This window comes from Lactuca saligna, chromosome 5, assembly GCF_052625555.1.
Source record: "Lactuca saligna cultivar CGN05327 chromosome 5, ASM5262555v1, whole genome shotgun sequence".
NCBI classification, from domain to species: domain Eukaryota; kingdom Viridiplantae; phylum Streptophyta; class Magnoliopsida; order Asterales; family Asteraceae; genus Lactuca; species Lactuca saligna.
Window position 1 is genome coordinate 301,800,671 of NC_136421.1, and position 144,179 is coordinate 301,944,849.

Below are 144,179 nucleotides of genomic sequence, written 5' to 3' on the forward strand. Positions count from 1 at the left end.
AAGTGTGTCTAAGGCACCAAGGTCGGTCCACTAGTAGTATAGTTGGGATGATTGTCTTTGTGATAATTGTTTGTTTACTACTACCCGGTATGTTTATGTGTTAGCATGATATGTTATATATGATAGTGGTAGTAGGAGGGGAATAGTCCCAAGTTCGGTTGTTAAGACCGAAGGGTAGGTTGGTCACCCCAAATATGCCTGACAATAATATTATGTTATGATATGCGTGGTAGTAGTAATAGGGGTGAAACAATCCCCATGGTCGGGTGAGACAGACCGGTGGGTAGATAGGCACCCAAGAATGGTCTGATACGAGTAGGCCAGCACCCCAGAATGCACTACAAGAAAAACAACATTTTACGACGCGCAATTAATGATACACACTAATAGAGGATGCGCATTTGTGCGTGCCCTAGAAATTAATGTTAGTTTTCCAAAATTTGAAGGATAAAAGACACGCATTTTGGGCGCGCCCCAAAATTAGTGTCCAACAAAAAAAACACGGAGGGCACCTATCATAAAAGGCGTGTCGTGTAAATATGTTGTTTTATATTTTTTAGAAAGGGGCGTTCTGCGTTGTTTTAATAATCTATGGTGGGAAATGAAATTCCAAAAAATTAAACAGTCGCTTGATTCATCTTCTTATTCTCCTTCTAAAATCCTTTAACAAAAAACCCTAATAATCCTTGTTCGCCTGATTCATCTCCTTCTTTTCCTTCTAAAATCCTCAAACAAAAAACCCTAATAATCCTTTTGAAGCAACCCTCTTCCTATACCTCTGCACTCTCTCTCTCTCTCTCTCTCTCTGGAAAACCATAATCACCCTTTTGGTTTTCTGATCTAGCTCTTGCCTTCGCTCCTATCGGACCACCATAGTCCCCCACCGGATCGCTAAAACAATAGCCACCGATGCACCACTTCACCCTTCTGGTTCGTTATCCCTCTCCCTTAATGTCTGCGATCGACAATGGAGATGATAGCCAATACTACTACTCCATTACTCACATGTCGATATTTCATATCTGTAAACCCGATATAGAGATTTTTGTGTCTGATTTTTGGGGATTACAATATCACTCATCTCTCTTCTCCGCCACCGTCGCCGACCCACGCCCCTTTCGATTTTGTCTTAATTTTTTTTAAAGAGAAATGCATTAAGGTCAACTTTAAGGGTGTTTATGTGACAACCGATCCATATATTGATGCGTGTTCTACCTCTATTTCATCCAGGTATACATCGATCTCCATCGATATCTCCTCCAGATGCTCTTGTATTTTGATTTTGATTTCATTTGGTCTTTCTTTTCTTTTGCTTTTGAATTATTTTGATTTTCTGTTGTCTCGGTCTTCCCTCTTTTCTTTTGATCATCTCCTCTTTGAAATTCCTACCACTCTGCGGCCGTATCGGAGGGGAGGGCGAGTGCGAGATGGAGAGTGATAGTTGCAGAGACCCTAATGGCATTCCGAACCCGAAAGAAGAAGAAAACCCAAAAAATTTTAATGCCAAGCCAAAAGTAGTAGTGATAATGGGAGCAACAGGTTCTGGAAAATCTCGTCTCGCCATTGACCTAACTTCACTATTCCCTATCGAAATCATTAACGCCGATTCCATGCAGGTTTGAACACAATCACACAAGTACGAACATATATATATATTGGTATTACCTAATTTGTTCTTCGTGAACTTTTTGATTAGGTGTACGAAGGATTGTGTAACGCCTGTGTTTCCAGGCTTGCCACTTTTAGCAATGAAATAGTCTAGGTTAACCTTTGTAACCCGTTTTGAAATAATAAGAGTATATTATTTGAGTATTATGTGTTTTGTGCTTAATTGCTTAATTATGTGGTTTGATTAATTAAGAATAAAAATAAGTGTCAAAATTTAAGTGTAAAATGAACTTGATATCTTTAGATAATGTTGTATTAGTTGAAACAAGGTTTCCGAAGATATAAAGAATGCCGAAATCCGAGTTATAACGAAGAAGTTATGACCTGTCGAAGTTTCACGACGGAACCGACAACGCTAAATGACGTAAAAAGTGAAATTTACGTTAGAGAGATATTTAGCCTTAGTGATATAAATGAGAATCGAAGATGTTGTTGTTAGTATCGAAGCGATAAAAAGTTAGGCGAGAACGGATGTCAAACGAAGAAGTTATGAATTTATAACGAAATTTTCTGTCCCAGCCTATTAAAAATAAATAATAAAAATAAAGTCAAAATTAGCTGACGGAGTCTAAACGAAAGTTGTAGAGCGTAGTCTCACCTTCGCGTGGATATAAAGAACGTCGAAAACGGAGTTCGTATGAAGAAGATATGAATTTTCGAAGTTTATTAAATAATTAATAATTAAAATTAATTATTAAATCCGACATTATCCGAAGAGGAGTCACCGGACTCATCCGAAGTACGCCCCGCGTACCCATGGTATTTCGACACTCGCACTCGAGTTCTTCGGATGATGCATGCGCTTACGAACCGAGGCTTACGCCGCGCGTAAGGCAGTACGCTCCGCGTACTGCGAGGCCTCAGCTTCCTATAAATAGGATGCGAGGGCAGCCGACTCTTTTGCTATTCTTTTCTCCTCTCTCTCCCGTTTTGCATCGATTTGCGTTCCAGAAGTACCCCAAGCCCCGGTAATATTCCCGAGTCCCGAACCAAGTCCCGAGATCCTGAAGATCCCGAGAAGTGCGGTTTCCGAGCCGAAGCTCTGCCCGCGAGAAGTTCGATTTTTGTGAAGATCTTCCAGATCTGCTGAGGATTACTCATCTTCTGATCAAGTGAGTGTATACTACCTTTCATAAACACGATAATAATATAAGTATGGTTTGAGTGTATTAAGTATATTGTTGTTTATATGTGTGAGTGTGTGGTTACTTTCTTCTAACGCATAATTATGAAGTATTTTATACAAAGTACGTGTTATGTGTATATTTTGTTGTTATGTGTGTGAATGTATATTCACTTTCTTCTAACTTATAGATCTATTTATTTCTCTATGAAATACGTGTTATGTGGGTGTGCCTCATCTGTTATGTGGAAAATGTATTGATTGAGCATGTTATACAGGTTTTGAAAATATGTATAAAAATGTATGTTTTATCTACTAATATGTTGGGTAGAACATGGGTAGATAGTTGGTGTGTAATAAACAGACGAGAGGCCTCGATGTTGTTTTGGATCCAGTCATCTAGCGGAATTTAGATGACGACCACGGACTTTTCTAGACAGTCCCATGGAATGCTAGCAGGCTCATAACCTGTAGGTGTTAATGAACTTGGGTGTTCATTCGTTGTATTCCATCCCCCTCATGGTTGCCTTATTTGACTTATATTGCTGAGGAACCCCCGAAGCATGTGTTGTCACCCCGATGAAATATTCTTAGACTAGGTCCCTTGTGTTAGTTATTTTAGGGACATAAAGTGAGAATAACGGGAATGGGTAATTGGGTTATTGTTGGTTGATGAAAATTAATTTAATTATTTATTGTGGGTTGAAAACCCTATATGCTCACCAGGCTCCCAAGCCTGACCCACTCAGTTTTAATTGTATTACAGGAAGTGGCGTAAGGGCATAAGATGGATGAACCGTCAAGTTGTTTTGTTTACAAGTCTGTATATGTATATATTTGTTGAATGACTTGTAATGTTATCGTTTATGCTTATTGGTCTGTATCGGAACATGACACCCCGAGTTTTGATTATATAATGAAAATACATTTCTTTTATGCAATGCTTTGGTAAACATTGTTTTATCATGTTTTGTTTTTGGGAACAAATTCCGCAACTCTTTCAAATCAAAAGGATTTACTCTGAAATTATTTTAAAAGCATAAATGAAAATCGATCTTTTCTGGCCGAGATTTTGGGGATGTCACAGATTGGATGTTCTCACTAATAAAGTTCCACTTGACGATCAGAAATGTAACATCCCGAAATAGCAAGAGTTGAGTTGAAGGACTAAAGGTGTAATTTGGGAAAGAGTGACTCGGCGAGTCCATGGATGGACTTGGCGAGTAGAGTCGCGACTTGGTCGCGTGTCAAATAGCCAACTCGGCGAGTAGGCGCTAAGTGGAGAAAACCCTAATTCTTGGGGTTGAGCCCTATATAAAGAGCATTAGGTTTCCTCCCCAGCCTCTTTATCACCCCTTTGAGTTCTTGAAACCCTAAAATCGTGGAGAAGCACCATTGTTGAGTGGATTGGAGCTTGGAGAAGTAATTGTTGGAGAAAGTTTGGAAGTTTGAAGGTGTGGAGCAAGGGGTTTTGCTTGGATTCGAGTTTCCTTGCAGTTTAGGGCACTCTTTGAAGGTAAAATCTCGTTCTTGAGCTGCTATTGTCTTGTCTCTTCATTTTGGGGTTTGGGGGGAAACTTATCTTGGGTTATTTTGGAGTCTAAAGGTTGGATCTGAGGTTGCTACCTCAGATCTGGAATGGAGGAGGGGTAGAATGCAGGAAAGTCCCTGTGTTGAGTGTTGGATGAAGCTATCTTGTCCCAAACCTTAGCCCTAATGTGCAAAATGCATAGATCTCTTTGGATTCATGTAAAGATTGACACTTTACGTGATGGATGAGTTGTAGGAGGCTAGATCTATGTTTTGGATCAATTGCATGGTCTGGAACGCTTCTGTTTGGATTCAGATCGGTGATACTCGGCGAGTCACATGGGTGGACTCGACGAGTTGCTTGAAGACGATCTGAGACTCGACGAGTTGGAAGAACAACTCGGCGAGTTGGATGAAGATGGTCTGGAACTCGACGAGTTGGATGAACAACTCGGCGAGTAGGTTGAAGATAGCCTTAGACTCGGCGAGTCTGTTCTTGGACTCGGCGAGTCTTGTCGAAGAGTCCCAATATTTTCTGGTCGAGTCGAAGAATCGGCGAGTCAAGGGATGACTCGGTGAGTTATGTGCGAATGGACTCAGAGTTGTTGGACTCGGCGAGTCTCGGGGTGACTCGGTGAGTTAGGTCGCGGATTGAGTGAAGTTTTGAGTTGGGAACTCGGCGAGTCATGGGGTTGACTCGGCGAGTAGGGTCAGTCAGGGGTTGACTTTGACCCAGTCTTTGACCAAGGGTTGAACAGTGGTTTCCATGGGTATTTTGGTAATTGTTGGTTATGGTTTTGAGTTCAGTGCATTGGTGGCGGTCCAGTGGTGGAGATCGTATCAGGGATCGGAGCAGTTCGGGTTATCTGTTCAGTCGGCAGTTTCAAGGTGAGTTATCCTCACTATATCTATAGGGTTTAGGGCACCAAGGCCAACCCTTTTATCGGATGGAAATCTGGGTAATTGTCTGTTGTATGATATTACGGGATATAGGCCGGAAGGCATTACATGTTACGGGCCGGAAGGCAATGCTATGTGGACCGGAAGGTCATGGCCTGGAAAGGCGTATGTGCATAATTATTTTGTTGGCTGAGGCATAGGGTGATGTTATGCTAGTGATCGGCACGGTTGTTCTATGTTCTGTCATGATATATACATATGCTTTTACGTTACGGGCCGGAAGGCGATATGTTATGGGCCGGAAGGCAATGTGTTATGGGCTGGAAGGCATTACGTAATGGGCCGGAAGGCGATATGTTTGGACCGGAAGGTTGTGGCCTGGAAGGGTGTATATGTGGTTGGTATTTTGGGGGTATCTCATTAAGCTTTCGGGCTTACAGTTGTGGTTTTATGTTTTCAGGTTCTCAGGAGTCTGTGGCAAGGCAAAGGCGTGATCGTACCGTTCCTCGCGTTGGTGTTTTATGAAATAGACCTGGGAAAATACTCTGTTAAATAATGTATTGAAAACCTTTTTGTAACCACGATATTAAAATGAGTTGTTTGTGAAAAGTTTTAATTGTTTCGAAATTTTGGTCGTTACAAGAAAGGTTTGATTGATTTCTCGCATGAAAACAAATTGATTATGCATCGATATCATTTCACAAGTCAATGTCTTCGTTCTTTCTTCCTCAATGTATCATCACTAATCATCTGTGATTCTCTATATATGTAGGAGTGCCACACCATCTATTGGGTACAATCAGCCCTATGGTCGAGTTCACTGCAAAGGATTTTAGGTATTCCTTGTTCTCCATACTAAGTAAATTCATAAGTAGTGTTTTGAAGGAATAAAGCTTTAGATCCTTATGAAGATACTAAGTAAATATATACATTGCTTGGGATTTATCCATACTGCAAGGGAAAATAAGCATGATAATCATGAATTTATTTGGATGTTTCAAAACAGTCCTTGGATTTTTTGTAAATTAAGCAACAGTCCCTGTACTTTCACTTTTTTCATAGCAGACCCAAACTTTTTTGGAAGTTGTGGAATGACCTATGTATTTTGCATAAAAGTGTCAATTTCTCTTAAGATTAGCAGATGATTATTGACCTTTTGTGTAAATTCTCAAATACCTCAAATTCATTAAAACTAAGAAATCTTTAAGAAACAGAAGGAAAAAGGTCAAATATTGGGAAAAAATGTCTATTTCTGTGGATATGATATGACAATGTAGAAAGTATACCTATCTTGTTACAGGACATTGGGTTTTGTGTGGAGCACACAAGTTTTACTGTACAGAAAACAGTAAGTTCATGTCTTATAATTTTTTATTTTTCTCATTATGTAATGTTTAAATAAATAATGTTTAAAACTTTTTGGAGAAAATAAACACTTTATATATAATATATAACTTACTGGATCAAGTCATACTTTCTGTGTTTGTTTTCATATAGCTTATCTTGCCCTACAGGTGATACGAGTCTAACCAAGTAAGTAACATCTTCCTGCAAGTTTTATAATTTCCATTTAAACCAAAAGTAAATTCAGAGGGTAAAAATGTCTTTTTGCAGGGTAATTTCTGCACAGTCATGGCTGGCAACTACACACTTGCATGGGACAATTCGTATTCAACCTTTTTCAAGAAGGTTAGTTGTTTGATTCTGCTGAAAATGACTTCTTGGAACATTTTTTTCTCTTGTGTGCTCAAAAGACATGAATACCCTTATCATTGTTATCATCTATAATGTAGTTAATATTGTTAGATGTGTAAAAACAGGCTCTTCGCTACAAAGTGGATTGTATTCCACCTGTTGTAGAACCAGTGCCCTCAATTGAATCGGAAGATGGAGATGGGATAATTTGATGTGTAAACTTTCTAACTATGTTATTAATGATTTATCCTTGTAAAAATCGTTGTTTCATTGCACTAAGTAAATTCATAAGGGATGCCTTGGGTACAAAAAATCCAAGGACTGTTTTAAAACATTACTTAGTATGTTCATAAGGATCTAAAGCTTACAGAAATTTCAATCTCTAAATTTAGTGTAACTTGTAGTTTTATTCCTTATTCTCCTTGCTGTTTTCAGGCACTTGTGAGTCGATTTCTTTTAGATGATTCACCTGTGGATACTGATGAACTCAGCCTAGATAAAACATATGGTAAGTAACATTTTTCTACTTCAAATTCTTATGCACTCTTTTAACAAGTAGACATGACATTTCTGAACAAACCCTTTTTATGAACAGGAGATAAACAACAACCTATTGAACTTATGCAAGAACAAGAGAATTTTAGTTATGGTTATGATAATCTTAAGGATCTTGATCCAGTTACAGTAAATAGAATTCATCCAAATGACCATAGAAAGGTAGGCGGTATTATCCTTCCAAAATTGAAATGTCCTTAATTTTGCAAATTTTTTCATACACTTTTAATATAAATGAATATTTTCAGATTAATCAATACCTTCATTTATATGCTTCATCTGGTGTTCTTCCTAGCAAATATCTTCGGGAAAAGACTATGGAGGTTGGTATCTCATATTCTTCCAAAACAATACTTGAATAATCCAAACAAGTTAACTACAAGAAATAGCAACATACTTTCATTGATTTGTTTATTATATCATTATCATTCAAATACAAACTGAAAGTAGAATGCTATTTTTTGCAATTATTTACTTTACTGAGTTATAATCTTGTATATGTCAGAACAGAACTGGGGAAATGTAGATAATTTGAGATACAATTGTTGTTTTTTATGTTTGGACGCTTCTCTCCATGTTATAGACAAATATGTGGACAAAAGGGTATAGAAGTTAATGTAGTTTGTAATTTCAAATTAAGCTAGAATCCTAATTCAATTCTGTTTCAGTTATAATTTTACTGTGTAGGATCTGGATGGGAGAAATATTAGTTATGTTTGAATGGAACATTGTTGATGTTTGAAATCTAAATTGCAAACTTATCAGATTTGTAAATTGGTTCCACCTGTTCGAAGTAAAATACTTTTATGGTTTATTAATGTTTTTTTTTGGGTTATTCATGTTTATCCATTGTTTCTGCAACATGTCACTACAGTCAAGTGTTTGAGCAAGCTGGTAGAGATCCAGGGGTAGCTTTTCATAAGCAAGAGGATGCATTAGATGTAACAACAAAAAGATGGTAAGTAAGTTCAATACTTGGTTGTTAAATGTTAACATAATAAAGCAAAATCAAACATGGTTCTGTAACTTTTGTTCATATTTTTTTTAACTATGATTACAACATGGATGCACTATGTGGTCCTGATGGTGAACTTCCGGAGAAGTTAAGGAATTTAGAGCCTCGCCTTATTGAGCACATTAGTAATGAGCCTCTTCTTATTCAGAAGCCTTATGCTACAGTTATTTTACAAGAGCAATGGCCATTGTAATTTTATCAGTGCCTAAATCTTGTATCAAAATGCAGATTGTACAATTGACAACATTCAGAAAATTTGAGGAAGCTTTGGCATTGTTTAAGCTACTTGCACTGGAAGATTCAAACCTTCGAGCCTTAAAGTTGCAGTCAATTCATATCAGGTAATATTTATGGACCTGAGAAGTTTTTTTGGATATGAGTGGTAAAGTTTACTTATCAAGAGCTTCATTTGGTATGTCAGATGACATGGAAACTTCTTCACCTTCTCATACACTGAAGAGGTTATGTCAGATGTTGTTGGACACACCCATGAAAGCAATCAATCCAAAAGATCAAACAAGGTAACAATTTAACATTATTTAGAGTGAAGAGTATTAAAAGTTTTGATTTTTTTTTTTAATTTTCAAGGGAGAGTCAACATGCCCCTTGACTTAGGTGCTAGAGAGATGGCATCAATATTAGAGAGATGAGATCTTTGGGAATCTTCAAAATGAAATGGTATGTTACTCTTTGATAATGGCATCAATATACGTATACCCTCATTGTATGGAAAATGTGTTTTTTTAAAGAGTTTTGTGTTTTTTTATATCACTTGGTATGATCAAGCAGTTTAACATCAATACACAAGACAACACTTGCTAAGTACAAGTTTTTTTTTGTCATTGTTTTGTTGGGTTATGAGCATTCTAACACTCCTAAGTTTACATGCAACCCTAAATACCTTGGATTTATGTTTTCTCTATAATACATGCAAATATGAACATCCAAGGTATTATCCTAATCTAGCATACAAAACTATCAATATAACAAGATAGAATACATACCTCTTTGATGTAGAATGTCTTCATGAAGCTTGAGTGCCTAGTGCCCCAAGTGTGACACCTCAAATGGTTCACACAACACCAAATACACTTGGAATAACTTGAGAGAATTCTACACTTCATGAAAATCGGCTAGCCCTTTCTTTCTCTTTCTAGTGGCCGATTTGATCAAGAATAAGATGCTTATATAGTTATACAATTAGGGTAAACCCTAATTGTCATGACTTTCCATTTCCTTGGATCCATGGGTTCAAATACACCATGGAGCATCATATGGGTTTTGGCCCAACTAGATAATCCATGGAGCATTAGCCCACTATATAAGTATGGATGATTTGCACAATCAACCCATATATTTAATTAGTCTTCTTTTGATCACTTAATTAATCCTAGATTAATTCTTGATCAATACTAATTAAATAATCTTATTATTCTTATTATTAATATACTAGAACTTATAATATATTAATAACCATAAGTGTCTTATTTCTCTCATTATAGTCTATCCAAGTGCATGATGCCATGCAACCCAAATGGACCATGCCGGGTCGGGTCAAGTCTTACCAATTATAGTTATGGACTTAGAAATTAATCCAACAGTCTCCCACTTGGATAAGTCTAAAACTATTATTGCGTATGACTTCAGGAACCAACTGGCAATCGTAGCTCTCAAAAGCTTCTGTCGAACTTTGACCTTGTAGATGAACTCTGACCTTTGTCAATGACTTATCCATTAGATAAGGGATCATATAGTTCTCCATTCTAGATATCATATGGACTGAGACATGGATTATAGTCATTCTCTCTGTCCATTTGTTGTTTCCCGATTTCCGATTTATGACAACTGACTAATTGAACAAATCAAATCAGTCCTGGCCCGGCCAAGCACTTCCATTTGTCATCATCAAATCATCGAGGGGCCCACAGATATCGCTTTTATCCCGAAGGTAAAAGGAATGGATAAACTTCGACTCATATGGCTTGTTCTACTACTTGTTGAATCATACACAAAGGCACGTTTTATAGCACCGAGTTACCAAATGCGGTTTTGTGCAATCAATGTACAACCAACTCATAGTAACAACTCATATCTCTAGGTTTGAAGAATATAAGATATTATCGTCTCATGATCACTCGTGATAAAATCCATGAAATGATTCCAATGAGCGCGGGTTGAATCCAATACTCAGAACTTATGAGCACTCATGAGTGTTGTAGCCCTTTGTCCAACACCTTAGACCTCTACAAGCCAACCCATGACAGTCTTAATTCATATCTACTTCCAACATATGACCGACTGTGGATGGTTTGAATAACTTAGTCATTCCGGAAGAATAACCTAGTTTATTCGGGAAGTCAAAACATGCAAAGTGAAACACAATAATAATTGAATCCAATATGGTATCAAAACCTATGAACATAAATAAAACACCTTTTATTTATCACCATATGATTACACATTATTCATTGTATACTGTTTCAGCTATCAACTTTATTCTTGAATTTAAAACAATAGTTGTCCCATGCTCCAAGCATGTACACTATGTTTTCTAAACACTAGTCATGCCATACACCAAGTATGCATATCATGTTTGTCTAAGATCTTTACTTTGTGAACTAGATCAATTGAACATAACTTCAATGATTCTCTTTTCACACTCCCAAATCCTTACTGTAAATACAAGAATTCCAAATTCATGTCATTTACTGAAATCTGTTAGATTCTAAACTTATATGCATTGATCCTCTTGTAATGATTATGCACAAATTCAGAAAGACTTGACAACAACCATTACAGAGCATTCCAAAGGAGATCAGCTCCTTAGAAACATCCTTCTTGCATTAAGTTTCCTAATCTTAAACAGATTGAAAATTCTAACTTTGAAACATTTCCAGATTCCATTTTGACTATCACTTCTGAACAAGAGTTGCCTCCTTACAGATTATGTCAATATGGTCCTTCCATAATTATCACTATACTTCCAACTGTCCTTGAGCAACCAATCTTTGGTAAACCTTAGATTGTCCTCGACAATTGTTTAATCCTTTTAGTCATATCCAGATCTAAACCTTTTTCCCTTCTTAATGCCCCAGGCATTTGGAAAATTTTAGAAAGGGTGAATATAGCACATGTAATCGATCCTATATCCGAAGCATATGGGACACGATTCATGATGTCTCACATAAAGACTAAACCAGTCTTTTGCTATAACATTTCCATTTCAATTTGCCAAGTTCTCATAATTCAGATTATGGAAAGGGATGCCGTAATCATAATCGAATTTTAGAACGCAAATAATGGACCCATATACAGAATTTCCTTATGTTGAGCCATTCCAACATGAAATTCATATATATATATATATATATATATATATATATATATATATCCTTGACTAAATGATTAAAACCTCACGATCTAAGCTTATAGATTTGAGATGAAGTATAATTTCTTATCCCTTAATTATAGCAAAACAACTCTTTCCTAATTAACATTGCTAACTTGCAATACTTATCATAATTATCATGCTCCCACTAACATGATGATTATTACCATAACACTTATGCTCCCACTAGCTTTGACATGTACTCAGAAATCAGCTGACTTTCTTACCAAAGTTCAGATTTCTGATACTAGATCAAAATCATACACCTTCCCTTAGATAGCACACTTGTGTGTCTAAACAATTATGAAGAGGGATGCCGTAATCATAATGGTTAGACCGGGATGCCGTAATCATAATAGTTAGACCTTTTTGCCACTTCTCACAAGTACAGGTTAGTGTGCCGGTAAACCATACACGCTCCACTAACGACTTTGAGAATTCAAATATCACAATTGCTATCTAGCTAAAATCTACTTAGTGAAAGTGTTTCCTCACCATCATTTTCATGAATCGGAGAGAAACCTTATGACACTTAGATTTAATGGTGTATGTGTTCTTATCCATGTGAATTATCAAAACCATAGTCACAAGACAAGGATAATGACAAATCCAGACTCATATGGACTAAACTCAATCTTAATTTCTTGCCACCTGGCATCTCAAGGGCCTGCCATTGCTTCCAAGTTGTTGTGCAACAAGTTGAGAACTCTAAGAACTCATATGCAAAGCCAACTTTAACTGGAATGGACACAGAATATGTCAACACGATAGGTTATAAACCTCAAGTCGTGTGCTAGTGAAGGACTTCGGGTTTTATTCTTGATTAGTTCTTGAGACTTTCAAGACCTTTAAGACTCCCACTGTCCTCTTGACCTATAAGACTCCATTGTTAAATATCCAAGAGATAGTGTGGATTCTAATCAAGACAAACACTTCACACAATTGGCCTAAGTTGGTCTTTGTTTTATCCAAAACATCATAACTTACCAATTTTAAATGTACAACAGTAGAAAACTTTTACTCTTACATTTGACAAGTGTTTTAAACCTTCTTTAAGACATGTCACTCAAGTTACAATCTTGGAGTATGACTCTAAGACTTGTATTGGAACGAAGTATGACTCATCTTCTTGATTTAACCATTTCAACAATTCAAGTTCCTCTTCTTAGTCATAAGAATGCACTAAGATTTCCTTAGAGAACTAATTGTGCTATGGTTTCTTAATCATTAAGATGATCACAAAAACTGATACTAAAGTACTCTCCCATCTTTTCAGATTTGAGAAACTTTTATCCTTCTGCCCAATTTTATTGTTCTTATTCGCTCTGTCATACATTGGAACCTTTTTTCCAATGTATCAGAGTTACACTTAAGCATGTAAGTATAATCATATTTATTGAGCTTTAGTAAACTATGACGAATAGTCTTATCAAACTTTTGTGGTGGACTTAATCAGTGCACAAGAATGTGTACTCGATCCCTTAGTCCTTTACTTGACTCACACATCCATGTGAACAAGTAATTAGTCTTAATCTTCCAAAACTTGAAAGTTCTCATTCATCATGCTATACAACTTGCATGATTCCAAGTTCCGGTCCAATTGAGACTTGGGTGATGAGAGTCTTTCCTTATTTGGTGAGTTTAGACATTACCACAAATAAAAGAATCAATTTCATATTTCCACTCTTGCTTTTAATGGAATCATATAAGCAACAATTTTTCCTCAAATGCCATTGTAAGGATATTTTTTAAAATAAATAAAATCATCATTTTTTCCTTTTATTTTAAAAACTTTGCGGAAAAACTATCCTTACAATCCATATGAAAACTTGTTGTTATCTATTCCTAAGCAATATTTCATAACTCCTAGGAAGTAGCTCAAGAATCCGATCTTCAAACTACGCGATAGAAATCCATCTACGCGATCAGATTCAGCATATTCTTTCTTTAAGTTTCTTCACTTTTCTTTGATTCTTAAAACATCACCATGTGACCCAGTCGCATCATGTATCAAGAATCTCAGAATAGAAACTTAACAGAGTTAGATAGTGGACTTTACCTGAAGTAGAGTCAAGCTTATTGAATTTAACATCCTTAGGTAAATCTGGCAGCTTCGCAACCAATGCCCCTTCCTTTGGCAATATAAACATATGGACCCTTTGATAATGGTACACGAGACTATCACAAACTTAGTTTTTCTCTTTACCATTTGGTCAACCGAGTTGACTATGGCCAATCCCTTTCCATTGGGAAGAGAATGCTTTACTATATATCCAATGTCATCATTGTCAATGTCCATTAAGTTTTAGGAAGTTGATCTTAGCAAACAGATAAGATCATTAAGGGTCTTGTCATAATCTGTTTCATAGGTGTCCCAAAGGAACTCACTATGTGACTTAGAAAGTGATTGAACTACCAACTTTCTCAAGACTTTGACACCCAACTCTCCCGGCTTGTCAATATGTGACTACATCTCCAAGATGTGACCACACCTAGACCTTGCCTTGCCAATAGGACTTGAGTGACCTTAAACTTTTCAAGAACTTGTGGGTTGGGGAGAATAATTGGAAGAGGAGAAAGAAGTATGATATCCATGGGACATCATCTTCATTAGGAAAGCTTGTTTCAAGAGATTTGGGAAGATCATAAATGTCTAAACCAGACATGTTTTGGGAGATATTCAAGATAGTTGATCTTAAGTCCTTAATATAAACCCAATATGAAATATTAAGGCTAGGACCGAACACCCTATTTTATAACTTAGAAGAGGGATGCCGTAATCCAAGCTATAAAATATTTGAAGGTAGGTGAATGACGATTCACCAATTTCCACCAAGACAAACGAAATGTATTATTAGGTTTTAATTGGATTTGAAACTCCTAGATCTTTGAGATTCATTGAACTGTTCAATGGCATGTTTCAATCTCGAGTGTTCCCTTCAGGTTTTGTGACTGGGATGCCGAGGATCACAAAACAAGGTGTGAAGTAACCATGCAAATTACTTGGTACCCTTAAATGTTTACCCCTTAATCGATGTGCCGGTTAACCACACACGCTCCATCGATACTATGATAAATATTAAGTCACCCTTTACCTACCTTGTTAAGTCCAAGTTAGTGTGCCGGTTAACCACACACGCTCCACTAACGACTTAGACAAAGTGTAAAGTGTAATTTCATGGATTAGCACCTTATTCACATTTTCCTAAGTAACTAAGATTGGGAATTATTAAGAGTTTAGTTACTTAGTATTTATCATTAATACTTTTAATGAAGGGAGAATTATAGTCCTATCAAACCCGTTCGGCTAACGACCCTCCACCAGTCAAGCAAGCGGTGGGTGAGAGAGGACACCCATTAAGTTGCCATTTTATAGGCAACAACCTTATACCCACCTTATAGACCGGCTTCGTGAATGAGGCGTACTAGCGGTAAGACTGACTTTACTCTTATACATACATACATATATATATATATATATATATATATATATATATATATATATATATATATATATATATTATTAACTTATAATATTATAAAGTATAAGGGTTGAATTTTAACTTTTAAAATTCTAAGGGCTAACTTGGAATTAAAGTATTCATAAGTGAAAACTTTTCAAATTCCAAAACTCGAGGGCAAGTTTTGAAACTATTCAAAAACTAATTAATTCCATAACTTATGTGTTCAAAGTAGTTTTAATCCAAAAACTCTTCAAGTTCCATAACTTGAGGACAAGTTATAGAAGACTTTAAACTAATAAAAGAATTAAATTTTTCTTTATTTTATAACTTATGGAATTAATTAAGTTTACATATTTTATTACTTAATGAAGTGACTCTTGAACCTCCATAACTTAAGGACAAAACTCTTCATCTTTTGTAACCATTACCAACTTTTATGAGCTTTATGAAACTTAAATGTGACTTTTCATATAACTTGAGGACAAGTTACAAAAACACATTTTAGAATCAAATCTTAGATTAATTTGGATTGAAAACACATAATCAATTAACTTTTCTATTAATCTAAGCAACTCATAAGAACAAGATAATTCAAATCAAACTTTTTCATGTAATTAGTCTAAACCTTAAACTAATACAAAACATGAATATATTGACAATTATCTTTGAAAATGGATTAGCATGAACATTACCACATCAAAAACAAGTTTATAAGTTCAAAAACAACTTAGGGTAATGTTCCTAGTCCATTTCTAGCCAAAAAAGTCGAATTTATGCTGTCTGGGGGTCCAACTCGTCGAGTGCACGAACCAACTCGGCGAGTTGGATGCTTTTTGCCTTGGACTCGTCGAGTCCCTTCATGGACTCGGCGAGTCTGCTGGGCAGACAACATCAAAACTCGATTTTTCAGCTCCATTTGCAAGTATAACAAGAAAACAAGCCTAGGCTCTGATACCACTGTTGGGTTATGAGCATTCTAACACTCCTAAGTGTACATGCAACCCTAAATACCTTAGATCTATGTTTTCTCTATAATACATGCAAATATGAACATCCAAGGTATTATCCTAATCTAGCATACAAAACTATCAATATAACAAGATAGAATACATACCTCTTTGATGTAGAATGTCTTCATGAAGCTTGAGTGCCTAGTGCCCCAAGTGTGACACCTCAAATGGTTCACACAACACCAAATACACTTGGAATAACTTGAGAGAATTCTACACTTCATGAAAATCGGCTAGCCCTTTCTTTCTCTTTCTAGTGGTCGATTTTGATCAAGAATAAGATGCTTATATAGTTATACAATTAGGGTAAACCCTAATTTTCATGACTTTCCATTTCCTTGGATCCATGGGTTCAAATACAACATGGAGCATCCATGGAGCATCATATGGGTTTTGGCCCAACTAGATAATCCATGGAGCATTAGCCCACTAAATAAGTATGAATGATTTGCACAATCAACCCATATATTTAATTAGTCTTCTTTTGATCACTTAATTAATCCTAGATTAATTCTTGATCAATACTAATTAAATAATCTTATTATTCTTATTATTAATATACTAGAACTTATAATATATTAATAACCATAAGTGTCTTATTTCTCTCATTATAGTCTATCCAAGTGCATGATGTCATGCAACCCAAATGGACCATGCCGGGTCGGGTCAAGTCTTACCAATTATAGTTATGGACTTAGACATTAATCTAACATGTTTCTCATAATTTGTGTTGTTTTTATGATGGTTGACAATTATGATTATGTTTTCACACAGATCATGTTTGATGATGATGTGATGGTGGTTCCTGATTTGGTGAAAGTTGATTCATTTATCTTAATCCCTTTACATGTTCCATTAGTTAGAGAAATTATTTGTATACACTATTTTTTGTATAATGAGATTATTGAATGTCAGTTTAAATGTTAATACATTTATCGTACGAAATGAATTGTTTTCTTATTATTTGTATATGATTGTATTTTTTGTATATGTTATTTTATTTTCTATTATGAGACATAAAATGCAAATTTAATTTGACAATTAGTAAATCTATAAATAATTTATATAAAAAAAAAATTACGATACGCATAAATGTGTATCATCTTCATTTATGACATGGCCTTTATTGACAGCGACTTTAATGATACGCATTACGTGTCATAAATGCACGTCGTAAATGTGTGTCGTCTATAGACGACGCGCAAAAGCGCGTCGTCTCTCGTTATGACAGGGCCTTTCTTGACGCACATTTGCGCGTCGTCTGAGCGTTTTACGACGCGCAATGAGCGTTGTAAAATGCCTTTTTTCTAGTAGTGATGGCTTGACATGGGTAGGTCAGCACCCCATAATGGCTTGACATGGGTAGGTCGGGCACCCCAAAATTACCCGACAATATGTATGCTATGTGATTGTATGGTATGTGGTATGATGAAGGAACTCACTAAGCTTCGTGCTTACGGTTTTCAGTTTTGGTTTCAGGTACTTCGTTTTCAAAGGAAATGAGTCAGCAATCACAACGCATCACACTATGTTTTCTACATACGAGATCTCTGGGATTATACTCAGATATTGTTTTACGATGACATGTTTTGATTATTGATATATTGGTTTTAACATGGAATGATATTATGAATGTTTTTATATTGTTGGTTTTATAATAACTCAATTAAAAATGAATTTTTTGGTCTTGAATTTTGGGATGTTACAACCTCCTATCGCTTTGTGACACCTCCCGTGCATAACACATTGTTGAGGTGCCCTGACAGCACATCAGCGTGCCATTAAGTGACACCTTTACACTTGGTGACACTTTATGTACATAAAACGTTTTCGATGTGCCATGATGGTGCACCAAGTGCCATTGAATGACACATTGTCACTTGGTGTCTCTTCGTGTACAAAGTGATTCTCCAAGTGTACCATCATATGCAAGTTTCCCATCATATCTAAGTGTGTCATCATATCTAAGTATGCCATTGAAAGCATATGTTCCATGAGAATGCTCCAAATTTAAAGTCACATTTAACAAAAACAAAATCAAAATTAAAGCAATTATTAAAATCAAAACCCAAGTAAGTAACTAAGAATTATCAAGAAACCATGACGATTTTGGATATGAAGATTAAAACCATAATAACTATGAAAATCTAAACAAAAATCAAGATCTCATAACCAAGCAGTCACAACGATAATTATAGGTTTTGATACGTGGGATGCATTTATCTTGGAAGTCATGAGTTTTATAGAAATTATATGTTTGTCCATATCCGGGTAAACATCTACTTTAAACTAATAGGGTTTTGTCGTATTAGGCTACTAGGTGTTATGTTATGGTTTTACCATGGCAAAGAATCTACCTCTGCTTTCTTCACCTTCATCTCACTTTACCACCATGTTTGCCACATATTAGGAGCAGTGTACCAAAAAGAGAAGGAAGAAGAAAAGATATATATATATATATATATATATATAGAGAGAGAGAGAGAGAGAGAGAGAGAGAGAGTGAGAGAGCACGACTAATTCTCGTCGAGCTCAACTTGAACCACGCACCCGACATTATGTGTATCGTAGATGAGATGGAAAATCATGGTTCCTATCGCAGTCGCACCCACCCGCCTTAGAAGTTGGAGTGGGATGATGATAGGAAAAAGTTGAACTAGCCCTGTCGAAAATACCCGTTACCCGAATTACCCGCCCGATTTTTTCGGGTATCGGGTAAATTTTTTCGGGTATTTGGGTAACTCGAACTTTTTTTCAGATTGGGCAAAAGGTAAGTGTTTTGGGTTTCAAGTATACCTGATTACCTGAAAATTTATTGACCAAATAACGATGTCCCAATATCTTTTATTCCTTTATGAGTTAATTATCCGTGTTCGTCCAAAACTCCAAATCCCAGCTCCCTCGTTCTATTTTCTCATAAAAAAAACCATCGTATCTCCGTTCATCACTAATCGAGATCAAGTCCAGCCGGTCATCCCCATGTCGTCGCTGGTCAGCTGGTGGTCAGCTCGTCGCCGCCTCTCCGATTGTGGTCGTCGCCTGTCGGCTCGTCACAGCCTCACAATCATCCTCGTCAGTCGTCACCTCCAGGCAAAAATCACATATTTGGACTTCAAAGTTTGAAGTTCAAACTTGGCTTGAATATAAGTGATAACCACCAATTGCTTTTATTTTACAGCTAAATTTCGTCCCTTTACTTGATAGTCTTCATACTTGTTGCAATTTGACCTGTTGGCTAATTCTTTGTTTTGCTTTTGTTTCTATTTGACTACACAAGAAGAGTATCTGATAGATTGAAGTTGGATTGCTTACTAATCCAAATTCCATTGTTTGATTATTCATGAATCAAAATCTGTTTGGAATTTGGATTTCAACCTTTTGGTTTTATTCTATTTGTTTTGCTTTTGTGAGAAGGTTGTTGGGTAGCCAGATATAACGTATTTTGAAGAAATATGGTGAAGAGGTTGCTTACGAATCCAAATGCTATTGCTTTTGTTTACCCCTTAAATATGGTCCTGTCATTAGTAACATAAACACAGGTTAATGGTCGAATGTAAATACAAATGTGATCTTAAGCCTCATGTGGCTTATTTTGAAGTTATTAAGCCTGATGTCATGTATTATTTTTTTTCCAAGTTATTAAACCTAAATGTAGATTTGCATTTACTGATAACATAATGTTTAATGATCATCAATATAGTAAAGATAAAAGAAGATAAAAGAACCTAGCACAACAATGATAGGTAAACAACTATTTGTAATCCACAAATGGGTGATCATTGTTAGTTTATTAGATGAAGCAATTGATCACTATTCTTTGATTTCAAAATTAAACACACAAAAAAAAACAACAATAAATCATTTGATTATCTGATAACGAAAGTTGCAATAAAGAACATTATAAAATATGAATGAAAGAACAATAAAAAATTATTTTTTTTTATTTTAAAAATCGGGTAATACCTGAAATATCCTTGCCTGACCCATTACCTAAATTACTCGAATTTAATTTGGGTTGGATAACATGTAATTTTTTTAATATAAAAAACTCGAATTACACAAAACCCGAAAATTTTACCTGATAACACCCCTAAATTGAACCACAAACAAACCATATATCATATATGTCCATATTGGAATCAATTATCCAATGTAGAATTTCCAAAATTGGTCTTGAACACTCGATTGTGGACTTTAGTAAAATAGGTCTAGAAACAGATTTGGATAAAGTAACGGATGCCGGATGGATTGGAAATGGAGTTTGAATTGGATAAAGTCAAAACGTCAAACAAGCCAAGCTCGAAGCCCACTTAAATCGGCCCATACGCATTTTATATGCAGCAGCAGAACATTTGAAAGAGAATTGACTATTATATATTCAGAAACTTATTGGAATCTGGAACTCCAAAACGATCATCTTCAACCTAGTTTCCCTCCAACTGCTCTCTCAGTGAAGGTACCTCTTTTATTTCTCTATAAATTGGTAGAAATGCATAGACGTTTTTGTATAACTATCCAATCTACCCATCCCCTTTTCGTTTTCACTGAAGCCATTCGGTAATCACGTTACGAAATTAAGTAAAAGTGCCAATATTTTCTTGAATTTTGTTTCCGAAACACATAATCTAAACCTTAGCAATTACATGAAACCACCGTTTGTCAATTCCATAGTCAATAGTCATTGTATTTATTATTGTCGTTTCAAGCACTACAGGAGTAGGGTTTGGGGCTTTTATTGGCTGTGTAAAAAAATGAATGTTTTGATTGTAGGATCGAGTTAATTTTTGGGCATAGAAGGGGGATTCCAACATTGGGCGCCAATAATTGAGTATTTGGTATTGAAAATTAAACAATTGCGAATCATACGTATGTAAAGTAAACCTTGTAATCACTTGAATTTGTAATTATTTCTATATATCTCATTGTTTTTTTCATCAATTGACTCTAGTATGACTGTTAGACATTGAGTAGCATAACTTATATACATCCGTTCTTACTTCTCAGTGAAAAGTTCATATCTTCACTCAGTTTTTTTGTCACAGGATCTTAATGGTTGAAGAATCACAAAGGATATTAAAGTAAATATGAGCACACTCTCAAATGCCTTTTCTCTGCTAGAACTGGATGTTGAGGATGATAGGGAAGAGACAACCAATGCTGCTGATAATAAAAAGAAAGCCAATGGTATATGTTTCAGCTGTTACCCTAAGAACCATCACCTTATAATTCATTAATAGTTTTGTTTGAATTTAATAAAATGCTAAAAATATTGTTACTTATTTGTACAAGTTATTGGGTACTGATGCAGGTAACCATGATAAAGAAACTGATACTCTTCAAGATGCAACCCTAGTTAAGAATGATAAAGGCACTCGTCAAACCCTAGACATGTTAGAAGGAGAATATAGGTTGCCTCTTGTGTGGATTGACTTGGAAATGACAGGTAGGTATCAGTTATTCAGTTTTGAGTTTTTTAATGTACATAATTGAAAAAAAGTGTCCTTTTTTGATTACCCAATATTCATTCAAGTAAGTTGATGTATGTGTAGGATTGAATATTGAAGTAGATAGAATACTGGAGATTGCTTGTGTGATCACAGATGGGAAGTTGACCAAATCTGTAGAGGTAAGTTGGGAGTTTCTGATTATTGATACAGGTGGCTTTTATCATGATAATCTTGTTACTAACTTTTTGTTATTTTCTTGCTTAGTTTGTATACTTTATTATTTTAACAGACAATATTATTAGTTTCCACAGGGACTGAAAATGATTTATTTTTATGTTCAGGGTCCTGACTTGGTTATACATCAAACAAAAGAGTGTCTTGAAAAGATGGGCGAATGGTGTCAAGATCATCATGCTGCAAGTGGTGAGTACCTTTTAGCTCATAATTAACCATCTAAAATGAAGGATATAATACATTGCAAAAGACGTGATTGCCCTTCTCATCCTTATCATCTAACATAGCCCTACAAAGCTCTTCATGTCTTGTGTAACAAACCCTAAACATGTCATGGTTGTTTATAGGTTTGACTGAAAGGGTGATCCAAAGTTCAATCAGTGAAAAAGAAGCTGAACAGCAGGTGATCTATTATCATAGAAAACAACTATATTTTACATAACAGAGGGAATCATGTAAATTATAACCATTTTTTGTGTTGTTTAATAAACACCTGATATGATGTGTAGGTTGTAGATTTTGTCAAGAAACATGTGGGCACATATACTCCTCTGCTTGCAGGAAATTCAATTTATGTTGATTTTCTTTTCTTGAAGGTAAAAGAAAAACCAAAACTTGAGTTCTATGGTCTAATTCATGAATTAATTGCTCCACTTTTGCGACATAAAATGAATAAAAAAAACAAAATTTTTGACTTTTGAAAGTTTTATTTTCTTTTTGCAGAAGTACATGCCTGATTTGGCTAGTCTTTTCTCTCATGTAGTAGTTGATGTCAGCAGCATTAAGGCTTTATGTCTACGTTGGTTCCCAAGAGGTGATATTTTTATCTGTTATTGAAATTTGTATGGGTTTAAGCTTTTTTTAAATATTGGAAGAACAACATTAATATCTGTAAAAAAATGTTATTGGTTCATAGATAACAAGAAAGCTCCAAAGAAGGAGAACAAGCATAGAGCCATGGATGACATAAAAGAAAGCATAGCAGAGCTGAAATACTACAAGGAAAATGTATTCAAATCATCAAAGTCTAAGAAGTAAACACTAGTCACATGTATGAAGCATTGTTGAATGTTGGGTTTTTAAGTTTGTTAAAATGATCACAATATTGATGAAGAGTGATCATAGATAGCTAGCAGTTGGTAGAAACACTATGTTCTATAACTGTGTTATCTTTAAATTTTAAATTGTCACTCCAAGTGTAACTTTATTTACAAAAATGGAGGCATGCTTGTGTTGGAGGTGAGCTTTTATATTATTTTTTTGTTCTTGAAGAGTGATTGATTATATTAGAGGTGCCAAGATGGTGAGCTCAGTTTATGGCTCAAATGAGTCAAAACGAGTTCAAGCTTGAGTAAAAGCATGCTAATAGTAGTTTGATTAATTAGCTCAACAGTAGACAGATTTGGGAGCCTGAAAACACTATAAGAAGTATGTTAAATAAGTCTTATTTGAGGTTGATATGAAACTAGTAATATGGTTTTCATTGTGTATATATAATAAACTATCCAAAAAAATAAAAAAATACCCATGAAATTTTTTTTTGAAATTGTTTTCAAGTTTCGAGTTCTTTTTTAACCTAAAAGAACTATTCTAGTCGACTTTTGAAATCACGATAATCAAATACCACCCATGTAGAAAACACGCATCCAAACCACAAACTCGATTTAAGATGATATATTTTAGCTTCGGTTTAATCTATAGATAAATGAAGTATCCATAACTTGTTTTAAATTTAACAGATCCAAAACAAAACAATGGTCGATTTGAATCATAATACTTCCTTCACCATTTAGTTGAAACATGATCATCAATCATGGCGAGGGTTGGGTAACCTTGAAAATCTCATAAACAGCTGAAAAATCAAGATCTCCTAAACCAGTGCTTCTAGCCTTCTTGAATGCCTGTATTTTATATTTCTTACATTAAATATCTCTCATAAGTAGGTTGGTATTATGAGTATGAGATATAATATTACCTCATTGGCGGCAGCTGCCACGGGCATTGATACTGCATTCTCATCACCAAGGGCAAGAGCCAACCTCATGTCCTTCTGTTGATGTTTCAATGGAAATGCAGGGTTGTAGCTGTTTTGGATCATTGAAGGTCCTTTCATTTTGAACATTGGATTGGCAATTGCACCAAGATCCTGCAAAAAAAAAAAAAAAAAAAAAAAAAAAAGGTTGATTATGGTTGTTGAAAATCATGAAACCTGAAAGTTATGGTTCTTACCAATACATCTAGAAGAGTTTTAGGGCTAAGTCCACTTTTGTCAGCAAGAACAAGTCCCTCTGAGAAAGCATTCATCATACTGCACAAAACCAATCATCATTAGAACTACAGGGTGTTCCTTTTTCACTTAATGCATATTAAACAACTTAACAGAGAAAGTCAGGTCCTCATTAATACCTAACTTTCTCTAAATTTGGCCTCTCATTTATTACCTTCCCATGATCATATTAACTACAAGTTTCATCTTTGCTCCATTTCCAACCTCTCCCAAGAAAAACGACTTCTTCCCCAATACATCAAAAGCAGGAACAATTTTCTCATACAATCCCTACATATCCATTATCCACATCAACCAAAAAAATTAGCATCAAGCTTTTTATCAAACATCCTTCATCTCAATCTCTTTCTTTACACAACTTCATCGTCCATTTTGTGGGTCCAATCTTTATTCTAAATGGGACCCACATTACATTCACACCTTTACTTATTTTCAAATGATATAACACAAAATTTTACCTTTTCACCAGCAGCAAGGATAACCAATTGTCCATCTTCAGCAGGTTTTTTGCTTCCAGAGACCGGAGCTTCAAGAAAAGAACCACCTTTCGCTATTACTGCCTGCAAAATTCCCCCAAAAAAAAAACATTGCGTATTTTTAGCATTTTGCCACTGAACTACTATGTTTTATCGATTTCGCCACCATATAAAAATAATACTTCTGTGATTAAATCGATATCCACTTTCTTCAAAACCAGGTAGCTTTTTTAAACAGTCAAAAAAGTATAATGGTTTAATTTAATTACTACAGAATGTAGTTAAGTGGGTAGATCAATAAACTGGTGAAACTACTTGTGCTTTCTGAATTTTTAAAACTACACTATTAATTATTAAAGTGATGATTATAGAAAAAAAATTGCTACTTAAACCTCGCTGATTTTAGAAGAGGTTTCAGCATCAACTGTTGACATGTCAATGTAACCTTTTCCACTGCTGATTTCCTCAAGAATACCACCTTTATCAAACACCACCTAAAAAGAAATTTTTTACATCATTTATACTTTTTCAGAAAATGAGACCCATAATCACATTTTGAATGTATATGAAAACACAGATTGATGAAAGTTTCTACTAACAGAAAGAGCTGCAGGAGGATCAGATAGCATTCCAATTGTGTACTTGCACTTCTTTACAACTGCTGCAGGACTTTCCCCTACCGAAGCACCATGCTCTTTTAGCTCATCACACTGCACAAAAACAAGGAAATATTTTGAAATTTGAAGAATTGACTCAAAATCCACTTTTGATTGTAGAAAAATATTAATCTTCAAAAATAGCATCAAGTGACTCCAGTTCTGATTCTTGAAGTTGCAATAAACACGCATCAAAACAGGCCATGGAAATTCAAGCTCAAGAAGAATCATTTCGATTATAAAGAAAGCCAGTATAAAAGCACAGATCTTAAAATATGTCATCGGATAAAAAAATCAATCTTATATTAAGGTATCACCATGGATTACATCTTGCGCCTAAAAGATTGGAAACAACTACACACATCAAAACAGATGGATATTAACTATCAGATTAGAGTATTCAAATCAAAATCAATGATGGATTCTACCGGATGAATAGGATATAAAACTAGACTCGGATCCACCGAAAATCTATCTCAAATTGCCAAAACCCCAACACAAAACACCACATGTATATACATACATATATATGTCTATATATAGAAAAAAGGTACCTTAGAAAGCGTGCGATTCCAAACAGTGACCTTAAATCCATTGCGAAGCAAGTTCATGGCCATAGCTTTCCCCATTATTCCCATCCCCAAAAACCCAATTTCCTCCATTATTGTCTTGATTTTTCTGGGTATACTGAACTTCAAACCCCTTCAGGCCTTCACCGATGCTTACTGATTTCCTCTTCTATATATAAAAAACGAACAAATGGAAAGCAATTTACTTACTTTACTGACTCACGGAGCAATTCTAATTGCATTAAAACAAAAAAATTATTGTTATTGTCGATTGCGTTGCTCAATGCTCATCTTCCACTCATTTTTTATATCAGTTTTTTGAAAACTTTCTTGCTGATTATTGGTCCACTTCAGTCTATATCTGCGGTTCGGTTTTCCCCGAATTCGGGAGTTGTTGGATAATAATCATAATATGATATCTTGATATTCGGATATGTACTGGGCCTAATCTTCGAAATAAAGCCCAAAACTCTAAAGAAAGAAGATGTTTGAAATTGGTTTAAGAGTTTAGTATATCTTCAAATAAAATACTAATTTTGTTTACTATTCTTCAAGGTTGAATAAAAAAAAATATGTAGTAGATTTTGATTGTGTATTATCTCTATTAGTCAAACATGCAAAAAGAAAAAGATTAGAGAAAAACAATCATGTCAAATTTTGGTCATGGTATACAATATGAGGATATTCACAAAAAATAACAATCAGGAGTGATATAATATTCCGACACTTTCACAACTTTCACAAATGACCACGAGGTTTGAAATGCTGTGTTTGAGACTATCCGTTGTCAGAAACATATTAAGACTTGACATAAAGTAATCTAGATATGATCTTTCTGAATAAAGATACATTATGGAGGTTTTTTTGTATATCTCAGATAATCCTTGAATTAAAAAACGGAATCATTATACTTTTTTTATGTGTAAATGTCATAAAGTTTAACAAAAGGACAATGCATACATAACGTTTTATTGTGTACAAAGGGAAAAACATGTATTCTAATGTCCGGGATGATGAACACATTTAGAATACATAGTCCACAGTTCCAAATATGGTTTTTTTCAGCTTAAAAAGTTATCATTTTGTAGGCATTTACAAAAAAGTATGTAGATTTTGATAAAACTCTATAAAATTTGTCATTTTCTTGAAAGAAAAACGATGTTATATTTTCAACGGGAGAGATGAGAGATGTTTTTTTACAAATAAGTGAATAACTTTGATACAAATAAAATATTTGGACTTATAATATACCTGGTTAATCCAAACCCTATTCCGAAATAAAAATTCATTGATAATAAAAACCTAAAATTTTGATCATTTCCAAAAACATATAAGTAACATATGATAGTTTTTGTCTATATCACGTATTATTTAACCAAAACAATGATAAAAGGTATTTTGGGTCTACCCGATCCATTTCGATGGTACAAATTTTAGCGATGTCAATATTTGACCAAAGAGCCTAACCCCTTGTTTAGCCATATCTAAGGACTAAGGCTACTGGCTATACCAGGGTTGGCGCATGTGAACTTTTCTTGCATACGTGATGTCTCGTATTTTAATAATTAATTCTACGCTATTTAAAGTATCATTAAATATATTTGAAATAAGATAAGTTAACGGAAATTTGTGTGGCCCTGGAATAATAGAACATGGCAATCTAACATGTAATGTAGTAATTTTAATATTTCCTAAATTAATTATAATGTTATTTAAAAAATCCGTAACAACGAAACAGCGTTGTAAAGTGACAAATTTTGTTTATTTATTAATGTTGTTCGACTTGTAAATGTGCATTGCATGTAGCATCTCCATATGTCCTCTTAAATTATGGACATACAGAACAAAAGTATATATATTATTCGATGTTTTATAGCTTATTATTTTAGTAATACAATAATAATTATATTCATATATACATATTTTCTTATTAGTTGTTTTTTATTGCAATAAATACATGTGGCATAATGCTTAATGGATGGTCGGTCCTATAATTCTATTAGGACGGATGATATCTATTTCTTCACATCTTCCAACCTATCTGTCAAATCATTGTTACATCATTTTTTTTGTCTTTTTTTCCTTTTCTTTCTTACACCACTCTCATTTAACAACGCTTGCAAACTCATAATTCCTTTGGTTCCCAACCCATTTAATTTTTAATTTTAATAGATTAATTAAAATCATAAAAAAAAAAAAAAACAAATCCACAAAATATTTAAAAACATACAAAACTAACTAAAAACAAACACATTTTGACACAACTTTTTAGATATGAAAATACAACTAATCAAAACATATTGAGAGTATACAGAGAGAAAGGGGCGAGTTACATAACCCGTCGATACTTATGAGAGATACTGCTATGATGAGAATGATGCTTATAGAGATACCGGAGGCACCTCTCCCATTTTTCTTCAACCCACCAATGATACTATCCACTGTAAACTGAGTTGGATGATCATCACGTTTAGTTCGTATACAAAGTTGGAAATTAGGGTAGAAACAGAGTATGATAATCACTGGATTCTTCAAGGATCGTGGCGGTTCACTTCCCGAATCAATATTTCCTCCGTATGCATGAGTTACAAGAAATTCAACCTACGATAATCCTTAAATGAACAATCGAAGTTCTAGGCACAAAGATCAATTAAGAACTAGAGAGATTGTGGTGTGTGAATTTCATATGTCTAAAAATCGAGAGAGAATCAAATATCAAAACTCGAAAAAAATATTTTTGGATAAGGCGGTTAAGGGTTGATAAAAAATATCATAAAATTATTCATTATTTCTTTGTTCACATTTAATCACTAAACTTTCTTTTTATTTTTTATTTGTCCATAAGTTATTTAAAATTGTTCACATTTTACCTTCATGACCGGTTACTAATGGATAAAATGTGAATATTTTCAAATAGTTCAAAGGCAAATAAAGAAAGAAAAAAATTAGTAACTAAATGTGAACAAAATTAAAAATTCATTTCCTTCTAAAAAAAGTTCAATGAATAAATATCAACAAACTTCTTGCATTATGTTTTAGCAAATTATGTATTTTTTTGTTAAATTTTAGCAATATTTGTTGATGAAGAAATCTATGAAATAAAAAAAACAAAACCTAAAAAAAGTAAAAAAAAAAATGAAAAACCGAATAATTTTTATGTTTTAAAATTATGCAATATTATATATATACAAATCATCCCAATATTATATGAATAAATTTTATGTTATAAAATTAGACAATATATAATTCACATACATTAAATCATATACGTTGTTTATAAAAGAATACATACATTGATATATTATATATGTTGTTATAAAAGGACGGATGTGTTGACATACATCATATAGAGTTGATTAATATTTGAGATTGTATTTTTTTAGAAAGTTTGAATAATTATTGAAATTTATGATTATTTAAATAGATATATAGAATTGATTAAAATCATTAAGATGTTTTATGAAGCGTTGAGCTCCAAACACCTCATCTCCATCACCTTTAGAAAAACATTTTTTTTAAAAGACAACTATATTTTCAACAAATTATGTAAAAGAGCCGTTATTTATTATTTTTCTTTTAAAAAATCTCACTCATAATTTTAAAAGGTTTTAGAAAAAACCATTCATATTTAAATAGCTATTTAAAAAATATATATTGTTTTTAATTTTTTTCTTCTTAATACAATGTAACTTATGAGGCCGGCAAAATAATTTTTTAACAACTATGGTTGAAAATTGTTCGTTTTTTTTTTGTTAAACCAAAATCAGATAAAATATTTCGATTTTTAATTTGGAACATAATAAACCATTGTTTTTTTTTTCAATTTGGTATTTCATTTTTTTTCACGGTTTTGCTTTTTTTTTTCTAATAGATTTCTTTATCAACAAATGTTGTTAAAATTAACAAAAATAATTAATTTGCTAAAACATAACACAAGATGAAGTTTGTTCATATTTAATTATTGAACTTTTTTGAGAGGGTAATTAACTTTCGTTTTTATTCACGTTTAGTTATTTATTTTATTTTTTTGTATTTGATTTACTTTTGAATTATTTGAAAATGTTCATATTTTATCCTTATAACCCGGTTGTCATAAAGATAAAATGTGAACTATTTCAAACAGTTTAATGACAAATAAAGAATGAAATATGTTTAGTACTAAAATGTGAACTGTTTCAAATAGTTCAGTTATCATAAGGATAAAATATGAATATTTTTAAATAATTCAGTGGTAAATAAAGAATAAAAATAAGTTTAGTAACTAAATGTTAATAAAATTAAAAGTTCATTACCTTTTCAATTTAATCCTATAACTTTAATAAAACTTTCAAAAAAAAAAAAAAAAAAAAAAAAAAAAAAAAAAAAAAAAAAACTTTGAGTCATTCGACTTCATATTGTAAATGGGTGCACCACATCTCGTGTTTCGAAATTTATGTTTAACAATATCTTTTAACAAAACAATACAGGCACAAGAGCACAATAATTGTGATAGCTAATAATGGCTTTAATAGTGAAAATGGTTAAATACTATACCAACGAAAATTTGAATTTTTTTAAACGACAAATATATTAAAAAAGAACTACCACCAAGTAAGTACCTAGCGGAGGATTAGTAACAAAAACATAAACAAAGTACAAAAAGTAACAAGAACATATACAAATTTAACACATATGGAATGGGGATGATACTCAATCACTCCATTTATAGATTTCACCTCTAACCCTACTTTTGATCCATAGGTACACCGATGATTTAATGAAGTCCACACCTTTGGAAGGGCTAGTGAATATCGATTTGAAATGCCTATCATTTCGATATCTCCATAGTTTCCATATCATTCGATAACCGATAGCAATGAACCGATTATTCTTTTTTGGGCTGTTCCCCCATGTGTTAATAAAACTAATTGTATCGTCAAGATTGTTAAATGAGTTGTGACTTATACCACACCATGTGAATATTTCTCTTTTTATCTCGTCTGCGAATGGGCATTGCACCGGAATGTGATCAACACAATCGAAACCAGAGATGCAAGATCCACAACCTCATGATTCGATTAACATGGTCCTCTCTTGTAATCTCTTTACTGTCATCATTCTCTTCTATACCACTCTCCAGATAAAACTAAGACCATAACACGGGTTTATTTTCCGTTAAGTAATTGATTCGTTATAAAAGGATTTAACTGAATTAAAAATTCCATCCAAGTAATGAATTCGTCATTTATGGGAAGAGATAATTAAATTATATTCATGTTCTTCTAGATTACAATATTTTAATAATTTTTTATTGTATAAAAAATCAACAGACTTAAATGCCTCATAGTAGTTATGATAGTGTGAGGGACAATTGCAAGTGGTTACGAAGGGTTGCTCTCGGACCATGTCAATAGGTGTTTGTTGTGTATGAAAGAAGGATTCATAATTTTGACTTATATTATTTATTTATTTGGTCGTTTTTAAACCAGCTCCGCAACATTTCGTATGAGCATATAATACCCACATTTGTGTCTGAAAAATGTATATTTTTGTTATGATATGTGCATGCTATCTAATTTTACATGTTTTTTATTTCTTAACTAATATCATTTCTATTAGTTTATGCTGAGTTGGATGTTATGTATTCGTAACTGATTTATTTAACCAGTAAACGGTTTGTGAAACTCATCTTCTTGCAAGTATATGAACAAGTCTGTGGTCATGCTTGCTGGGTCAAATCTAAAACAACAGGCCTATCATTATAAAATATATAAACAAGTTTATTTTATGAAAGAGCCCAATCCCTTCACCAATATATATATATATATATATATATATATATATATATATATATATATATATATATATATATATATATATATAGAGTCGGCTCTACATGTATACAAAGTAAGCAAGGGTTTAGGGCCCCATTTTTAAGGGGCCCCTTAACCCAAAAGTCCATCAATTAAAATTTGTTGCTGATTTCGGATTCTTCCATCCCACGCACGATTGAAACTGATTGTTCTTCTCGTCTTCTCCATTCTTTTTTTTCCTGGCGGCTCTCTGAACTCTGAACTCTTAACTGTGATCATTTGGATCGTTAAAAAAATCAAAAAACCGATTCTTGATTCTTGATTGTTCAAAAGATCGATTCCCATCACTTCATCAATGAGTCTAAAGTCACAAGTCTGAACATCGAATCAAAATCAAACAACATTCTTCATCCTTTCCGATTCTTTGATTCTCTATCAATTTAAAAATCAAACTCCATTGATGATTGTTCTTTTTTGATTAAACTATCTATTAGGGTTAATACTTAATAGGGCTTTTTTTTTTTTTTTTTTTTTTAATCTTCACTGTGTGAAGTTTGATTTTGGAATCAGGTTTGGATTATGGATATTGGAATCAAACAATCATGTTGGAGTTTGGCTATTGGAAGGAACGATTTTGGTTGGAACGAATTTCAGTTTTACAATTCTATATTTCCATTTCAGTTTTCTCAAGGAGTGAAGCCATCAAGGTCAAGGTTGTTGTTAAAAACTCACTTTGTCAAGCAGATAAAATAGGTATTTTCAAACTATAAATCTATAATCCATTACTATTTACTTTCACTTTACTTTTTATTGTCTTGGTAATAATTATTGTTAATTAAATTATCAATAATCACAAAAAGGGTTAGCTATTTTGTCAATTGAAAAAGATTTAGTAAATGAAATTGATTATGAAATTTTCATTAGAGAATTTGAATCTAAAAAGAGTATTTTGGCAAAGGGCCCCATATTTCTGGTCCGCTTAGAGCCTCCAACCTCGTTGAGCCGTCCCTGTCTATATATATCTATATATATATATATATATATATATATATATATAGAGAGAGAGAGAGAGAGAGAGAGAGAGATGACAAAAATAGCCAAAAAATATCAAAATTACAAAAATAACCAACGATTTCGCAGATGAAAATGCCCCATCTGCGAAATCAGCATGTTATCTGCTAAAGTACAAGCAGCTAAAGCACAGCTGTGCTTTAGCTGCTTGTACTTTCGCAGATGTTTTTTTAATTTTTTTAATTTTTTTTGTGTATATATAGGGGTAATTTCGCAGATGGAGAAGGTCCATCTGCGAAATACTCTCACTCCTATCTGCGAAATACTGATTTTTTTTGTATTTTTTTTTTAGTTTGACTACGAAATCATGTTGCTATATAAAAAGTTTTGTAGAAAAATATCACGTTGCTACATGATTTCGTAGTCAAACCAATTCATTTCATGGTCAAACTAAAAAAAAAATACAAAAAAAAAAATCAGTATTTCGCAGATAGGAGTGAGAGTATTTCGCATATGGACCTTCTCCATCTGCGAAATTACCCCTATATATACGCAAAAAAATAAAAAAAACAAAAAAAAACACCTGCGAATGTACAAGCACCTAAAGCACAGCTGTGCTTTAGCTGCTTGTACTTTTGCAGATGGCATGCTGGTTTCGCAGATTGGGCATTTCCATCTGCGAAATCGTTGGCTATTTTTGTAATTTCGATATTTTTTGGCTATTTTTGTAATGTCATTAGTGTAAATGACTATTTTTGTCATTTTCTCATATATATATATATATATATATATATATATATATATATATAATTGCCAAAAAATACCAAGAGGGTCTCTTCCAATAATGACAAACGAGTAGGGTCCTTTGCGAACTCGCATTCCGTACTGTGAATTCTTCCTTAGATGTTTCAGTTTGCAGACTGTATTATAAGTTTTATATATTGTACTGCAGACTAATGTGTTCATACGACAAATTCGTAGGTCGCAGACACAAACTTAGGGGTCATAGTGTGAATTCATTTGTAGTCGTAATATCTCTTTATGCGGTCATAAAATGGTAAAATACATGATAAAAAATTGTTTGACAGAAAGTTAGATTTCAACAATAGGATTTTTTTTTTTTTTTGTTATAGTTTGTATGGGATCATGACAAACAATAGACAAAGAAAATATATATGTTACACCATTTGTTACAAAAGTTAGTGTATATATTCCAACATATATCAAGTATCGGGGTTGATAGAACTTGACAAAACAGAGGTAAGTAATGTTAAGTTATCTTTCTAGTATATCGAGTGTGTGTAAATTATGGATATAACTATGATAATGATGTGAGACATTCGAAAAGTATAATTTATAATAGTAAAAATGTTATGCAATTGTATTTGGTTTTAGTTATTGATAATCAAGAACTGTGACGACTAAGTTAAATCTTGGACAAAAAATTATAATGTCTGTGTTTCTCGTTTGACATAATTATAAAATCTATATTTACGTTGATCAACAATTATAATCTTTTATAAATAAATGAAAGAAAATTATTTGAATATATGTGTTTAGACTAAACTGCACAAATGGTCCCTGTGGTTTACACAAAATTGCCACTTTGGTCCAAAAACGTTTTGGCTAGCACCACAAGTCCAAAGTTTCCATTTTCTTGCATATTTGGTCCAATGGGTTAACTTCCGTTTGTTTCCCTCTGTTAAGTTATGTTTGACTAGTCAAATCAGGGGTATTTTGGTCATTCCCTATTTATGCCCTTTATTTTATATTAATAAAGGAGAGTAATAAGAACGAATCCCAATCCATCTTCTTTGTCGTCGTTCTCATTTTGGTCTTCTGCAACTCTCCGATCGATTTCTTCAAGAAATCAAAATCAAAAATGGTGCTTTGTTTTTGTGGTAAAATGGCCATAGTTCGCACAGCATGGACTGATAAAAATCCAGGTAGACGCTTCTGGGGATGCCCTACTGAGGTACGCATTTTTTTTTTTTTTTTGGATTTCAGTATAAATCTCCCATTAGATGTTACGATCTTCTTTTGATTCTTAAATTTTGAAGGGATCCAAATGTCGATTTATTGGGTGGTTTGATGGTCCAATTTGTGAACGTTCAAAAGCTATTATACCTGGGCTGCTGAGGTCAATCAACAAAGTGAAGTCACAAAACACAAGACTCAAGTGTTACCTGTTATGCAGTTGGGTGTTGTTCGTGTTTGTTCTGGTTTATAAGAAGTAGATTGAAGTGTAATGGTTTGGGTGGTTTGTAAGTGTAATGGTTTGGCTGGTTTCTAAGCAGTATATTGAAATGTAATGGTTTGGGTAGTGTTTTAAGGTTTTTGGTAGTATCTTGTTTAAACAATGTAATCTTTTGGGCAATACTTTGTGGTAGTCTTTTTTGGTTATAATGTAAGCAATGTAAGACATGTTTTGCAGCAATTTGTCAATGGTGATTATATTTGGTATGTACATTTTGACCAATTTATTTTGTTTGTGGTGTTGTTTAAAAGGGCATTAGTCAATTTATATTGGGCAATTTTGTGTAAACCACAGGACCATGTGTGCAGTTTTGTCTTGTGGTTTTGTGTAAAAGGGTATATTGGTCTATTTATTTTGTATATGGTTTACACATTATCAATAACAAATGTATGTTTTGATTAAAAGGGCATATTGGTCTATTTATTTTGTATGTGGTTTACACATTATCAATGAAAATTGTATGTTTTGTTTAAAAGGGCATATTGGTCAATTTATATTGGGCAAATTTGTGTAAACCACAGGACCATGTGTGCAGTTTTGTCTTGTGGTTTTTTTTAAAAGGGCATATTGGTCTATTTATTTTGTATATGGACAAATGTATGTTTTGATTAAAAGGGCATATTGGTCAATTTATATTGGGCAATTTTGTGTAAACCATAAGACCATGTGTGCAGTTTTGTCTTGTGGTTTTGTTTAAAAGGGCATATTGGTCTATTTATTTTGTATATGGACAAATGTATGTTTTGATTAAAAGGGCATATTGATCAATTTATTTTGTATGTAGTTTACACATTATCAATGACAAATGTATGTTTTGTTTAAAAGGGTATACTGGTCAACTTCTACAACAAAAAATTATACATTACAATAACATCAAGACATCATTACATTAAATCCAGTGTAAATTGTTCCCATACATCACAGGGGTACACTATCAAGTACCAAAAGTAACATCCAAAATGGTTAAACCCCAAAACACAGAAAGTACTAAACATACAATACACATAAACATAACATTATCCCAAAAAGACACTTATACCCCTACAAACATCAAAATCCCTTGAAATCCAATCACTTACCCCCTTGGCCTTTGTAAGTTCTAGCATTGTGCCCTTTAATTTTACACTTGCTGCAGGTTACTTGGATAAACTTTCTTGTAAGCTTTCCACTCCTACTAGCAATATTGCTTTGACTCCCACTACCACTAGCAACATTGTCTCCCTTCTTCTGGCTTTTCTCCTCAGCAGAGTGCCTCCTCTTTTTCTTTGGCCTTCCAGGATGATTTTTGTGTATAGGAGGGGTGATTTTAATTGGGCATTCACTTATAGGCCACATTGCTCGACCTTTAATAGGCTCTACTTTGTACACATAAGCTGCTTTCCATGTTTCTAGCCAGTGCACCCTGTGGGCATAAGTGTGCAGTTCTCCAACTTCCTCACCATTATCTGCTTTGTCATTTAGGACTGCAATGACATGCTTACAAGGGAGTCCTGTTAATTCCCACTTCCTACAACTGCATACTCTTTCAACCATATCAACAACATGTTGATCCTGCCATGGCCCTTGCACTTGGTATTTATCTGACCCATTCTACATAACTGTGTACTGAGATGCCCAATTCACATTCTTCTCCATGATCTTTGTTGCAGATGGGGTTAGTGGACCAACACACTTCTTTTGAACCTTTATGACATTGCATATTCTTTTCATCATATACTCCCTAATGTACTCCAAGCAGGATATCAGTGGCTTGTCCCTTCCCTCAATCAATTTGCTATTAAAAACTTCACAAAGATTATTTAGAAGCATATCTGAAACTGCTCTGCCTAAAAACACCACAATATTGTCAGGATCAAACATATACCAACACAAAAGGGTAAATTTGGAAGTTGAAGTATATACCTGTGAAGTGGCTTCTTGCCCAATGTTGTGGGGGAATCTGCTTCAACCAATTATAAGCTTCTACATCATATGAGCTGAATTGATGCATCCTATGATTAAACTCTGGTACTGTTGTTGCTGTAGCACAATTCCACAAGTGTTCTTTGTACTCATTAGTTCTCCATGTTTTTCTCATATTGTCATGTATATGCCTAAGGCAAAACCTGTGCTCAGCACATGGGAACAACTGAGAAATGGCAGTCTGCAATCCCTGTAAAGGAATTAAAACATAGTTAATATAGCACATCCAAATATGTCAAATATAAACAACAAATTACAAACCTTTTGTCTGTCACTTATAAATGTGAAGTTTGAGTTTGCATGTAGGTCCAGATCATCTGCAATACACTCTAGAAACCACTTCCAACTGTCAGTGTTCTCACTCTCAACAATGGCATAAGCTAGGGGGTATATTCCATTGTTGGAGTCTACCCCAACTGCAGTTAAAATTTGTCCTGGGAAAGGGCCCTTCATAAATGCCCCATCAAAACCTAGAAAATCCCTCAGGCAAGCTCTAAAGCCCTTTTTCATTCCACCCAAACACACGTACATCCTTTTAAACCTTCTTGAGGTAGCACTTAGGTTGGGTTCTGAATCAAACTCTAACTTCACAGTGGTTTCTGGATTAGTAGACTGCAACTCCAGGATGTAATCTCTAAGAACATCATATTGCTTTTTGTAATCACCCTGGACAAGTTTTTTTGCAGTTGATTTGGCCCTGAATACCTTGTGAATAGAGAATCCAACTTGATAATCCTTTTGAAGTTGTTCTTGAAGAGCTCTGACTGGGATTGTTGGGTTGGATTCAATCTGGTCCATTATATGCTTAGAGATAAACTTTGCTGTTGCAGATCTAACTTTTCTTGTCTGGAGGCATTTATGTTCGTGGTTGTAAGTTTTTATGAACCAATTACTATTTACATCTGACCTAGAACCTTGTATCACCCAAGGACAAGGGGTAGGTTCACTGACATGACCATCATTAAAGGCCACAGTTCCTTTACAGATTGCCCTTAACCTCATTTTGTCGTTTTTCACAAAGAATATATTCCTTCTTGTTTCCAGTGCATGCAATTGTATCTTTTCCTTTAACTCCTTCTTATTTTTATATTTTTGTCCTATCCTAAAAGTTACCTTGTGTATCTCACCTTGAGAGCACCTAGTCTCCTTCCCCAATTCCTTTATTACAGCTCTTCTTTTCCTATCTATATCAGAACCCTCATCCAATGAATCCCATTGATCATTATCTATAACACCCAACTCTTCATTGACCTCATCACTGTCATTCTCTCTATGCTTTGGTAATCTTTTTTCAAGAAATTCTGCTTCAAGATCTATATTCATGTAAAAATCCCTCATGTCTACTTCTACATCAGGGATGATGTTGTCTTCATCCACCCAGAAATCACTATCATCACTGTCCTCACTCTCATCACTTCTTTCAGTATTGTCTTCATCAATCTCTATGTTATCTTCACTTCCATCATCAACTGCAAAATCTCTCATCTCTACATTCTCATCATTCATTTCATTTCTGTCATGATTCTCTTCTTCAGTGACTTCCTTATTAACTGTATTTTCCTCACCTTCATGAACCTCATCATCTACATTCTGTTCATTAGACTGTAAAATCTGTTGGTACAATCCAATATCAAAGTCATTAGCTGCCTCATCAAATTCATTAAATCCCTGGTTAATATCATTACATGCCTCATGAAATTCATTAAAATCCCGGTTAATATCATTACATTCCTCATCAAATTCATTAAATCCGTGGTCAATTTCATTATCTGCATCATCCTTATTCCCACCAATCCTATCAACACTAACATCATCCATCACCAATTTCTTAATACATGATGATAATGGTTTGTCTTTGATAAATTCCCTTTTTTTATTATATTCAGGGGATATTGACAAGGCTAAAGCAGCTTCATTTGCTATCACAGGTGGTATGCATGTTTGTGGCATGCCACTGGGTTGGTTATTAGTTGGTGGGGTTTGATGTTCATCGATCTCCTCTAATTGCTCAATAATAACTTTTCTTACAGGTTTAGGAGCCATAAAGTAAGTAAGCAAGTTAGTAATACCATGCTCGGTGTAAACCCTTATCAGTTTATGCTCCTTCACATACTGGGAAAGATTGAGGACATCATCATCATTTCCCAGGGCCCGTAGCCCAAAATGCATGTCTCCCTTTGGCACTCGAAAATGATAGTAGATAACCGGAGGAACTGAGTATCCTAACCCTTTCATAATCGCATCCATCTCGTGAATAGAAAACTCTTCTATATCCACCATATCTACATACGTCACAGTACCCTCAATGTAGTTGACATTTGGAAACTTTGTGAACTCACCTCCATGATGTAGCTTGATGGTAAACAATGTAGGGTGTCCATCTTCAACACAAGAGCAAAAAAAAAAAGTTCAGAAGGTATGATTTCTTGTAAGAAAATCAACAAAATGATCAAAAACAAAATTACGTACCATAAACCACCCTTGGGTCGAATGACGTGCTTGACAACCTTAAGTGCCACATTGGTATATGCATTCACTACGAAACTCGCCTGATTGAAGCTATCAACCTTGTTAATCAGTTTAGGGTTCTTGATCCTCAGTCAATGAGGAGGGAAATTGTATCGACTCACGGTTTTTAAGGACTATAAATGTGAATTAGGCTCGATATTATCCGTATGGCAATGCATACATACGAACTCTCCTTTATTAATATAAAATAAAGGGCATAAATAGGGAATGACCAAAATACCCCTGATTTGACTAGTCAAACATAACTTAACAGAGGGAAACAAACGGAAGTTAACCCATTGGACCAAATATGCAAGAAAATGGAAACTTTGGACTTGTGGTGCTAGCCAAAACGTTTTTGGACCAAAGTGGCAATTTTGTGTAAACCACAGGGACCATTTGTGCAGTTTAGTCATGTGTTTATATATTATGTACTGGAAATTGGATAAGTATTATGTGTATATAATATTTATGTAAAACTGTATTGACTAAAATGCAAATTTGGTCCCTATGGTTTACAAAAAATTGTGGTTGGAGTCCAAAAACTTTCTAACTTGTATCATTGGTCCAAAATCAAAAACTTTTTGTGGTTTTAGTCCCTGAAAAATTAAAAATACTATTTTGCCCTTATAATTTTTTTTAATATTTTTTCATATTTGTTTTAATACCTTTTAAATTTAAAGATAATAAACAGAAAAAAGAATAAGCCCTCATCACCCCTTCCACCGTACCATCCTCCCCCCTCCCCCTCTCTCTCTCATCCCAAAAGACACTATCCTCCCCCCCCCTCTCTCTCTCTCTCTCTCATCCTAAAAGACACTACCCAGTCCATCCCAATTTAACCACTACCACCACCACATTCCTCCATCTCCACCGCCTTCACCTTCATCTTCTCCGACCACCCACCCTCACCTCTGTCTCTCTCACATACATATCAATTGGTTAAAAACCATCCATGGAGCAAACCCACTGCAATACCAGTTGCAATACTCACCACAAAACACCACTTAATAAGTCATCGATTGTTCAACTGATTTGTAGACTTTATCCATCGACAAATAACTAGCTAGATCCCAGCCTCAAGCTTGCTGGAAAATAACTGTGATTTGATTGTCGATGTTTACAAAACCCTAACTTGTTGGAGGTGATGATTTCCTGCCATACACCTTCCATTGTTGTTGTATTTCAAGGCTGATTTGTATACGTACACCTTCAAATCCTTTAACAAAATTTCAAATCAAATTTTTTTAATCAAATCGAATCAAATCAACCCTACAAAAACATGTTAATCAGATTATCATATTTAAACCTTTGATTAAATTATGGGTTATTGGGGAGCTAATAAGCAAAAAGTACCAGAAACATCGTTAGATTGAAAGTGATAGATTACCGTTTTCTTCAGCAAATTCATATTGGGTTCATAATTGTTGAGAAACTGAGCGAAGAAGTAAAACGAGATAGAAAACCAAAGAAACCATTTGAAGTATGTAATGCAAAATGGTTTTTCTCGTTCGAAATAATTTCATCTTCACACATAATCACAACCTGTTCTTGGTGGGTCTATGAAGATCCACCATTGTTGAACATCAATAAGATATTTAATAAGCATGAAAAACTTAGTTTAGATATGTGTTTGTTCTCCAATTTGGGTTAGGAATAAGGAGATGAAAAATCGAGTGCAGGTAAAGGAAGAGATTCTTTGCAATATCCGTTTTCTTAAACTTGAAGTTGTAGCAAAATAATGAACCAGGATGAGAGGATGAAGAGGGAGGAATGACCGCTATGGAGAGAGAGAGAGAGAGAGAGAGAGAGAGAAACGAAGGGGTCAAGGTTATACTTATATAATTTCTTTTCTAATAATAATAAAACAAGGAAATAAATTAAAAATATATATTTAAGGGGTATATTTGTCATTTTATGTTGGGCGTGGACCATATCCACAAAAAATCTTATTTGGGGGGACTAAATCCACAAGAAATATTGTATTTTGGACCATTGGTGCAAGCTGAAAACTTTTTGGACCTTATCCACATATTTTTGTTAACCAACCAAATTTGCACTTTAGTTAAATGTATTTTAAAACTTAATAAATATGGCTAAAAATAAACGTTAAAAATAAAAGAATAATTAGGACAAATAATCAAAACGAAAGTCATAAAGATCATGATTACGAACTCGTGCATATGAAGAGCGCCTAAATATAACTTCTTATGAATAAATTATGATTGTTCGAAGTTTCAGTGCGATATAATATAACAGTGTCCGACACATAAATGGAAATGAAAATCGGTTGATTGTTATTCAAAACAATCTAAATAAGAATCGAAGTACTCGTAAATATAAATTCATGGATATAAAAACAGTCGTGTGGGCGGGGCCCGAATCTCCATGAGAGTGGGCGGCCCCCGCATCTCCTAGTTGTATGTTATATGTATGGTATGTGGTAGTTTGGGGGAGCTCACTAAACTTCGTGCTTAGAATTTTCAGTTTTGGTTTTAGGTACTTTAGCTAGCAAAGGGAGGGCTCGAGATGATTGCATGACACACACCACCGCTTCCAGTCTGGGATATTTACTCTGATATTTGATATAAGATTTGAAATGTTGACAGTTGTAATGACATTTTTGAGATACATGGTTTATGATTTTTATATGATGATGATATTTATGGTTTTATTAATGATTTTAAAAACGAATTTTTTGGACCGTATTTTTGGGATGTTACAAAGTTGTTATACATGCTTTATCTTCAGGTTGTGTAAAAGTGTTATCTACATGAAATAATGTTATTACTTAGTATTATGAACATTTATGTGTGATATGTTGTTTAAAAAAAATCTATGAAAAATGAGTATGAACATGCTATATGTTCTTAAGAAAAAATCACAAAAACAAAACTATAAAAACTAGGGTTTTTATGAACATAATATGACTTTTCTAGCAAAAATGGTTTTAACCAAATTATTACATCATTTTTGTGTGATATAAATCAAAATATGTTATTTTGGACATATATTATGAAACTAGTTACAAATACCAATGATTTGGTTTTACAAATAGAAAACCTAAAAACTACCATACTATGTAAAAATTTAGGTTTTCTAGCAAAAATGGTCATGACTAGGTTATATTATCATTTTTATGAGATTTGAACTAAAATATGTTGTATTGAACATATAAGGTTAGCTTGACTTAATGTCCTCAAAAAGGTAAAAATAAATTTTACAAAGTTTATAACTCAATATTTTACTGTTTGGTGACGTAAAAAGGCCAAAAACAAGAAAATTGACTTCATTATACTAAATGTTCATATACTTGTGTTTGATGTAAATTATATGTTATTTATGAATATCTAAACATGTTAGATTATATACATGTGAGTATATATAGACACAACAAAACATTTATAATAAACTATAATCGATATACTTTATGGGTTATTAACACTATTTTATCGTTTTGGGACAAGACGAATAATTACATAAAAGTATAATTGTTTTACACTATGTAATTACTATGGAAATGTGACATTTACACTTACATGGGTTTTCATTGCACTAAAGGTAAACTTGTTGAAACAATTAGTTGAGACAAAGTCTTCACCGTACCTACCAAAGTACGCACTAAAGTCCTGGATTATAACCAGAATCTCGGTAAGAGAGCGTGACACTTATGTATAGATCTATATAGGACTGAAAATCCCGCACCTCGCTCTCGCCGCTGACCAGAGAATTAGTCAGCGCTGTGGCCTCTCGCCCTAAATCACTAACTCTCCCCTACGAGGAGTGCGAACCCTCACTAGCTGTAGCTCACAATCAATCACTGCCCCCATTGACTTTGACCAGAGTTGACCCCTAAAAGGGTTATGTGTAGGAGTTTGAGGAGAGTTGATCCCAGAGCCTAGGACAATTCAGTTACTTTACGACATTATGGTGAGTTACCTTATAGTATAAGTGGGTCGAAGGTACCAATGTCGGCCCACTAGTAAGAGATATAGTAGATATGATTGTCTTTGTCATAATTATATGGTATGTTGCTATCTGTTATGCTTATGTGCTAGTATGATACGATGTTATGTGATAGTGGTAGGAGGGGTAGGATAGACCCCGATATCGGTCAATAGGGGCGAAGGGGTATGCCAACACCCGGATATGCTAGACAGTATATAAATTATATGTGTATGCACTAGGATGCCATGCGGTAGAAGTAAGAGGTGAAATAATCCCCGATGCCGGTCGAAAGGACCGAAGGGGTAGGCCAGCACCCAAATATGTTAGGCGAGGTACCGGTCAACAGGACCAAAGGGGTAGGCCAACACCCTGATATGCTAGACAAGTTACTAGTCAAAATGACTGAAGGGGTAGGCCAACACCCTGATATGCTAGGAAAGTTACCGGTTGAAAGAGAGCGAAGGGGTAGCTAGTACCCGGATATGTTAGATAGTATGTTTATTGTATGTTCTGTGGTATGATGGGGGAACTCACTAAGCTTTGTGGTTACAATATTCAGTTTTGGTTTTAAGTACTTCTTCCTCGAAGGGAAAGGAGCCGGCACGATAGCAGCACATCACACACACGATTTTCCACATATGAGATTATTGGGATTTATACTCTGGCATTGTTACTATCTTATGACATGCTTTTGAGACATATGATCTATGGTTTTTATAAAATGAAATAGCTTGATGATGTTTTCTATAAATTGTTTTATGAATCGTTATATCAAAAATGAAAATTTTGGTCTAGATTTTTGGGATGTTACAAGTAGCATTTGAAAAATTGAAACAGGTACCAGAGAAGCAAAGTGTAGCGTAACCTTGTAAATACAAATGTGAAATCGAAATGTGGTGAGCATACTATTGGGACAAATTTGTATTTATAATTGTAATACTTTGATTGTTTTGTATTTCATAGATTGTGTTTAAATGAACCTAGTGCTATATTAACCTTATAAATTCTAAAATTTTGTAATCTTCATATATAACAATAAGCAATATTATGGCCAAGGAGATCACATCCATGAGTCAAAAAAGAGATTCCAGGTATTTAACCTTCTATTTTATGGAATCTGAATACATTGATAATATGGTAAAAGTGGGTACTGACTGATCCCAATGATGCCACAATAAAGAAGGTTACTGATAAATTAGGTTATTATTTTCTAATTTATGTTGATGAATTTGAAATTCTTTGTTTTAATGACCATAGGGTATATGGGGATAACAAGCTTACGATTCAATCCTTTTAAGGAGACATTGACAAATTTATTTAAACATTGCAGAAAGCAGCACAATGTTTTCAATTGGTTAAGCATAACTTGTTTCGATATGTTTTTAAAACCAATTGAAATAGAGAAATCTCATCATGACGAGGAAACATTTTTCTAATGTTCGTAATTTTAAATATAAATTAAATCGCATCATATAAGTTTGTTTCATCATTTTCATATTGTGTTTGTCCTCTTTTTGGTAATGTATAGTATTTAATTCATGATTTTCATTCACAGTGTTATTTGCTTGGCTATTTTGTCCATCGTTCATCCAACTTGTAGTGTATGTTTTTTCTTTGCATTTTCAAGAATAATGTCTTGTTTGCAATGAAAAATGATTCATATTATCATTTGTATTGTTGGAAATTTTACTTTGAAGATAGATTCTAGGGATAAGCTAGGACCTAAATTTCATGGGCTCTCCACAACTAAATAACATTCATAAATCAGTATCGTTGGGGTTCTATTCACTCTTTACTTAGCATATGATGTCTATTTGGCAAAATGAAAGATTTTCTTCCATGTATTTCATTTATTGGGTTTTTACTTTTTATTAGTTTTTAGTCATATTTGATGCACTTTCAGGGATTCAAAATTCAATTACACTCTTTAAAGATTTAAATGTTTTAATTGTTTTACAGATCTAGAACCCAATTGCATTCCATGATAAATGACCAAGTGAAAACGGATGAATTACTTTTCAGACATGGAGTGGAATACAAATCGGGACTGGGAAAACCATGAATTATTCAGCTCAAAAGTTATGGCAAGATACAAACCAACTATGAATCAAAATCGGGAAGTGAGAAGATAACATTGATGAATCTTCTAATCTTTATGGTCTTGTTGGTGGTAGTGGATGATCCTCTTATGACATGGGAAATAACAGATGAACTTCGAGTACTTTGCTATTGATAGCCAGGTATATAATGTTACTTAACTAAATTGATTGAGTTTTTCAATATGATTTATTTCAGTTAAAATTATACCATAACAATGTTTTATTTGTGACCATGGGAACACCTTAGAAGAACTTAATGGGGATGAAGAAACTTCCCAAAAAGAACTTAATGGGGATGAAGAAATACTTATTACTTTTACTTCTTTTGTTTCTATAATTTATGTTTAAGTATGGAAAAGACTATGGGTATGATGCCCGCGTGAAGCTTTTGGATGAATTTCTTCATGAATTGCCAAAGTCTCCGGATGAAAAGATTGTAGTTTACTCATCGATCCCAATTTTTCTCACTTATAGCTGTTTTGTTAGTATTTATTTCTATGATATAACATAGTAAAATTATTTTGTTTCAAGATACTTGTGGTGGATATCAACATAGGACATGAGAAGATTGTCAATACTTAGGTTAAAATTTTAAATGAATTACGTTAATACAATAGGTTCAGGGAGAGCTTCAAGCTGATTCTACAACCAAGCTAATTTCATTAGCAAAGTTAAATTCCTAAGCAAATATGATCTTATAGCCAAGCTGATCCTACAACTAAATGATTACATTTTCTATATTTTTTCTAATCATATTTGTTCTTGGACTAAGTTTGTTCGAGTACATGATAGTTAATCATGTTTGTTTAATAAGGCCTCATTTTGGTTACCATTGCCACACAAATATTGCCAATGTATTTTACCACTATGCTTAAATTCTCTTATTACTTTTATGCCACATTGGCACATGCATCAATATTAGGTTTAGTTTATGTAACGCCCGTAGATCATGGATAGTCAATTTAGAGACGATAGGCGTCAAAAATGAATTTTTTATGAAAGATTATTTAGAATGAATAATCTTAACTAAGTTGTAGTATATATTACAAGGATTCCATACATATAAAGAACGCCGAAATCCGAGTTATAATGAAGAAGTTATGACCTGTCGAAGTTTCGCGACAGAACCGACACGACACAGCGCGACGTAAAAAGTGAATTTATGTTAGAGCGATATTTAGCCTTAGAAATCTAAATGAAATTCGTAGAATACGTTAAACTGTGAGCGTGCATAAAAAGAACGCCCAAATCTGACTTCTATTAGGAAGTTATGATTTTTCGAAGTTTCGACTTAGCGGTATGCAGCCCGAATACTCGATTTGATACCGAGCGGTTTTTAGTCAAAACAATCTAAATGAGAATAGAATATCTCATTAATTGTAGTAAAACGATAAAAAGATAGGCGAAAACGGACGTCGGATGAAGAAGTTATGATTTTATAACGGAGTTTTCCTGTCCCGACCTACTAAAAATAAATAATAAAAATAAAGTCAAAATTAGCCGACGGAGTCTAAACGAAAGTTGTAGAGCATAGTCTCACCTACGCGGGGATATAAAGAACATCGAAAACGGAGTTCGTATGAGGAAGATATGAATTTTTGAAGTTTATTAAATATTTTCGATATTTAATTTAATTATAAATTAACCGATATTATCCATGGGGGAGTCAGCGATCTGATCCATGTTACGCCCAACGTAATTTAGAATTACGCCCAGCGTAATTTGGGTTTCCATCCCCCTATAAAAGGGTGTCGAGGGCAGCCGAGTTCTTTGCTCATTTCTTCCATTTTTCTCGCGTTTTTGCATCGTTTTTCGTGCAAGAATCATCCCGAAGCCCCGATATCATTCCCGAGCCCTGAAGCAAGTCCCGAGGCCCTGAAGATCCCGAGAAGTGCAATTCCCAAGCCGAAGCTCTGTCTGCGAGAAGTCCGGTTTTTGTGAAGATCTTCCAGATCTACCGAAGAATACTACTTCTACAAGTCGTAGTGCTGTCCGATCATCTTCTGATCAAGTGAGTGTGTAGTTACTTTCTTCTAACGCATAATTATGAAGTATTTTATACGAAATACGTGTTATGTGTATAATATAAAGTTGTTTATATGTGAGTGTATAGTCACTTTCATCTTACAGATAGATATGAAGTATTTGCTATGAAATACATGCTATGTGTTTATACATTGTTTGTTTACTTGAGATGGATGCTGAATGAATGTTTTATACGAGTTTTTAAATAAGTTGTATATGTAATTTATATCTACAAATATGTTGGGTAGAACATGGGTAGATGAAATAGTTGATGTGTGTTGAAAGAATGTGATAAGAGAAAGGTGAGGATATAATGGTGATGATAATTAGGTGATGATAGATAGGTGATGAATTACGAGTCCAGACGATGTTGTGACTACGTATTCATGCGATGATAGTTTATTCCTTATTATGAATTACGAGTCCAGGCGATGTTGTGGTTGCGTATTCATGCGATGATAGTCTAACCCTTATTATGATTTACGAGTCCAGGCGATGTTGTGGCTGTGTAATCATGCGATGATACCCTAACCCTTATTAGACATATATTGACGGAGTGATCCCCGAATTAGTATTGTCTATATGATACAGGCGATGATCCTTATGAAAAGTTCTTAGGAACAAGCATATAAGGATATAAGATGTAAGGAGATGAGCGGTAAATATGATATAGGAGATGACCCTTAGGATAATATCTTTATGGAAGATTAAAAGAAGATAATGGGGATGGGTAATTGGGTTGATTGTTTGATGATTGAATATAATAATTATATTATTGTGGGTTGAAAACCCTATATGATCACCAGGCTCCCAAGCCTGACCCACTCAGTTTAATTATATTACAGGTATCGATACGAAGCTGCTTTGCACTGAGAGATTAAAGGAGATGTAAATCTTTAGTGTAATTGAATGTAAGTTCTGTTTATGCTTATATGTCTGTATCGGAACATGACATCCCGATATTTTATTATTAAATGAAAATACATTCTCTTTGAGAAATGTTTTGATAAGTTATTATCATATCTTGTTTTGGGAACACATTCCGCAACCGTTTTCTTTAAAAGATTACTCTGATTTTATAAAATAAAGCATAAACAAATCGGTCTTTTCTGGCCGTGAAAATGGGAATGTCACAATTTATTAAGTTAATTATAAGTATATTTTTTTTACTTAAAATCAAGGGTTGTTTGGTATTAATTTATGTTGGGGTTGTTTAGTACTTTTAACTTGAAAACATACACTATTTATTTATTTATTTATTTATTTTTTTTATGAATTTGTGTAGTGGTTGTGTGGTATTTTTTATTAGAAATCAAGGTAAATTAAAGTCATATGTTTGAATGTACATTTCTTTCTCATATAGGATCATGTTAAACATGTATATGCATGATAAATCATTAAACAAACAACTTTGAATCATATGTTGCTATTGTTTAATAAAATTGAAACTTTTTGTTTAGTTGTTATTGTGTAACTCTAAATCTTTCATGACTACAAAGGTAAACTAGTCACAATTCCTTACACAAATATTACTAAAAAAAATACTCTTTAAATTTCAATTCTAACCATAAAACCGGTTCCGGTTCTTAAATCTGGTTTACCCAGACCCAACAGACCCAAACCCGGGTTATCTGAAACATAGATAAAAACATTCTTTAAACCCGAAGCACGATTACGTTTTACATATTGTGGTTCCTATTCCAAATATGGTTAGTTTTCCAATTTCAAATCTCATCCCTACATTAACCCACACCAAACCTACACTCATATCCTCCCACTTCTATACATACCAATACCCACCCATATAAACATACCTCCACACTAAACCCTACTTCACCTACCCGACCCCCTTCACCTGCCCCAAGGGGTAGGGTGGATGCCAATGGGTATATTGATGTATGTGGGCATTTACGGGTAGTGGGTGTGGGTATTTCATAGCCATGTTAGAGTTTTATCTGGATTATAACAAAAAAAGCAAATTTATAAAAAGTTAACATATAATGATGTTTTTTTTATTTGAATCATAAAAAGAACAGCAAATTCAAAAACAAACATACAAATAATGGTGTTGATTATTGATAATGATTTGTCTATTATAAGTTATATTTTTTTTTACTTCAACCAGGTGAAAGGAAAAACCCATTTAATGATCTTCATGAAGAATTTATGTATTTTTGAGTAAAAATGACATTTTGTTACTTATCTGAATATTTTTAGTAAATATGTTAGAAACTACATTCATTTGGTAAAAAATAAATCAATTTTTTTTTAAATAGTCAACCCAACCAATGGGAGGGTATAACACTAGTTATATTATGACGTGAAAATGTAAAACACTTAATTTTTAACTTTAAGGTACCTATTTCGAATATTATCTCTTACACGAATGTACTTTATTTTATTTATTAGTTATTCAACTTATTTTTTAAAATTTTAAAATTGTCACACATCAGCTATAACATGAAACCATGGGAGGGGGGGGGGGGGGGGGGGGAAGCGGGCAAGTGCATATGGCCTAAAAGGACCATTCATGTAATTTTCGAAACCAATCAGTTTGGGATACTACTTTATTTTGACGATGGCTCCGCCACTACACAAAAATGACCATTCTTGTAATTTTCGAAACCATAATGATAAGCGGTGTAAACCTCCTCAAAATGCAATATTTTACAAACCATATGGACTAATTATGAAAAATTGTCATTTATCTATTTATTTATTTTTTGTTTCTTTTGTTGTTGATAAAAACAATTTCTATAAATAAGTACTTAAATCGTTTTCTTTCAACTTTTCAAAAAAAATCTTTAAAAATAGTATTACGGTATATAAGAAAAACATCCGGTAATCATCTGGCCGCTAATTAAGGAAAAACAAATATTTCGTGATCACTTTACTAATTTTAATTAATTTTTTTTGTAAAATATCGAACAACCATCACACTGATCACAGGTATGTACTAAGGAAAACTATGGTCGTATCAAACACGGATTGACCGCGACTCATGGTACTAATTAGAGCGAATTTGCTCACCAACTTTTCTATCGTAAAGAATCAACAAATCAAATGATTTCGATTCAATATCTTTAATTTAGAGTTTAGGCAAAGGTAACTTTACCTTACTGTTTTCGCATTCTTTAATTCCACCAATAATTTGGCTTACAGTAATGACTATTATTATTATAAAATTAAACAATTATAATTATAACAACCACACATAAATATCTAAAGTGAATTAAAATTTTATTTTAATATTTAAAAATTCGAAACTTTTGTAAGGATTTCGTTCCGTTGGTGATAATAATTTAAAAATTTGTGGAAATTCTTGAATTTGCGATCACTGTCCGGAGCTCTCGACAGTGATTGCTTTCACATAATATATTACGCGTTTCGTTTGGTCCACATTTTCAGTTTCCCATTTCTCAACTCACCTGCTTCTCTAGACCCTTTATCTCCCGTAACCCCTAATCATACTCAAATCAACTCTGCATCGAGTTTTCAATCAACTAACTACTCTATAAAGAAGCCCTGGTAGGTAGCACAACCCTTGCGAAATTAACCAAAAAAACCTTACTGAAAATGATGTTTCAGTAAGAAAGAAAGAGTTTTTACTGTGCACAGATCTTTAGTCTGATCACTGGTGTAAATTGAACTGAATCAATGGCGGGTGGTGAAGGAGAAGGGACATCGTTAGAGTTTACACCCACATGGGTTGTAGCCGCCGTTTGTACCCTCATCGTCGGAATCTCCCTCGCCGTCGAACGTCTACTCCATTACGCCGGCAAGGTGAGTTGTTCGTTTCCTTCTTATATGTGAAATGGGGTTTCATTGATCAACTAATATATGTTCGATTTACCCTTCGTTTGTAGAAATTGAAAAAGGCAGGTCAAAAGCCGCTTTTTGAAGCCCTGCAAAAGATCAAAGAAGGTCTTTCTCTTTCTTCTTCTTCTTCTTCTTCTTCTTCTTTCTTCTTCCAGTTTTTATATATCGCTAGAAATCAATCTATACAACGGGTTTATCAAATCTATGTACTAAATTTGAAGTGTGAGTGATCTGGTTTATCAAAATTTTGACGTTAGGCTACCAATTTTGGTCAAAGTTTGTTGAAATTTTTACTAATTTGGATGCAGAGTTGATGTTGTTGGGGTTTATATCGCTTCTATTAACGGTGTTCCAGTCTAGAATCATCAAGATTTGTGTGAAGGAGAGTGTCATGGAACACCTCCTCCCATGCTCGTTACGTGACAGAGAAGAAGCCACCGGTTCTAAGCCAGAGGCAGAGGGTACATCTCATCTTCTTCGTCATTTACTAGCAGAAGAAGCAACAGCGACGGGTTATTGTGCTTCAAAGGTAATCAATTTCATTCATTATTACTCTACCCATTAATTGTTTTTATTAGAAGATCTTCATGTTCCATGATCAATAATTGAACACTTACTTTATGAGCTTTTTCTTCTTTTACTTTCTCTGTTGACAGGGAGGAAAGGTCCCACTGCTATCTCTTGAGGCGTTGCATCATCTACACATCTTTATTTTTGTCCTTGCGGTTGTTCATGTCACATTTTCTGTCCTCACTGTTGTATTTGGAGGAGCAAGGGTGAGTAAAAGGTTTTGAATTTGATTAAATATGTTTTCGTTTATATTAGGTTTATATAATTAGTTATTCATGAGGTTTGGTTTCATCACCTATATCCTTGTAAATTGATTTAGATAAGACAATGGAAGCATTGGGAAGATTCTATTGCAAAAGTTAATTTTGATACTTCACAAGGTAAAGACTAAAGGGTTATGTTATCATGTTTCATTTATTAATGGTGGAATACACTCTATCTTGGAAAATTTCCACAAATCAAACCTTTTAATAGATACAACTTGTAATTTCTTCCTTAAAGATGATTAATAGTTTGTGTGTCCTTTATAAGATTTTCTAATTTAAACTTTTAACTATGTTGGTATATAGTTTTGAAGCCAAGAGTGACCCATGTTAAAGATCATGACTTCATTAGGAACCGATTTGTGGGCATTGGCAAAGGCTCAGCCATCCGAGGCTGGCTGGTAAGTTACAATCCTAGATATAGCAATATACTTTTATTTATTTGTTTATTATAATTTATATTCTTTCTATTCACATTACTATAATTGTGTAGATTTTCTAAAAGTACAATGTGATAGAACAAATTGAAAATACAATGCTATGATAACCAAATCAATGGAACTGTGATTTCTATTCCTTGCATTTGTTTCTAAAGTTTACTCTCCTTTCTCTATTAGGTTTGTTTCTTTTTCTTTTCTGACATTTATTCTTTGGTGAACATTATAACAGCATTCTTTCTTCAAGCAATTTTATGGATCTGTAACCAAGTCAGATTATGTAGCATTGCGTTTGGGATTTATTACAGTAAGGACGTTAACATATAATTTGCAATATTTTTATATTATTTATACCCCTTTATGATGTAAACTTTATTTTTTAGACACATTGCAAGGCGAACCCAAAGTTCAACTTTCACAAGTACATGATACGCGCTCTTGAAGATGATTTTAGAAAAGTCGTTGGGATCAGGCAAGTGGTTATTTTGAATATGAATATATGATCACCAAAACTATTAAATAAAAAGTAAAAGCAACACAAATTGACCTATTTTTACATAGATAGGTTAACGTTTGCCCTTGTGAACAAGTTTTAATTCCTGATTTTGTTGTTTGCAGCTGGTATTTGTGGGTGTTTGTGGTCGTGTTCTTGTTGCTCAACATTAATGGTATGCGATCTCACTTTTTCATTTATCAAAATTTTGAAATCTCTCATTGTGATTTGATTGGTTGATTTGGTTTTCCTATATTTTACTGCTAACATACAATGGATGAAATTAAAAAATTAGCTAAAGATAAGTCGGCCAAGCATACTACGTCTAACATTTGTAATTATATTTAAAATCTTATTTATGTATGAAATCCAAAAGACTTGGTCTCACTTTTGATTTTTTTTTTCTTGGCTTTTTGCAGGTTGGCATACGTATTTTTGGATTGCCTTTTTCCCTTTCATCGTAAGTAAACTCAACTCATACCGAAAGGGTGTCTTACCTTATTATTTTAAAACTTTCAATATTATATTCATTATTCAAACATCTTTACTAAACTTGGATGTGCGTTTAAACTGATTCTGGTTTTCTGATTATTTAAAAATAAAGTCTTTTTTGTTAAAAAAATTTCAGCTTCTACTTGCTGTGGGAACGAAATTGGAGCATATAATTATTCAGTTGGCTCATGAGGTGGCTGAGAAACATATAGCCATAGAAGGCGAACTGGTGGTTCAACCTTCAGATGATCATTTTTGGTTTCACAGGCCCAGAATTGTTCTTTTTCTCATACATTTTATCCTTTTCCAGAATGCATTTGAGATTGCGTTCTTCTTCTGGATATGGGTATGTTTCTATTCTCTTTGTAAAGATGCAAAAAAATAAACATAAAATGAAGGAATTGATTTTTCTCACCCTTTTCATTTTGATGACAGGTTACGTATGGATTTGACTCTTGCATAATGGGGCAAGTGCGCTACATTATTCCACGACTGATTATTGGGTAAAGTAAAAATCGTTTAATTCAAAAATAGCGTTAAATTAAATATTTGTGTATGCAACAATGTTTCATTATTTTCCAAATTTATGGAACTAACTCGTTACCTCATGATGTGATAGACACCTGTTAAATTGTAAAAAGTTTGAAATGTTGTTTCGTCAACAAACATTTAACCCTAAAAAAGTTTTTATTATTATTCTGTTTGTAAGTTTTTGGATCATATTTAATCAATCGAACTAATTATTTTATTCAACCACACTAACTATACAAAATGGATTACTTCATTTCAGGGTTTTCATTCAGGTTTTGTGCAGTTACAGCACTCTACCACTTTATGCTCTTGTAACGCAGGTACTTCTTTTCAAGACGTTTTTTAATTTTTTTTAATTTTTACATTGAGTTAAATGCAAGAAAAAGCAACATATATCTTGCAATCATGGTTTTTTACACAAGTGCTGATTGGTTCTGTGAATGATAACTAGATGGGAACTCATTTCAAGAAGTCAATATTTGATGAGCACATGCAAGCAAAATTTGTGGGTTGGGCTCAAAACGCCAAGAAAAAGGTAGCCACTAATGCAGGAACAAATGGCTCGAGCCATGATGGCCCATCTGGCTCAGGTGGTTCAGCTGGTGCAGGTGCAGCCACTGCTGCTACTTCAGCTTTTAAAGGGATCCAATTGGCAAAACTTAACCAGAGTCAGCAGTCGTAAAACCAAATTATTGCCTTGTGGAGATGCATATGTTAAATAGTAGTCTGAAAAATTAGTGCCAATCTGGAAGCTTGTTCTTCTATGTTGGGTTTTAGTAATTGTGTTTCTACCAAAATTTTGTTTTGAACCTTGAAAATATGTAACGATTTGGATCCATGATGATGTATGAGGTGAATGCATGGTGGTTTAAAGTTGGTGTTATGCTGAGATGCTCAATTCGTATACACGCAAAATTTATATAAAAGTATTTGATATTTCTGGATAGGATATTAAAAAATATAGACCTACGACTCATGTATTAATGACCAAGTGGCACCTGGTCAACCGAATCTATATAAATTAAGTATTTTTTTAAAGACTTTTGGGTCCCAGTGCTAGAGTTGATAGCTCTTCTGATTTATTGCAGTTTGTCTCGTGAATTTATCTTGGTGGGGGTGGGCCTATAGATTTTGCTTTAAAAGAACTGTTAACATCGGTCACATGCTTTCTACACGGAGTTGTTGGTTAAATGTTGGTTAAACGTGACAAAATTATATAAGGACAGGGATCATTTTTGCCAAGAGGATAATTCTTAGGTTATGTTTGACGTACTAGCTGAAAAGGTGTCTGTTAGCTGAAAAGCTAGCTGATAGCTGAAAAGTTAGCTATTAAATAAAAAGATAGATGATAGCTGAAAAGTTAGCTGATAAAAAATAACGTTTGGTAAAACTAGCTGAAAAATATAAAATTACATAAAAGGACATGTAAAAATATACGTTTCTATAATTAATTAAGGGGTGTATTTGGAAAATTTAAAAAAATCTCCTAAAAAGCTAGTCTAAGTAGCTTTTCAAAAAACTAGTTTATAAGTTATTTTTTGGCTTACCAAACACGATAACATAAAAAACTCAAAAAATAAGCTAGCTTATCAGCTAGTTGTGGCGCGCAAAACATAGCTTTATTTTTACCTCAAAATTTAAATCATCATCGTCATCTAATCATATACTAATAAATATTTATTAGTGTTATTTGTTATTTTTTTTATACTTTATGTTTTTTTATAATTACTCTATCATTTTTATTATTTTTATTTTTTAAAAATACCGATGTTGGTAATAAGTTAGATAATTATTTGATTTGATTTAAAAAAAATAAATTCATCTTTAATATGTTTGGGTTATAATTCTTGATAATTAGTTGTATTTCTATATTGAAAACCCTATAAAATTATGGTTAATTATTAATTTATTAAAAATAATTGATTAATAATTATGAGTTTTAGTATAAAAAATAATTATTTTTGTAAACGTAGTTCCTGCCAGTGTTATCGATGGCGATAGCGAAGTAATAGCGACAACCTATCTACATGCTATATAGCGATAGCGATGAAATAGCGACAACTATTTCATTTTCTGAGAATACCTATTAAAAAATTAATACTACTTTTACCTTCACCTAATTAGCAATTATAACTAATAAATAAGCTAAAAACCATTAGCAATTACAACTAATAAATAAGCTAAAAACCCCAAAAGAGACTTTTCAGGAATATTAAAAAAAAACATAATATACACACCCATGCTTTTGACTCTTTAAGGAATATTTATTTCTTTAATAGAAAATCTTTTAACTATAAAGGTGTGGTTTTGTTTAGCACCCCATACTTTCTACTGCTTCTGGTTTAGTAGCCCACCAGACCATATTTTTACTGTCCATACTTTTGGTTTAGTAGCCCACTAGGCCATACTTTTACCGCTTTTGTTATCTCCTCTTAGATAAACCAAACTCATGTTGGATTAAAGACTTCAGGTCTTCAAGTATTAAATTAAAAACCCTATCGCCCAATCCCTATCCTGCCTCAAGTCTTCAAGTCTTCTTTCTCGTTAGATTAAAGACTTCAAGACTTCAAGTCTTCAAGTCTTCTCTCTCACGAATACAATACATTCAACAACTACGTGATTCAACAGTCTTCTCTCTTAAGGTGTAAGTTTCTCCTGTTTTTTTAAACTATGCCAAAGACTATTGGAGTATTTGATGCTTCTTTGACTTAGCCAACTAAAAACCCTAATACGGGTCTATTTATACCATATTTAAAAAAAAAAAATCAAACGGCTCGCTACGTCGCTATGGACCCCATAGCGACAATGGATCGCCTCGCCTCGCAAAACGCTATAGCGAGCGCCATGCTCGCTATTGATAACACTGGTTCCTGCAAGTTATAACCTAGTGGATATATATAATGACAATTTCATTTTTATAGAGCATTTGATAAGAAAACATAAACTATAAGAAAATGATAAGCGACACTAATAACTATTATTTTATTAGTTTTGGACAGAGCGTAGCTTGCCGATGTTCATTCATTATTTATTTAATTACTAGTTTTTAAGATCTATGTATTACATGAGTTCATTTAAAAAATGTCAAAATATTTAAAAACTTGGAATTTATAAGAAAATAAGAAAAATAATGAATTATTATAATGAAAATGTGTTTTATCTTTTAAATTTAAATAAATAAAAGAAACTAATAAGCTTTAATTTTAAGAATTTTGAAATTAGAATGTAAGTTCATTAATAAAATTGATATATATTTATTATTATATTTATTGCAATTATTACATTAAAATATTATGTGAAATTTAAGAAAATAGAAAAACTCATAAAATGACATATGAAAAAAAAATTATTTAAAATAACCACAAAATAATATTTGGCAAATTGAATGAGAGTGTGACAAGTGGCAAAAAAATCTTCATTTATTAGAAATGATTCCACAAACAAGAGTTTAATTCTGAGTTTGCATAACAAACTGGTATTTGAGCAATTAAAGGATATTTTTATTGATCGGTGCTATGAAGGTGGTTCTTGTTTGCATTTGTCCTTTGGTATATTGAAGAGGATGAAGTTTGCAATTGGTATTGTGACTCCATGGAGGTTCTTAATAAAAAAAAAATGGGTCATTAACATCTCTTGTTCACTCCAGTAAGGTGTGTTTATCTTTATATGGAAATTTGCCAATTTTAAATGTAAGTAACTATAAGACTTTATTGATAAAACCTTAAAGGGTAAAATAAGATTTACAAGTACACATAGTACAAAATAACACCATATGCTGATAACTACAAATATATATAGATAAATACATTATCTATGACTTATCGCTAACACTCCCTAAAACATCCCAAAAACACGGTCTAAAAATTTCGTTTTAATTTAATAATAAAAACCATAGTCATCATACGCCATCGAAAAATCATAAACAATGTATCTCAGAATACTAAAAATCATAAACAGAGTATAAACATCCCAGGCTGAACAAATGGTGTGTGTACTGTGTAGCACCTGGTTCCTGATATGTATTTTAATCTAAGTATTTTTGCATTTTTTTGCTGGAACTCGGCGAGTTGCAGGTCCGACTCGCCAAGTAGAGGCGAATATCGAGCACGTTTGAGTTGGCGACTCGACGAGTCCATATCCTGGACTCGGCGAGTCCGCCTGTCTGGATGAAACCCTAACTTCAAGGGTTTGCACCCTATTTAAAACCCCTTATGCGCCCCAAGCTCGCCCCCTTCACTTTCAGAGCGCCCTTTAACAAACCCTAACCCTCCCTTTTGTGATTTGAGTGTTTGTGTGCTTTTCCTCGAAGTTTGAAGAAAAGAAGGAAGGAAGGACCAAGGAGAAGGAGAAGAGCAAGGATCTAGATCTCAATCCAGAGTCCATTAAGTTATATTTCGGATCTTTTCTGTTGCCATGATGATTTTCTTTTAGAAAACCCCATTTAAGCCATCTTTACCCATTTCCCAGCTTAATTGTAATATAGAGATCATATTGAGTGGAATGGCCTTTGAATCTAGCTAGGTTTGAGCTTCAAGAGCCCAAATCTATTGCCTTTATGGAGCCATATTGTATGAAAGCCCTAGATCTACTCTTTTAGTGTGTTTTGAGCCTTAAATTCGTCATTGGTGTTTATCTACATGTAAAGTTGGAAACTTTACGTGTTAATCGATCCCTAAGAACCCAGATCTATGGATGGAATGCACTGGGTTCAAGCAGAATCGAGTATATAGTGATTGCATGCTTGGGAATCGGCGAGTCAAGTCGCGAGTCCCCGATTTTCCCCTTTTGAGTTATGCCGAGTGGGATCAGTGAGCTATAAGCGGACTCAGTGAGTCGGGAGCTAGACTCAGTAATGGAGGGACTCGGCGAGTCCAAGGCAATCTTCTTGTCTCAAGAACAGACTCAACGAGTTGTTCATACAACTCGGCGAGTCGAATGAAGGACTATTGGATATATGTATGGAAGGAGAACTCGTCGAGTCAATGACTAACTCGACGAGTAGGAACGGAAGTGAGGACAATCGAATGGACAGGGACTCGACGAGTTAGTGAGCCAACTCGGCGAGTCGGGTCAACTGGAAGTTGACCTTGACTTTGACTTTTGACTTGGTTAGAGGTAAAATGATCATTTTACCCTAACGATAGTTAGCAGTGTTTGATTGAGTGTTTTGTGGGAATTACAGCCGGAGGTTTTCTGGAGCAGCAGCAGCAGACAGATAGTTCCTGTACAGATCAACAACTACTTCGAGGTGAGTTACCTTCCAGTAGCGGTGGGTCTACGGCCATAATACCGACCCACCAGTAGGAGTTATGTGTTAGATGATTGTCTTTGTGATATCATCTAGTTTTGCTACTACCTGCTATGTTATATGCTAGCTTGATGTGTTATAGTAGTAGAGTTCGGTTGTTAGGACCGCAGGGTAGTCAGACACCCCAGATACGTCTGACAGTATGTGATGTCATGATTATATGCTAGCATGTTGTGACATATGTGTTAGGGGTAGTAGGAGGGGAACAGTCCACGAGTTCGGTTGTTAGGATCGAAGGATAGTCAGACACCCAAGAGAATATCAAGTTCTATTCTTGGATAATAACTCATGAAACATTCACTCCTTATATAGCATATGAGGAACTTGGTACAAACCGATGACACATTCTAAGGACTAGATAAAACTAAGTGTTTGACAATCTGACACTTAAAAGATTCATACAATTTAGTCCTACGAACTGTATCATCAAGATAAGACAAAATACATTAATTGCTTGTTCAGACGCTGACTTCAGATATACTTCATCATCTCGGATTCATCATTCACTTCGGAACACCATCTCATTTCAGACACTAAGTTGACTTCAGAATTGCTTTAGATTGCTAGAGGTTCACTTCTTATACACTAGCAATCTCCCCCTAAGTGAACTTAGCAATCTGTCAACTCAGTTGTCATCTTCAGATACGAACAAGTAAGCACTGTAGAACCAACTTCGTACTTCCAAAATACCACTTGATATGGTTGATGAATTTATTCTTCACATGCCCAGGAGCATCACTCTTAGCTGTATTAGCGATAATATTTTGGACGATCTTTGAGGGAATAAGGCGTTTGTCAAGAGCTCGAAAGAATTCTTTTCGGTTGGTCTTCTTCTTCAAGTAGACGTATCCAAGCTATGGTTATTCAATAGGTCCTTCTGCTAAGATTTGAGCTTCAGGTAGTTCATAAGTGATATTTTCCAATACGTTCTCTGTAACGCCCGTAGATCCGGGCTAGTCAATTTAGAGATGATAAGCATCAAAAATGACTTTTTAATGGAAGATTATTTAGAAGGATTAATCTTAACCAAGTTGTAGTATATGTCACAAGGTTTCCGTGCATATAAAGAACGCCAAAATCCGAGTTATAACGAAGAAGTTATGACCTGTCGAAGTTTCGCGACAGAACCGGCATGACCCAGCGCGACCCAGTGCAACGTAAATAGTGAATTTAAGGTAGATAGATATCTATCCTTAGTGATCTAAATGAGAGTCGAAGATTTCTTCGATAGTAGTCCAACGTTAAAAAGACAGACGAAAACGGAGTTCAGATGAAAGAGTTATGAATTTCGAACGGAGTATTCCTGTCCCGGCCTAGTAAAGATAATATATAAGTAATATACTTATAATATATTAAAAATAAAGTCAAAATTATCCAATGGAGTCTAAACGAGAGTTGTAGAGCATAATCTCCCCTTCGCGTCGATATAAAGAACGTCGAAAACGGAGTTCGTATGCGAAAGTTATGAATTACTGAAGTTCGGGGCGCGAACCCCAAGGTTGTGTCAGAGACCACGACGTGGCAAGCAATGTCACGATGTGGAAAGTCTTCTGACACCTCCGGGAGTCCCCCAGATGCAACTTGAGATGACGCATGCAGTGACGACCAAGCCCACGACGTGGCAAGGGCCAGTTTTGCCCTATAAATAGATTTGAAGGGCCAGCCGAGTTTGGTTGCTCATTCTCTCATCTCTCACACATATTACCTCGATTTATGTGCAAAGAAGTACCCCCTAAGCCCCGATATCATCCCGAGACCCGAAGCGAGTCCCGAAGTCCAAAGATCCCGAGAAGAAAAGAGTTTCCGAGCCGAAGCTCTGCCCGCGAGAAACCCGGTGTGTGAAGTGATCCTGGTTTCACCGAAGAATACTACTTCTAAAAGTCGTAGTGCTGTCCGATCATCTTCTGATCAAGTGAGTGTGTGGTCACTTTCTTCTAACACATAAATATTAAGTATTTGCTATGAAATACGTGCTATGTGTGACATCCCCAATTTCACAGCCAGAAAAGACCGATTTGTTTATGCTTTTATATATATATATATATATATATATATATATATATATATATATATATATATATATATATATCAGAGTGATCGTTTAAAGAAAATGGTTGCGGAATTTGTTCCCAAAATAAAATATGATAACCATTTATCAAAACATTTCTCGAAAAGAATGTATTTTCGTTAAATAATAAAAACTCAGGATGTCATGTTCGTTACAGACCAAAAGCATAAACAATATAAAATAGACCTTACAATAGTTATTCAACTACTGATCTATAATCCAAAATCTCTCGTCAAGTCCACCAACTTATACCCTTGTGCCATTACCTGTAATGAAAAGAAAACTGTGTGGGTCAGGCTTGGGAGCCTGGTGAGCATATAGGGTTTTCAACCCACAATAATATAATTATTATATGTAATCAGCAAACAATCAACCCAATTACCCATCCCCATTATTTTCTTAAGGTTTTACCCTAAGAACCAACTATCCTTCATTCATTTATTCGTAAGGAATTTGGCACGAATTCCATTGCTGCCAAAGCTTATTTATCAGGCACTAAATCCATAGTTATCTGGCGTTAACTCCATAGTCACCAAGTTCACTTAACAAGCGCTAACTCCATAGTCGCCAAGGCTTACTCAACAAGTGCTAACTCCATAGTCGCCAAAGTTTACTCAACGTGCGCTAACTCCATAGTCGCCAAGGTTCATCAAATAGGCACGAAGTCACATCGTCGCCAAGGTTTATACAATAAGCGCTAACTCCATAGTCACCAACTATTCCATCTACCTATGTTCTACCCAACAATTTTGTAGATATAAATACTTACACAGTTTAAATCATTTAACACCTGTATAAAACTCCAATTTCCATGCCCATATCAAATAGACAAATAACATATAAACACATAGCACGTATTTCATAGCAAATACGTCATATTTATGTGTTAGAAGAAAGTAACTACACACTCACACATATAAACAATAATAAACTTAATACACTCAAACCATACTTGTATTATTATCGTGTTTATGAAAGGTAGTATACACTCACTTGATCAGTACTACGACTTGCAGAAGTAGTATTCTTCGGTAGATCTGAAAGATCTCCACAAAAATCGAACTTCTCGCAGGCAGAGCTTCGGCTCGGGAACCGCGCTTCTCGGGATCTTCGGGATCTCGGGACTTGCTTCGGGGCTCGAGAATAATACCGGGGCTTCGGGGTATTTCTGGCACGCAAATCAATGTAAAACGGGAGAGAGAAGAGAGAAAATGAACAAAAGAACCGGCTGCCCTCGCATCCTATTTATAGGAGGCTGGAGCCTCGGAGTACGCGGGGCGTACGCTTCCGAATTCGTCACTGCATGCGTCATCCGAAGAACTCGAGTGCGAAGGTCGTCATGCTTCGCTGTACGCGGGGCGTACTTCGGATGAGTCCGATGACTCGCCTTCGGATAATACCGGGATTTAATAATTAAATTTAATTATTAATTAATTAATAAACTTCGAAAATTCATATCTTCTTCATACGAACTCCGTTTTCGACGTTCTTTATATTCACGCGTAGGTGAGACTACGCTCTTCAACTTTTGTTTAGACTCCGTCGGCTAATTTTGACTTTTATTTTTATTATTTATTTTTAATAGGTCGGGACAGAAAATTTCGTTATAAATTCATAACTTCTTCGTCCGACGTCCGTTCTTGCCTAACTTTTCGTCGTTTCGCTACTAACAACGAGATCTTCGATTCTCGTTTAGATCGCTAAGGCTAAATATCATTCTAACGTAAATTCACTTTTTACGTCATTCAGCGTTGTGCTGGTTCTGTCGCGAAACTTTAACAAGTAATAACTTCTTCGTTATAACTCGGTTTTTGCCGTTCTTTATATGCACGGAAACCTTGTAACAGATACTACAACTTAGTTAGGTTTATTCATCCTAAATAATCTTCTATCAAAAAGTTATTTTTTGACGCTTATTGTCTCTAAATTGACTAGCCCTGATCTACGTGCGTTACAATTATCTCCCCCTTAGGATGATTACGTCCCGGAATCATCAACGAAATAGGATTTGTATAATGAATCCATAAGTTATCTCTCCATTCTAAGTAATAACCTTGATGCTCAACCCTGCATCTGCTCTTCGTACTACGTTGGACTTTAGATCGACATCTTTAAGTTACAAAATAAATCCTTATTGTGGACTCCTTCTTCTTCTAAGGCTAAATACATTCATTTATCTATTGTAACTAACCGATGGGTCGTGCCCCGATGACCTCTCATCGCGGTCCGACTCAATTAATATGACCACTAGGGTCGGAATAACTATCATCCTACTAGTCATTACCGAAACAAGGGAAATGACAAACTTGAATAAAACGAAGTCAATTACTAGCTTCTTGATAACCTTGTGACTTCCCCTGATCCAAGCGTGAGTCCTGTGCTTGCGGTAGTATAGATTTCTACTACCATTCACACATACTCATACTCGTCCCAAGTATTGTCTCGCAGTTAACCAAGTCACCATAAATAAATCATATAATCATTCAACACATCAGATAACAAAACCAGGGTTTATATTAAATCTTGAAACTATTACACAAAAGTTCAAGTTCACCTTATACTATGCCTCTAACAGGCTATGCTTCCTGATACAAACTTTATATATTAATATGAAGTCTTCATCTTTTAATCCTCCCATCCTTTTCTGCTTCGTTGAGGAACATGTTGAATCCCCTTGGCTGTGGAGGCGTGTTTTTCTGTGGGCAGTCTTTAGAAATATGACCTTCTTCGTTACACCTATAACACACCTTCTTGATAGGTGCACACTTGTTGGCGTAGTGCCCTGTCTTCCCACATTTGTAGCAAGTCATCTCCTTGCTACATTTCCCAAGGTGTTTCTTCTTACACTTCTCACACCACTTAGCTTCATCTCTTCCCCCAGATTTCGAGAATTTACTTTCTTTGTCGATTATTGAAGATCCTTCACGCTTCCTTTTCTCTCCAACTTTAGCTCTTTCCAGACCCTTTTCTTTTATTTGGGTCTCAACATTCTTGGCTGCCCAGATGGCAGCTTTCAGAGTGGTTGCTTGTTTGACTATCGGACCAAAGTCCGCTGGTAATCCATTGGCAAACTTGTTGACCTTGGAAAGCTCAGTTGGAATTAGGTGTGGAATAACCTTCATCTTCTCCGTAAAGCTCGTAGCGTATTCAGTAATGCTCAATTTTCCTTTCTTCAGATTCTGGAACTCATTGTTGATTTCCAGAAGATCTTGCTCAGAGCAGTATTGCAATTTCAGTTGCACCACAAATTCTTCCCAAGACATCTTGCTAGCTTCCCCCTTGGGCATCGAACCAGCCAGTAACTTCCACCAGCTCAATACTCCAGATTTTAACAGAGGGATTGCAAGAGCGGTCTTCTGTCTGTTGCTACACTCGCAACTTTCAAACATTGTCTCCATTTCGGAGATCCAGTCCATCACTTGCACCGGTGTCGGGCTCCCAGAAAGACATGGTGGTTTGGATGCCATGAAATCCTTGTACTTGCATCCACGTCCATCATTTCCTCTATCCTGGTTGTTTTGGCGAACTATTGGTGGGTTGGCTTGACCAACGGTCCCACTATAGTTTCCTCCTTCAGACTGCCCTCCATTTACTTCGGGCTCTTCAACTTGAATTGACAATTCCTCGCGATTCTGCCTGATCAGACGTCTGGTTTCTTCCATCTGATTATTCAACATTTCCTGGATCATCACTTGAACTCCGGCCATTGTCATTGGTTCAGGCACTGCTGCTACAACAGGTATTTGTTCAATTACTGGTATTTGATTCCTGTTTTCATCAGCATTTCCAACTCCACTCCTCGTTCTCACCATTTTTGATCTATACACCGAATAAGGTGAAATTAGATCCTTAGTCATGATAGATATTCAAATCGTCCTTATCACTCCAAAACGTTTACATGTTATTTCTAATATCGTAGACGCACGCTTAGAATCCTAAACACATAAGGTTCCCAGATCCGGTCGGCAACAGACCATAGATCCGAACAATTAACATCATATATGGCAAACATATAACAATTAGCACATAATAGCATTTTAGGCAATTTTTCCTAAAATAAAATAGTGTCTGTGTCAATTTAGGTGTACTACCTAAAATATAATGGACATACTCAACTCACAATTCCTAGTTCGCTTAAACTAATGCTCTGATACCAACTGTGACATCCCCAATTTCACGGCCAGAAAAGACCGATTTGTTTATGCTTTTTTTATATAAATCAGAGTGATCGTTTAAAGAAAACGGTTGCGGAATTTGTTCCCAAAATAAAATATGATAACCATTTTTTAAAACATTTCTCGAAAAGAATGTATTTTCGTTAAATAATAAAAACTCGGGATGTCATGTTCGTTACAGACCAAAAGCATAAACAATATAAAATAGACCTTACAATAGTTATTCAACTACTGATCTATAATCCAAAATCTCTCGTCACGTCCACCAACTTATACCCTTGTGCCATTACCTGTAATGAAAAGAAAACTGAGTGGGTCAGGCTTGGGAGCCTGGTGAGCATATAGGGTTTTCAACCCACAATATTATAATTATTATATGTAATCAGCAAACAATCAACCCAATTACCCATCCCCATTATTTTCTTAAGGTTTTACCCTAAGAACCAACTATCCTTCATTCATTTATTCGTAAGGAATTTGGCACGAATTCCATTGCTGCCAAAGCTTATTTATCAGGTACTAAATCCATAGTTATCTGGTGCTAACTCCATAGTCACCAAGTTCACTTAACAAGCGCTAACTCCATAGTCGCCAAGGCTTACTCAACAAGTGCTAACTCCATAGTCGCCAAAGTTTACTCAACGTGCGCTAACTCCATAGTCGCCAAGGTTCATCAAATAGGCACGAAGTCACATAGTCGCCAAGGTTTATACAATAAGCGCTAACTCCATAGTCACCAACTATTCCATCTACCTATGTTCTACCCAACAATTTTGTAGATATAAATACTTACACAGTTTAAATCATTTAACACCTGTATAAAACTCCAATTTCCATTCCCATATCAAATAGACAAATAACATATAAACACATAGCACGTATTTCATAGCAAATACGTCATATTTATGTGTTAGAAGAAAGTAACTACACACTCACACATATAAACAATAATAAACTTAATACACTCAAACCATACTTGTATTATTATCGTGTTTATGAAAGGTAGTATACACTCACTTGATCAGAAGATGATCGGACAGCACTACGACTGCAGAAGTAGTATTCTTCAGTAGATCTGAAAGATCTCCACAAAAATCGAACTTCTCGCAGGCAGAGCTTCGGCTCGGGAACCGCGCTTCTCGGGATCTTCGGGATCTCGGGACTTGCTTCGGGGCTCGAGAATAATACCGGGGCTTCGGGGTATTTCTGGCACGCAAATCGATGTAAAACGGGAGAGAGAAGAGAGAAAATGAACAAAAGAACCGGCTGCCCTCGCATCCTATTTATAGGAGGCTGGAGCCTCAGAGTACGCGGGGCGTACGCGTCCGAATTCGTCACTGCATGCGTCATCCGAAGAACTCGAGTGCGAAGGTCGTCATGCTTCGCTGTACGCGGGGCGTACACTCGTACGCGGGGCGTACACTCGTACGCGGGGCGTACTTCGGATGAGTCCGATGACTCGCATTCGGATAATACCGGGATTTAATAATTAAATTTAATTATTAATTAATTAATAAACTTCGAAAATTCATATCTTCTTCATACGAACTCCGTTTTCGACGTTCTTTATATCCACGTAGGTGAGACTACGCTCTTCAACTTTCGTTTAGACTCCGTCGGCTAATTTTGACTTTTATTTTTATTATTTATTTTTAATAGGTCGGGACAGAAAATTTCATTATAAATTCATAACTTCTTCGTCCGACGTCCGTTCTTGCCTAACTTTTCATCGTTTCGCTACTAACAACGAGATCTTCGATTCTCGTTTAGATCGCTAAGGCTAAATATCACTCTAACGTAAATTCACTTTTTACGTCATTCAGCGTTGTGCCGGTTCTGCCGCGAAACTTTAACAAATCATAACTTCTTCGTTATAACTCGGTTTTTGCCGTTCTTTATATGCACGGAAACCTTGTAACAGATACTACAACTTAGTTAGGTTTATTCATCGTAAATAATCTTCTATCAAAAAGTTATTTTTTGACGCTTATTGTCTCTAAATTGACTAGCCTGATCTACGGGCGTCACACGATCCAACATCGGTCTGTATACACGGTTCATGAGGTCCATGAACACGGCAGGATCATTGGTGAGCCCAAACGGCACTACCACGAACTCATAGTGGCCATAGCGCGTCCGAAACGCGGTCTTCTGCGTATCCTCCTCCGTGACCCTCATTTGATGATAACCCGAACACAAATCAATCTTGGAGAACCAAGATGCTACCTGAAGCTGATCAAAGAGATCATCAATCCTCGGGAGTGGGTAACGGTTCTTCACCGTTACCTTATTCAACTCCCGATAATCTATACACATCCGGTGCGACCCGTCCTTCTTCTTCACAAATAGAAACGGGGCTCCCCAGGGTGAACTGTTCGGTCTAATGAATCCCTTGTCTAGAAGCTCTTGCAGCTGCGTAGACAACTCCTGCATCTCGGGAGGAGCCAACCGATATGGTGCCTTGGCTATCGGTGCCGCACCAGGAACGAGGTCAATCCTGAACTTCACCTGTCGCTCCGGAGGTATCCCAGGAAGCTCCTCTGGGAAAACATCTGCGAAATCTCGCACTACTGGAACCTCGCTCACGTTCGCATTACCCGCCTCCCGGGTATCCATCACGTACGCAACATATCCTGCGCATCCCTGCTGAAGGTAACGTCTGACCCTCGCTGCTGAACATACAGCGGGTCCGCGCTGTGGCCTCTCGCCATGGATCACTAACTCTCCCCCACCTGGGGTCCTGACTCGCACTAGTTGCTGCACGCAATCTATCACCGCTCCATTAGGGCTCAACCAGTCCATGCCTATGATCACCTTGTTCCCACGCAACAGAATGGGAACCAAATCCACCAAGTAGCGCTCCTCGAACAAACGCAACACGTAGTCCCGTAATACCATCGATTCTTGCACCGATCGATCATCAACAATCTCTACTTCCAAAGGGCAATCCAGCATGCCCGAAGACTCAGGAAACTTTTTGCTAAGCGCAAGGGACACAAACGATCGGGATGCACCCGAGTCGAACAACACCTGAACTGGGATACCGTTCACATGGAACGATCCTAACACATATACATATATCGGGAACATATCAATATCACAACATCATATAAATAAACGAGAGGGAAAAGAATCATACCCGTCACCACATCGGGTGCTGCGCGTGCCTCCTCGGTGGTCAGCTGGAATGCTCGGCTCCTCACCACTGGGGCATCTGCCTTGCCCTTCTGGCCATCTGTGATCCGCAGGGTCGCTAGAGATGGCGCCTTCACCGACGCTGAAGCTGTCAACTGGGGACAATTGGCCTTCTTGTGGCCCCTCTGGTTGCAATGAAAACACAACAACTCCGATGTCTGAATAACTGCTGCCAGAGCAGTGCAATCCCTGCTATAGTGCCCAGTCTTGCCGCACTTGTAGCAGCCTGATGATCCCATCCTGCACGCCCCCTTGTGTGGCCTGCCGCATTTCCTGCAGCGGCTCGGTCCTGACTGGCCTTTCGGCCTACTGTCTGATCCCTTGGGCTTCTTCCCCGAAGCCCCTCCTGCCTGACCCTCTTCTGACTTCCGTTTCCGGATATGCTCCAAATCTATCTCCCTTTCCCTCGCCCTGGAAATCATGGAGTCCAAGGTAGGGCAATCCGAAAACTAACGTGCTCCCGGATATCGGCCCGGAGCATGTCATGATAGCGGGTCCTCCTCATGTCCTCATCACCCGCATATTGGGGCACCAACAGTACCCTCTTTCGGAACTTGGCGGTGATCTCCGCCACAGTCTCAGTCGTCTGCCTCATATTGTAGCACCTGGTTTCCGGTATGTGAATTTTATTTGAGTATTGCCCAATTTTAGCCTTGGACTCGGCGAGTCACTAGGTCCGACTCGCCGAGTAGGGACGAGACCCAGGACACGTTTAAGTTGGCGACTCGGCGAGTCCATATCCTGGACTCGGCGAGTCACCGCTGTTGGATGAAACCCTAAGTTTCAGGGGTTTGCTCCCTATTTAAACCCCATATCTGCCCCTTGCCAGCCCCCATTCACCCCCAGAGCTCCCAACCCTCGTCCTAAGCTTGTTTCTTGTGTAGTTGAGGCTCATGTGTGCATTCTTGAAGGTTTTGAGGCAAGAAGGGAAGGAGATCAAGAGAAAGGAGAGCCATCCAAGCATCATTGTGTTTTTCAGCTGTATCATTGAGGTATATCTCGTTCTTCCCCTGTTTCTATGCTTAAGATTTCACTTAAGACACTCTTGAGCAATTCCTCAAGCTTGTTTGTGCTTAATGTTTCGTAATAAGTGGATTGGCCTTTAGATCTAAGCAAGATTGAGCTCCAGGAGCTCAGATCTGTTAGCTTTATGGCCCCATATGGCTTGTTCATCCTAGATCTACCCTTTTGAGGCATTTTGAACCCTAAAATCCATATTAGTGAGTATCCACACGTAAAATTGGAAACTTTACGTGTGATTTGTGTCCTAGAAGTCCAGATCTATGAATGGCATGGACTGAAATCGAGTAAATCGGTGTATTTGGTGGATGCATGGCGACGACTCGGCGAGTCGTATGGGTGACTCGGCGAGTCTGGTCGCGAGTCACGATTTGGTCCCATCATGATGTATCGAGTTGAGTCGTGAGTCACAGGGGGTGACTCGGTGAGTTGGGAGCTGAACTCACCCATGTTAGGACTCGGCGAGTCAATGCCCTGACTCGGCGAGTCCAAGGCAATCTTCATAGATCAAGAACAGACTCGGCGAGTTGTTCATACAACTCGGCGAGTCTTAGCATAAAGTGTTCTTTGGATGAAGATGAACTCGACGAGTTGTTCATACAACTCGGCGAGTAGGATGAAGAGGTTGAACGTCAGTTTAGAAGATGAACTCGTCGAGTCATAGCCCAACTCGACGAGTAGAATCAGGGACGCAGGACAATAGTTTGCTAGGGACTCGGCGAGTGGAGATCCACTCGGCGAGTCGGGTAAACTAATAGTTGACTTCGATTTGACTTAGGGCTAGACCAGGGGTAAAATGGTCTTGTTACCCAAAGGACAGTTAGCAGTGTATGATTAAGTATATTGTGGGAATTACAGCCGGGGAGTTTCCGGAGCAGCAGCAACAGTAGTAGGTGATCAATTCCCACACAGACCAGCAGCTATTTCGAGGTGAGTTTCCTTTCATTAGTAACGGGTCTAAGGCACCAAGGCCGGCCCGTATAGATGAGACGTTAGTATTATAGTGTGGGCCGAGCCCGTATCTATTAGTCGAGTTGATTGTGATATATACCAGTATGATAGAACTGTTTATACTTGTTGTCTGCGTGATACTTGTATGATATGTGTTGACGGTTGGGTGTGCGCGAGGCCCGTATCCCTCCGAGAATGGAGTGTGGGCTAGGCCCGTATCTCCCAGGTAGCGAAGTGTGGGTGGGGCCCGCATCTTCACGAGTGTGGGCAGGGCCCGTATCTCTCAGAAAGTGAGGTGTGGGCGGGGCCCGTATCTCCTAATTGCATGTTATTTGTTATATGCTGTATGGTATGGGGTATTATGGGGGAGCTCACTAAGCTTTGTGCTTACGGTTTCAGTTTTGGTTTCAGCTACCTCCTCAGCTAAGGGAAAGGAGCCGGCACGGTAGCAACATGTCACACACACACTCTTCGGTTTCCGCATTTACGAGATTCACTGGGATTGTACTCTGATATTTGATGGATTGTATGGTTTGAATATTAAAACATGGTTTGCGATGTGTTATGGCGTGATCAAACAATGCTTTTATTTATTAATTTTTTCTAAAAGTAATATTTTAAAATGAAAATTTTTGGACATGAAAATTGGGTCGTTACACATATCCAAAAACTCCCTGGCCAGCTGCTAAAGCTCGACAGCCGGCACAAACTCTGTCCTGAACCTGGTCACAAAGTCCGACCAGATCATAGCCTCGATACCTGAGGCTCCCAAAGAATCACCCACTGACTCCCACCAATCTCGAGCTCGGTCTCGTAAACACCCTGCTGCATACCTCACCTTTGACCCCTCAGGGCAGAAGCTAGTCAACTGTGCAGACTCGATGTTTGCAATCCACCGCCTGGCAACAATGGGGTCCTTCACCCCGTGGAAGTCCGGTGCACCGCTGCCCCTGAAGTCCTTAAAGGACAGCGTGCGAGGTCCCGACTGGCCAGATGCCATGTCGCTCCTGAACACCCTGAGGCGATCCTCCATCAGCTCGATGATCCCTTCCTTGATCAACCCGAAGATGATGGGGGTCGACTCAAGGATACCTCTGGTGATCTCTGACGCGATGAACTCGCGTAGCCTCTTATCTACTGGCTCGGAACCTGATCCCGAACCCAACCCCTCTCCTGAACTGCCAACTGCTGGTCGCGGGCGTAGTACCACCATTCTGAAATACAAAGAAATAACAACTGTTAGCGATATTGATACCCCTGGAGGGATCCCACCCACTACTAGTTCCCTAGTCTTATTTTACCCTTCCTTGGTTCGGGTACGGATCCTCTGCTTTCAATAGTACGGGCCCATACTACCTTCCACATCTATCCATACCTTCCCTAAGGACCGCCTTGACTCGACCAGGTCCCTCTCCCTACTGCTGATCACTGCTACTCATTATCCTAGGCTTACCCTAGGAAACCTCTAACTCCACCCAACCCAACCCTCAGCTGCTGAAGGCCTCTTGGTGATGCCAATTAACTATTACCTGAATACAATCACATGCACTGAGGCTCGGATAATCCTTCGAGTAAGGGACTCATCTCTACAATGATTAAGACTCAAACAAGAGCTACGCAATACAGTCAAATCCAACACTCTAAGATTATTCAACCCTGATCACATGTGACTTAAACGTATTCACCTAACAGTTAACTCCCATCACTTCAAGGCCCACATAGCACAAAGCAAACAACATTTGGACATAAGAAAACAATCTCAAGCAACTCTATCCTCGAAGAGAGAACTGAACTAGCATACAATGCTAAACTCGTGCTATCAGGAATAACCTAAACAGGCTACCCTACTGTTGTCTACTCAGCTCTAGCATGCAACTCTTTCATATACTGAAGCACATAAAGCAGGCACATAAGGCATCACTCCTAGACCCTTAATCCTATTCTAGCATGCTGTTCTACAGAAACTGATAAACATAAATAAACTTGTATGGGTATATTAGGGAATACTTACTTGAGCTTGGCCGGTTGCGCACATCACACACATTATTCTTTCTTAAAACCCTTTACTTAACCCTTTTAGAAAACATTTTCTTTTTCCAAAATCTTTTAATCCCTCAATTTGAGTTCAAACACCCCCGAAAGTGTGTCCGAAGGGCTCTGATACCAACTTGTAACGACCTAAATTTTCATGTCCAAAAGTTTTGTTTTAAAACATTACTTTAGAAAATGTTAATAAATAAAAACATTGTTTGACCAAACTACATCACAACATAGACCATGTTCAAAAGTCAAGTCATACAACCAATCGAAACATCAGAGTGTAAATCCCAGGGAAATATAGTAAATGCGGAAACCAATGTGTGTGCATGATGTGCCGCTACCGAGCCAACTCCTTCCCCTTCGATGAAGAGGTACCTGAAACCAAAACTGTAAACTGTAAGCATAAAGTTTAGTGAGTTCCCCCATCGTACCACGTATCATACAATACATATCATACATACTGCTAGGCTATTCTGGGGTGCCTGACTACCCAGTACGGCGATTCTGGGGTGCCAACTACTCGTGTCAAGCCATTCTGGGGTGCTGACCTACCCATGTCGAGCTATTCTGGGGTGCTGACTACCCTTCGATCCTAACAACCGAACCTCGGGGACTATTTCACCCCCTACTACTACCATCACATATATCATATCACAAACGTAATATCAGACATATCTAGGGTGTCTGACCACCCTTCGGTCCTAGCAACCGAACTCTATTACTATCACATACAACATATCATGCCAACATATAACATATCAGGTAGTAGCAAACCTAGATGATATCACAAAGACAATCATTTAACATACAAATCCTACTGGTGGGCCGGCATTGTGGCCTTAGACCTACCGCTACTGGAAGGCAACTCACCTCGGAGTAGCTGCTAATCTTCGTGGGAATAGTCTGACTGCTGCTGCTGCTGTTCCGGAAATCCTCTAGCTGTATTCCCACCAAACACTTAGTCAAAAACTGCTAACTGACCTTTGGGTAAAATGACCATTTTACCCCTGATCATGCCCTAAGTCAAAGTTAGAGTCAACTTCCAGTTGACCCGAATCGCCGAGTTGGCTCGCCAACTCGCCGAGTCCATGTCCAAACGACTGTCCTGAATTTTGTTTCTACTCGTCGAGTTAGGCGTCGACTCGACGAGTTCTCCTTCCAAACTGATGTTCAAGTCCTTCATCCTACTCGCCGAGTTGTATGAACAACTCACATAGTTCATCTTCATCCGATGAACAAGTTATACTGTGACTCGCCGAGTTGTAGGAACAACTCGCCGAGTCTGATCTTGATCTAAGGAGATTGCCTTGAACTCGCCGAGTCTGGGCATCGACTCGCCGAGTTCCACTATGGGTGAGTTTTAGCTTCCAACTCACCGAGTCCCTCCTGGATTCACCACACGACTCGATATAACAAAAAAGGGGACAAACCCGGAGACTCGCGACTAGACTCGCCGAGTCCGCTCCATGCAAGAGCTAAAAATGTGATTTTGCTCGAATCCAGTCCATGTCATTCATAGATCTGGGATCCTAGAGCATGAATAACACATAAAGTTTCCAACTTTACGTGTAAATATCCATATATGGGGTTTTTAGGGTTCAAAATGCACCAAAAGAGTAGATCTAAGGTTTATATGCAATATGGGCTCATAAAGGTAGTGGATCTGAGCTCCTGGAGCTCAACTATGCTTGGATCTAGAGACCAATCAACTTATTTCGAAATATGATGCACATACAAGCTTGGAAATGAGCCATGATGGACTTTAATGGGGCCATAAGCATGGAGACAAGGGGGAAAACGAGCCATACCTTAGATATCACTCTGAAATTGCTCACAAGTGCTTGACCTCTTCTTCTTCTTCTTGATCTCCTTCCCTACTCACTCCAATCTCCAAGAGGACACACCAAATGGCTTCAAATCCACAAAACAAGGCTTAGAATGAGGTATATGGCTCTTAGGGTGAATGGGGGCTGGCTTAGGGGCGGAAAGGGGGATTAAATAGGGTGCAAACCCCTGAAACTTAGGGTTTCATCCAACAGCGGTGACTCGCCGAGTCCAGGATATGGACTCGCCGAGTCGCCAACTTAAACGTGTCCCGGGTCCCGTCCCTACTCGGTGAGTCGGACCTATGACTTGCCGAGTCCAAGGCTTAAAAAGGAAAAATACTCAATTAAGATTTACATACCAGGAACCAGGTGCTACATTTTCCTTTTTAAGGGTCTAAAGAGTAATACCTGATTTCGAGTGTTACATAGGTAGTTCGTGTAGCTAATATTGCGAGACCTTGAGTGGTCGTGATTCATCTCTTTGATTCAAATAAGTCTTCTCACTATACTATGTAGGATACTAGATGTTATGGTATGCTTGTTATCTTTGTGACTCATGCTTGAATGTTTACATTCTTTGTTTGGTTGGAACCATTTACATGCTTCGTTGGGTTAGACCTATTTACATGGGTCGTTGGGTTTGACCCTAGGACTGAGCCCATTATTTTGTGTTGTATGTGGTGTTTTGGGGAACTCATTAAGCTTCGTGGTTACAGTTGTGTATTATATGTTTTTCAATTTGTGCTTCTAGCAATGGGAAGACTCCATCTTGACTGTGATGCATGCGCATCTCATATATATTATGTTATTTGGCTTTTGTAATTTTTGATACATTTTACTAGTTTATCATGATTCGAACTTTTGGTACTTAGGATTTCTACGAAACATGTGTTTGGAATGTTTGGTTTATATTTGAAAAATGAAAATTTTGGTTTGAAAAGCAGGAAGTTACACTTGTATATTACCTTCTCAAAGTGTAAACCTTTCTCAAGCTTTAGTGTTCCTTTCATTATGGAAAGACGAAGACGAATTTAAGATGATGTAATGTATTTGTGGTAATGAAGCTATCAACATTATCTCTTGGTTGGATCCTAATCCAGGCATAAGATTTTGGTCTTATGGGCATTACACTAGCAATTGTAAGTAGATCGGGTGGTTAGATTCACCCATGTGCATTAGAGCTTTAGAAGTCATAATGGTTTTACTATGCCCCATGAACAATTTGCAAGACTCCCTTCAATAATTTTGCATGGAATCAAGGAGGTTGAAGTTGTTATTGTTTTTTAGTTGGACATTTTTTTCTTTTGTATGTATACAAATCTTGATAAGAAGCAAAAAATTTGTAATTGATCATATTTTGTGTATAATGTTCATTGTAATCTAGCCTTGTTTTAATGTTCACATTTTGTGTACCATTTTGGTATTAATGTACGATTTGTAAGACCAGAGGGTGTGGGTGAGAAACTCCTCTCACTTTTTGTGGGCTACAAGATCATTTCCTCACTTTCCTTTCCTTCACCTAAACCTAAGGAATGGGTTGGAAACTTCCCTCATTATTTTTTTATTTTTTTATTTTAAATATACTACCTATAAATATTATACTTATTTTGTAGGAAATTAAAAACTATGAGTTTTGATATATTCTTTTTTTATAATTTTTAGTAGGTATATAATTTAATAAGTATTAAAAAAGATTAAAAAAAGTTTTCCAATAGGAATAAGAGAGATAGTGAGAAATGGGTCTCTCACCACTTTTGCCTTAGTCAAGGGATGATGTTCAGCTGAGAGGGAAAACTTCACTCTTTCCCTCACCCATACCGTCCAGACTAATGGTTAACCTTTGTTGTAGCGATGACCTCTTGTGAAACAAATTTGGTGCCAATTTGAAAGCAATGGTTTATATAGTTGCAATTTTGAATAATGTCATTTTATCGGCAGATTTAGATATACGTAATTGTAGTTGCTTGAATGATGATTATGGTTTCTTAAGTGAAGACTTATACAACCGGTAAGTGTGCAGGGAAATGACTGAAATGCCCTCACATGAGGAGCACACCTCAACCATTAACGACACAAAAGTAATGGTGTCCTTCATAAGTACCATTTTTGCAAGGTTTTCAAACTTAGGGACCATCTTTGCAAGATAATCTTATATGGACTAAATATGGTATGTTATGTCAAGCACGTCGACCATATGTAATTTGGTCTTTTTTATATTTGACTGCATGGTAAAAGAATAATAAAACGTTTGTACAAACAAAAAGGGTAACCGTTTGTGCATGCATTTTGTTTACACTCCCTCGAGAATGTTGGGTATTCGAAGTTCCAACAACAGCGATATATTCACTCACTTTTGTTTGGTCCACATTTTCCTTTAATTTCCATTTCGCCACATACTTCTCTACTGTTCATCTCGGTAGCCCATATCTGTTCATCTCCCCCTAGCCCATAATCACCCTGAGATCAACTATATATACATCGAGAGTATCGATCAAGGATTACTCCATACAATTAAGCAACCCCTTCACGAAATCTAAAAAAACCCCCCTACTGAAACTGGTGTTTCAGTGATTTTACGTACTCTGCTGTGTAGATTGAACTTAATCAATGGCGGGTGGTTTAGAAGGGACGTCGTTTGAGTTCACACCCACATGGGTTGTCGCCGCCCTTTGTACGGTCATCGTTGGAATTTCCATCGCTGTCGAACGTCTACTACATTACACCGGCGAGGTCTGTTTTTTGTTTTTCATGTGGATTGGAATCAACTAATTATATTTGTTCAATCATGGACCCCTGGCTTTGTGTGCAGAAACTGAAGAAGGCAGATCAAAAGCCCCTTTTTGAAGCCCTGCAAAAGATCAAAGAAGGTTTTTCTTGCTCTAGTTTTATATACCATATTCTTGATACCGATCCCCGTATATATATTTTTTTGTTTGAGCTACTTTGTTGAATCTTTGTTAATGTGGGTGGGTGCAGAGCTGATGCTGTTAGGGTTTATTTCGCTTCTGTTAACCGTGCTCCAGTCTAAAATCATCAAGATTTGTGTGAACAAGAGTATAGTCGACCGCTTTCTCCCATGCTCGTTGAGTGAAAGAGACAAGTTACAGGGTACATCTCATCTTCGTCATCTGCTTGCTGAAGAAACAACAGGCATGGGTTATTGTGCTCTAAAGGTAATAAATTTAGATCAATCTTTAATATCATTATTTGGTTTCATGAAAAATTTCTTTCTAGTTTATGACAGATGCATTTTGTTCCGTATATATTGAAGATTAGATGATTTCATGATCCATGCCATGCATGAACAATAAACATTTAATTTATAGCTTTTGCTTCTTTCACTTTCTATTTTAATATGTCAGGAAAAGGTCCCGCTACTATCTCTTGAGGCGTTGCATCATCTACACATCTTCATTTTTATTCTTGCTGTCGTTCACGTGACGTTTTCTGTCATCACCGTTATATTTGGAGAGGTGAAGGTTAGTACATAGATGGTTCAATAACAAGTTCATTTGTACACAATAGATTTTTGTCATACATAACAAATAACAATTAGAGGGCTTGTACAATTAAATTCCCTACAAAAAAGATGATTGTAATTTGTACATATCAGTTTTTTTTTTGTCATAAGACAATTAAGCTGCACAAGCCCTCTAGTTGTTATCCATGACAAAATCTGTTGTGTGCGATTTGGCTCCTTTCAATCAATGTTTTAATTTTTTGCTTGTAACATACATGATTCTTCAATTCATTATAATGGAGTAGATGCGAGAATGGGAGCGTTGGGAAGAATCCATCACAGAAGATGATTTTGATACCCTACAAGGTAAGGGTTAACTATGACGTGTCATAAATTATTAATGGTTGAAACGGTCTACTTTGATATAGATTTTTTTTGTCGAATATAGCAGATGTTAATCGCTTAAAGAACGCATGTTTTTAATGAACTTCATGATTTGAGTGTCTTCCTGTCGGGAGATCTAAAAGGGTAACATGTTAGGGATATAAAATATCGGATTGTTACATGTCTATTTATCATTCTATCTGTCGACCAAACCTACTTTTAGTTTTCTATTTCCATATAAAAAGACATCCACACAGGTTTAATTTGACTGATACATGCATAGTTTAATATATCTAATTAAAATAACTTCATAAAGAAATCTCTAGCTATAGTGAATTAGTGATCCAAAAGTCAGTACCATTAATTTATTTGAGATAATTACAAAATGGATATCTTTAAGTTACATTCAAGCCTGGTCAAACATACTTAAACAAACAAAGAAAAAAAAAGTTTTCGTTTTACCAAAAATCATATGCAAAGGGCCACTCGATTTGATTTTAATCTAATAAAATATTAGCATTAATATTTGAAGTCGACTAATAAGTAATAACCAAATATTCTAACAAACTAGATTATTACAAATTATCATCAAATAGGAAGTAGATTTATATATAAATAAATCCTAACTATTTGGAGTTAAATCTTGAAAAAAAAAAAAAGAAAAAAAAAATCCTGGCCCCGCATAGGAGCAATCTATCACCGACTACACCTTCACCCTTCGATTCCCTTTTCCTTTTAAAATTTTGATAGTCTTGCACAAGACTATTTTTCCGATGAGGGAATATATAATGCTAACATGTTAAGACAACGTGCCAGAAACATTGATTGTATGCATTGGTTGGGGACAAACTTCCCTAATGTATGACAACATGGATGTGCTTCGAGCCAGAAATGACCCGAACCAGATCAGGTCCGAATAATCTAAAGTAGATGAAAAGTTGGAACCGAAACCCAGACCGATCGATTATCCTAATACGAGACCGGTTCGGTTCAGGTAATACGGGTTTTGGTTCGGTTATTAACCTGAAAAGACCGAAATAATATATACACTATGTTTTTGAATCAAAATGATCCGAATAACTCAAATAAACTGAAATGACCTGAATAATCCAAATAAAACGAGATAAAGAATGAAATTCGATTTCATGAAAGTAGAGTGGAGTTCGATTTCACAGTAGATGTTTTCTTTGTGGCCGATCACAGTAGGAAGCAAGGAGTAGGAGAAGCCGAGAAGTTTTTTTTTTTTTTTTTTTTTTTTTTTTTTTTTTTTTTTTGTGGCAAGGGTGATGAAGTTCAATCAATCCAACTAAGAAGCAACGATGAATCAATCAATCAAATTAGGTATCGATTATGGACTGCTAGAGCGGCGATGAAGTTAATTTTTTTTTTTTGAAAATTCGATCAGTATTGGGTAGCTAGGGATGTGAAACTTCGATCGACAATACACAAGAGCCAATAAGGATCGATCAAGTGACTATTCAATTTTCGGATCGTCCTTTTGGCCCGATTAAACCTTTATTCAGGTAACCGATAACAAATAACCCGAAAACTTAATTGGGCTAAAATAGATACCCGAGAACCGACCCAAATAACTTATTCAGTCCAAATTCGGGTCGTTTGGTCCGAGTTTCGATTTTCGGTTCGGATACTTGGTCCAAATGCACATCCTTACATGACTATGTCAATAAATCCAATGTGATCACGAACACCCACCAATAATTCTATAAGAATGCATTCTTTGGTATTGTCAATTCAAATAATGTTATCAATGTTCTTGACTAATCGTCGATAATCAACTACATTTTACAAAGAATAACATTCAATTGAAGTTAATAGAGTACGAGACAAACACGTGTTATTGAGCTAATGGATATACTCTAAGTGGGCTACATTTGTCAATTCACATATCAATAAGATGATAAACTAATAAAGTTTAAAGTGACACAAAGATTTGTAAGAAATGATGTGGAATGAACGTTTGGTGTCCTTAGGCGATGTTGACAGAGCGAAAAATCCATCACGAACATTGTCTTCAAAAATAATAATATAAGAAACATAATATATATATATATAAAATAAAAATAATAAAAAAGAGTTAATAAACATAACTGATAAAAAAAATAGATATAGCCTATAGACTAACTACTTATACCACAATAGATTAATATTTTATTTAAAGTACACTAAATTATAGTTTGGTCATCGTGGTTTGTTTACATCTAATCCAAATTTAAAACATCGAAGATGATGCTGACGTCAAAAGATGAAATAAATATAAGATAATAAGATATGGCCTAATCATTTTTTATTTAAAATAGGAATTTCCTAATATCTACCTTAAAGAAACATATACAAAATATTAGAGTAAATGATACGAATCGTCCCTATGGTTTGAGGTAATTTATACGTTTGGTCCCTAACTTATATTTTTAACTCGGAAGGTCCCTACTATTTATTTTTGTCACGTGATTGGTCCCTACTATTTGTTTTTGTTACGTGTTTGGTCCCTGCCTTACTAAAAAAAACTATTATTTAAATAAAGAAAAATAATGGGGTAGGTAAAGTAAAGTGAGGGGGATGAAGTTGAGGGTGTGGTTATTTAAATAAATAAAAAAATCAATGGCAAAATAGTCTTTTTATGTAAGATAGAGACCAAACATGTGACAAAAACAAACAATAGGGACCTTCCAAGTTAAAAAAATAAGTTAGGGACCAAACGTGCAAATTACCCCAAACCATAGGAACCATTCGTGTAATTTACTTAAAATATTATTTATGAAAAATATATTCACCATAATTAAATATTAAATTTATTGAGAATACTCTTCATTGAAAATATAAAATGTATTAACAATTTTTTCTATAATTAATACATTTGAAATTTACATTTAGTTATTTAATTAATATATCTCATAATTAATATTTTCCATATGTGCATTTAGTTTTTAAAAGACATATGTTTGATCTTCAGGATTGTTATCATCAATGGATTTCTATTAAATACTTGTAAAATGATTAGATTCCCTTCAACCCAATTGAAAAAACTACAGACTAAAAAGGTTAAATTTGTAACCTAATCATATTTATATCCAAATTTAAAAATAAATAAATAAATAAATAACTACAGAGTTCATTCCATCAACTCGTCCTTGTTAACTTCTTTTTTTCATCTCTTGTTTGAGTTGTTTTTGAAAATAATTTATTGATTTGTTGGTTTTTTGAAAAGTCGATAATTTTTTTTTTTTTTTACAAACTTAAATATATTTTTTAGAATATGTTTTTCATTAGCTTTAAAAAATAGATTTTAAAAAACATGTGAAATTTGCCTTTTAAAAATTGTTGGCTTTTTAAGGCCGAAGAGTATGTAGTGGGAAGAAGTGTGCGGGAGTCCAAACTACGGCCGAAACACTACACCACCACCACAGTTTAGACGTGCAGGTAAGGGTGAGAGGAGGCTACCCTATAATTTCTCTCTTCGTGTGATTGGTCAATATTTTTTATTGTTTTTTTTTAATTTAAATTATATAAAATTATAAAAAAATATAAAATTCATAGTTTTTAATTCCCTACAAAACCAATATAACATTTATATAAAATATATTAAAAAAATAATAATAAGTTAAAAGATAGTGAAATGTGATTATTTTAAGTTTTTTGATGGGTGAAAAGTGAACGAGTAAATAGAAAACTTACGTGAAAATGAAAAACAGAATGGTCGGTTTAACCAAAATAGCTTTTAAAAAATTATTTTAAACGAAACAACTTATTACCAAAAAAACAAATCCAAACATTTTTTTAACTATTTTTTTTACCAGAATAAACAATTTGTTAAAAGAACAGTTCCTTGGCTCTTGCCGGAAAATCACCAAGCGAGATTGAATTAACCGCTTCATCTTCCCCAGCCACCATGTCTTAAACACCACCAGAATTCGACGTTGCAGAAGGAATTAAGCACGACTGCATCTTCGTCCCCTTTCTATTTAAATCACTTCAAAATTCCAAAAGCACATTATCTGTGTTGTGTTCTCTCTATTCGATTTTGCTGCAGAAAACTGTTGCTAACAGAGCATTTATCTTTTCTGATTGATCGTCCGTTTTGCCGTTCCCAAAGAGTTAGGTGGTGCCAAAGAAAGAAGTTTTCCTGATCCACTATGGAATTTTAGGGTTCCCGATTGATCATCACATTTATGGAACACCACTTTTAGGGTTCTTGAATTGCTCCTCAAATTTATTTGTGTGTAAAAATCTAATTTGATCATCAAGATTTTTTGGGTTCTTTATTGATCCACAGAAGGGATTATGGATTGGTGGTGGGTCCATGTTAAAATGTTAAATGTCAAGAGCATAATAAGAAATAAGAAATAGTATAAATTTTTTATTGAGGGTAATATGATCATTTACAGAGAATGCTTAAAGGTAACATCCTCAGAGAGCAGAGACAACTTTCGGGAATCATGAGTTTATATATTCACATCAAATTTTAAAAAATTAGACTAAAATTATAGAGAGTAATTTGAACTATTTAAGTTTTATATATTCACACACTACACACATTGTTATGAGTTTATGCCCTAAACTTATAATCACGATGCTTTACAGTTTTGCAGCGGAAAGTGAGCTTTGTTGAAGAGGCTGATGATTTCTTCAAGAACAGATTCTTGGGTATTGGAGGAAGCTCAGCCATTCGAGGCTGGCTGGTAAGTAGCGTCATTGATTATATAAGTAAAAAATAATCATATATAGCTGTGAAGATTAAGTGCTTAACCTATTAAGCCTGTTAAGTAAAAAAGAAATAGTTAAGTTTTTATGTTCCGATTAAGTCAAAAGGAAACATACATGTATAGCTCTAGAAAAGAAGATGTTATCCATACAACATTTTATGCAGACATCGTTACCCCAATAGAACTAAATGGGAAAAAAATCGATGAATTGCTAGATTTGTTTGTTGTTGTTGTTGTTGTTTTTTTCTGACTTTTATTCTTTGAGAACATTACAGCATTCTTTCTTCAAGCAATTTTACTGGTCTGTGACCAAGTCAGATTATGTGGCACTGCGTTTGGGATTTATTACAGTAAGGATCTAACTCAAAGAGAGGTGATAAAAATTGATTCATCCACATAAAATATATGTTTCATTGACTTGTAGGATGTTTTGTCTTATGTGGATGAATGAATTTGTTAAGTGGAAGAATGAGGTCGTATTATTTGTAATACTTGTGTATTATATCCCTTTGTTTGATAGAATCATTGCAAGGGGGTCCCGAAGTTCAATTTTCACAAGTACATGATACGTGCCCTGGAAGATGATTTTCAAGAAGCCCTTGGGATCAGGCAAGTGGTTTCTTTATTTCTAAAAACATTTTTGGTCTATTTTTACATAGATGAGTTTTAATTTCTAATTTTGTTGTTTGTAGCTGGTATCTGTGGTTATTCGTGGTCATATTCTTGTTGATGAACATTAATGGTATGTAATTACATTATTACTCACTGAGCATTCGTCAAAAACTCAAAATCTTTCCTTGTGTTTGATTAGTTAATTTAATTTCTTACTTACTAAGCACCATAAAATACTTTTAACGTTTTTTGACTCTTGGGTTTTTTCGCAGGTTGGCATACATATTTTTGGATAGCTTTCGTCCCATTCATTGTAAGTAGTCCCCATAAGTTAGAAAGTCAATTTGAGTTGAAATGAGTTAAAAAAAAATGTTTTTGTAAAATTTTCAGCTTCTACTTGCTGTGGGAACAAAGCTGGAGCACATAATTATTCAGTTGGCTTATGAGGTTTCTGAGAAACATATAGCCGAAGAAGGCCACAAAGTGTTGATAGAACCCAAGGATGATCACTTTTGGTTTAACCAGCCAAGAATCCTCCTTTTCTTAATGCATTTCATCCTCTTTCAAAATTCGTTTGAGATTGCATTCCTCTTCTGGATATGGGTATGTATGTATGTATGTATGTATGTATGTATGTATGCATGTATGTTTCTCTTTTCTGGAAACACATAAAAAAAATTGGCATCTCATGCTTTACATTTATGTAATAGCTTCAATTTGGCTTTGACTCTTGCATAATGGGGAAACTGCGCTACATTATCCCGCGACTCATCATTGGGTAAACTACTTATACTGCTAAAACAACATAAACCATTTACTAAAAAATATCATATCATTTTATTTCAGGGTATTCATTCAGGTTTTGTGCAGTTATAGCACTCTACCACTTTACGCCCTACTGACACAGGTATGTTATTATTGTACATGTTTGAATATCTAAATTTGTATTCTTCAATGATGATGATGATGATGATGATAGATGGGAACTAATTTCAAGTCAGCAATATTTGCGGAGCATATAAAACCACTACTCATGGGTTGGGCTAAAGATGCCAAGAAAAGGGTGGCACATAGCGGGGGAATCAGTGGCTCAGCTTCAGCTGATCATGCCTGTTAACTCAACCACAACTCCTTAATAGTAATATTATGTCAGTGTTTATAAAAAGCTACAATAAATTACTTTTGTGTAAATTGCAATAAACTTTAAAAACAAGTTAGCTTATGAAAAGCCCGTATAGTATAGGGTTTATGTCGTAAAGTACCAGTAAAGTTGTACCTATTTACCCGTTTGACCACTCAGGTTCTTCAAGACACGAGTTTGCAACTTAACTTGATGTTTTGTATTTAGTTTCCATTGTAATATATGCTACAGCTGGTAAAACAGGGTTTGATACTTCTGTGGTGTACACGTAGGCAAAATAAGGTAAACATCAAAAGCAACAACACGAACAAGATGAAGAACCCATGAAAGAAAATGAAGAATCCCATCTCTATAAAACCCATAAAAAAAGGTGAAGAACCATGATATGTAATTATTTGTTTTAATCTTCATGACACAAACCATGATTAATCATTTGCATCACCATATGATCATGACATAAACCAACTGAATATGATGAAGTCTAGTTCCAAATCAAATCTCATTTAACAATCGCTATTAGATCATTGGTTGTGAGATCTTAGGTTGAGATAATTTGTAGGTCTTCTTCCATATGTATTGAAACACCTATTTTTTTTATTTTAATTAGTTTAAATCTTTTCAAAAGTCTTTAATCAATTTAAAAATGTCATTTACGGAAATAAGGTCTCATACTCATAGTTCTCAAAAGAGTACCCGTTTTAGAAGTACTTTAGAGGAGAGTTAACCAATCAAAACATCAAAACAATAGTTTAAGACTTTAAGTAACCACATAACAATGTGTCCTAAAATCCAAATCGTCCTCCAAGTCTTCATTTGCTTCTATCACTTGAATACATGTCAAAGAAATTGATATTATCCTTTCACCAATGAGAAATCCCTAAAATCATTTGTAAAACTTTTAATAGAAAGTTGAGTCTTTAGTAATTTATGATTAGGAAAGTCTTTCACTCTTGGAAATCTTTAATCATCTATCATTAGTAAACCATAAGTCATTCTCAAATAAAAGTATAAATCATAAATCATCATTTAGTCATATCGAAATATCATCATTTTAGTTGTAATAAAAATATCATTATTTTAGTCCTAACCATAGTAACAGTATAGTCATAAAAAAGTGTAGATACAATACAATGTGCTTGTAACCCTTTCCTAAGTTAATCCCATAATTCAACCTCACAAGTCATAAATTGATAAGACGAGTCGGTATGGGCCTCGACGAGAAGCGACGAGACCCACGTGGCACTCCGCGACGCCGTTGTAACGCGGTGAACACCGCCCCCCCCCCCCTAGCCGTTGCTTCTCGTCGCCCGGAACTCGTTGCGTTGGAAACGAGTTGTAACGTAGAAATATCCGTGCTATTTTTTTTACCGTTATTAAACGGTCCATTTCAAAAAAAAAAAAAAAAAACCTTTTTACCATTTATATATATACATACACTTTATTTTAATTTTTATATACCTTTCTCTCATTCTCTCTATATCTTTATACACACTTTCTCTCATTCTCTCTATATCTATATCTTTAATTCAAAAAATGGAGCAAAACCCAAACACCCCCCCTCCATCATCAAACCCAAACACAACCTCACCTCTCGGATTTGCGGGGTACGAAAATTATTTTAACCTTTTGTCGTCTCAAGGTTCACCACAAATACCATACCAAGGTGCCGCTTTCAATCCCGTTTCACCGCCACTACAAATTCCCAACTCACCTTACGTTCAACAAAATCAATTTGGTCAACACCCAAATTTACAACAAAATCTTTTCTCTACTTTTGGTTCGATGCAACAAACAACAAATCAACCGTCGCCTACAACACAACCAACAGTTCAAGTGGAAGCGGGAAGTAGTAGGAAAGGGAAAGGGAAAGGAAAATCAAAAGGGAAATCAATAGCGGTGGAATCTGAAAATGCAGACGTTCCACAATGGTGGACACCGGAGGAGGAATACGCTTTGACGAAGGCTTGGTGTGCTACTTCAAAGGACGAACTTCGTGGAAATGGAATGAAAAAAGGAGCTTATTGGGGGGCGGTGCTCGACAAGTTTCACGCTATTTTAAAGAAAAATCTGTATCGCAACAACGACATGTTGAGCAGCAAATGGGGTATGATAAGTAAGCGGTGCAGCAAATTCAACGGTATTTACAACCGGATTGCGGCGCAACAACAAAGTGGAACCAACGACTTTGATTTGTTCAAAGCTGCGAAGGAACAATATCGGGTCGAAATGGGTCATGTTTTCGACTTTGAAAAATCATGGGAATTGTTGCGAGCGGATCCAAAGTGGAATAAAACGCCTACATCGTCGGAGGTTCAATCCAAAAGGTCTCGCAATTCTAGTTCGGTCGACGTGTCGGACGCACGGACTAACATCGACCTAAACGTCGATGACGATGAGATCCAGGATGATATCCAAGAGATATCCCCACCACGACGACCGCCCGGACGCGACAAAGCGAGGCGTGCTGCAAGACATGCGGAGGAGGTGGAGACGAGAGCAAAAGATGCGGCGGAAATGAGAGCGAAATTCGACGAACATAATTTGTTAATAAAAGAAAAAAAATGAGTTGAAACATCGTCATTTGGAATTTCTGGAAAGGCAGGCACGGGAGAAGCAGGAGCAAAAAGAGAGGGAATTAATGACACAACAGTTGTCAATTCTCCGGACAAGCGAGGAGGGTTTAGCACCTGCTGATCTAGCGGTGCTACAAGCAATGAAGGAACAAATTAGGAAAAAATATTTGGGTTGATTAGGATTTGTGTGTGGTATTTAGTAGTGATTTCAATGTTATTTTAGTTATTACTTTAGGTTTAAAACTATGTTTTTTTAATTGTAATCGGATTTTAGATTTGTTTTTAAAATTATATGTTTTATAAAAAAAATATTAGTTATTAAACAAACGCAAAAGGAAAAAAAAACAAAAAAAACGAAATAGTAAAAAAAAAATACAAAAATAAAAATATTTATTTTCAAAATATTGGTGTTACATCTTGTTGCTTCTTGTTACCCATTTCCCCACTTGGTGTTATAACACCACTTGCTTATGTGGCATGTGAGGTGGTATTGCACCTTGTTGCCCACACCCAATGCTCTAAAATAAGAAGTGTCTCACATAGTCATCGTGAGAGAGTATCCAAACAAAGAAGGTATGGTTGTCTAACGGTGCAAGAAACCCTTAAGTCATAGCTAGGATAATATGCACACTCACAAAATTTAAATATAAGGTAGTTACCATTACATGCAAGCGAGGCATTGTACCTGTACTCTCCAACATATTAAGATATTGTACTTTGAAATAGAATCATTTCTAGTAATTTAGTTTAGTTATAGCCTTATACCATTAAACTATTACAAAAATTTAATTTTTTTAGATAATCAAAACGTTGTACCTTGAAACATTAGACTTGTTTGTTTTATGTTACCTTTTCTACTATTAACAAATTATATTATTAACTTGTTTTTGTAATTTCAAAATCTAACCAATCGTGGTGTTATACATTTATACTTCATTTAATGAATTAAACTTTAGAATTTTTAAGGTATTAAGATGTTCTACTTTAATTTTTTTCCATTGCAATGCATTTTGAAAATCTAACCAATTATAACATCACACTTTCAAAATTGAACCTATTAGTATATTAAGATATTTTACTTGCATTTTCCCTTAAGATATTGTACTATTAAAATAAAAACCTTTTTGATATGTTACAAATTGCTGCATTATGCATTTTATTTTTTAGATCAAGACATTGTAGTTTAAAGTTTTTTTTTCTATTTAAAAATTTTATAATTAAATTCTTACCAATTATTAGACTGTAGTTGCACTTATAGTGCAACACTTTTAATTATTCTTTCCATTTTAACATTTTCCTTTCAAAGTCCAACCTATTAAAACATCATTGTACTTCTGTTTTTGTTCTATTTATCTTGAATTTAGTTTTGATTACCAATAGATGCATTATACTTTTATTTTTTCCTATTATTACACTGTAGTTGCACTTATAGTGCAACACTTTTAATTATTCTTTCCATTTTAACATTTTCCTTTCAAAGTCCAACCTACATTGTACTTCTGTTTTTGTTCTATTTATCTTGAATTTAGTTTTGATTACCAATAGTTGCATTATACTTTCATTTTTTCCTATTAAGATATTGTAATTACAGTTACTTTTTGTTGTTGTGCTTTGAAAATCTTAACTTGTTTTTACGGTTGGTTACCAAACTATAAATTTATACTTCTAATTTTTTTGCAATTAGGATATTATATTCTTAGATATTTTTCTATTTATCCGTGTAGTAGTAACAGGTAACTATATATAACATTATACTTTAGAAATCTAACTTATAAAAAGATTGTACCTTCCAATTTCTTGTCATATTGAGAATATGAAAAAAAAAATTGAAAGATACAATCTTTTTTATATTTTAGAAATCTAACTATATAACATTATACTTTTGAAAAGGTAACTATTTATAATATTACACTTTGAAAATATAACATATTTAGGCATTAAAACCCAACATGTTTGATTATAACATTATAGTATCAATATATAACCTATCAAGACATTGTAGATTTAATTATTTTCTTATAATGTTTTGAAAATCTAAACAATAATTAAAACATCCCAAAAACATGGTTCAAAATTTTCATTTTTAATTTATAAATAAAACCACAGTAAACCAAATCATCTTATAAAAACATAAGTGATAGTATCTCAAAACATTATATCAAAATCACATGTCCAAACATCAGAGTAAATCATCCCAGGCTAAACGATGTGATGTGTGCAATGCAGTCATCCCGAGCTCTTCCCCTTACTAGCGGAAGTACCTGAAACCAAATCTGAAAACTGTAAGCACGAGGCTTATTGAGTCTCCCCAAACTACCACATACTATGCACATATCACATAATCACATATCAACATATAATGCGCCTCGCCCTGCTACATCGGGCCCCGCCCGATATCGGCGTTGCCCGGTATCGAGCAAAGCTCGATATACGTATGAGCATATATACTAGTACACATAAACATAAGCATAATCACCTAATCATAGACATATAAACATTCCTTGGGCCCCGATCGACATCGAACTGAGATCTGGAAAGCATACAAATATTCCTCGGGAACCACCCCGACATCAGACCGTAGTCCGGAAACATACAGAAACAAACACATGCAAGAATCACAAAGACATCAAGCATACAAACATTCATCAGGTACCGCCCCGACATTGAGTCGAAACCCAGAAAACATATAAACCTACATCGGGCCCCGCCCGACATCAGACCTTAGTCCAGAACATACTAACATACATACACGAGCCGACATTGGTGCCTTCGACCTGTTCCTACAGGACAAAACTCACATCGAATGTCAGGTGAAATAGCTGAACGTCTCTGCTCTTACAACCGGCTCTACTCATTCCCTATACATAAATAACCCCTTAGATTCCATTCTATACACAAGACCCCTTCACGGGTCAACCTTGATCAAAGTCAAGGTCAAGGTCAAAGTCAACATCTATTCAAAGTCAAAGTTAACACCCTGAGTTGACTCAACTCGTCGATTCATCCCTCTGACTTGCTGAGTTTTCATGTTCAGCAGAATCGTGATAAAATGAGTTAACTCGCCGTGTCCCTCCTAGACTCGTCGAGTTCTGCCCTTTACAGAGACGGGACAAATCGTTCTAACCCATCGAGTCTATCCTGAACTCATTGAGTTTTTCCTTCTACGGGGTCGGGACATTTCGAACCAACTCATCAAGTTCCTCTATGGACTCGACGAGTTATTTAGTCTGTTAAGCCATCTTAATGGATTAAGCCCCTATTCTTCAGATGTGAGCTTCATATATACTTTGAGAACATCCTTTTAAGGGTAAAGTTTCCAACTTTACCCATTAATATCCTTACATAATGGGTTTAGCTCAAACCTTAATTCTTTAAGACCTAGATATTGGTCCCAACACCATCTATACTCTAAAGCAAGGCATATAAACTGAGATATGGACTCTAGACACTACAAAACATATAAAGCTTCCACTTTTCCCTCCATGCATGGCCTTTTGGAGCTTAAAAGGCCAAAATAACATCCTAAAGCTTGCATGGGGCTTCCATGACCATAAAGTTTGCACCTTTATGCAATGAGAGCCCTTCTAGGTTCTATATTTAAAGGTATACTCACTTGGGAAGTCCATTTCCCGAAGATCGTACTTCTTCGACCAAAAACCCAATAAAATGACAATAAGGAGATCTAAGAAGTTACTAAGCAAGTTTGAGACTTGCTTACCAGAAAATGATGAGAATGAAATGGAGTCTTTGGATCTACTAGCCTCTTCTTCATTCCCTAAGATTTCCTTCCTTCACAAGCTTCCACACACACAAAACTTCACTAAAAAATGGCTCACAAGCTCACAAATGCATTAGAGTTTTAGGAATTAGGGTTTGGGACTTAGAGGCTGGAAATGAGGTTAGGATGAGGGGATTAAGATGCTTAAATAGGGTGCAAAACCCCAAAATTAGGGTTTCACCCCTGCTGGCCTACTCGTCGAGTTGATGCTCTCAACTCGATGAGTAGGTTGTTTAAAACCCGCATCCAGATATGTTCCTACTCGACGAGTTCGGGGCCTCCAACTCATCAAATTTACATATAAAAGTGAATAAATTATTATTTTAATTACATGACAGGAACCATGCGTTACAATAATAACAATTTATTTTCAATTATAACATTATACATTAACAATCAAACCGATAAGACATTGTGTTTTAAAATTTCAAAATTGTTTATTTTTTTGTTGGTTATAGCATTATACTTAATTTTTTTATTAAGTCATTGTACTTTGAATTTTTTTTTAGCATTATACTTTTAGTTATAGCATCATACTTTCAACATCTAACATATTAAAACATTGGAATTTTAATATCTAACGTCTTAAGGCATTATACTTCGAAAAAAAAATCTATTATGGTTTGATTTTGGTTACTAGTTATAACATTATACGTTCAAAAGTTTTCCTCCTATAAGACATCCTAGTTTGAAATTTTTTCCAATTCTAGTATTAAACCTCAGTTAAAACACTATACCTTTAAACCTATTTAAGTTATGTTCCTAATTATGACATTTTATTCTCAATCTTTATTCATGTTAAGACATTGTACTTTTGTATCACTCCAAAAATCATGATAAATTTAAAATTTTAAAAACCAACCATTGATCAACATTGTTTACAAAAAGTCAATGCTTCAAAAGCGTTATTTAAAATCAGAGTTTTCTCATGACCCGGTGCCATAAAAAAGTAAGTTGTGTACGATCATGCATTTGCCTTCCCACGATCCTCAGAAGTGCCTAGAACGATAAACTAAAAACTATAAGTCAAAGCTTAGTGAATTCCCCCAATGTACCAACACACCACATAACAAATAAGCGTACAAATATGAGCAACCAACCTGAATAACCGCCTTGCAGGGCCTATAGCCTATCTAGACGGCTCTATGATCCTTCGATATGACTGGACCGCCTTGCAGGGCCTACAACCTATCCAAACCGCTCCATGGGCCGTCGGCCTGACTGGACCGCCTCGTAGGGCCTATAGCCTATCCGGTCGTCCCCAGGTGTCTTGGCCTATAACACAAAGCAGGACCACCTCAACCCAACCCAACATGTCTACATATGCAACAAATAAACATAAACACAGAGACAACAAATACAGATAACCATACGAATCTACTAAACAACTACAAACTATCATATCACTATTCTAACGTAGTAACGACCACAAAATTTTCAAATTTCATAAGCTAACTATGAATTTCAACTTACAATCTACAACAATTACCGAGATCAAAATTATTATGAATTGTATGCTAAAACTATTATGAAGAGCAAAATTAATAATTAGCAAAAATTAATTATTATGATCATTGTTTATAACTACGTCTATGAATCAACAACTGATAGAAAATTAGTAATGAAGGAAATAATAAGTTTATTAGCATTTTCTTTTTACGATGCTAATACTAAAGATGGAAAATTTTGTGAAAACTCTTTGTCCCACATCGCCAAACTGAAAAAATAAGGCAGGGGAGTTTCACTAAAAAAGAGGGGCTCCACACTTTGTTCGGAAAAACAATCACAAGCAATAGCTAATTTGATAACTTATTTTGAGTAAAATTCTTTGCATTTTGTTTAAACAAATGTTAAATTGTTTTTAATTAATTAAATTTTTTCATAATCAATTTTTAAAACATTGGATTGATGCATCAATATCGGGTTTTGGGGTTCGGGTCGGTTTTCGGGTAAGAGTCCTGTCCCAATGGGGCGCCCTGGTAAGAAACCCGTCGGGGTTCGGGGTAGGTTTGGGAACAACTTTCAATTTCGGGTTTGGGTTTGGGATTGTCTGCCCTGCCCCGAACCCAACCCACTGCTATTCCTAATCCAAGACCAAAATACCACTGAGAGTCATAAAGTTTCCAACTTTAACTTTATGACTCTACATGCCCATTAAGTGCTTAATACACAAAATCCCAATTTCTTAACACCTTAAGACCTTCTAGAGCATGCATGAGGAAGAACTAAGCATCAATATCACATTTTTATGACTCAAGACCCCTCAATGGGTCTGAAAGGACATTTTATTTGATCAAGAGCATGCTATGCTTAAGAATCACAAAGGTTGAGACTAAAAATGCCCTAAATGAAGGAATATATAAATCTACATGAAAGGATGATCAAGATAAGAGCTTTTTACCTCCTAGAGATTGCTAGCAAGTAGGGAATCCCAAATCTAAGCTTCTTCCAAGCTCCAAAGTCCTTCTACCACCTTCTTCTTAAAGAACACCAACAAAACACACAAATAAGCTCAAAATGTACTCTTCTCACTTAGGGTTAGCTAGAGGGATGAACTCTGGATGAAGGCTGATTAGGGTGAAGATCGTGGGGACATAACGATGTTTAAATAGGGTCCAAACCCTAAAATTTAGGGTTTGAAACCCTCGTACGTACGCCCGATGTACAAGGCCTCGTGCATGTACAACCTGTGTATGAAGCGTACGCCCAACATACTAAGTCTTTAGCTAAAATTACTGAAATGCCACAATGGGCCATTCTGCAATCCTCTTCATACACAAGGGCTAAAATGCAATATTCTTCACATGTAGGTTTTAATTCGAAGTTACCTCATCATCGGGATGTTACAATTCTCCCCCACTTGGACTAGACTTCATCCTCGAAGTCCGCTGATGTGAACAACTCCGGGTAATGCTCCCGCATCTCAGACTCGGGCTCCTAGGTCCACTCGGAGCCTCTCTGATGTTGCCACTGAACCTTTATTAACAATATCTCCTTTTTGCGTAGGACCTTCATCTTTCTCTCCACCACTGTTACTGACCTCTCAACATAATTCAGACGCTCATCGACCTGAATATCATCCAAATGGACCACTACCTCTTCATCCAATACGCACTTTCACAACTACAAAACATGGAAAGTGTTGTGGATCTAACTGATCTCACTCAGTAAATCTAACCGATAGGCCACCCTGCCCAACCTGGCGATCACATGAAATGGTCCAATATATTGGGGACCGAAATTTACCCTCTTCCTGAAGCGTATCATACACTTCCATGGTGAAACCTTCAGTAGCACCATATTGCCGACCTAGAACTCCAACTCTGATCGACGTCGGTCGGCATAGCTCTTCTGCCGACTCTGAGTTGTCTACAATCTCTGCCTGATCTTTTGGACGAGCTTTGTAGTTTGGAGGACCACCTTAGACCTCCCCAAGACTCTATGACCAACTTACCCCCAACAAACTGGGGTACATGTAACATCCAGACTTCCATGTATATCATTTGTTATTTTTTTTATCTCTTGAGCTACTTGACGATTCGGTGCTCCAACTCATCGAGTAGAGTCGCGATGTGCCACGTGGGTTTAATAACCTACTCGACGAGTCCAAGGAGTTGACTCGCCGAGTAGGAGCTTGGATGAGAAACCCTAAATCCTCAAGTTTGGGGTCTATTTAAAGACACTTATAGCCTCATTTGTAGCTACACTTCCCTGAGAGCAAACCCTAAACGGCCATTAAGCTTAGAGAAAGAGAGTGCTTTGCTAATTATGAGTGCTTGGTGCATCTTGTGAAGAGAAGAGAAGAATTCCAAGCCAAGGGACAAGAAGGTGCTGCTATATCTAAGGTTTTTTCATTTCAGAGCTTCTGGCAAAGGTATAAAGCTTGCACCTCTCTCATTCTTTTTATATATCTCATGATTTTGTGAATCTTGGGTTTCTCCACCCAAATATGAGGACCTTGGGTGTTTTATGTTCATTGAGAGGGTTGAACTTCAGATCTAGACCATGTGAGGTCCCTAGAGTCCAAAAGTCCCTGCTTTATCCAACCATAATAGTGATCTTGAGTGAAAACCCGTTTTTGAGGTGTGTTTTGGCATTTTAAACTCAAAATTCCATGCATGTACGTAAAGTTTGTGAATTTACGTGATAGATGAGCCTTAGGAATGTAGATCTAGAGTTTGGGAAGGTTCTCTGCCTTGAAATCGACTGAATGAGATATGAGTCTGAATGGAATCACTGAGTCAAGGAGCCGACTCGACGAGTCGGATAGGGTTGTCCCGATGGTTTTGATCGTGCAGCAACTCGGCGAGTTGAGCATGACTTCTGAATGATTTTGTGGATGGAGAGCAGAATCTTTGAGTCCCATATGTGCACTCGACGAGTAGTGTCAACATGGATTGCTGACTCGAGTTCGACTTCTGTTGACTTAGGGTTTGGTCAACCTTGTCTTTGGGAACCATGGAGGGGTAAAATGGTCTTTTTCCTACTTCAAGATATATATATATATATATATACATATATATATATATATATATATATATATATATATATAACTTAGTAAATGTTTGATTTAAAGAGTTAATTAGATATAATTATCTTATGTGATTAGGCGGAGAGCAGATTTGGTGATTTGTGTGCGAGAAGTATTCATTCCCTTAGCTTACTTACAAGGTGAGTCTTTTCACTATACTTACCAAAAGTGGTATCTTTATATGATTGAGATATTTTATGTGTTTATCCGTGTATTGTAATATTCTGCATAATGTCTTTATGATTTATGCTGAATATTGTTGCTATGAGATTACTGAGTTGGGACCGGAAGGTTCCACTGAGACACATTGACCGGAAGGTCTTATTGAGTTACGGCCTAGAGTGGCTAATGAGTTGTGTATGGTATTTTGGGGAACTCACTAAGCTTTGTACTTACCGTATTATGTGTTATGTGTTTCAGGTACCTCTCAGGATCACGAGAAGGCGACATCTTGATTGTACACACAACGGAGATTATTTTATGATTTAGAGGATCCTGGAGTTTTATATACTGTTTTCTTTTAAACATGAGTTTTGATGAATTGACATCGTGGCATTTTATGGTTTATTTATTGGTATCAATGTGTTTTGAAATTAAAAATTTGGTCAAAAATTTTACGTCGTTACAAGTTGGTATCAGAGCCTTTGTTTGAGGGATTCAGATACACCTCTTGGTGTGTTTGGACTCAAACGGAGGATCTGAGAAGAATTTTCAAAAGAAAATAATTTTTCCAATATGAGAACGAGTTTTAAGAGAAAACAAGTTGAAGCGGTGTGTACAATCGGCCAGAGCCCGAACGGTGATTTCCCAAAATACCCTTACTTTTGTGTTACGTGATATTTATGAGATATTTTACTAAAATTGCATGCTAGAGGTATTTCATACTCTAGGGCTAGAATTTCCTGATCTATGATGCCTTAGCCTAAGAGATGCTTTGATCAGTGTTATCTGTTATTTTCTTGAGTGTGTGCTGAGTTATGAGTCCGGAAATAATCTAGGAAGAGATACTTAGATGACCTTAAAAGGGGTCTCCTGAGAAGGTAGTATGTGATTCGTGAGATATTGAGTATTTCTGAATTAGAATCCTAGGAGGAGGACTTGGGGTGACTACAGGTAGGGTGTGGAAGGTAGTATTAGGTCCATACTACTGGAATCACCCGATATGTAGGTAACCCAAGTAAGAATCCTTAGGATGCTAAGGAGCAAGTAGGGATGAGTAGTCGAGTGTGAGCATGCTTGAGCGAGTCTTTGATAATTTTGTGTTGTGTTTCAGAGACATCATGATAGGTACGCACCACACCCCAGGGAGTAATAAAGTTAGCGATGATGAGATTCGCAGGATGATTCACGACGAGGTGGCTGTAGCCATCTGAGAGGCTATTACATAAATGTTTGGGTCTATAAAGACCACCTTGATTGAGACGTTTGATGAACGACATGCTGCTGTTTTCGAGGCGGCTGGTGCTACAGCCACCGCAGTTGTCGCTGGTGCTAAACTGTAGGGGGTGACTCGTTGCTATACCGGGAGTTCAGCAACACGAAGCTACCAAATTTTGACGGGACTCAAGATCCGATTGCTGTGATGAGATGGATCCCTAATATTGATGGATTTTTCTACACTTTCTCATGCCCAGAGCATTTGAGTGTACGGTTCGTGCTGAACCAGCTTCGCTTGGGAGCGAAGGACTGGTGGAAGTTTGTGACGTCCAATTTCACTTCTACAGAGCATGTTGCAGTGACTTGGGAGAGGTTTGTTGTGATGTTACAAGATGAGTATGTTCCCGTGGTGGAGAGGGAACGGTTGGCCCAAGAGTTTCTATCCCTTAGACAGAAGACGAAGTCGATGACTGTGATTACGTGGATGTTTCACGAGAGGGCGTTGTTTTGCCCTAAGCATGTGGCGACTAAGCAGGAACACATGAGTTGGTACTTAAGCATTCTGAGGAGGGATATTCGGGAGTTCATGGTGAAATCATCTTACCGTACAATTTTTGAGCTCCAGGTAAATGCCAGGAGGAGGGAGACCGAGCTAGAGACTCAGGCAATGGAGGACGCAGAATCTCAGGGGAGAGACCGGTGGCTGACACAGTCGCAACTGGTAGCCAAGTGAGCTAAGCCCGCTGATTCGAGATCAGGAGGCCAGAAGGGCCACACTTGTGGCAAATACGGCAAGAGTCACGAGGGATCTTGCCGGGCGGGGATTTGCTACAAATATGGCAAGGAGGGGCATATGGTGAAGGATTTCCCCAAGGGTTTTGCAATTTGTTCATACTGCAAGGAGTGCCCTCAGCTTGTTCAGTGATCAGCCTTGGGTTCCACTCATGCTGCATTTTGAGCTACTAATGTTAGGCCGGTGAAGGCCGAGGTTCCGAAGGCTCGTGGGAAAGCTTTCCAGCTGACAACGGAGGAAGTCTGTGCAGCACCTGATGTCGTGGTTGGTATGTATTCCCATATTAATTCATTTATCTATTCTGAGCTTCTCTTTTATGATTATCATTTGATATATTTAGGTACATTTCTTGTGAAATATGTATCTGCTTTAGTGTTATTTGACTCGGGTGCGAGTCGATCCTTCGTGTCTATAGCCTTTAGTCGTCACATTGGCAACCGACATGAGGCATTGAGTCGACCTTTGGGGGTTTCTATAGTAGATTGAGCATGTGGTTTTTGCTACCGATGTATTTTTGAGGATGCATGCTGGAGATTTTTGGCGTCGAGTTTCCGATTGACCTAGTACCGATCGCGATGGGTGATGTCTGTGTCATTATGGGAAAGGATTGGTTGAGCCGTTTTGAAACAGTGATCGACTGCGAGCACCCGTTGGTGACTATATGAGACCCTAGTGATGGAGTGCTTACAGTTTATGGCGAGTGTACCAGATCTGGTTCAGCTTTCTGCTCTGCCGCCAGGGTAAGGCAGAGTTTACAGTAGGGTTGTATGGGATTTCTGGCGTACGTGATAGATTCATGGACTGTGTCAGAGAGACCGAGTTCTATATCCGAGGTTCTGATAGTATGCGAGTTCCCTGATGTTTTCCCCGAGGAGTTACTGGGTGTGCCTCCGAAGAGGTAAGTGGAGTTTCGGATTGATTTGTTTCCGGGGGCGACGCCTATCGCCAAAACACCGTATCGCCTTGCGCAACTAGAGATGTAGGAGTTATCCTCATAGCTTCAGGAGCTGCTAGGGAAGGGATTTATTCAGCCGAGTAGCTCCCCATGGGGAGCGTCGATCCTTTTTTTCAAGAAAAATGATGGTTCACACCAGATGTGTATTGATTACCGGGAGTTGAACAAGTTGACGGTCAAGAACCGTTACCCACTTCCGAGGATTGATGATCTATTCGATCAGCTGCAGGGGACATATTAGTTCTACAAGATTGATTTGAGATCCGGATATCACCAGATGAGAGTGTGCGAGTAGGATATTCAGAAGACGACCTTTAGGACTCGTTATGGGCATTACGAGTTCGTGGTGATGTCTTTTGGACTCACCAATGCACCGGCGGCGATCATGGATCTCATGAACCGGGTGTGTAGGCCTATGTTGGACCGGTCGGTGATCGTGTTCATTGATGATATCTTAGTGTATTCGATATCCAAGGAGCAACATGAGGAACATTTGTGAGAGGTTCTTGGGGGTTTTGAGGTCGAAGAGGCTGTATGCCAAATTATCCAAGTTTGATTTCTGGCTATGAGAGGTCCAGTTTCTAGGACATCTCATTAATCAGAGCGGGATATTGGTCGATCTAGCCAAGATTAAGGCAGTTATGCAATGGGAGGTGCCAAGATCCCCATTCGAGATCTGGAGTCCCCTGGGATTGGTTGGCTACTATTGGAGATTTATCAGGGATTTCTCCAAGATTCTAGTTCCTCTCACCAAGTTTACCCAAACGGGCATTACTTTTGTTTGGGGGCCTGAGCAGCAGGCATCTTTCGAGACGCTTCACCAGAGATTGTGCAAAGCTCCAGTGTTATCCCTTCCAGAGGGAGTAGAGGACTTTATAGTCTGTTGTGATGCGTCTATCTCAGGGATGGGTGCAGGGTTGATGCAGAGGGGTCACATGATTCCATATGTGTTGAGGCAACTGAAGCCTCACGAGACGAGGTATCCCACACATGATTTGGAGTTAGGGGTAGTGGTGTTTACCCTCAAGATTTGGCGCCACTATCTTTATGGTGTTAGGTGTACCGTATACATGGACCACAGGATCCTGAAGTGTCTCATGGATCATCCCAACCTAAATATGAGATATAGGAGGTGGTTGGATGTGGTGAAAGATTATGATTGCGAGATCCTGTGCCATTCAGGCAAGGCTAATGTGGTAGCTGACACCCTGAGTCGTAGAGCAGAGAATGCTCCTATCCGAGATGTGTGCATGAGGACGATAATGATGACTCCAGTCTTAGATGCCATTCGAGAGGCCCAGGTGGAGGCCATGAGACCGGATAATCATAAAAGGGAGTGGGTGATTGGGTAAGTGTCCGATTTTTTGCTAGATAGTCAAGGGCTTATGACTTTCCGGGGGCAGATTTGGGAGCCCTACACGGGCGGAGCTCATCGTATTTTGATGGAGGAGGCGCATATATCGAGATTCTCGATCCATCCAGGAGCCACTAAGATATACTTGGACATGAAGAGAGACTATTGGTGGCCTTGTATGAAGAGGGATGTAGCTTGAGTAGTCGAGAGGTGCTTGACCTGTCGTCAGGTTAAGGCCGAGCAACAGCATCCTCATGGTCTATTGCAGCCTCTGGAGATTCCCCAGTGGAAGTGGGAACATATTTCCATGGACTTTTGTAACACTCGATAATTGAGGTATTAGTTTTATTTATTTATTTATTTTATAATTTATCTTGGGCCTAATGGGATAAAAGGTTTTTGGTTTGGACCTAAGTTGATGGACCAAGAATTTGGGCCTCCCATAAGACGTACGCTGAGCGTAGCCTTGACGTACGTGGGGAGTAGATATGCGCATCGGATTCGGGGGGTGCGCACACGTACGCGTAGCGTACGTGAGCAATAATTTATTGGGTTTAAAGCATATAAATACCACATTATAGCCACACCCTTGGTCTCCTTACCAACCTCCACCCTCATAAAACCCTAATACGCCTTTCATACTCCATTGATAAGTGTGTTGACCTCTTGAGCTTCTTTTGAGTAAAGGAATGCTTGGAAGAAGTGAAGAGAAGTTGAAGGAGAAGAAAACAAGGTGCAAGGAGCTCAAGGATCTGGAACTATTTCCTCGTTGGGATCAAAAAGGAGTTGCTAAGTAGCTGGAGCAACAGAAAGTTATACCTCGCACGAGTTTCAACAGATTTGAGAGATGGGTTTTCTTCCAGTAGGAACGGGTCTAAGGCAGCAAGGCCGGCCCGTTTAAGTAGTAGAGTATGCCGAGGTAAGCCCGTTACCGGGGTTAGCCCGATGCATTTTATGTGTTTCTAGACTTTGGTCCGATGCCGGGGCGGTCTCGAGAAGTAGTTATGTATGCTTGATGTCTTTGTGATTCATGTATGTTTTTGTTATGTGTTCTGGACTCCGGTCCGATGTCGAGCAAGCCCAATGCAGATTATGTGATTATGTTATGTGTTTATGATATATGTTATGTTGAGTATGTGGCGGGATAAGCCCGATGTCGGGGTGAACCCGATGCCCGATGCGGTCATATGCCGGGGTGAGCCCGATGCCGGACAGGAGTCCAATGTCGGGTAAGCCAATGTTGGGATTCGTCCTAATGCAGTTGAGAAGAGTCCTATAGTTATGTTAATTGTTATACGTGTTTTTTATGGTATGTGGTAGTTTGGGGGAGCTCTTTAAGCTTTGTGCTTACAGTTTCAGTTTTGGTTTCAAGTACTTCAGCTAGTAAAGGGAAGGGCTCGAGCTGATGGCATAACTCCCACCACTATTGATCAGCTTGGGAGTTACTCTGATTTTACTATGAGACTGTATTTGTTTATCATATTTTTATAAGTTTGAGATACTTGTTTTATGGTTTTACTTATTAACAATGAGATTTTTGTTTATTAAATGATTTTGAAAACGAAACTTTTGGCTTGTATTTTGGGATGTTGCAAGTTGGTATCAGAGCCTTGCTTTAAGAATTCAGGCACACTCCTAAGTGTATTTGAACCCACACTAAGGAAGTGGTATAGAGTTTTCAAAAGAAAAGAGTTTTTTTTTTTTTTTTTTTTTTTTTTTTTTTGAGAAAGCAAAAAGAATTTTCTTGAAAAGAAAAAAGTTTTGGAAAAGAGAAAAGGGTGTGGTGCATGCAATCAGTCAAGCTCAAGTAAGTACTCCCAAATTACACATACAAGTTATGTTATGCATGATTATCAACTTTATTAGAACAACATGCTAGATTAAGACTAAGGATCTAGGTAAGATGACTTATGTGCCTGTTATGTGTTTCAGCTTTATGAGAACTGCATGCTAGTACAGATTAGTCAGGGTGATAGCCTGAGTAGTATATGTTTGATTATGTGTACCCAATGCCCTAATGCTGCTTGCTTTGTGCTTTTAGGAGTTCTAGTTGTCTTTCACTAACTAGTAAATGAATATGTTAAGTTACATATATGAGGACTAAATAATTTCAGAAGGTTAGGTCTAGTTCTATTTCGCAACTCTTGTTTGAGTCCAACCGTTGTAGATTAGGATCTCTTATTCGAAGAATTATCTAGTCTAAGTAATATGTAATAGTATTCACAAGCTATTTAGGAGAAGAAGACAGGGACTTCATGTGCAACTGATGGTGGAGAGTGAGTTGGTGATTACCCTAGAGCAAGCCTAGGATGAGAGTAGCAGAGAACAATAGCAGTAGAAGGGATAGATGTGGAAGGTAGTATGGGACCATACTACCAAAAGCATAGGAGTCGTACTTGAATCAAGGAAGGATGGGGCAAGACCAGGGAACTTGTAGTAGAGGTGATCCCTCGAGTTATATTAGTATTCTGACATTTGTCAATATGTGTTTTTCAGAATGGTGATTTTGCACCCTAGACCAGCAGTCAACAGTTCAGGTACCGGGGAGGGATCAGGTTCAAGCTCTGGAGTTGAGCACTTGGATGAGAAGACTAGAGAGTTCATCTCCTCAAAGATCACTCGTAGCATACTTGAGCAGAGTCCTGTGATTTTCGGTTCGATCCAGGAGGGTATTCAGGAGCTTATGGATGAGAGGTTGGTTGTGTTTCGCACTAACGTGGCGGCCATGATAGGGTCGTGCATGCTCACGTTCAGAGAGTTCAAGGCATGGGGAGCTATTGATTACGAGGGGGCTCGAGACCCCATTGCTAGTACCAGATGGTTGGTGGATGTTGCCAACGCGTTCCGCACCAGCAGATGTCCTGAGGGGGACAAGGTTAGGTTAGCATCTTGTCTTCTGAAGGGCAGGGCACACAACTGGTGGAGGAGGTCGGGATAGCTACTGGAGATGACACTATACTGGATGCTATGACCTGGGGCGATTTTACGACCAGGTTTAGAGCCGAGTTTGCACCTGTGATCGAGGTGCAACAGTTAGCTAGGGAGTTTCAGGACCTCCACCAAACGACAGAGACTGTGGTGGAGATTACTGCTAAGTTTAGAGAGAGGGCCCTCCTTGTTCCGCAGTATGTGGCAGAAAAGGAGATGAAAAAGGCCAGATATCATGAGATGTTGCGGAGTGACATCCGCCAGTTTGTGAGTCGATCCAACTACAAGATGCTGGAAGATATAATAGCGAGGGCGAGAGAGTGAGAGAGAGAGAGAGAGAGAGAGAGAGAGAGATAGTTGGATTTAGAAATATAGATGAAGAGGAAGCCACAGGGAGTTTAGATAGGTAGTTTGGGCAAGAAGCCTAAGGTATCAGATCACAAATCTCGGAGCCAGCAGAGCCACGGTCGTTGTGGCAGGATGCACGAGGGGGGTGAAAGGCAGGGAGTTTGGGCTGATACAGTGCGGCCGAACTGGTCACATGGGTCGAGATTGTACAGCTTCTACTACCACCACACCAGTATCAGATATGATTTGCTTTTAGTGTAATTAAAGGTGACACAAGCAGTCCCAATGCTCGAGCTTAGCAGCAACAGGAAAGGTGATAACACCTTCTCTTACCACATTGAGGATCACAGATGGCCTTCATGGCCGGGCTAAGGTGCCTACGACGCGGAGTAGGGATTTTCCGCTTACTGTAGAGGAAGCACGAGCAGCTCCTGACGTGGTGATGGGTATGTATTTTCCTATTACCTTTGTATTTGATATTGTTTATTTCCCATGTTTATATGTTTGTTTATAGGGTCGTTCTTAGTGAACGGTATTTCGGCTATGGTATTGTTTAATTCGGGGGCTACTCGATCTTTTGTGTCGCTCGCACTTAGCAAGCGGTTTAGCAGAGTTCCAAGGGAGCTGGACTGTCAACTCGACGTTGAGATAGCTGATGACAGGACCGTCAGGGTCATGAGGGTTCAAGGAGGATGTACTTTGCGGTTATTTGATGAGCAGTTTTCCTATAGATTTGGTTCCTATTCCTCTGTGCGGGAATAAGGTTATAGTGGGCATGGACCGGTTGAGCCCCAACGGGGAAGTGATAGATTGTGAGTAGCAGCTGGTTAGAGTTCTCACTCCCAGTGGGGAGGGGGGAGTTAGTGATTAAGGGTGAGAGTCCGCAGCACAGACCCATTTTCTATTCCGTAGCGAGGGCTAGACATCACATTCATCAGGGTTGTACGGGATATGTCGCGTATGTCATGGATACCCGAGATAAGGGTAAGGCGACAGTCGAGGATGTATCGGTGGTGCGAGAGTACCCAGATGTATTCCCAGAGGATTTACCTGGGATACCTCCGGAGCGACAAATTGAGTTCCGGATTGACCTGGTCCTTATGTAGCTCCGATAGCCATGTCACCATACCAGCTCGCTCCTCCTGAGATGCAGGAGTTGTCTACGTAGCTGCAAGAGCTGCTAGACAAGGGTTTTATTAGGCGGAGCAGTTCTCCTTGGGGAGCCCTAATCATGTTTGTGAAGAAGAAGGACGGGTTGCACCGTATGTGCATAGATTACCGGGAATTAAATAAGGTAACGGTGCGTTTCCCACTCCCGAGGATAGATGATTTGTTCGACTAGCTTCAGGGAGCATCTTGGTTTTCCAAGATTGATTTACGATCCGAATATCACCATATGCGGGTCAGAGATGATGATGTGCAGAAGATTGCCTTTAAGATATACTATGGTCATTATGAGTTTGTGGTGATGCCGTTTGGGCTCACCAATGCTCCAGTGGTGTTCATGGATCTCATGAACCGAGTATGTCGGCCGATGTTGGATCGTTCTATGATAGTGTTCATTGACGACATCTTGGTTTATTCCATGACCAGGGAGCAGCATGAGGACCACCCGAGAGAGGTACTGGAGACACTAAGGAGGGAGAGACTTTTTGCATAGTTCTCCAAGTGCGAGTTCTGGTTGCGCGAGGTGCAGTTTCTTGGACACATCGTCAACCAGAAGGGTATTTAGGTAGATCCGGCCAAGATAGAGGCAGTGACGCAATGGGAGGTTCCGAAGTCTCCATTTGAGATTCAGAGTTTCTTGGGCCTGGTAGGGTATTACAGTAGATTTATTTAGGATTTCTCCAAGATAGCAGTTTCGTTGACCCGACTAACCAAGAAGTCGGTGGTGTTTTGCTGGGGCCCTGGGCAACAGACAGCTTTTGAGACGCTCAGGCAACGATTATGTGAGGCGTTGAGTCTCACCCTGTCAGAGGGACTAGATGATTTTGTTGTATATTGTGATGCTTCGATCATGGGCATGGGAGCAGTGTTAATGCAGCGAGGCCATGTGATAGCTTACGCTTCGAGATAGGTAAAGCCTCACGAGGCTAACTATCTGACACATGATTTGGAGCTGGGGGTTGTGGTGTTCGCCTTCAAGATTTGGTGGCATTACCTCTATGGGGTCCGGTGTACTATTTACACGAATAACAAGAGTTTGAGGTACCTCATGGATCAACCTAATTTAAACATGAGGCAGCGATGGTGGTTAGATGTGGTGAAGGATTACGACTGTGAGATGCTTTATCACCCGAGCAAGGCCAATGTAGTGGCAGATGCCCTGAGCCGCAAGGCGGTGGCGGCCCCAATCCATGACATCTGTTTGAGAATCACAGTGGTGACTCCATTGCTAGAGCAGATCACAAAGTCACAGTTTGAGGGCCTGAAGGAGGAATGACAGACGTGCGAGAGGATCGTAGGTCAAGAAGCTTCATTTGATTATGACAACCGAGGATTATTGACCCTGCATGGGAGGGTCTGGGTACCGTATTGGGGTGGAGTACGACATTTATTGATGGATGAGGCCTACAAGTCTCGGTTCTCCATCCATCCAGGTGCGACAAAGATGTACATAGATCTTCGACCTGATTACTGGTGGCCCTGCATGAAGCAGGATGTGGCTTGGTATGTTGAGAGATGCCCGACCTGCAGAAAGGTCAAGGCAGAGCACCAGAGGCCCCATGGAAAGATGCAGCTGTTAGACATTCCCATGTGGAATTGGGAGGATATCACCATGGATTTCATTACTAAGCTTCCCAGGAACACACGTGGGGTTGATTCGATTTAGGTCATCATGGATCGGTTGACCAAGAGCGCGCATTTCATCCCAATCTAGGAGAGCATCTCGGCTGAGAGGTTGGTAGAGATTTATGTGTGAGAGATAGTGGCACGTCATGGAGTGCCTATGTCGGTGGTGTTAGACCGAGATGTTTTTTTTCTTCCAGGTTCTAGAAGCGATTCCACGACGAGATGGGTACTCATCTCCATTTTAGCACCACTTTCCAACCTCAGAAGGATGATCAGAGTGAGAGGACGATTTAGACTCTCGAGGACATGCTATGCGCATACGTGTTAGATTTCGGTGACAGTTGGGATACATATCTTCCGTTAGCGGAATTTTCGTATAACAACAGTTACCATGCCAGCATAGACCGACCTCCATTTGAGATGCTCTACGGGAGGAAATGTAGAACCCCAACCTGTTGGGGTGAGGCTGAGTAGAGGGTCATAGGGAGTACGGAGGTAGTACTCAAGACCACATAGCGGATTCAGCAGGTTCGAAGCAGGCTCCAGACTGCTCAGAGTCGGCAGAAGAGTTACGCCGATAAGAGGCGATCAGACTTGGAGTTTCAGGTGGGCGATATGGTCCTCCTAAAGGTGTCACCCTAGAAGGGCGCTATCAAATTCCGGAAGCGGGGTAAGTTGGGCCCCAGGTTCATCGGTCCTTTTAGGGTTATAGCCCGGGTGGGCAGGGTAGCGTATCGGTTAGAACTTCCGGCAGAGCTCAGCCAGATTCACAACACCTTCCATGTCTCTCAGTTACGGAAGTGCTTAGTGGATGAGACAACAATGGTATCGTTAGAGGACATTCAGGTGGATGGCAGCCTGAACTACATTGAGAAACCAGTGGCGATCCTTGACAGGAAGATGAAAGATCTGAGGAAAAAGAAAGTGGAGCTGGTAAAGGTGAAACGGCAGCACCGCAAGGGTTCGGAGTGGACCTGGGAGCTCGAGGAGGAGATGAGAGAACATTACCCGGAGTTGTTTTCAGATACAACAGACTTCGTGGACGAAGTCTAATCCAAGTGGGGGTGATTTGTAACACTCGATAATTGAGGTATTAGTTTTATTTATTTATTTATTTTATAATTTATCTTGGGCCTAATAAGATAAAAGGTTTTTGGTTTGGACCTAAGTTGATGGACCAAAAATTTGGGCCGCCCCATAAGATGTGCGCTGAGCGTAGCCTTGGCATACGCGGGGTGTAGAGACGCACATCAGATTTGGGGAGTGCGCACACGTACGTGCAGCGTACCAGGTTTACGCGCAACGTACATGAGCGGGAACTAAATCCTAATTTTTAGGGTTTAAGGCATATAAATACCTGATTATAGCCACACCCCTGATCTCCTTACCAGCCTCCACCCTCAGAAAACCCTAATACACCTTTCCTACTCCATTGATAAGTGTGTTGATCTCTTGAGCTTGTTTTAAGTAAAGGAAGGCTTGGAAGAGGTGAAGAGAAGTTGAAGGAGAAGAACCAAGGTGAAAGAAGCTCAAGGATCTAGAACTATTTCCTCTTTGGAATCACAAAGGAGTTGTGAAGTAGCTGGAGCAACAGACAGTTATACCTCGCACGAGTTTCAACAGATTTGAGAGTGAGTTTTCTTCCAGTAGGAACGGGTCTAAGGCACCAAGGCTGGCCTGTTTAAGTAGTAGAGTATGTCAGGGTAAGCCCATTACCGAGGTTAGCCCGATGCTATTTATGTGTTTCCGGACTTCGGTCCGATGCCGGGGCGGTCCCGAGAAGTAGTTATGTATTCTTGATGTCTTTGTGATTCATGCATGTTTTTGTTATGTGTTCCGAACTTCGGTCCGATACCGGACAAGCCCAATGCAGATTATGTGATTATGTTATGTGTTTATGATATATGTTATGTTGAGTATGTGTCAGGGTAAGCCCGATGGTGGGTGAGCCCGATGCTGGACAGGAGTCTGATGCCGGGTAAGCCGATACCGGGATTCGTCCCGATGCAGTTGGGAAGAGTCCCATAGTTATATTAATTGTTATACATGTTATGTATGGTATGTGGTAGTTTGGGGGAACTCACTAAGCTTCGTGCTTACACTTTCAGATTTGGTTTCAGGTACTTCAGCTAGTAAAGGGAAGGGCTCGAGCTGATGACATAGCACCCACCACTATTGATCAGCCTGGGAGTTACTCTGATTTTACTATGAGACTATATTTGTTTATCCGATTTTTATGAGTTTGAGATACTTGTTTTATGGTTTTACTTATTGACAATGAGATTTATGTTTATTAAATGATTTTGAAAATGAAAGTTTTGGCTTGTATTTTGGGATGTTTCAACTTTATCACCAAGTTGCCAAGGACTACGCGTGGAGTTGACGCGATTTGGGTGATTGTGGACTGGCTGACGAAGAGCGCTCATTTCCTCGCCATTAGCGAGAGCTCTTCTACAGAGAGATTGGTCGAGATTTATGAGCGGGAGGTGGTATCTCAGCATAGAGTGCCAACCTCCATAGTGTCAGAGCGAGATGTGTGTTTTACTTCCAGATTCTAAAAGAAATTTCATGAGGAGTTGGGTACCATCCACAGACAGACGGACAGAGCGAGCCGATGATTCAGACGCTTAAGGACATGCTGAGTGCATGTGTTATGGATTTTGGGGGAAGTTGGGACACATATTCGAGTAAATGTATGCCTCCCTTTGAGCTTCTTTATGGGAGAAAGTTTCCGACTCCCATTTGTTGGGGTAAAGTGGGGCAGCGAGTGATGGGTGGCACTGAGATAGTGCTGAAGATGACTGAGCAAATACAATAGGTCAGACAGAGGTTACTGAATGCTCAGAGTCGCCCAAAGAGTTATGCAGATAAGCGACGATCCAAGCTGGAGTTCCAGGTCGGAGATTTTGTACTCATGAAGGTATCCCCTTGGAAAAGGGTGACCCGATTCAAGAAACGGGGCAAATTGGGGCCCCGATACATACGTCGATTAAAGGGTGGGTCTCGATTTTCTTGAGGTGTATCTAGGATTGATTGAGAAAGAATAAGAAGTTGTTCTTCACATAAGAGGAGATAAAGAAGGGTTTAGTTGTGAAATCAAACCAAAACAAGCTTACTCCCCTTTTTAGCAGGTCAAGGGGGCTTTATGGCCCTAGGAAAAAACGAAGGACCAATTAAATCAATTAAGAAAAATTTGTAAAGCATCAATGACATTATCCCTTTAAAAAACCTTTTGCTACAAAGAGGACCCAAAATAAAAACAAGATTATACCCAGAGAGAGAGAGAGAGAGAGAGAGAGAGAGAGAGAGAGAGAGAGAGAGAGAGAGAGAGAGAGAGAGAGATTTTTATCGCTTTTTTTTTAATTTAAAGAAAATAAAAAGACAAAATAAAAAATGACAAAATAATTATTTTAAGCTCTTTCAATTTTTCAAAGAACCAAAAATCACGAAAAAAAATCAAATTAAAACCACGGGTGCAAATCCAATTGTTTTTGGATCATAATCACAAAAAAAAAAATAATAATAATAATAACAACCACATATATAAAAACCCTGGTTTTACAATTTTCCCATAAGTTTATTTGATTTAACTCAATCCATTCAAGATTGACATATAACTCAAGCTTAAATGAAATATTGAACAAGTTAATAATAATCAATTGATTATGAATCAGTATTTGTGTACAATTAATATTTTAATATGATGTCTTAATACCAATTTAAGAAAAAAGTGTTAAAAGTCGCTTTTAGATTAAGGTTAGTACCACTTTCAAAAAAAAACTTAAATTAGTGATTTTAGGTTTAAATCTTATGATAAAGAATTAATATTTAATAGAACTAGATTACAATCTTTAATTCCACGCTAAATATTATTATATTGGATTAATATAAAACATACTATTAATAAATCAAAGTTCTTTTATTAATCAACACAGAAATTAAACAGCTTAAGGAATTAATCTTAATTTTGGAAAGCTTTTATAAATAAATAACCGTTGGAAATCCAAAGAATCTGGTTTCGTATTCGCGCATTTATATCTGCGTCCTTCAGTCGTTTCGCTTTCATCAGACGCAAATATAACCCACCTCCCTCTTTCGCCGGAGATATAAGTAAAACTCGAAAGGGTTGGGTCAGTAATTGCGCATTATACCGTTTGTTCTTCAGCCATTCCGCTACCCAAACCCCCCGGAGACCCATAGCGATCTCTGCAATTCCACTTCAGGGAGACCCAGACACCCTGATCCTTTACAGGAGACTCACAAAAATCGTCAAGATCGCTGTAAGTTTTCAATTTAAGGTTAATTGTTGTTTTTTATTCTATTTTGTGTTTCTACTTCCAGTATTACCCCTTCTTCTTCAGCTTTTCGATGGCAGGTTTTTCTGATGTTATAGGTTTAAGTTACTCCACCAGATTCATTGTAACTTAGAAAAGAAGGAAACTACAGATTGTGTCTCCGTGTTTTTTTTTTGATCTTTTTATTGGGTTCTTCGTCCTTTTTTTTTGCTTTTTTTTTTTCTTTGATAAAATCTGGTTTTGTTGGTTGTAAGAAAATGTCATTCATTCTGTCACTTTCTTATGGAAGCCTTGTTTTGTCAGATCAACATGTTTTAGTCAAGTCCTTTTTTGTGGCTATGTCATGGTTGTTCTTCATATTTGTTAAAAATTCAGTAATGTGAAATCATCATTCTTTGATTCGTATATGTTGAACTGTGACTATGCTACTGAAGGATCTGTTATGTTTATTAATTTATTTTTCCATAACAAAATTATACTTTCTAGAATTACAACTCTTATTAATATTTAACAGTTATATATTTGTGTAGGTTATACAGAATCATTCAAAGTGGAATACAAATAACAGATCCCTACATCAAAATATGAATGCTTGTATTTGGTAAGTCTTGGTAAGCCTAGCTTTTCGAATACATGACAGCTAACACACCAATTTTAACAGTTATATATTTGTGTTGGTTACTCGTTGTACAACATTGATCTTGGTTTTTGCCAGGTCACATGTCCCTATTAATTATAGAGTAAATTACAATTTAGTTGCTCTTCAAATCAAGTAATTAAACAATAAGATTCCCAGTAAAAAAACTTTCTTTTTCATGAATCTTGAATGTACAACTATTTATGCAGGTGTCACAAGTTCTGTTCATACTACCATAAGCATGTGCAGATACATATAATGATTGAAATACAGATTGTTTATATTATATATACTGAATTGCCTCGGCAGGGCTGATGCAAATTATGCTCCTGGACGTTTGATTTATGTGGTTTCGATTTATGAGCAAATCTGGCTTTGATTTCGATTTATGTGGTTTCCATTTGTTGTGTGTCTGATTTCGATTCGCTATTTATCTGATTCGGCCAAGTGATTTCAATTTGTAGTCATATTTTATTCAATTTGAAATGACACATTTTTTGGTCTAAAAAACTGAAGTCAGACCTTCAGATGTTGTATGTGCAATAAATCCTGAAACAACTCCAAGCTCTGCAACTCCTAATTCTAACCGACTTCCTAACCCTGGGGTGCCCCTTCTGGTATAAAAGACATTATAAACTTCACATTCAAGACTTTTCTTTTTTATTTTTATTTTATTTTATTTTTTTTTAAACTATTATCTTATATCTTTGTATGGTGAAAATGATTAGGTGGTTTTCAGCCAACAAGGGCACCAAATGTATCTGGGTTAGGTGGTCGTGGTTTACCAGGGGCAGACATGACAGGTGGCATGCCTGACATGAGCCAGCTGTTGCAGAATCCAGCTGTTTCTCGTATGATGCAAGTCTTGCTTTCAAATCCCCAGTATATGCAACAGGTATGTTAAACATGATATACACTATAGTTGAGGTATTAGAGCTTTTATAAATATTTTTAATGGTATTGGTGATGTGAATTTGTAGATTGTGAGTCAAAATCCTCAACTTCTGATAAGAATCGATAACACAATAATGAAGAACAGAAATTGTGAGTCTATGTCTCTTAAGTCTATTTCACATTGAAAATATTGTACCTTTCAACTTTTTTATCTTGTTTTTTCTATTTCACATTGTCCTATGAAAATCTAAACAACTATAACATTGTACTTTTTAAAGCTGGCTAATAAACACCTGCTTGGTCAACAACATATAGGCTCAGTAAGATCTAATACAATCTTAGATAACATGTCAATTTCGGTAAATATTACCTTTTTCTAAAATAACTTATCATAGAGATTATTGTAAATAATTAGTCTGTTATATGTTATGATTGACCCAAATAAAAATATATAAAAGTTGTTCCAAATTTTTGTATATCAGAAGTAGGAAATCTGTAATATAAGGGTGAACAAATATTGATGCCTTACTGGAACCGATATTGAATATATCGAATATAACATCTAAATGTGTTATTCAATTTTGATGTAATATGGTTGAAATTATGCTATTACTCTCTTTAGAGACCCATACAGTTGATGAATGAATGTGTACTCTGATAGACATGAGGAAACCCCTAATCAGGTAATTTTTCATTATATAGTAAATGTATCTTTTATCATTCTTAAGTAGCATGAGTTTCTTTGATTTGAGTTAGTTAATCTTTAATGATTTCTGGCATTTGATTACTGATTTATCTGCATATGGATTGGTGCTTCTTAGGGTAATAACGAGCATCACCCTTTTTGTCCACCAAAACCAGATGATGTTGCTACAAAATGTTATACAAGTGGTTTCTTTTTCTTATTCATTTGTGCCTTTTTTCTTTTCTTTTCAACTCTACAAAAGTTTAATCATTTCATCCACTTATTCCTTTTCCTACATGGTAGTAGTTTCCCATGGAAACCTGATTGCAAATCTTTTTGAAATTAACTTCTATCCATCGATGTGTAAGTATCAGCAATCTTAAATTGGTTAAAATGTCAGTTTTTTTTGTCCTAATACTACCCATGCTTATTTCAGTTATCTATATCTTATCTTTCTTTTGGCACACATCACATACATAAAAGGCCCAACCAGATGATATAGCTGCCTTAGTCGGATTTTATCAAGGAGTAAGAAACTCAGGTTTATGTGTTCTTTTTCCAAATTAAGTTCATGTTAAAACTGCTCTTTCATTTTGACTTTATAGGTGACAAAGCTCTACGTTGTATTTTTATTTGTGTAGGACAAGTTGAATTGTTTGATGTCATCGATGATTATATAAAAGAGTATATGATGGGTATTATATATATATATATATATATATATATATATATATATATATATAAGCAATCACTAAAAATACATTGTTATTTCTTGCATTTAAACCCTATATTTTTTAAGTGCTTTGGTTCTTTACTAATGGAGGGGGGTTACATTGGGTGGATCTTGAAAGTAGAATGTTGTAATAAGATTGAAAGGAAAGTTGGATGCTATATATAATAAGCAATCACTGAAAGAAGAATGTTTTCATTTTCACCAAATATAAAAAAAATATTATGATTTACGATGAAAGGATATTGAGAAGATGAAGATAAGGGTAAAAAAATCATTTTACCTAAAACTAGTCAGTTATTTTTATAAGCATATTTTTAATGGAAAGATCAGGCCCAAAGTTCAGCTGTGATCAAAACGGCATGCAATCTCAACTCTATGCATTATCAAAGGTCCTCCCTCTATCTTGCTATATATAAAACAAGTGTATTTTGGTCATTTAATAAAACGAAGAAGAAGAATGTAACTGAATTCCTTCAGCCTGCCCCTATGAATGGTTCAAGTCAATCAAATATAAAAGGAATTTGATGAAAGTTGAATTCTATCCAAATTTTCTACCAAATGCACAATTGAATGGAATCCTGAATTCCAGTTCTACCAGAATCCATGATTCCAATTCATAGATGTGAGTTTCAAACATTAAATTTCAAAAAATTCAATAGGACTGAATTTCAGCATAAACCAAACACGTCTTGAAATGGAATCTCTGAAATCCAACTGTCAGAATCCGTGATTCCATTTCTTTGCTGCGGTTTCCAACATCTGTAACTGTTTTGATAAGGCAGCTGGTGGAACCTCTCAACAATCCACTGCACAACTTGCTCAAACAAAATGATTGCATGAATTACTTTTTATTCTGATTGAACTCCAACGACAAGTAAATTTACTCTTCTACCCTCAAAAACTACAACACTAATTAAAATTTATATCCTTGTTTCAGGGAAGTAGAATACGAAAAGACAATAAGGTTATGGGAGGTGTTGAACACTTTCATCTATACAGAGCCAAGGTAAGAAACCAAAGTTTACTTTGTTGATTACTTAATAATATACATGCAAAAGTGGTATATAGTAAAGCTTTGTTGCAAGCTTTGTCCTTGGTGCTAATGGTGTTACAAATTGTCCGTGCAGTCCAAGTAAAATGACTACTTTGCCACTCTCTCTTTCTCCTAGAGCATCTAACCTCAAAATTCCTCAATCGTCATCTTAAACTCTAATCAAACCAAAACCCAAAAATGATTTTTCCTATCTAACATATTAACACGTTGTACTTTTTTATTTATTAAGATTTTGCATTCTAAAATTTAGCATATTAAGAGTCTGTATTTAGGCGATTTTCAATTCCACCAGCATCCACAATTCTAATTCATAGCTGCGATTTTCAAACTTGATATTTCAAGAAATTCGACAGAACTGAATTCCGTCCTAATTTTCAATCAAACATGTCTTAAAGGAATCTCGAATTCCAACTCTGTTGGAATCCATGATTCCTTCTGTTTCTACCCTCACAAACTACAATACTAATAAAAGCTTATTACATGGTTTCAGCGAAGTAGAATACAATAAGGCAAAAAGGTTATTATGGGAGTTGTTGAACACCTTCATCTATATGGAGCCAAGGTAAGATACCAAACTATACTTTGTTAATTGCTTAATAATATTCATGCAAAACTGGTCTATAGTATAGCTTTGTCCCTGGTACTGATTTTCTTACAAACTTGTCCATGAAGTCCAAGTAAAATGACTATTTTGCCCCTGTTCCTTTCTCCTTCATCATCTAACCATAAAAACTCTTTCTTCTTCATCATCTAACCATAAAATTCCTCACTCTAATCAAACCAGAACCCAAAAATTAAACTAAACCTAAAACAAAATTAAGATCCAGGGTACCAATACTTTCATAATCAAACCTATTAAGACATTGTAAATTTATTTTTTTTACTGTACCTAGAATAACTAAACATGTTTGTTTTTGGTTACCAGTTATAGCATTATACTTTTATTTTGTTTTTCCTACATGGATATTATACTTTGAAAATCTAAACAGTTATTATTTTTTTTTTCATATCAAGACACATTGTACTTATTTATTTATTCATATATTGCATTATAAAATTTACCATATTAAGACTCTGTGTTTTGCCAATGTAAACTTGTTTTATTTTGGTTAACATTTATAGCATTTTCCATTTAAAAATCTAACATATTTAAGCGTTTTAGTTTTTTTTTTTTTTTTTTTTTTTTTCTTATTAAGACATGCACTTTACAATATTGTACCTTTCAACTTTTTTATCTTGTTTTTTCTATTTCACATTGTCCTTTGAAAATCTAAACAACTATAACATAGTACTTTACAAAGCTGGCTAATAAACACCCGCTTTGTCAACAACATATAGGTTCAGTAAGATCCAATACAATTTTAGATAACATGTCAATTTCGGTAATATTTACCTTTTTTTAAAATAACTTATCATAGAGATTATTGTAAATAATTAGTCTGTTATATGTTATGATTGACCCAAATGAAAATATATAAAAGTTGTTCCAAATTTTTGTATATCAGAAGTAGGAAATTTGTAATATAAGGGCGAACAAATATTGATACCTTACTGGAACCGATATTGAATGTATTGAATATATCGAATATAACATCTAAATGTGTTATTCAATTTTGATGTAATATGGTTGAAATTACGTTATTACCCTCTTTAGAGACCCATGCAATATGCTTTTCTTGGAATGTTTGATGTGGCAATGAAACGTATGTTAGAAGGCATGGCTTGTAGTCATCAATCAAAGCCAATGTAAGAGTTTTGCTGCATTTGTAAGATAGAATTAAGCACAGCATTCAGTTGATGAATGTGTACTCTGATAGACATGAGGAAACTCCTAATGAGGTAATTTTTCATTATATAGTAAATGTATCTTTTATCATACTTTAGTAACATGAGTTTCTTTGATTTGAGTTATTTAATCTTTAATGATTTCTGGCATTTTGATTACTGATTTATCTGCATATGGATTGGTGCTTCTTAGGGTAATAACAGGCATCACCCTTTTTGTCCACCAAAACCAGATGATGTTGCTACAAAATGTTATACAAGTGGTTTATCTTTCTTATTTATTTGTGCCTTTTTTCTTTTTCTTTTCAACTCTACAAAAGTTTAATCATTTCTTTCCACTTATTCCTTTTCCTACATGGTAGTAGTTTCCCATGGAAACCTGATTGCAAATGTTGCTGATTGCAAATCTTTTTGAAATTAACTTCTATCCATCGATGTGTAAGTATCAACAATCTTAAATTGGTTAAAATGCCAGTTTTTTTTGTCCTAATACTTCCCATGCTTATTTTAGTTATCTATATCTTATCTTCCTTTTGGCACACATCACATACATAAAAGGTCCAACCAGATGATATAGGTGCCTTAGTTGGATTTTATCAAGGAGTAAGAAACTCAGGTTTATGTGTTCTTTTTCCAAATTAAGTTCATGTTAAAACTGCTGTTTCATTTTGACTTTATAGGTGACAAAACTCTACACTGTATTTTTATCTGTGTAGGACAAGTTGAATTGTTTGATGTCATACATGATTATATAAAAGAGTATATGATGGGTATGATAAATATATATATATTTTTCAACTAGTAAAGCTTTATGATGCTCTATTACTCCATTGGGTGTGTGGTTATCGCAGTGTTATAAATGCTGTGAAGTCCTCCGATGGTATGAGAGAAAGTCTATTTAATAATGCGAAGAGGAACACATTACATTACTTAAAAGGTAACAATTTACAAAACTTTCTTCAACACACACACACACACACACACACACACACATATATATATATATATATATATATATATATATATATATATATATAAAAGCAATCACTAAAAATACATTGTTATTTCCAGTCGTCAGAATCCGTGATTCCATTTCTTAGCTGTGGTTTCCAACATGTCTGTAACTGTTTTGATAAGGTAGCTGCTGGTGGAACTACTCAACAATCCACTTTTTTATCTTGTTTTTTCTATTTCAGATTGTCCTTTGAAAGTCTAAACAACTATAATATAGTAATTTTTAAAGCTGGCTAATAAACACCTGCTTGGTCAACAACATATAGGCTTAGTAAGATCTAATACAATCTTAGATAACTTGTCAATTTCGGTAATTATTACCTTTTTCAAAAATAACTTATCATAGAGATTATTGTAAATAATTAGTGTGTTATAAGTTATGATTGACCCAAATGAAAATATATAAAAGTTGTTCTAAATTTTTTATATCAGAAGTAGAAAATTTGTAATATAAGGGCGAACAAATATTGATATCTTACTGGAACCGATATTGATTATAAAATCTAAATGTGTTATTCAATTTTGATGTAATATGGTTGAAATTACGTTATTACCCTCTTTAGAGACCCATGCAGTATGCTTTTCTTGGAATGTTTGATGTGGCAATGAAACGTATGTAAGAAGTTATGGCGTGTAGTCATCTATCAAAGCCAATGTTAGAGTTTTATTGCATTTGTAAAATAGAATTAAGCACAACATACAGTTGATGTATGAATGTGTGCTCTGATAGACATGAGGAAACTCCTAATGAGGTAATTCTTCATTATATAGTAAATGTATCTTTTATTATTCTTAAGTAACATGAGTTTCTTTGATTTGAGTTAGTTAATCTTTAATGATTTCTGGCATTTGATTACTGATTTATCTGCATATGGATTGGTGCTTCTTAGGGTAATAACGAGCATCACCCTTTTTGTCCACCAAAACCAGATGATGTTGCTACAAAATTTTATACAAGTGGTTTCTTTTTCTTATTCGTTTGTGCCTTTTTTCTTTTCTTTTCAACTCTACAAAAGTTTAATCATTTCTTTCCACTTATTCCTTTTCCTACATGGTAGTAGTTTCGCATGGAAACCTGATTGCAAATGTTGCTGATTGCAAATCTTTTTGAAATTAACTTCTATCCTTCGATGTTAAGTATCAGCAATCTTTAATTGGTTAAAATGCCAGTTTTTTGTCCTAATACTACCCATGCTTATTTCAGTTATCTATATCTTATCTTCCTTTTGGCACACATCACATACATAAAAGGTCCAACCAGATGATATAGGTGCCTTAGTTGGATTTTATCAAGGAGTAAGAAACTCAGGTTTATGTGTTCTTTTTCCAAATTAAGTTCATGTTAAAACTGCTGTTTCATATTGACTTTATAGGTCACAAAACTCTACACTGTATTTTTATCTGTGTAGGACAAGTTGAATTGTTTGATGTCATCCACGATTATATAAAAGAGTATATGATGGGCGTGATAAATATATATATATATATATATATATATATATAAGCAATCACTAAAAATACATTGTTATTTCCAACCGTCAGAATCCGTGATTCCATTTCTTAGCTGTGGTTTCCAACATGTCTGTATCTGTTTTGATAAGGCAGCTGCTGATGGAACTACTCAACAATCCACTGCACAGCTTGCTCAAACAAAACAATATCTTAGCTGCGGTTTCCAACATGTCTGTAACTATTTTTAACTAAATCTGTTAATGACATGTAATTCCAGGTTTGGGAATTTTTATTGAGATCTTATTCATACAATTTGACATATGCAGAGAGGCGGTATATTGTCTCAGTTAAAACATTAGAGTACATGACTTTCAAAAAAACCAATGGCAGGTAATGACTATTTTGCCCTTCAACTTCTTTCTCCCAACATATTATATTTATTGCAAGTTTATCTTGTATAGTATTTTCCCCAGAACAGGCTAAAAGGTTTACCAAATTTGGAGAAAGGAAGGGTTTGATCGAGAAAGATGTGTTATGAAAAGGACCATACAATTCAAATTATTTAAAGTGTTTGTTTTTTTTTCTTAAAAAAAATTAAGTATTTTTTTTAAAGGTAAGGATTGACAGGTCATTGTCGTTTCATGAGGGTGATGATAATCCATATATTCGCCTTTTGCATGATATATTGTTGGCTTACTCATTCTACAACATTGATCTTGGTTATTGCCAGGTAACATGTCCCTATTATTTATAGAGTAAATTACAATTTTGTCCTTGTAATATTTCAAAAGTTATGGTTTTCATCTAGATGTTTCATTTGTTGCACAAGTGGTCTTTAAAGTATACCTTTGTTGGAAGGTTTGTCCCTGATGTTGATGGTGTTACAAATTGTCCGTGAAGTCCAAGTAAAATTGCTTTTTTGCCTCTATCTCTTTCTCCTTCATCACCTAACCATAAAATTCCTCAATCCACACCTTGCAAAAAAATGAGCATAAGACTAAAAAGATTATCTGGTTAAAATTTTTAGATCATGATTTTGGTTTAAGTTTTTGGGTTTTGATTGAATGTGTTTTGGTTTTTATGATTTATGAGTTAGGAGATTGAGAAGATGAAGATAAGGGGAAAAAAATCATTTTACTTGAAAGTAATATGAAATTCCATGGAATTTGACAGAGTTGAATTTGATCCAAATTTTCAACCAAATGCACCGTTGAATGGAATCTTGAATTTCAATTCCACCGGAATCCACAATTCTAATTCATAGCTGCGATTTTCAGACATGATATTTCAAGAAATTCGACAGCACTGAATTCCGTCCTAATTGTCAATCAAACATGTCTTTAAAAGGAATCTCGAATTCCAACTCTGTCGGAATCTGTGATTCCTTCTGTTTCTACCCTAACAAACTAAATACTAATTAAAATTTATTACATGGTTTCAGTGAAGTAGAATACAAACTATACTTTGTATATTGGGAGTTGTAGAACACCTTCATCTATACAGAGCCAAGGTAAGAAACCAAACTATACTTTGTTAATTGCTTAATAATATACATGCAAAAGTGGTCTATAGTATAGCTTTGTCCCTGTTACTGATGTTCTTACAAATTGTCCATGAAGTCCAAGTAAAATGACTATTTTGCCCCTGTTCCTTTCTCCTTCATCATCTAAGCATAAACTCTCTTTCTCCTTCATCATCTAACCATAAATTCCTCACTCTAATCAAACCAAAACCCAAAAATTAAACTAAACCTAAAACAAAATTAAGATCCAGGGTACCAATCTTTCATAATCAAACCTATTAAGACATTGTAAATTTATTTTTTTACTGTACCTAGAATAACTAAACATGTTTGTTTTTGGTTACCAGTTATAGCATTATACTTTTATTTTGTTTTTCCTACATGAACATTGTACTTTGAAAATCTAAACAGTTATTATTATTTTTTTCATATCAAGACACATTGTACTTATTTATTTATTCATATATTGCATTATAAAATTTACCATATTAAGACTCTGTATTTTGCCAATCTAAACTTGTTTGATTTTGGTTAACATTTATAGCATTTTCCATTTAAAAATCTAACATATTTAAGCGTTTTAATTTTATGTTTTTTTTCTTATTAAGACATGCACTTTGAAAATATTCTACCTTTCAACTTTTTTATCTTGTTTTTTCTATTTCACATTCTCCTTTGAAAATCTAAACAACAATAACATAGAACTTTTTAAAGCTGGCTAATAAACACCCGCTTGGACAACAACATATAGGCTCAGTAAGATCTAATACAATTTTAGATACAATGTCAATGTCGGTAATTATTACCTTTTTCTAAAATAATTTATCATACAGGTTATTGTAAATAATTACTCCGTTATATGTTATGATTGACCCAAATGAAAATATATAAAAGTTGTTCCAAATTTTTGTATATCAGAAGTAGGAAATTTGTAATATAAGGGCGAACAAATATTGATACCTTAGTGGAACCGATATTGAATGTATTGAATATATCGAATATAACATCTAAATGTGTTATTCAATTTTGATGTAATATGGTTGAAATTACGTTATTACCCTCTTTAGAGAACCATGCAATATGCTTTTCTTGGAATGTTTGATGTGGCAATGAAACGTATGTTAGAAGGTATGGCTTGTAGTCATCAATCAAAGCCAATGTAAGAGTTTTGTTGCATTTGTAAGATAGAATTAAGCACAACATTCAGTTGATGAATGAATGTGTACTCTGATAGACATGAGGAAACTCCTAATGAGGTAATTTTTCATTATATAGTAAATGTATCTTTTATCATACTTTAGTAACATGAGTTTCTTTGATTTGAGTTAGTTAATCTTTAATGATTTCTGGCATTTGATTACTGATTTGTCTGCATTTGGATTGGTGCTTCTTAGGGTAATAACAAGCATCACCCTTTTTGTCCACCAAAACCAGATGATGTTGCTACAAAATGTTATACAAGTGGTTTCTCTTTTTTATTCATTTGTGTCTTTTTTCTTTTCTTTTCAACACACACACACACACATATATATATATATATATATATATATATATATATATATATATATATAAAAGCAATCACTAAAAATACATTGTTGTTTCCAACCGTTAGAATCCGTGATTCCATTTCTTAGCTGCGGTTTCCAACATGTCTGTAATTGTTTTGATAAGGCAGCTGCTGGTGGAACTACTCAACAATCCACTGCACAACTTGCTCAAACAAAACGATTGCTTGAATTACTTTTCATTCTGATTGAATTCCAAAGACAATAAGGTTATGGTAGGTGTTGAACACTTTCATCTATACAGAGCCAAGATAAGAAACCAAAGTGTACTTTGATGATTACTTATTAATATAAATGCAAAAGTGGTCTATAGTATAGCTTTGTTGCAAGCTTTGCCCTTGGTGCTAATGGTGTTACAAATTGTCTGTACACTTTCATCTATGTCATGGTTGTTCTTCATATTTGTTAAAAATTCAGTAATGTGAAATCATCATTCTTTGATTCGTATATGTTGAACTGTGACTATGCTACTGAAGGATCTGTTATGTTTATTAATTTATTTTCCCATAACAAAATTATACTTTCTAGAATTACGGCTCTTATTAATATTTAACATTTATATGTTTGTGTAGGTTTATACAGAATCATTCAAAGTGGAATACAAATAACAGATCCCAACATCAAAATATGAATGCTTGTATTTGGTAAGTCTTGGTAAGCCTAGCTTTTCAAATACATGACATCTAACACACCAATTTTTACATACCTTTGTATAAAAAACATCAGTGAATGTGAGGGGATTATATTTGTAACAACAAATAAGTTTCCTTTTAAATTATAATTTCTTTTCCTTCTAAGATATTGTACTTTGTTCTTACTTTAAAATCTAAAGATGTTTGATTTTGGTTGCCATTTGTAGGATTATACTTTCATTGGATGTGTAAGTATCAGCAGTCTCAAATTGGTTTATAAAATGCCAATTGATTCACCATTATAAATTGTTGTGTTAGTGTGAGGTTATTGCAGTGTTATAAATACAGTGAAGTCATCTGGTGATATGAGAGAAAGACTGTTTAATAATGTGAAGAGGCAAGCACTACTTAAAGGTAACAATTTACAAAACTTTCTTCAGCACTTTTAGTATACTTTAAAGAATATGATATGTGTGATATTATTGAATCTTTCAGGCTAGAATTCATCTCCTATGCTATGTGGGACAAATTATTAGTATTTAACAAAATAAAAGACAAACATGGTGGATGGGTTTGTTTTATGGTTTCAGGTGCATCATCCTTCCCTTGTCTCTTAATGTCATGTATTTTCTTAAAGCCTAAGTTAATTTTAACAACTTACTTTCCTTCATTTGTGTTTTCAAGCATCCTAATTTCATTTCTTTCTATTATAGTATTCTAGTTTCAAAAAATTTCTTAATAACATGTTGTACTTTGAAAATTAATCCAATTATGGCATCGTACTTATAGCTATTTTTCTATTAGGACATAATACTTTTAGATGTCTACCCCTTTATAGCTTTGTGCTTTCATCTTTTTTCTTATTAGGACATTCTTTATGCTTTAAAATTCTACCCAATCATAGCAAATTTACTTTCATTTTTTTGCTTATTAAGACATCATACTCTACTAAATTTAAGTAAGCAGTGTGAATATGTAGGGCATTGTGCAGTAATATGATGTACTTTTAATCTTTCTTATTAGGACATTATACTTTAAAAAATCTATCCAATCACAGCAGTGAAAATTGCTTTGTATCAATGAAAGAAGATTGATATTTCTTGCATATAAAGCAATATTGATGTATAGTATCTGTGTTTCAGAAGTAAAGCTTGTGGATGTTCCTGAGATGAACTATTCATCTAAATTCTCTCTCTTCTGATTGGGTATCACCCTGTCTTCTTCTTCATCATCATTTTGTTTTTTCTGAAAAATCTGATTTTTTAAACTGCACCAGTTGTAATGCTACTTAAGAATAGAAGAAAAGTTATTCAGAAGACAATCATTTGTCAGGGGTTTTTGATGGTCATGGTCAAATTTTTCAGAGTACATGACTTTCAAAAAAACCAATGGCAGGTAGAACATCATTTGTCAGGGGTTTTTGATGGTCATTGTCCATTATTATATATATATATATATATATATATATATATATATATATTCATTCTGTTTTAGATAGCAATAGAATATGGTAATTTATTGAATTGGAAAATATATTATATACAAAAACCTACCTGATTGTATTTAGTAAGAAGTTCATTTTCCCTTAAAGAGTGTAGTTACATTTATTTTATGATCAGTATTTCAATAATAAAATAAATGTTACGTCGATTGAGTTCCAGAAGTCGAAGTTGAATCGGTGGGACAAATTTTATTGGAGCCTAGTGGTTGTGGAATTAATTCTGCACGTGTCCATAACACTTGAGGTCCAAATTTTGACAAACCTGCAAAATAAATGGGGTAAAAGTTAAGGAACATAAAATTAATATAATATATGATTATAAATTAGGGACCTCTTCTAACTACCTCAATATTGTTTTAAATTCATCTTTATCTTTATCAATCCTCCAAACCTCTTCACAAAGATCATAGAGGATGCTCCATTGAAGCCATAAGTGCTTTGAGAAAGAGGATTGAGGTGCAATTACAAACTAAAAACTATTAAAATAAAAAGGCATACAGCAACATTGGTGCAAGTGATGTCTCCGATGTCTCCAACACAAAACATATTCAAAAAGGAAAAAAGATATATATAAAGTTAAGGGCTGTTTCTCTTTTACACACAGAGGTTAACGAGTTAAGCACTTAATCTGGAAAGTTATACAACATTTTAATTGTTGTTTCTTTTTGACTAATATTATTGATCAGAATGACTAAATGGGTTAAGCAACCTATGTGCACTTTTTTTCCCTCCCAACTCTTCTCACATTCAAATTGATAAATATTGAAATTAATGAATATTGTGATTTGCTTTTAGAAATGTAGGGTAAAATGGTCATTTTTGTGAGTATTCACAAAAAATATATGAAACATTTTTTATGATGTTTTACCTGTGTCTGATTTGAGTGGAGATAATACAACAAGACCATAATCTTCTATATTCTATGTGGTGTGTAAGTTTTGACTTTCTATTGTTTTTACAAGAATGTAGGAGCTCATGTGAGTATGAAAAACTCTTCAAATTCTAACTACCTCAATTGTTTTATAGCTTTTTTACCCTTTTTTCCGCAAAATTAATCTTCTTTAAATGGCATATTAATATATTTACATTTGTTTAATAAGTTTTTGGATTTGTTCATTAGGAAGCTAGCCCAAGAAATGTCTCTTCAACCATATCTGTGTTTTTCATTTTTTTATCTCAATTGTCTTGTTCTCGATTCTTCTTTGATTGATTTTTTCAAAGGGTTTTGATTTTTGAATGGCAGAGGTTCCTTATATAATTCTTTCCTACTTGAAAATTAGGGTCTTTGAGTTTTTTGTTTTTCATTATATTCGTTATAGTCGATTTATATAATGGTCTTTATTCTTCCTTTCTATAATGGTCTTTATGATTATGTTTTTTTAATCTTCTCTTCCTTTTGATGCCTTGGTTATTTCATGTCGTATGTTCTCTGTTTTCTTTTTGATGATGATGTGATGCTTATTTCTTAGTTGGCATGATTCATGATGTGTATAACATAACATAGGCCTCTTTGTGATGTTTATTTTAACCATTAAACGTGTCCATCATGGGATCAGATTATCTTTTTCAAATGGATAAAATCCCAATTCTATAACATGATTCTTTTTGTTGTACAAATGAGGTCAGCAAATGAGTCTGGCTTATTATGATCAAGAAAGGTTAGAGCATCATACAACTTTATAAGAGTTGTAAATATTGCCATGTCATCATTCAGCTTGTTGATTTTTGAGTGTTATTGTTGGCAAGTTTTTATAGCAGTATGATCTGGATCTTGGGTATGATGTTGCCAAAGGTATGTGTCAGTGGAGATGGAGATTTTATTATTATTATTATTATTATTATTATTATTATTATTATTTGGAATTGAGTAATTTTACTGAAGTTTATTTATTTGAAGGTGAATATGGTGAAAAATGGAATCATTGACCCTTTGAAAGTCATAAGAACAGCCTTGGTTGATGCAGCAAGGTTAGTATAAAGTCATGAAAATAAATGTCTTGATTATAAATTTATTTTAAGATTCCATGGTACTTAGTATATATATTATTTTCTTTTACTTTTATTTATATAATCTTTATTTACAACAGAGGTATTCTTAGATTCTTGTGTTTCTTTTTATTAAATTGCAGTTATTTTGGCTTTCTTATCTGTCCATCGAATTTACTTTCTTGGAACTTATTTCTTTCTTTTGAATCTATTATTGTAATCAAGAAAGAATTTCAACTCTGTTGATAACAATCTGTTGGTGACAATGGAGCCTTTTTTAGGTTGTTGAAGCAAAAACAGATGCTTGGTGTTAATTTGCAGTTTATCTGGTTTGTCTTTTAAGGTTCACCCTTTTCTATTTTATAACTTTTACATTTTTATGCAAAATTATTTGTTTGATAAATTTTTTGGATTTATTTATTAGTAAGTGTTTCCTATTTCGGGTTTCTTGTTGAAAGATGGGGAGCACAAACATGTGACTGACTCCCCTTCCATTTTGATGAGATGTTTGCTCAATGTTGATGTTCAAGAGGGTATTTGTGTCAATTCTCTGTTTTTTCATAAGTGTTTGTTGAATATCAGTAATGGCCTTTTGATTGATCATGCTCTTTATTAAAGTATATATAATGGTTTCTATGATTATGTTTTTTTTTTTAATCTTCTCTTTCTTTTGATGCCTTGGTTATTTCACGTCTTATGTGAACAAATGTTCTGTTCTTGAAGTCTAGAACTATTAATGTTTTGATTCTTGTTTCCATTCATGTTAAGAAATAAGAGCCTTTTTCCTTTTATACATTTTATGCTCAATATAGCTCTTTAAGGTTGATTTTGGCTCTAGTGAATAGTGATGGACTTCAGAAGGTGAAAATTACCGATGTAATCATCTCATCTTTTTGTTAATACTCTGATTATCATTAGTTGTTTAGGAATAGTAAGTTGAATCATGGCATGTTGTCGTATATTCATTTAGATTATTGATATATGAGTGAGCTCCAAAATACAGATTGAAAGGAGTCATAGATGCATGTAAAAGTCACTTCTTAGATTAATGAAACCAGTGATTTCATCATGCGTCTATATAGTTCAAAACCTGAAAAGCAACCAATGGGACATAGTGCTCAAGTCAAGTTGTACACTTTCCTCATGTCTGAAAGGTTTTCTAACAAAATTAGCATTTGAACCTCTTATATGATTTTGTTTTCTTCATTTTCAGGTACAAAAAGAATATAGAAGATTATGGTCCTGTTGTATTATCTCCAGATCAGACACAGGTAAAACATCATAAAAAATGTTTTGTATATATATATATATTTTTTGTGAATACTCACAAAGAATGAGACCAAAATGATCATTTTACCCTACATTTCTAAAAGCAAATCACAATATTCATTAATTTCAATATTTATCAATTTGAATGTGAGAAGAGTTGGGAGGGAAAAAAAAGTGCAAATAGGCTGCTTAACCCATTTAGTCATTCTGACCAATAATATAAGTCAAAAAGAAAGAACAATTACAATGTTGTATAGCTTTCCAGATTAGGTGCTTAACTCATTAACCTCTGTGTGTAAAAGAGAAACAGCCCTTAACTTAATATTTATCTTTTTCCTTTTTGAGGATGTGTTTGGTTTGAGGGAATGTAATGGTTAGTTCCATTGGAATGAAAGAAGCTGTTTGTTTTGCCTGATGGAATGGAATGTGATTCCTTCCCCTTTGTTAGCAGTGTTATTTTCTTCATTTCATGTTAAATAATATGTTGTGTGTTTTCTTTAAATGGCTTGTCTATCCCATATTTATGTATTTTCATTTGTTTAATATAACCTTTTGGATTTGCTCATTAGAAATGTCTCTTCAACCATATCTGTGTTTTTCATTTTTTTTATCTCAATTGTCTTGTTCTCGATTTTTCTTTGATTGAATTTTTCAAAGGGTTTTGATTTTTGAATGACAGAGGTTCCTTATATAATTCTTTCCTACTTGAAAAGTAGGGTCTTTATGTGATGTTTTAAGTTACATTTTTTTAATCTTATCTTCCTTTTGATGCCTTGGTTATTTCATGTCTTATGTGAACAAATGTTTTCTTCTCTGTTTTCATTTTCATCATTCCACTCTTATACAACTTCATCTTTCAATTCTCCAATGCATACAATCTTACAGAAAAAACTTACAACTCCACCTCATCACCATCCGATGCATAGAAATGAAAATAACTGTCTTGATTATAAATTTATTTTAAGATTCCAGGGCACTTGGTATATTTTTTTTACTTTTATTTATATAATCTTTAATAGTAATGTTTTAAAAAAAGACCTACGGATTGATGTCCTGTTTCTTATGTTTTGTACACGACTTATGCATTAATATGATCTTGCTTAAACTATTCTAACTTTAATTTCTTGTTATGGAATTTAAATTTTGAGCTACAAGCTGTTTTATTTCTTTTTATTTTGTTTAATGTGTTTTTTAGTGGTTTTCAAAATAAAGGGATTATAATATAAGGTGTCTTACTATTAGTTTCTCTAACTTTTGTGAATATTTGTTATATTCTGTTTATTTCAAATGATAGCATTTTAGGTAGGGGCACAAACAGTTACATTATGGTTTTTATCTTTGAAAGGCAAAGGTGCTTTATACAAAATTTTCCTATTTGAAAATTACGAGTTTCTTCTTTTTATCATCTTCTTTTATTTACAATAGAGGTATTTTTAGATTCTTCTGGAACTTATTTCTTTCTTTTTAATCTATTATTGTAATCAAGAATTTCAACTTTGTTGATAACAATCACAATCTTTTTGTGATAATAGAGCTTTTTAGGTTGTTTAATTTGTTGTTGAAGCAAAACCAAAAGGTAGTAGTGTATTTTGATTTTTTTGTTCTGAATCTTAATGCCTTCTCGTTTTTTTCTATAGTTTCTATAATGGAGAAGAATTCACCCCATTTCGTTTTTTCTTTAGTTTCTATAATTTTGTTTCAATTAGATTGTAGTTTGTTATTGAAAGTAACCCTGGAATTGAAAGAAACTATGGGAGGCTTTTGTTGGAGATGGTGTGAGTAGTTCCTAATGAAATTGTTTGTCAACAGTTGGAATGAAACATGGATCTTTTAAGGTGGAAAAAAGTATATAAAATATTTGTTTTGAGTGAGCTTAATAACTTGAAAAATTGCTACTATGTAAAAAGGTGTTTATTGAGGCACAATATGAGGTTGAAACTTAAACTATGCATATATTCTTTTTTTTTTTTCTACTTGCAACATTCTGGGTTTTTTTTTTTTTTCATAAGTTGTACTTTGAAAAACCCTAGCCAATTATATCACTACCTTTTTTTTCCTTGTTAGCTAGCACATTAAACTATGAAATTTTACCCACTTATAGCAGTGGAAATCGATTTGTATTTCAATGAAATTGTTATAAGAGGAATTAAATACCCTCCTATCAATATGAAATGATGAGAAGTGTCTTAACATGTTATCAATTTTATCAAAATGTGACACTTGTCACCTTCTCATATGGGTACGAAGAAAACTTAGGATCATGATGCCTTGCTTATTTCATGTACTATGTGAACAAATGTTGTGTTCTATATTTTCTTTTTTATCATCATCACATTTATTTCATTATACACACATGTCACATAAATATAATTTTTGTGTTCATGTACAAGTGTGTGTGTGTGTGTTTAAATGAGCAATTCTAAGTTAATTTTTATGTAATGACATATTGCTATTACTTAATATCACATGTAGCTCTTAATATCACATGTAGCTCTTTTCAGTGATATAACATAACCCAAGTCGACCCGTTTTCGGTATATGGGTCAAATTTGGAGCATTCTTTTGGTATTCAGCGCAATTATAATATGTGTTGGTATGTTTTGTTCTACTACATTGTAACTTTTAAAAATTTCTTTATCAAGGCATTTTACTTTGAAACATCAACCCATATAAAAATTGTATCTTTCAAGTTTTTTCTTATCAAGGCATTTTAAAAATAAATCAATCAATTTTTTTATCGTATCAAGGCATTTTACTTAGAAAAAAGACCAATTATTGCATTGTACTATCAATTTTCTTATTATAAGCACAATTAACTTTGAAAAATCAATCCATTGTAAAATTCAAGTTTCTTATTATAGCATTGTGCTTTTTGGTTTTCTTTTTGTTACAACATTGTAAAATTCAAGTTTATCATTTTACTTTAAAAAGTATACCTTATTTATGTTGACAAATCCACCATTTATAGCCTTATACTTTCAGTTTTCTTATTTTGGCATCACACTTTGTTCGTTGAATTTTTATGTACTTTGTTGTAACCTTAGAAGCTTAGAAAATTGTACAAACAAGTGACCAATAATGCACATGAGCCTTGATACAAACTGAAGAAATTGAGAAAAACTAGTGACCTTAGACTTCAAGTGTCTAAGTGTTGAAGAACTCAAACAAAGTTTCAATCGTCAAGTAGCAAGTAATGCGGAAAATAAGATTTTTTAATAAACCAAATTTATGATGAAAATGTAACATCCCAAGTTCAGAAGCAAGAGTTTAAGAGTGTAATGTGTATTTAGGAGGTGGACTCGGCGAGTGGGTGTGTTTACTCATCAAGTCTGAGCGGGATTTTGGTCGCGAGTTAAGTGACCAACTCGCTGAGTCGGCAGCTGGACTCGACAAGTTGGTGCTGAGTAGAGAAAACCCCAATCTTCGGGTTTGCACCCTATTTAAAGGACCTTATGTCCTCCCCTCAACCTCCTTAGCACCCTTTGAGATCCTGAAAACCCTAAACTCGTGTGTGTGTGAAGCCTTGGAGGGAGATTGAAGCTTTGAAAGTTAATTCTAGTGGGAGAAACTTGAAGATCAAAAGGCTTGCATCAAGAGAGGTGTGGATCTAGAATCTACTTCAGTTTGGGCACATTTTGGAGGTAATAATTTGTTACCTTCACTCTTTTGCATCTAGATCTATTATCATTTGAGATTTGTGGCATTTTTGGTATGATTGAGAACTATTTCGAGTTAGAGGCTTAGATCCGAGGTTACTACTTCAAATCTAGGCTTGTGATGCTCCAAAATGTCATAAAGCTTCTGTCTAAGAGTTATTGGTGAGGCCTCTTTGTCTAAAACCCAAGCCCTAGAGTGTTTTGGGCCTATATCTCCTTGGTTTCACGTAAAGTTTGCCACTTTATGTGAGTGTTAGACTGTAGAATAGTGGATCTGTGGATTTGAGCCCCTGCATGGCTCGAAAAGCCACTATATATGGTTTGAGAACTAGAGAGACTCGGCGAGTCACATGGGTGTACTCGACGAGTTGTATGAACATGTGCATGGACTCGGCGAGTTAGAAGAACAACTCGGCGAGTCTGTTGAAGATTGCCTTGGACTCAGTGAGTCTGTTCTTGGACTCGGCGAGTCTGGTCGTAAAACCCAACCTCTTTTGGTTAAAGCATTGGATTAGTGAGTTGGTTGGCGACTCGGTGAGTTGGACAGGATGAAATTCCGAGATCGTTGAACTCGACGAGTCTTGGGGCAACTCGGCGAGTTGAGTCGTATTATGAGAGTTTCTGAGTATAAGAACTCGACGAGTCGACGGGTTGACTCGGCGAGTAGAATCAACCAGGAAGGTTGACTTTGACTGAGAACTTTGACTTTAACCAAGAGTTGACCAGTTTGACTTATAAGGGTATTTTGGTATTTTTTGAATTGGTTCTTTGGTAGTGTTCTGTGGTGAAGTTCGTGTCAGTAGTCGGAGCAGCTTGGTCTTATCTCTTCAGTCGGCAATTGCAGGTGAGTTCTCCTCACTACATCAACAAGGTCTACGGCACCAAGGCCGACCCTTTATGATTTACATCCTGGCTTAGGATGGTTGTTATGTTATTGCTAAGTTAGATTACATCCTGGCTTAGGATGTTTGCTATGTTATTGCTATGTTAGATTACATCCTTGCTTAGGATGGTTGCTATGTTAGATTACATCTTGGCTTAGCATGGTTGCTATGTTAGATTACATCCTGGCTTAGGATGGTTGCTATGTTAGATTACATCCTGGCTTAGGATGGTTGCTATGTTATTACTATGTTAGATTACATCCTTGCTTAGGATGGTTGCTATGTTATTGCTATGTTAGATTCATCCTGGTTTAGGATCGTTGCTATGTTAGAGATCGGTTAAATCGGTATCCTGGTTATAGGATGGTTGCCATGTTAGTGATCTGTTAGATTTGCATGTTTACTTGTTATATGTATGTGTACATGTTTATTGGTTTGGGGAAGGGTTGAGGCAGGTCCTGCTGTGTGTTGTAGTGCCAAGACACCCTGGGTAGACTGCAGGCCCGAGCCGGGCAAATCCAGTTAGGTTGAAGGCCCAACGAGCGGTCCGGATAGGCTGAAGGCCCCGAGGAGGGCGGTCCAGACGTATCGATGGCTCGGAGAACAGTCCATATAGGCTGAGGACCGGGAGTCAGTCCAGTCAGACTGATGGCTCATTATACATGTTGTTTGCTGTTTTCTTATATATTTATATGATATGGTTATATCTGTATGGCGTTGGTATTTTGGGGGTAACTCACTAAGTCTTCGAGCTTACATTTATCGATTATTGTTTCAGGTTTTTTGATGATCGTGGGAAGGCGAAGACGTGATCGTGCACCTCCTTACATTTTCTTGATTGATTTTGGGAATACTCTGATGTTTAAATTATTTTGAAAGTAAACTGTAATAACTTAAATGTTTTAAAAAGTTTTAAATTGGCTTGAATTAACGGGTGACAAGTTGGTATCAAAGCCTTGGTTTGAGTGAATTGGAGGAACACTCGTGTGAATCCAGTCTCAAATCAGGCAAAGATTTCAAAAATGATTTCTAAAATGGTTTTCAAATGATAAAGGAGGATGCAGTGTACGATCAGCTGGAGCTCGCGGATAGACCCCAAAATACCATACAGTATTTGACTATCTAATATGTTAGAACAACATGCTGGTACTAGGCTAGAGATCTTCAGGAATTGCATGATAGAATTGCCTGATTACATGATGCCTGATAGCCTAGGGTTTTCCTTATATGAAATTGACATCATTACTGTAGTTGCTTAGTATATGCATCGCGATTGTACATAATTAACATCTTATAGCCTGAGAATGTTTGGTTTGACTTTATTTCTGTTCCTTGTCTGGTTGTGGGCTTAGAGTAGGACCGAGTATTCAAAAGTCTATAGGGTCCAACGTTATGTATGGTTAGAATATACGAGGGTTGCAGGGTTGGTGGAAGTTTCATGGGTCGGTTGTGAGAGGCTGGGAGGCAAGTTATGAGATGTTTAGCATTCCTCTAGGAGTGGGGTTTTGAGCGCTCGCTATGATTATGTATATTGTTAGGGTGTTGTGATGATACTTGAGACAACTATGGGTAGGTGTGGAAGGTAGTATGGGCCCGTACTACTGAAAGCATAGGACCCGTACGCGTAGCAAGGAAGCCACAACCCTAGGGTTTGGTTGGGAATTGGTTCTTGTCATTATATGGGTTATCAGAGATCTTTCTGGTATATTACCAGAATGGTGGTTACGAGACATCTTGAGACAGGATCCAGGTTTGGATCGGGAGCTGGCAGCCAGGATAGGCCAGCATTATCAGAGGACCGTGTTAGTGAGATCATCCTAGAGGAGGTGATTGGGGTTGTCCGGGAATAGTTTTTTTTGGATGTTTCAGTCTACTAAGACCGCTATGGTTGAGTATTTCGACGAGCGCTATGCAGCCATTGTCGAGACGACTGCCGCAGCAGCTTCAACAGTTGTCATAACAGCAGGGAGAGGAGCTAGACGAGCTTTCCAGAACCAGGACTTGTTATTGGTGCATAATCTGATGAGCAGAGGGATACAGTTATCTGGGAGCAGGAATATGACTTGTACTCATTATATTTCCGCAGGTTGAGCGGGAGAGACTAACTTGTGGGTTTCTAGATTGAGGCTTGGGGGTTTTGCTCGAGATCGGAATGTGCGTCGCAGGGACACTGGAAAGGAGTGATGAGTATGTTCAGCTGGGGTTTTGCAGCTGGAAGTGGAATGGATAATTGATGAATTGGATTGTCGTTTGGTAGGGCAAGGATTGTTCCCTCTCAGTTTTTCGAGCTCGAAGGAGTGAGCAGACTTGTGACTCGGGGGCAAGTTGTTTTCCATCTTGGGGTCAGTCGGTTGCAGAGGTTAGCAACATTATTTCAGCACCGGTGAGCACAGGTGGGTCGACTTGGCATAAGTAAGTGTGGAGTCTGGTTTGCCTTGGATATTTTGCATCGGACTGTAAGGAGTCATTGTTCAATCTATTGCACATTTGGGATTGTAGATTATGTCTTGGGAGTAGTTGTAGCCCGGTTTAGGGCAGAGGTTGTTTTAGTGTTGCATTTCAGTTGTGGATGTTTGAGTTAGTAATTGAGTCAGGGTGCAAACCATGAAGAGACTAATTCTAGAGCCTGAGAGCGGGAAGTTTATTGGAAAACCTTTGGAAAAAGGGGTATTACGTGGGAAGTCCGCGGATAGGGTTGCTCAAGATGGTTATTCAGCATTGTCGGGACTCAGTGGTATTAGCAACCGTTCGTGATTGACGAACGAAAGCACCAACAGAAAGGGGTTTGTTGTTGAGGTATTAGTTGGAGCGTTTATACATGAGTGTAGGGTCGCTCAAGCATTAGTGGCTGATGGTTTATCTGGAGTTCAGCAAGCTCTCATATGGTTCTTGGAAGTGTGTGATCATTCGGGATGGGCTAGTAATGGAGCACTAGTGGGAAAGAATTGGTTGGCTTTGGATCGGTCGTCAGGAAGTGAGAAGGATTGAGAATCCTCCAGTTTTCATGAATTATGAAGGCTTGGTCGAATCTAAGTGGGGAGTGTTACCCCGCGATGCGGAAGTGGGAGAGGTTTTGAAATGGGGATAAGTTTCATAACCCGATAAGGAGAATGGAGGCCCTAGTGGCTGCTCGATTTGAGGGTTGTGTGAGTTGGGGATTCGGTAAACTCCCCATTATGTGTATCACGTCTTCTCGGTAGTTGATAACAGAATTTGGGGAATCAGGTTGGAAGTCTGGTTATGATTGAGTTAAGTTCGAGTATTCGCTCGAGGATGTGCTCAACTCTAAGGGTTTTTGGATTGATGGATTGAAGGGTTTGTTAGCTGCCAGGGCTCGACAACATTTCAGCCCGGGTATGCGGGTTATTTAGCTTATGTGATAGACACGTAGGGCAGGGAACAGACCATGGGTCCAAATGAGGTAGTTGATTGATGTGAGGCCTGGGTTTAGGCTGCGGAAAATTCAAGTGACGGATTCGGGAAGATATTCAAGAAAGACTTCCGGATAATTACATACGATTGGTATATTCTGCACCTCCTTCTTTTCCTTCTTAGCGTCGATCACAAATGCCAAATATGATGCACATCCTTTGGACAAACATTTTATGGCTTTTATCAGGGAGATGATTCCAGATTTTACTCTGCTTTTGTCCCCGTACACAATGAATGACTCTTTTCTAGGTGAGTTTACTCTTACTATCTTCTTTTGGCATAGTATCTCGGTATCATTGTCACCGAGCCAATACCTTCCCAGAACGATGTCGAAACCGTTCAACTCTATGGGTAACAGCTCTTCGTGGAATTTTTTTTCGTTTAAGTCGATGACTATGTTCTTAATTCAATTACTAACAGGTACGAACTTGCCACTGGCAACTTTTACAATCAGGACATTTTCAAGTTTTTCTACAAGCAATGCTAGTTTCCCACCAAACTTATGTGATAAAAAGGAGTAGTTTTCTCTCGAATCAAACAGTATATTGGCAGGCAAACCATTTACAAGAAAGGTACCTGAATCGACGTCTGCTACCTCCTTCGCAGCCTCGAGCAATATCTGGAAGGCTCTCGCCGTCGGCTTTGGTGGAATGTTGGACCTTGCCGCCTCTTTCTTCTTTGGGCAATCTCTTGCAATGTGCCCTTCCTCACGACACTCGTAGAACACCCTTTTGCAGGCGGTGCACTCATTGGTGTAATGCTCTGTCTTCCCACACTTGTAGCAGGTCACCTTCTCGCTACATTTCCCTGAGTGCTTCTGTTTGCACTTCTCGCACCACTTCGCTTCATTTCCTCCTCCGAACTTTCTTGTACCAGACTTGATTTTCTTATTGTTGAGCCTTACAAACTGCTCGATATTCCTCTTCTCGCCAACCTCAACCTTGCTGGCAGCTCTTCCCTTAATCATATCCTCCACAGACTTGGCAGCCCAGATAGCTGCCTCCAGAGTAGGCGTTTGATGCACTGACACCGCGTACTCCCATGGAGGTTGTTGGTGTATTCATCAATTGACATGCTTTCTTGCGTCAGGGTTAGGATTGGTTTTCAAACTCGAGCAGGTTTTGGGCTGAGCACTATTTGCGTTTGAACTGTACCAAAAACTCTGCCCACGTCAGTTGCAGGGGCTCATTGGGGCTTAAAGTCTTCCCAGAGTGTTCCACCAACGAACCGCGCCTCCTCTAAACTGGCGCACTGCAAATGTGGTATGTAGTCTACCTCTGCAACCACATGTCATAAAAGCCAAATCCATCTCTAAGATCCAATCCATAACTTCGATCGGATCTTCCTTCTCGGTGAAGGTTGATGGCTTGCAAGTCAGAAAATCCTTGTACTTGTTGTTGGATTAGTGTCTAAGTCCATAACTATTTTGGTATGTATTTGACTCGATTATGAGCATGGTCCTTTTGGGTTGCCTTCACCACAACAATATGTAGGATGAATTAAGGAGAGAAAGGTTTAATTATGATTTATTAATATATTATAAGAATAATATATTAAAGGAGAAATCATAATGTTTAATTGATATTAGTTAAGAATTAATTATGTGGCTAAAAGAGATTAATTAAACTTAGGGGAATGGAGTTGTAATTATAAGATAATTACAATTGGGCTATGGATCACCTAATAATATATAGGTTGGATGAATTCTATGGGAAGCCCATAAGGAATTCGTCCAAGGGATATGTTAAAGGAGTCCATGGGCTGCTTAGGGCCTAAGCAGTCATATTAGGGTTTCCTAGTTGCAAACCCTAATAGCCTACATGTATATAAAGGACCCCTATTCCCCAAAAACGTGTCCAAGTGTTCCTTTAGGGTTTCCAACCATTTTTGGTGCCTCCTCTCTCCTCCCTCTTCATCCAAGTTGCTTAGTGGTGTTTGTGACTCCATTAGAGGTGCAATACTTGAGGCACTAAGCTTTCTGAAGCCAAGGATTGATTGTTATTGCTATATAACAATCAAAGGTAAGATCTAAACCCTAATTTCAATTATAGTTTATTAGATCTAGGGTTTATGGCTTTGGATTATGAACTGCATGTTTATTAGACAAACTAGATCCAAAGCTATTAGGGTTTGCATGTACACCATAGGATTGATGTATTGCTCGAACCCCATCAATGGTATCAGAGCCTAGGGCTATTTGTTAGTGAATTTGATGTTTGATTGATCGATTTTTACATGAAAAATGAAGTTTTTTGCCCTCTGCCTTACTGACTCGGTGAGTCAGTGGATGAACTCGGCGAGTCCAGTCCCTGACTCGGCGAGTCCATGGATCTGGCACTCTGTTTTTTTGCGATTTTCTTGCCTATTTTGCCTTGGTATAGTTACCAAACTAGTTTTTATCAATAAAATCCGAATTTTATGTATATATGGTGATTATCCTGGCCAAAATAGAAGATAATTGTCAAAATTTAGATAATCTTTTGTTTTATTAGATAAAGATTGATTATTTATAATTTAGATTTGAATTATCTTGTGAAAAAAGTTTCAATTTTCTCCTTTAGGTTTTATAGTTTAAATTTGAACTTAAAAGTTTTGTTTTTGAAATTTTAATAGTTAAACCCAAATGTTTTGAAAAGCTTCAAAACTTGCCCTCAAGTTTTGGAATTTAAATTTTTGATTAAAAGTTAATTTTGAAATATTTAAATTCTAATCTCAAATGTTTTGAAAAGTTTCAAAACTTACCCTCAAGTTTTGGAATTTAAAAGTTGATTAAAAGTTTAATTTTGAAATGTTAAATTCTAAAACCCTCGTATTTTGAAAAAGTTCAAATTACACCCTTATGATTTTGTTAATTAATTAAAGTGTATAATTAAAAGAGAGCTAATAAATCCATAAAGTTTTTGGTTTACATTTAATTAAACTAAAAGTATAATTAATTAAATTAGACCATCTAGTATTTTAAAAGTTTAAAATACACCTTATACTATGTATATATGACATTAAAAGTCTAATATTATATATGTATGAGTAAACAGTCAGTCTTACCGTCAGTAGGCCTCATTCACAAAGCTGATCTATAAGGGGTGTTTAAGGAAATTGCCTATAAAATGGCGATTGAATGGGTATCCACTCTTTCCCACCGCACTCTTGACTAGTGTAGGGTCCTTAGCCGAATGGGTAGGATAGGATGAAACCTTCCATTATAAATATAATGAAGTACAAAGTAACTACATGCTTTTACAAATTCCCAAAATTCTAGTTACTTTAGGCAAAATGTGAAATTGTATGCTAATCCATGGAATTACACTTCGTACCCTTGTCAAACGTTAGTGGAGCATGTGTGGTTAACCGACACATTAATTTGGGATTGACATTGGTGTCGAAGGGTGGCTCAGTGTTTATCGTAGATCAATGGAGCATGTGTGGTTAACCGGCACATTGATTAGGTGATAGTAGCATTGGGTGCACCACGTGATTTGCACGGTTATTCACACCTTGTTTGTGATCCTCGGCATCCCAGTCGCAAACCTACCTTCAAATATTCTGCAACTAGATTACGACATCCCTCTTCTAGGTTGTAGAGTATTGTGTTGGATCCTAGCCTTGATGTTTCGTTTGGGTGTTACATCAAGGATTCTAATCAACTTGACTTAAATTTTTCCCATTTTGTAGATGTCTGAATCTAACAATGGTCTTCCCAAATCCATTCGTACAAGATTTCCAAATGAAGATGGCGTTCCAAGATACGATCAAGGAAATGAGAGTCATGCTTCACTTCCTCCACATCCTCCAATTGTTCTCCGTGACCCACAAGTTCAAAGGCTTGAAAAGTTCAAGCTCACTCAATCCTTATTGGCAAGTAAGCACGAAGATTAGAAACTTGTGTGTGCACACGTCTTAGAGATAAAGTCACGCATTGATAGGTTAAGGATGTTGGGTGTCGATATCTCAGAGATGTTGGATGTTGATTGGGTTCTTCAGTCACTTCCTGAGTCGTATATTGAGTTCGTAAGAGAGTACTATACAATGGTTAACGACGTGACCCTCATTGATTTGACCTATTTTCTTATTGCTGCTGAATCAATGATGATTTGGCGCACTGGTCAAGCAAACTTGATTGGTCGATCAAACTCCCATACTTCATTGAACACTGGCTACATTGGAAGTCCAGAAAACACTGAGATTGTCCATTTCTATGTACTAAAGGAGTCCATTTGCTTTTACTGCCAAGAGAAGGGGCATTGGAGACGAAGCTGCCCTAGCTACCTGAGAGATCTAAGAGATGGGAGAGTCAAGACGTATGGCTCTACTTTAGGTAAAATCTATTAACTAACTCTATAAGTTCCTATTTTTTATTTTTAATACATGATGTGATAAGATTACATTTTGATGTTTTGCAGGATCAAAGAAAAGAAAGGAAACTTAAGGAAGAAGCGTGCTGAATCTGATCACGAAGAAATGGATTTCGATCGCATGGATTCAAAGATCGGATTTTTGAGCTGCTACTTTAGAGTTAGGGGAGATTGCTAAGAAATATGTAATAGCATAGTTTTTCAGTTGAATTGCATTATAAGGAAAAACATTTCCGCAATAAAATAAATTTTTATGTTGTCTTGTTTATTTATCCTTGCGATGGCATGTATGAAAATTTGATGTTTGAATGTTTCCATTATTAGCAATGATGGATTTAATTCTAAATTAGGTTATTTGTGGAAGTGTCGAGAGTTTACCAAATAGGGAGAGTTTCTCATCGCCCAAGTTTCAATTGGAAAGAAAATTGGAATCATGCAACATGTATTGTATGATGAACGAAAAACTTTCATATTTGGGAAATTTAGACTAATTCTTTGACAAAGTGTCAAGTGAAGGACTAAGAGATCGAGTACACTAGGTTGTACGTTGATCAAGTCCACCACGAAGTGATTAAGATATTCGTCATGATTTACTAAAGTTTAGTAAATATGGTTATACTTATAAGATTAAGTATAATTCTGAGTTGATTGAAAGAGTTTCAATGAATAGCTGAACGAATAAAAAGAATCAAGTAGGCAGAAGGATAAAAGTTTCTCTATTCTAAGAAGAAGGGAGAGTACATTTTATTGTGTTTTATGATAAGTCTTAATGATTAAGAACCATATCTCGATTGATCCTCTAAATGAGTCTTAGTACATTTGTATGTTTAAGAAGTGGAATCGAGAATTGTGAAAATGGTTAAATCAAGAAGTCAATCATACTTCGTTCCAATATCAAGTCTTAGAGTCAAGATTGTGACATGAGTGACAAGTCTTAAGTAGGTTTGTAACACTTATCAAATATAGAATAAGAAAGGTTCTTATTCTTGTACATTTGAAATTGGTAAGATAAAGACCAACTAGGACCAATTGAGTGAGTGTTAAACTTGATAAGAAGCTACACTGTGACAACCCGAAGTTGTTCCATCGCCGCAACCCGTTTCGTCCATAAAACTCGTTTTAATCGAATTATTCTGATTTCGTTTTTGGATTAGGTCAATTAAGTTAAGACTTTTATTTTGACCTTGTAAGTATCCAAACATGTTAGAAACATGTGAAAACGTCCCAAACTAGTAATTAGAAAAAATTTAGTTTCGACCATATCGGGTGACGACAACTTAATCAGGTGCGACCAAAAGCCTAGGTTAACATCAGTATCGGGTAGAATTCCATCGTGTATCAAATCCAAACCATATTTAAAGTGAATTAAGACTTATTTGAAGCCTTTTCACTCTCTCTCTAAGCTCTCTCCTTAATCTAAGAATTTGTGAAACAACCCAAAAACACGACCCAAAAATTTTCGTTTTTCAATATAATCCAAACCGTAATACAAGTATCATAACATAAAACATACGCGATGTATCCCCAAAACATAATAAAATATTGTGCGGAAAACTGTATCATACAACATCAATCCAAAACATCAAAAGACATCCCCAGGATAAAAGCTATGTTGTGGTGTGTGCGATGCTGTCACCCCGAGCTCCTCCCTTTGCTTGCGGAAGTACCTGAAACCAAACTGAAACTGTAAGCACGAAGCTTAGTGAGCTCCCCCAAACTACCACATACCATACAATAACATATAAACACATATTGGGCCTTGCCCACTGCATCGGGCCGAAGCCCGGAAACTGCATCGGACCGAAGTCCGGAACTGACTGGGACCTTGTCCCCTGAATCGGACCGAAGTCCGGAACTGACTGGGACCTTGTCCCCTGCATCGGACCGAAGTCCGGAACTAACTGCATCGGACCGAAGTCCGGAACTGACTGCATCGGACCGAAGTCCGGAACTGTCTGACTGAACATGGCATAGCATAACACATCAACTAGCATAACACATATACGACATGCTACATCGGGCCGTGGCCCGGAACACATAGTACTTAACACATAAAACATAGCACACAAATCCTGTTCGAACCACGAAGGCATCGAACATACCAACTACTGCATCGGACCTAAATCCGGAAACTACTGCTAACTGAACGGGCCAGCATTGTGGCCTTAGACCCGTTCCTACTGGAAGGAAACTCACCTCGTAAGCTGGCTGCTGAGTGTGTGGCTCGGGAAGCTAACGGCGGCTGCTCCTGAATCTCCTCGGCTACAAGTCCATAAACACACTCAATCAAATACTAAACACTGCGTTTGGGGTAAAATGACTCTTTTACCCTCGGTCAAAGTCAATTATCTTTTGGGCTGACTCGCCGAGTTGGGCCACCCAACTCGCCGAGTCCCACTCTTACTTTTCACTCTTACTCACTGCTACTCGTCGAGTCTGGCATCGACTCGATGAGTACCCTCTTGATCCAAGAACTCAGACAATCTTCATCCGACTCGCCGAGTCGGATGAACAGACTCGACGAGTTGTTCTTGATCCCAAGAAGATTGCCTTGGACTCGCTGAGTTGTATGAACAAACTCGTCAAGTCCCTCCATCACTGAGTCTACTCTCAACTCGCTGAGTCCACTTCCTGACTCACCTCGTCCACTCGACACTGATAAAACTGAAGGACTCGGGACTCGCGACCCGACTCGTCGAGTCGTTCTTCCGACTCGCCGAGTCGCCGCCATGCAACTGATTTTTACTTGATTTTGTTTGAATCCAATGCATACAATTGATAGATCTGAGTCCAATAAGTTGTTTTACCACGTAAATTTTCCAACTTTACGTGCACAACCTCATGAATAAGGGAAATAAGGCTAAAAGATGCATAAATTGGGTAGATCTATGGTTATCATGCAATATAATTCCAAAAAGATAGTAGATCTGGGCTCTACAACACCCCAACATTCAGATCCATAGATATATCGACTTAATAAGACGTTCATGCAAGTGTAAGGCTTGGAACAAGCATTAACTAGCTCTTAGGAGAGCTCGAATGGAAGTTTAAAGCATATAATAAGATGGAACTCTGAAAATACCTCAATAAACTCTGATTTGGCCTTGGATCTTTGCACTACAACCCTTCTCCTTGCTTCTTCCTTCTTCTCCTTCTTCACACCTTCACAAAGAGGGCACCAAAACACATATAAGCTCTTCAATGGAGGTTTGGGGCTCTAATACTGCGTTCTCAGGGTGAGGGAGGCGAGAATGGGGGCTATAAGGTGGTATAAATAGTGGGCAACCCGGGGAATTTAGGGTTTCACCCAGACAGATGGACTCGCCGAGTCAGGGATATGGACTCGTCGAGTCCCCGGCTCACGCGTGCCCTCAGGCGCGACCCTACTCGGCGAGTCAGGCTAGAACTCGCCGAGTCCCTCTTGAAAAACTCACTATAATTACCAATAAATCAACATACCGGGAACGGGTCGTTACAATTTGATCCAAAAATCACTCATTTCAAGCTTCAAAACACCAAGGTAACCATCCTAGCTTCTTGTACAACATCCTTAGCCTTCAATTTCGAGTGCAAATAATGATTTAGGACCTCAAACATGTTTTTACGGCCCTAGAACACTCTTGGGATGTGAACACATATAAATGGTGTTTTTGAGCCTCAAAACCCTTCCAAATCACCATTGGAGCTTAGATATGGCTTAAGGACTTACTGGATTGGACTTAGGACACCTTAAACTCAAAATTTGGGGAATAAAGATGAGTTTAATTCCCAAGAACATGCTTGGGCCGTAAACACCCTTTCATGGGTAGTAAACTCCTTTTTGGGTGTTAAAATGCAACTTGCACACCTCATAAGCTTTGGAATAAAGTCTAGAAGCAACCACAAACAAGTTAGGGACCATAAACTTGATAAAAAAAACTCCATAAGGAGTTAACGGCCGTAAACCCCCCAAGAATGGGTTCCTAGGCCGTAAACTCCTATAAATGGGTTGTATGATGCCCTAAACTCACCCCTTGGCTTCTAAAATTGAGTAGAATCACTTGTGATTAATCTATGACCTTCAAAGCACTTAAGATTGGAGTGGGTGAGAGTTTACGGATGTAAACACTTATTTTACTGCCGTAAACTCATCAATTGGTCCACATGGTTGATTTGATTCCTTTCTAATGCCCTAGAACCAAACCTAGCATCACCCCTCAATTGATTTAAGACCATTTAGCACATAAGAACACCCCACCATGAGTTTACGGCTGTAAACTCATGGGGATGTGGTGTT

At 36.2% G+C, this 144,179-nt stretch overlaps 4 protein-coding genes and 2 long non-coding RNA genes across 26 annotated transcripts; 5 read left to right on the forward strand and 1 right to left on the reverse strand.

Annotated features, from left to right (window-relative positions):
- Positions 1–6,718: 6,718 nt before the first annotated feature.
- On the forward strand, positions 6,719–7,115 carry LOC145045005 (uncharacterized). Its single transcript, XR_013681756.1, has 3 exons — positions 6,719–6,754; positions 6,836–6,910; positions 7,042–7,115. It is a non-coding gene; the product is annotated as an uncharacterized LOC145045005 (long non-coding RNA).
- Positions 7,116–20,700: 13,585 nt separating this feature from the next.
- On the forward strand, positions 20,701–23,300 carry LOC145048395 (oligoribonuclease-like). Of its 3 annotated transcripts, none has more exons than XM_078996866.1 (10): positions 20,712–20,804; positions 21,119–21,214; positions 21,391–21,532; positions 21,657–21,791; positions 21,898–21,974; positions 22,137–22,218; positions 22,377–22,432; positions 22,539–22,625; positions 22,753–22,843; positions 22,946–23,300. In XM_078996866.1, the coding sequence occupies exons 3-10, from the start codon at positions 21,433–21,435 to the stop codon at positions 23,065–23,067; spliced, it is 750 nt and encodes a 249-aa protein (XP_078852992.1). In that variant the 5' UTR covers positions 20,712–20,804; positions 21,119–21,214; positions 21,391–21,432; the 3' UTR covers positions 23,068–23,300. The 3 variants fall into 3 exon arrangements, with proteins under 3 accessions (XP_078852991.1, XP_078852992.1, XP_078852993.1); XM_078996867.1 differs by having other exon boundaries at positions 21,119–21,183; XM_078996865.1 differs by lacking the exon at positions 21,119–21,214 and having other exon boundaries at positions 20,701–20,804.
- Positions 23,301–23,678: 378 nt separating this feature from the next.
- GLYR1 (glyoxylate reductase 1) lies at positions 23,679–26,345 on the reverse strand. The gene is made up of 8 exons (XM_078996868.1): positions 26,003–26,345; positions 25,392–25,502; positions 25,185–25,286; positions 24,775–24,876; positions 24,471–24,586; positions 24,259–24,337; positions 24,005–24,175; positions 23,679–23,930 (listed from the first exon to the last, which is right to left on the reverse strand). The coding sequence occupies exons 1-8, from the start codon at positions 26,108–26,110 to the stop codon at positions 23,841–23,843; spliced, it is 879 nt and encodes a 292-aa protein (XP_078852994.1). The 5' UTR covers positions 26,111–26,345; the 3' UTR covers positions 23,679–23,840.
- A 24,655-nt stretch (positions 26,346–51,000) lies between these two features.
- On the forward strand, positions 51,001–55,107 carry LOC145048398 (MLO-like protein 1). The gene is made up of 14 exons (XM_078996869.1): positions 51,001–51,402; positions 51,486–51,543; positions 51,747–51,967; positions 52,095–52,214; positions 52,328–52,388; positions 52,578–52,672; positions 52,941–53,015; positions 53,092–53,180; positions 53,327–53,376; positions 53,621–53,661; positions 53,830–54,039; positions 54,129–54,196; positions 54,484–54,544; positions 54,676–55,107. The coding sequence occupies exons 1-14, from the start codon at positions 51,277–51,279 to the stop codon at positions 54,904–54,906; spliced, it is 1,506 nt and encodes a 501-aa protein (XP_078852995.1). The 5' UTR covers positions 51,001–51,276; the 3' UTR covers positions 54,907–55,107.
- A 22,114-nt stretch (positions 55,108–77,221) lies between these two features.
- On the forward strand, positions 77,222–85,318 carry LOC145048399 (MLO-like protein 1). The gene is made up of 14 exons (XM_078996871.1): positions 77,222–77,537; positions 77,617–77,674; positions 77,784–77,980; positions 78,170–78,286; positions 78,573–78,633; positions 83,251–83,348; positions 83,648–83,722; positions 83,893–83,981; positions 84,065–84,114; positions 84,257–84,297; positions 84,375–84,587; positions 84,695–84,762; positions 84,831–84,891; positions 84,964–85,318. The coding sequence occupies exons 1-14, from the start codon at positions 77,415–77,417 to the stop codon at positions 85,099–85,101; spliced, it is 1,389 nt and encodes a 462-aa protein (XP_078852997.1). The 5' UTR covers positions 77,222–77,414; the 3' UTR covers positions 85,102–85,318.
- A 25,313-nt stretch (positions 85,319–110,631) lies between these two features.
- Positions 110,632–133,046, forward strand: LOC145048401 (uncharacterized). Of its 19 annotated transcripts, XR_013682845.1 has the most exons (19): positions 110,632–110,835; positions 111,381–111,451; positions 112,004–112,104; positions 112,216–112,382; positions 112,468–114,805; positions 115,344–115,415; positions 116,508–117,241; positions 117,355–117,408; positions 117,490–117,575; positions 117,710–119,334; positions 119,431–122,406; positions 122,764–122,835; positions 123,051–123,071; positions 123,142–123,237; positions 123,319–123,413; positions 123,966–126,116; positions 126,222–126,292; positions 126,592–126,653; positions 127,524–128,081. It is a non-coding gene; the product is annotated as an uncharacterized LOC145048401 (long non-coding RNA). The 19 variants fall into 19 exon arrangements; XR_013682837.1 differs by adding an exon at positions 132,898–133,046 and having other exon boundaries at positions 122,764–123,237; positions 127,524–127,581; XR_013682842.1 differs by having other exon boundaries at positions 122,764–123,237; positions 123,966–124,028; positions 124,100–126,116.
- Positions 133,047–144,179: the final 11,133 nt, after the last annotated feature.

Excerpts from the sequence above, each read along its gene's own strand:
- LOC145048398 (XM_078996869.1), top strand. The coding sequence starts at position 51,277 with ATGGCGGGTGGTGAAGGAGAAGGGACATCGTTAGAGTTTACACCCACA. Across the intron at positions 51,968-52,094 it reads CGGGTTATTGTGCTTCAAAG|GGAGGAAAGGTCCCACTGCT; the intron begins GTAATCAATTTC and ends CTCTGTTGACAG. Across the intron at positions 52,389-52,577 it reads TAATTTTGATACTTCACAAG|TTTTGAAGCCAAGAGTGACC; the intron begins GTAAAGACTAAA and ends GTTGGTATATAG.
- LOC145048399 (XM_078996871.1), top strand. The coding sequence starts at position 77,415 with ATGGCGGGTGGTTTAGAAGGGACGTCGTTTGAGTTCACACCCACATGG. Across the intron at positions 83,723-83,892 it reads TGCGTTTGGGATTTATTACA|AATCATTGCAAGGGGGTCCC; the intron begins GTAAGGATCTAA and ends TTTGTTTGATAG. Across the intron at positions 84,892-84,963 it reads TTTACGCCCTACTGACACAG|ATGGGAACTAATTTCAAGTC; the intron begins GTATGTTATTAT and ends TGATGATGATAG.
- LOC145048395 (XM_078996865.1), top strand. The coding sequence starts at position 21,433 with ATGAGCACACTCTCAAATGCCTTTTCTCTGCTAGAACTGGATGTTGAG. Across the intron at positions 21,533-21,656 it reads TAATAAAAAGAAAGCCAATG|GTAACCATGATAAAGAAACT; the intron begins GTATATGTTTCA and ends GTACTGATGCAG. Across the intron at positions 22,219-22,376 it reads AGATCATCATGCTGCAAGTG|GTTTGACTGAAAGGGTGATC; the intron begins GTGAGTACCTTT and ends GGTTGTTTATAG.
- GLYR1 (XM_078996868.1), bottom strand. The coding sequence starts at position 26,110 with ATGGAGGAAATTGGGTTTTTGGGGATGGGAATAATGGGGAAAGCTATG. Across the intron at positions 24,338-24,470 it reads GTTAATATGATCATGGGAAG|TATGATGAATGCTTTCTCAG; the intron begins GTAATAAATGAG and ends GGTTTTGTGCAG. Across the intron at positions 24,176-24,258 it reads AAACTCTTCTAGATGTATTG|GATCTTGGTGCAATTGCCAA; the intron begins GTAAGAACCATA and ends TTTTTTTTGCAG.